Here is a 144,179-nt window from a genome sequence, read left to right as displayed (position 1 = left end):
TTTGTAATAATGACAATTACAACAATACTGAATGAACACTTATTTTAACTTAATACATCAATAAAATCAATTTAGCCTCAAATAAATAATGAAACATGTTCAATTTGGTTTAAATAATGCAAAAACAAAGTGTTGGAGAAGAAAGTAAAAGTGCAATTTATTGCCATGTAAGAAAGCTAACATTTAAGTTCCTTGCTCAGAACATGAGAACATATGAAAGCTGGTGGTTCCTTTTAACATGAGTCTTCAATATTCCCAGGTAAGAAGTTTTGGGATGTAGTTATTATAGGCATTATAGGACTATTTCTCTCAATACCATTTGTATTTCATATACCTTTGACTATTGGATGTTCTTATAGGCACTATAGTATTGCCAGTGTAACAGTATAGCTTCCGTCCCTCTCCTCGCTCCTACCTGGGCTTGAACCAGGAACACAACGACAACAGCCACCCTCAAAGCAGCGTTACCCATCGCTCCACAAAAGCCGCGGCCCTTGCAGAGCAAGGGGAACAACAACTCCAAGTCTCAGAGCGAGTGACGTTTGAAACGCTATTAGCGCGCACCCCGCTAACTAGCTAGCCATTTCACATCGGTTACACCAGCCTAATCCCGGGAGTTGATAGGCTTGAAGTCATAAACAGCTGCTGACAAACGCACGAAAGTGCTGTTGGAATGAATGCTTACGAGCCTGCTGCTGCCTACCACCAGTCAGTCAGAGTGCTCTATCAAATCATAGACTTAGTTATAACATGATAACACACAGAAATACGAGCCTTAGGTCATTAATATGGTAGAATCCGGAAACTATCATCTCGAAAACAAGACGTTTATTCTTTCAGTGAAATACGGAACCGTTCCATGTTTTATCTAACGGTTGGCATCCATAAGTCTAAATACTCATGTTACATTGCACAACCTTCAATGTTATGTCATAATTATGTAAAATTCTGGCAAATTACACAGCCCAAACTGTTGCATATACACTGACTCTGTGTGCAATGAATGCAAGAGAAGTGACAACCTGGTTAATATTGCCTGCTAACCTGGATTTCTTTTAGCTAAATATGCAGGTTTAAAAATATATACTTCTGTGTATTGATTTTAAGAAAGGCATTGATGTTTATGGTTAGGTACACATTGGAGCAACGATACGCACCGCATCGATTATATGCAACGCAGGACACGCTAGATAAACTAGTTATATCATCAACCATGTGTAGTTAACTAGTGATTATGATTGATTGAATGATTGTTTTTTATAAGATAAGTTTAATGCTAGCTAGCAACTTACCTTGGCTTACTGCATTCCGATTGTTATGAAAACGTGAAATCGTTTTCAGCTACAATAGTTTCCAGCTACAATAGTCATTTACAACATTAACCATGTCTACAATGTATTTCTGATCAATTTGATGTTATTTTAAATGGACAAAAAAAAAAGTGCTGTCTGGGCCGGCAGCCTTAAATGTCTTACTCACGTCGGCCACAGAGAACAAGAGCTCACAGGCCTCTGGAGCGGCCCGGGTTGGTGGCACTGTGTTATCCTCAAAGCAGGTGTTTAGCTTGTCCGGGAGCAAGACGTCGGTGTCCACGAGATGGCTGGTTTTCCCTTTGTAATCCGTGATTGTCTGGAGTCCCTGCCACATAACGTCTCGTGTCTGAGCCGTTGAATAGTCATCACTGAAGTTCCTTCATAGAAGCCGCTCTTTCGTAGGTATAATTCTGTGGGCTTTGTTCAGATAATGCATGTTATAACAACAAGATGCCCAACTCTTCATGCCCAGCATTCTTTCTTCACCCGCACTCCATAGCAAGCTGCTCTATCCATTGGTGAAGTACTTTAGTGTAGAGCTAAAAAAAAAAAAAATTAAGTGCCAATTTCAGAGGTTTAGAAAGGAACGATATAAACCGTTCGAACCGGTTCAGAACTGTAATTTGCTGGTTGGAACAGTGGAACGGAACAACAACAACAACAATGGCTCTGTTCAGAATGAAACGATTGGAAAATAATTTTGGTTCAAACCCCTGCTGCTTCATTACATAGTTAAAAAGACTGGTCCCCAGACGACAGCTAACATTCCACTTCTTGCCACTCCTGTCATTTTAAATGAGTGGAATGTAACAGCTGACCAGAGATGGCAACCAGGCTACAGTAGTTGCATGTTCAATAATATGAAATGATAGGCTCTTATCGCATTAAAAATTGTAACATTTCTGTTCCATGCACAGTATATTCCGTTGGTCACATCATTTTACGGTTTGGAACGAATTTAACCATAAAAATCATTGGGCGCACACACAACAAACGCATTCACAAAGGCCCCATATTCAGATGCATGAGAAAGTAGATCCGTTGTTGCTGTGTTTTCCCCATTGTCTCTACCCTACATCAAATGATGAGTTCTATTTTGCTACAATTGGATTTCCAGGGCTCCGTGTATCATATCAGCCAATGAGTAATGTTCACACAGGAAAGGCATTTCAGACCAATAAATCCACCAGGGATGATACACTAAGGCACCGAGGGATACTGATTACAGCCAGACGTCACTAGCTTTCCCCCAAACTCTCTGCAGTTCTGCCGTCGCAGCATTTCTCCCCAGCTTTACCGGGAGAGCACTCCAATCCCCACAAAACCCATGACCCGGAGAAGGGGCTTGATTAGAGCTTGAAAAAAAGCCATAGCTCGGCTGTGGCAACAGAATGAACTGGAGAAAAGGGCAGGGTACCAACCGAGGCTTTACCATGTCAAGACCATGCATAATACTGAGCGATGGATCAAACTTCAGAATCAATTAAATGTAGGTAATGAATGCTGTAAGGTCAAATAACCTCAATGATTGATCATTTCTTTGGATGACATTTAGGCTACAGGAATATCAGCAAACAAACACTGATGCGAGAGATGAAGTCAGTAGCCTACCTAGAAGCAAAACAATCGAGCCAAGTACCAGCTGCTCTCTCACGAAGCCATGCCTACAGTATGTTGCACTGGGAAACGTAAACTTTTGGAGCACAGCATAAACAGATGACCTCTAACACACGTAGGGCTACAATCACTGCTCGTCTCTGGTTTGTTTTAGCTAAGGCTCAAGCAGTTTCATCATGAGAACACTTGTGAATACACAGATGAAGATACATAGATGTAGCAAGCAGACCACTGCCCCATTACTAGAGCACTGTAATCATGGGTATTAACATGCCTCTGGGATCCCAAAGTTCCAAATGTAATGGCTTACAAAAATACTAAACTTCTGAAAAATAAAAACGGTAACTATTTGGTAAATCGGCTACGAAGACAGTATTTTTCTAGATGTTTAAGACCCCTGAAGCAACATTCAGAGCTTCAGACAGCAACACATTTGAAATCAATAATCACCATTGTCATGTGGGGGAGTGAGGGCAACAGAGCTAGGCGCCTAGCTAGTAAGGGTGAAAGGGAATACCTAGTATGTTGCACAACTGAATGCATTCAATCGAAATGTGTCTTCCGCATTTAACCCAACCTCTGAATCAGAGAGGTGTGGGGGCGCCTGCCTTAACCGACGTCATCGGGGAGCAGTTGTTGTTGGGGGTTAACTGCCTTGCTCAAGGGCAGACATCATTCAGTTACTGGCCCAACACTCAACCGCTAAGCTACTGGCCCGATGCTCTTAACCACTAAGCTACCTGCCGCCCATATAGCCTAAAGGAAGCAAAACATTGGTCTGAGAGCTTGCCATGCAAATCTCACCACAACCAGGCCTGTCGTCAGTTAGCCCATCTCACCAGTCCTGAAAGGTTCAGTGGGTTCAGACTCTGCATGGACTACACCAAAAGAAACAGCCTCATAACAAGCAACAAACAAATAAGTAAACTTTGTCCAGTGTGCTCAAAAACACCAACTATTTCTCTCTCCATCTTTTCACCAACTACAGGACTAAAGCACCAATTAGAGAAAACCATTATCAATATGAGAGACCCTTTTTTTCATGAGACCCCAGAGAGAGAGAGAGACAGCACACCACTGAGAGCCAGCCAGCGAGCAGTAGATAGACTTTTCCTGATGAGTGCTTAATTAAAGACAAGAGTCCCCCGCAGATGGAGAAGTAGCACCTCACTGCCTCCGTCTGTGACTACCACTATCGCTCTGCTCAGCAGGCAGGGTCCATGTGGCCAGTCCACACAGCAAGCTGTGTGAAATGGTGCATGGCAGATGTATGTATCGTTCCCAGAAGAAGGGGGGGAATGTCTGCTTTGCTGACGCCATATATTTAATCAATCTTTTTTTCATTTGTGATTCATATACTGTATTACAATCTAGTTTGAGTAGTTAGACTGGGTGGTGGTATAGTCTTCAGAAGTCTTCAAACGGTTGTATAAAATAAGTTGTACACCGACTAATCCCTTTACCCTAATCACTGTTTATTCATCTCCTCCAGACACCGAGCAGCCTGGTGTGATGTAGGGCAGGACCATGGTCGCTCAGCCAAAACTAAGGTGATTAATTGAGCTCATGGGTACTGCCCAGGCCCACAAATGGGATTTGTCTCTCAAGCAGAACATCAGACTCACTGTCTGCCTGCACCTGGAATGAGCATTACAACAAATCCCAGCTTCTGATACCTTGGGCATTCAATGGGGAGTTTGGGGTCAGTGCCAAATGTAGGCTAATCACTATGAAGGGTATAGCCTACTTATTTTTGAGACATAATACTGTAAATACCACTCAGAAGTGTAGAATAAATCAAATGTGACTCGTTTTAGGAAACTAGCTGTATGTCGCACGTCACTACTTCACAGGAGCGGCATTTGAACGTAAACATTTTTTTTTTTTTATAAAAATGTTTTTTTTTGCCAGAATTGCCTTCTGCAACATGTGAACTTTCATGTGCTTTAATAACAACCTTGTATTACATTCATAAATACGAAGAAAATTGTTAAATTACGAGCCTAGTTGGTTTAGCCACAGAAAAAGGCAGGAACCTTCCTACTAGCCATGATTGGCTGAGATAATGGACATGCTGGGAGAGGAGTTTGGATTGGTCTGCCATGTAGCATGCGTCAGTACAGAACGTGAGTAGTTCAGTATGTGTTGACAGTCCTTTCTACCGCGCTGTTTTTGAAAGATATAACGTTAGCGATCGAGAACTACAAATGTTTTGCTACTTTTCTCAATATTAAATGCCCTAAATTTAACAGATGCTTTAGATAGATCAGTTGGAAAACTGATGGGCTACTTTCTGCACACACCAAGGTCAGTGTGAAGCAAAGTGACTTGACACAGCGCTGGCCAAACAAAATGTAACTACAAACAAATTGTTCCAGTCTGCCATGAAGTGTTCCAACATGTACAGTGGGGCAAAAAAGTATTTAGTCAGCCACCAATTGTGCAAGTTCTCCCACTTAAAAAGATGAGAGGCCTGTAATTTTCATCATAGGTACACTTCAACTATGACAAAATGAGAAGAAAAAAAATCCAGAAAATCACATTGTAGGATTTTTTATGAATTTATTTGCAAATTAGGGTGGAAAATAAGTATTTGGTCAATAACAAAAGTTTCTCAATACTTTGTTATATACCTTTTGTTGGCAATGACATGTCTAAACAAAAGACCACTTTGTGGGGCTAAGGCTTAAGAAGGTGTAAACGATGCTGAATAGGTGTAGACAAAGAAGAGCTCTCCAGTAGGTGTACCAAAACATTTAAGGCCATTTTCTCAAAAGTGGGGTTACAAGTTTATCAACTTTCAAAATCAGAATTACTTTCCAATTGTTCCTCAACTGTAGTGTATGATATACCATTTTCTAGCTCTGAGTTACTACTTTTATCCAATGTAAGACCGAATCGAGACGGTCGGTCACAAATGTACCCTCAGTCATTATTGATGCAGCAGGGAAATAATGCCAGAGAAAACAATCTGATTGTTTGCTGCAGGGGCCAGGCACATAAATACTTTCTTGTGAATTAGCCCACTTTATCATTGCATGATGTTTACTAGCCGACTAAAAAACTCAACGATTTACAATGGAGTTGAGCGGCGACTAGTGTGGGCAGACTGGATCTCCGATGTCACATAAAATTAAGTTTTTAATCAAAAACGACTGATTGTAGCACCCAAAGAATAGCCACCAATTACACAGAACAATGTTGTGTGTAATTATGATGTTGGAAGGCCTAGATGATTATCAAGGACCTCAGCCACCCGAGCCAAGACCGGTTCAGCCCGCTACAATCCAAAAAGCGAGGTGAGTACAGGTGCATCAAAGCAGGGACCAAGACTGTTAAATAGTGGCCGTCAGACTGTTAAATAGTCACCACTCACCTGCCTCCACCCAGTACCCTGCATTTGAACTTTAGTCACTGTCACTAACTCAATTAACTCTAACATGCACCATAGAGGCTGCTGCCCTATGTACATAGTCATGGAACACTGGTCACTTTAATAATGTCACATACTGTTTTACCCACTTCATATATATATACTGTATTCTAGTCACTCCTGTGTTGTCTTGTCTGTGTGCTTAGCGTCGTTGTCCTGTTGGAAGGTGAACCTTCGCCCAAGTCTGAGGTCCCGAGCGCTCTGGAGCAAGTTTTCATCAAGGATCTCTCTGTACTTTGCTCTGTTTATCTTTGCCTCAATACTGACCTAGTCTCCCAGTCTCTGCCTCTGAAAAACATTCCCACAGGATGATGCTGCCACCACCATGCTTCACCGTAGGGATGGTGCCAGGTTTCCTCCAGATGTGACGCTTGGCATTCAGGTCAAATAGTTTAATCTTGGTTTCATCAGACCAGAGAATCTTGTTTCTCATGGTCTGAGAGTATTTAGGTGCCTTTTGGCAAACTCCAAGTGGACTGTCATGTGCCTTTTACTGAGGAGTGGCTTCCATCTGGCCGGTCTACTATAAAGGCCTGATTGGTGGAGTGCAGCAGAGATGGTTGCCCTTCTGGAAGGTTCTCCCATCTCCACAGTGGAACTCCAGAGCTCTGTCAGAGTGACCATCGAGTTCTGGCCCTTCTCCCCCAATTGCTCAGTTTGCCCGGGCGGCCAGCTCTAGGAAGAGTCTTGTGGTTTCAAACTTCTTCCATTTAAGAATGATGGAGGCCATTGTGTTCTTGGGGACCTTCAATGCTGCAGAATTGTTTTGGTGCCATTCCCCAGATCTGCGCCTCGACACAATCCTGTCTCAGAGCTCTACGGACAATTCCTTCAACCTCATGGCTTGGTTTTTGCTCTGACATGCACTGTCAACTGTGGCACCTCATAGACAAGTGTGTGCCTTTCCAAATCATGTCCAATCAATTGAATTTACCACAGGTGGACTCCAATCAAGTTGTAGAAACATCTCAAGGATGATCAATGGAAACAGGATGCACCTGAGTTGAATTGAGTCTCATAGCAAAGGGTCTGAATATATGTAAATAAGGTATTTTTTTATTTTTTATAAATTTGCCAGAAATGTTTACAAAAAACTGTTTTGCTTTATCATTATGGGGTATTGTGTAGATGGTTGAGTTTAAAAAATAAAAATAAAAAAAAAATTAGAATAAGGATGTAACATAACAAAATGTAGAAAAAGTCAAGGTGTCTGAATACTTTCCGAAGGCACAGTATACTACTCTTCAGATTGTCTATCAATTCTGTAGATACACACACACTCCGGACATTGCTCATCCTAATATTTCTATATTTTTTACTTTTTAGATTTGTGTGTATTGATACATATTAGTGCACGGCTGAAGCTAGGCACACAACCATTTCGCCACACCGGCAATTTATCTACTGAATATGTGTATGCGACCAATAAAATGGGATTTGATTCGGAACTCCAGTCCGCCCACACTAGTCACCGCACTAGTCCATCATAAATCGTGGAGTTGAGTTTAATCGGCTCGATGCTCACTCACCACTGGTGCGTTTTTTATGCTACACTACTGCAATAGGGGCATTTTAGTATTTAGAGTGCCTTGTTTTTTTTATATGATGAAATTGATCACGTTGACCTTATCAGGGGGAAAAAAACAAGTACACTATTCAATGTTGTTGTCAGGGGAAACTTGGAATGGCATTCATTGAGCAGTGACCACCACAACATTGCCATCACGTGCTATTTGAATTTGATTGTGAAAATATAATCAAATGCATAATTGACTTTCATTTGTGTAGGTGGGTAACGTTAGACTCTCCGATGGTAAACAATGTGCCCTGTCTTGGTCTGCAGCACTGTGCACAACATGTGTGTAACATACTTTTGAATACCGATGACAGCTTCGGGACAAAAGCATGACAGTTTATTACAAAGAAATATAAATAGTTATTTCATATATTTGTGCCACATGTTTGAAATAAACCAACCCAGTCACCTCGCGACCTCATCACTGCACGGATTATGTCACGTTAGCTAGCAAGCTAGCCAGCCAAGGTTCACGCGTGCACTAGCTGTCAATGTGCATTGAAAGCAAACCACGCCAACCTCCTTCTACTAAAACAGGGGAAAATATAACCAATTTCCTTCTCTTTGATACTTTCTGTTCCCCTTAAAATCCTTCGTTCTCACTCAACAGCAGCCTACATTCATTTCACCTACCAGATATTTGACTTCCGTGCTCGTTCTCCTTTCTGTCACTTCTGGAACACCCACCAGCACTCCTCCAGGTCCTAGCGAGAGTCTATTTAGTCTTGTGCATGGCATTTTCTTTCCGTCTCCTCTGTTGCCCCCCAGTAGGCTGCTATGTTGACTTTACTTCATATATGGGTGCTTGATCTTATCATACAAATTCAACTTTTCTCCTCTATATTAAAGGCCCAGTGCTGTCAAAACCTGATTTTCTTGTGTTTTATATACATGTCCACACTACAAGGTTGAAAAAATATTGTGAAATTATGATAATGCCCTTCAGTGTAAGAGCTGTTTGAAAAGACCACCTGAAATTTCCGCCTGTTTTGGTGGGTTTTGGTTTTGGCCTGCTGGTGACGTCACCAGGCTGTAAATTAGTTAATAGACCAATAAGAAAGAGTTCCAAACCTCTCTGCCAATAACAGCTAGTTTTCAGGTTTCCACTCTCTCAGACCCCTCCCAGACAGTCCTAGCTAAATTCTTGTTTGAGAAATTGTTCTTTGCTAAAAAGCATTTTTTTTAAAAACATTTTAATTGAAAACAATCACAGTAGGGTACTTAATTGTTACCCAGAAATGATTTGATATTGAGATAAAAACGGCCGCATTGGGCCTCAGCAAAACTACCTATCAGAACGGGGTTTATGAGAAATCGTGTTCAAATCTACAAATAAAAGACCAAATTCTTGCCAGAGGGGAATCTAAAAACACCTGTACACAGAGAGTTACAGTATGCAGTGAAGCTTTAACATTCATAAACCCTAGAATGTATTGTTGTATTCGTGAATCTACAAACATGCTGATTTTTGTGTTTTCTATTGATAGAAAGTTATCAAAAACTTTTGAACTAGTGGTGCTCTAATTTGGGCAGATACTTATGGGTTTAATAAAAGGAACCGATTGAAGAGAGCTCAGAACAGGACACTATCATTCTTATCTCTTTTGGGACAGAACATACTGTACTCTCAGCCGAATGTCTTAAATGGCCTATGAAGATAAATTGGGTATTGGCTACAATATCTTCTCATTCACATGCTTAGAGCTATGGAAATACAAAAGGAGTGAATTATTACTCACACAGCACTTTCATCCTGACTCCTTAAACCATTTAAGATGAGAAATTGAGCCTCACAGCTACAGTATATTGGAGGCCTGGGTGTCAAATAAGAACTTCTTAACTGAGAGGGGAAACGGGCGATAACGAAAGTATTTAATGAAGTATGCAGAAGTAAATGTGGCAATTAATAGCTAGAGCAGGTAACTTTTCTCCTCGTTGGAGATTCAGCCCTGAATCTTGTTGAGCATTCGATTAAGTTTAGTGATAAGGGTAGTGACAAATGTCCTCTGACAGAACCTTGGACACTATATCATTCTTATCTCTTTTGGGACAGAACATACTGTACTCTCAGCCGAATGTCTTAAATGGCCTATGAAGATAAATTGGGTGTTGGCTACAATATCTCCTCATTCACAGGCTTATTGGCTTATCGGTTATTGGTTAGGAATGGATGAATAAAAGCTGGAGGATGCTCTACAGTTGGATTTGTTTACAGAGCCTATCAGATTCTCATATCGGTTGTCTTTGATCATGCTGGAGTAGCTGCAGGGTGGACATCATCTCAACACAGAGCTACCAAAGGCAAGGTCAGTACAGACATGAGTCTTGCCTGATTCTATGAACACCGCACAACAGTGTAGAATTGGTAACTACAGGGAACGATATTATTTTCTCAATTAATGTTCAGAATATTTTTTTATTTTATTGAGGGTCACCTGGAAATAGGTAACAGGGAGAGTGCCAACGGCTTGACCTACACACTCTACGAATAGTTCCATATATACTGTTTATTTACTATATCAAAGATTTCGCTATACCTCCACATGACATTAATTATAATAGCAAGCTGTCATCTAGACATCTTCATGTGTGTATCACAGAACTAAGCATTTAACACAATATGAAAACATTATGTAATGAATGAAGTCCGCTATAGATGGCTTACGGGAATACATGAAGTATTCAACTCATTTGAGAGAATGGCGATGTGACTCAATGATTTAAACTTGGCAAATGGCACAAAGTGCCCACTGAAGCCAACCAATGTTCCCATAGAAGATGTGCTGCTCAACTTACCCTCTGAACACAACAGAAGAGCTGTTTACAAAGAAAGTAATCAATTACTTTCCAGTTGTTGGTTGTGTGTGTAGAAGTAAACAGATTAATAAACTCAGCATTAGCCTGAGAAACAAGTCACTCATAGTCGAATAGACTAGAGGGTCGATAAGCAGCACAGTGTTAAATGGGGCCATCATGCATGCCCTTATCTTCTCCAAATGTGAATTTAGATGTATAAGGCTTCACTGGTGATACAGTCTGGATTTTCCTTGAGGTCTTAATTTAAATTTTACAATCTAATAGCCATTATCAGTCCATAGCCCTGCAGTGCCATCAACACCGTGGCCACTTTACCTATCAGTCACCATATTTGTAAGTAACAATATATCAGACATAAACAGGATGTGTTTCTCTAGGGGGCTAAATGGCATGATATCTAGCCATAATTTGTGTCACAGAGAGCATGCTCAATGGAGCAATATCTGTGTCCCAAATGGCACCCTATTCCCTGTATATAGTGCGTTGCCTTTGTACAGGGCCTATAGGGCTCTGTTCAAAAGTAGAGCACTATAGTGAAAATGACATTTTGGGACTCAACGCATGAGTAACAGTAGCTGGTTACCCAGCATGCATCAGCGCTGTCTCTAAAAGGAAGGCGCATGTTTTTGGACACTGGCAGAGTCAGACACTGACCCACATGGGTGGTTCTGCCCACACATTTGAGTCTGCAGACTCGCAAATGATAAAAACAGGTGCTGTTGCTATGCAACAATCGGGTGCGATGCACGCAGCAGCCAGGTGGGCTTCATGAGAGAGGAGTGAGCACACACAGAGGTGGTTAATAAACACCCTTCAAAAACACTGTGGGGAACTCTAAAAGGCTGCCGAACCCACGGGGGGGGGGGGGGAGAGAGAGACTTTACCAGGTTAATAGGCAACGTGCAGCTCAGGCTCATCTGGTGGTAAAGAGTCGAGCGTAGTGGTTCTTATTGTCAGAGAAAATCTAAATGGTTTCAAATTCAGAGTAGCATTTAATCCAAAGCGTTATTGTAAATGTACAATGCGGTATTGATTGCTTCTATTCACGCCCATTGTATCATAGAAGGAACATTCTGTATGACCATGCTACAACCCAGATATCTATATTTACGTTGAAACATAAATAGAAAGAAGGGTAACATTTTATAACAAGGTCCTTTAATAAATGATTTGTTAAGTTTGCTTACCAATTACTAAATAATTATTCCGGCATTTGTAAATGTCAATAAGCAATCTCTAAATAGTAATTGCTGCATTTATCAACACTATTTTAAATGATTTATTCATGATTTATAATGTCATTAATAAGTTGTTTGATCATAGTATGTTCACAATTTCTAAATTATTAACAATGTTATGAAGGAGTTATTGTCAACTCATAAGATTATTTATAAGGCATTTGTTAATGGTTGATTAATGGTTTGACTCATCATTGACATACATATGTATTCATGTATTTATATATCTCGTGAATGGTATATTTATGAATTGTTAATGAGTGCATTTATACATGTGAGTATATGCACTTACTAATACCTCAGTGAATGATTAATGGAGATCCTCATTTATTTCACCTTTATTTAACCAGGTCGGCCAGTTGAGAACAAGCTCTCGTTTACAACTGCGACCTGGCCAAGATAAAGCAAAGCAGTGCGACAAAATCAACAACACTGAGTTAAACATGGGATAAACAAATGTGCAGTCAATCACACAATAGAAACATCTGTATACAGTGTGTGCAAATGAAGTAAGGAGGTAAGGCAATAAATAGGCCAATAGTAAAGAAGTAATTACAATTTAGTAATTTAGATTAGAGTGATATGTGCAGATGAGGATGTGCAAGTAGAAATATATGATCCCTTATTGATGTCAACTTTCGACTCTGTCAATCACCGTATTCTTATCGGCAGACTCAACAGCCTTGGTTTCTCTAATGACTGCCTAGCCTGGTTCACTAACAACTTCTCAGATAGAGTTCAGTGTGTCAAATCGGAGGGCGTGTTGTCCAGACCTCTGGCAGTCTCTATGGGGGTGCCACAGGGTACAATTCTCGGGCCGACACTTTTCTCTGTATACATCAATGATTTCGCTCTTGCTGCTGGTGATTCTCTGATCCACCTCTACGCAGACGACACCATTCTGTATACATCTGGCCCTTCTTTGGACACTGTGTTATCAAACCTCCAAACGAGCTTTAACGCCATACAACTCTCCTTCCGTGGCCTCCAACTGCTCTTAAATGTTAGTAAAACAAAATGCACGCTCTTCAACCGATCGCTGCCCGCACCCGGCCGCCTGACTAGCATCACTACTCTGAACGGTTCTGAATATGTGGACAACTATAAATACCTAGGTGTCTGGCTAGACTGTAAACTCTCCTTCCAGACTCACATTAAGCATCTCCAATCCAAAGTTAAACCTAGAATCGGCAGGTAGCAACAATGGCGGCAGATCATTTTAGGAAAAGAGGGTCCAGATTGTCTAGCCCAGCTGATTTGCTAATTATTAATAATATTAATAAACTATTTTGCAGCCCCTAATCTAAAGTGTGCACTGCCACTAAACAGGCCTACTCTGGGTGTACAAGACATTAAGGACACCTGCTCTTTCCATGACATGGACTGACCAGGTGAATCCAGGTGAAAACAATGATCCCTTATTGATGTCGCTCGTTAAATCCACTTCAATCGGTGTAGATGAAGGGGAAAAGACAGGTTAAATAATTATTTTTCTGCCTTGAGACAATTGAGACATGACTTGGGTATGTGTGCCATTTAGAGGGTGAATGGGCAAGACAAAATATTGAACTGCCTTTGAACGGGGTATGGTAGAGTAGGGGCCAGGCGCACTGGTTTGAGTGTGTCAAGAACTGCAATTCCGCTGTGTTTTTCACGCTCAATAGTTTCCCGTGTGTACAAAGAATGGTCCACCACCCAAAGGACATCCAGCCAACTTGACACTACTGTGGGAAGCATTGTAGTCAACATGGGCCAGCATGTAGAATCCATACCACGGCGAATTGAGGCTGTTCTGAAGGCAAAAGGGGGTGCAACTCAATATTAGGAAGGTGTTTCTAGTGTTTTGTACACTCAGTGTATACTTTATAAAAGGTTTATAAATGACTTGTTACTCCCCAAAAGCTGGCCACATTAGTAGACAGTACCTGATGCTCCACCAATGTAAAAAAAAATGGCCAAAACTTGCTCATTGCAGGTTTTAGGTTAACTTGGCACCGTAACATAACTAAATAAAAAATGCTATTCTGTTCTTTTGAAAGGTATTTTCCTAAATTCATAATGTTTCTTATGACTTACCTAAATATATATTTTTATATATATATATATATATATATATATATATATATATATATATATATGTGATGGTGTATATTAAATGACATGTCAAAATGTAGACACCCCAAGGGCCTGGCATTGGTTGCTATTTGTATTTGTCAAGGGCCGGCTATTAGAGTGTTAAACGGCCATATGCTTTTGGTTCAAGTGCAAGTTGCCGAAGTTGATTTTCACTTGTGATTTATCAGGCCTTTGTTAATGGCTGCAGTTATGAAGCTTATGAAATATGTAACTGAAATTGTTCACGCAAGAAGTTCATGCAATAAAGTTGACTCTGGAGATGCTCTGTTAACAAAAATAAATTGTATGCTTCTTTTACCATTGAATGTTTTAGGTAATTTTTTGTCATTGGTGGAGCGTCAGGTACTGTCTACTAATGCGGCCAGCTTTTGGGGGAAAAAAGTCATTTATAAACCTTTTATAAAGTATACACTGAGTGTATGAAAATCATGATTTAAAAAAAAAATCTGGTGCAGTTGGTTCAACAGTTTCATGACCAATTAGATTCCATTTGAGCATGCTGTTATAATTACATTTAAAAGGGATATTGCCATAGCAATCACACACAGTTTATATCTGAAATCATTATATTCACAGGTAATAAGAGCCCGCTCTCTCTTCAGTTTTTGGAGTTGAGATTGGTTGAGCAATCTTCCCTCACCACCATAGTGGAGGCTGTTGAAGGGTGGATGGCTCATAGTAACAGCTGGAATTAAATGAATGGTACCCTAACCTCCATCTTCACTTACCATCACAACCACCCCTCTATCCCCAATCCCTTGAGTTTAATTAGGCTCTCTAAGCGCTGTCTGAGTATTGCAACACCTGAGCACACCTGAATGTGCTCTGCTCAAACAGAGAGAATGACAGACAGAAAGAGAGAAAAAGAGGGAGAAATAGAGAGAAAGGGAGAGCGAGAGAGAGGGATAGTGAGATAGGGGGGGATAGAGCGGGAGGGAGGGAAGGAGGGAGAGATGATTAGTTGTTTTTTTAACAGATGTAGGAAGAAGTTTCCCCTATGTACTGGTACCCTCCAAGGCTATGGCATAGAAGATAATAAAATACATTTATCCACTCATGTGAACATGATAGATTGTCTGTCTACAATAAATGAAATGCAGTGGGTTAAAATCAGATTTTTTGTTGTTAAGTCTATGACAATTTTAAATGGGTTTGAAAATGCTAGAAAAAACACTTTACAAGATGACCATCTAGTGGTTTTTGTACACATTGCAGCTGGAATGCGCTGAGCATGTGTATGATTACACCCTTGATGAAGATGAGCAACAAAGACTGTTTCAAAGAAATCATACAAAATACTGAGCTATATTTTTGTGAAAAGTATGTTATTTTATACTTATACATTTGCTCAGAGAACAACATGTTGTTTAACAAGTAATACAAACATATCTTAAAAGGATAGGGGACAAAAATGATTGGCACCCCTGCTTTCATTGCTCTAGCACCCTCCCATTACGAAGATGGCGACACTGAGCCTAAAATGTTTTATGAGATTAGAAAACACGTTGGGAGGGATCTTAGACCATGGCCTTTTCTCAATTTGATTTGGTCAAATTATATTTGCTCAATACGGTGTAATTGTAGACTACAATTCGGGGCATTCCTTGATACCAGGAAACGCACATTGGTGCCTGCCATTGGTGAGTCCATTGATGCATTTTACTTTTTAGTCATTTAGCAGACACTCTTATCCAGAGCGACTTAGCACATTCATCTTAAGATAGCTTGGTGGGACAACTACATATCACAGGCCTAGAAAGTACATTTGTCCTCAAATCAAATCAAATCAAATTTTATTTGTCACATACACATGGTTAGCAGATGTTAATGCGAGTGTAGCGAAATGCTTGTGCTTCTAGTTCCGACAATGCAGTAATAACGAACAAGTAATCTAACTAACAATTCCAAAAAACTACTGTCTTATACACAGTGTAAGGGGATAAAGAATATGTACATAAGGATATATGAATGAGTGATGGTACAGAGCAGCATAGGCAAGATACAGTAGATGATATCGAGTACAGTATAACATATGAGATGAGTATGTAAACAAAGTGGCATAGTTAAAGTGGCTAGTGATACATGTATTACATAAGGATGCAGTCGATGATATAGAGTACAGTATATACGTATGCATATGAGATGAATAATGTAGGGTAAGTAACATTATATAAGGTAACATTGTTTAAAGTGGCTAGTGATAAATTTACATCATTTCCCATCAATTCCCATTATTAAAGTGGCTGGAGTTGAGTCAGTGTCATTGACAGTGTGTTGGCAGCAGCCACTCAATGTTAGTGGTGGCTGTTTAACAGTCTGATGGCCTTGAGATAGAAGCTGTTTTTCAGTCTCTCGGTCCCAGCTTTGATGCACCTGTACTGACCTCGCCTTCTGGATGACAGCGGGGTGAACAGGCAGTGGCTCGGGTGGTTGATGTCCTTGATGATCTTTATGGCCTTCCTGTAGCATCGGGTGGTGTAGGTGTCCTGGAGGGCAGGTAGTTTGCCCCCGGTGATGCGTTGTGCAGACCTCACTACCCTCTGGAGAGCCTTACGGTTGAGGGTGGTGCAGTTGCCATACCAGGCGGTGATACAGCCCGCCAGGATGCTCTCGATTGTGCATCTGTAGAAGTTTGTGAGTGCTTTTGGTGACAAGCCAAATTTCTTCAGCCTCCTGAGGTTGAAGAGGCGCTGCTGCGCCTTCTTCACGATGCTGTCTGTGTGAGTGGACCAATTCAGTTTGTCTGTGATGTGTATGCCGAGGAACTTAAAACTTGCTACCCTCTCCACTACTGTTCCATCGATGTGGATAGGGGGGTGTTCCCTCTGCTGTTTCCTGAAGTCCACAATCATCTCCTTAGTTTTGTTGACGTTGAGTGTGAGGTTATTTTCCTGACACCACACTCCGAGGGCCCTCACCTCCTCCCTGTAGGCCGTCTCGTCGTTGTTGGTAATCAAGCCTACCACTGTTGTGTCGTCCGCAAACTTGATGATTGAGTTGGAGGCGTGCGTGGCCACGCAGTCGTGGGTGAACAGGGAGTACAGGAGAGGGCTCAGAACGCACCCTTGTGGGGCCCCAGTGTTGAGGATCAGCGGGGAGATGTTGTTGCCTACCCTCACCACCTGGGGGCGGCCCGTCAGGAAGTCCAGTACCCAGTTGCACAGGGCGGGGTCGAGACCCAGGGTCTCGAGCTTGATGACGAGCTTGGAGGGTACTATGGTGTTGAATGCCGAGCTGTAGTCGATGAACAGCATTCTCACATAGGTATTCCTCTTGTCCAGATGGGTTAGGGCAGTGTGCAGTGTGGTTGAGATTGCATCGTCTGTGGACCTATTTGGGCGGTAAGCAAATTGGAGTGGGTCTAGGGTGTCAGGTAGGCTGGAGGTGATATGGTCCTTGACTAGTCTCTCAAAGCACTTCATGATGACGGATGTGAGTGCTACGGGGCGGTAGTCGTTTAGCTCAGTTACCTTAGCTTTCTTGGGAACAGGAACAATGGTGGCCCTCTTGAAGCATGTGGGAACAGCAGACTGGTATAGGGATTGATTGAATATGTCTGTAAACACACCGGCCAGCTGGTCTGCGCATGCTCTGAGGGCGCGGCTGGGGATGCCATCTGGGCCTGCAGCCTTGCGAGGGTTAACACGTTTAAATGTCTTACTCACCTCGGCTGCAGTGAAGGAGAGACCGCATGTTTTCGTTGCAGGCCGTGTCAGTGGCACAGTATTGTCTTCAAAGCGGGCAAAAAAGTTATTTAGTCTGCCTGGGAGCAAGACATCCTGGTCCGTGACTGGGCTGGATTTCTTCCTGTAGTCCGAGATTGACTGTAGACCCTGCCACATGCCTCTTGTGTCTGAGCCGTTGAATTGAGAATTGAGATTCCTCAATAAAGTAGCCATCAGTCAGAGCTAGAAGTGGGGGGACAAGTGCAAGTGATGTTTGCAGAGAGCGACAGGGTGTTGTCCAGGGTCACACCAAGATTCTTTGCACTCTAGGAGGGCGACACTGTGGAGTTGTCAAACATGATGGAGAGCTCTTTGATTGGGCAGGCATTTCCCGGGAGGAAGAGCAGCTTGAGGTTGAGCTTGATGTGGTGGGCTGACATCCAAGTTGAGAGAAAAGGAGACAGAAAAAGAAACAGAGACCCGGAGGGGGGTTGCAGTGAGATTGGTAGGAGAGCAGCCTCTAGTAAAGATGAGGTCAAGCATATTGTCTGCCTTGTGAGTTGGAGGGGATTGGGAAAGGGTGAGGTCGAAAGAGGCAAGGAAGGGAGAGAGAGAGTGGGGAAGAAATTAATCGAAGGGAAACGTCGAGAGGTTGAAGTCGCCAAGTACGTAGAGCGGTGAGCCATCGTCGCAAAATGAGTTTATCAAGGTGTCAAGCTCATTGAGGAACTCTCCAAGGGCCCCTGGTGGGCGATAGATGACAATAATGTTAAGTTTGAGTAGAAAAGTGACATCATTGAATTCATTGGTCTGCTCCTGCACTGTCTCACTCTGGTAATATTAAGGAGACTCACAGATTTCCGATGTTGAAAAAGCACTCCTTATCAAGGAATGCTTTAGATATGATAGGAATTGCAAATGTTTTCTTTGTGTGACCGTCTGTGGTAGTGATGGGAAACAAAGGCTTTCTGAAGGCTTCGCTGCTTTCAACACATTAGTGACATCTGCTGGTCAGTAATAAATAAGTGTGTGATTATTTAGAGAGACGTGTTTTTTCTCCACTTTTTCAGCAAAACTGTGGTGCAGCTGTAAGTCATTGGCTTTAGTAGCCTGTAATCAGTTGGAATATCAGGTTTGCATCTTTTATAATGCTTCCCTTTTCGCCTTCAAGTTTAAAATACTTCAAAAACTGACTATGGCATTATTTAGGACACTCAAGACAGGAGCTTATACAAGATTAAATAAAACTAATTATTTGAACAACAGTGCAGAAAGGGTGGTTTCGCAAAACAATTTTTAAAATACCCTTCAACTGGCATTTCACCTCATACCCTCAAGTTCCTGAATGTTCCATCGTTCCTTACTCGCTAAACTACTGGTCAGTTGAAAATGTTTGTACAAAATCCTAACGATACTGAAAAAAATATATAAACGCAATATGCAAGAATGAATGATTTTACTGAGTTACAGCTCATATAAGGAAATCAGTCAATTTAAATGAATTCCTTAGGCCCTAATCTATGGATTTCACATGACTGGGCAGGGGCGCAGCCAATCAAAATTAGTTTCCATGGTTATCAAAACGTCACGCCAGGGCAAGCCTTCACGAAACACAGACCTTATGCCACGGGTATGACAAAACATTTATTTTTACTGCTCTGATTACATTGGAAACAAGGCACCTCGGGGGTTTGAGATATATGGCGAATATACCACGACTAAGGGCTGTCCTAGCACTCCGCGTTGCGTCTGAGACAAGTTATTGCTTAAGTTAGTATAGCTGTGTAGCTAATGATACAAATGGCAAAAGAGCCCTATCACCACCTTGCATTCAGTTGTAGACTCAGCACCCGCAGGTGGCAGGAGGCAGTATCCCTGAATGGTTCCCTGCCTCTCGCAGACCCCGCGCTGGTTCAATGTCATCAACATTGTTTACATCACTCACTGAGGCATCACTGCCCAAGTTGAAGCCCTAAAAATGTCTTCACACACTCACGAGCTCAAGTTGCGGGGGGGGTTTGGGGTGTAAGTGCTGTGCTAAAACATAACATTGCACTTCTGTGGGTCCCCAGGACAAGGAATAAGAAACACTGGTGTACGATTCATGTGCATTGAGTCATACTTACAAACGTACAAAAAAGTTTGTTCCAAACCTGTAAACTCCTATAATAGGGAATGTTCTCCGATAGCCTGAAAGAAAGTGCGAGGCTGCATTAGTAATTTACACTAACGAACGTTATGTATTAATTCATGATGAAATTGATTATTATTGATTACAGAAAATAATTTCAAAGCAAAATGGAATAGACATGCCTAGTTTTTTATACCAGCAGGGGGCATAATTTGTCCACTGAAAGTGTGCCATATCACGTCTGTATATCAATCAATATCATTAAAAAGACAGTGAAATCTTAATTTTTTTATTGCATAGAGACTTCAGTCAACGCTTTAGATTAAAATATTTCCATTTCCATATACAAACAGTTAAGATCAAGCTTGCACATCAAAGTCCCTGTAGGATATGATAAACCTCAAAACAAAAACACACAAATGCAAGATCGCATAAATTGGCTCCATATTCCTCACTCCATTCCTCCAGGTATTGCAATCGGTATAGGTACAGTAACAACAATTAGAGTCCCTGCAGTAATTATACTCTTCAAAGAAAGAAATCATACAAAAGAGATGAATAGCAGCTGTGGCACAGCAATGACACTTTTCAAGGCTTTGATATAAAATAGTGCATTAAAAGATGCATATACAAATGGAAACACTTGGATAGGAATAAAATGAAGTTATCGAATTATAAATCAAAAATATTATACGCACTTGAAAATAAACAAAATAGCTACAAATATAATATCTTAGTGAACTGAGATACATTTTGGGCGTGGGACAAAGGCCACCTGTGAAAAATATGATCAGTTTCACAGAGCTGGATGTATGCATGTATTGGTCATAATACAAAAGCACAATTTAAAATGTCTGCAATCAGTGTAACCGCTTTGGTGCATGAGAATCCAATGTCGGAGAGTGACAATATGATACCACTTCCATCAACAGTGGTACGGTAACATTCTCGGCTTCAAATACGGATAAATGGGTCTGGAAATTGCTAGGGAGCTTCCTCATGATGCAATTATCACGATACTTAGGTACCGATATAATATCTATATCTATCTAGCGATTCGATACTGCGATTTGATGTTCCAAACATATTGCTCACAATACGTCTGCTGCAGAGAGACTAGAGAGCATGAGAAGTGTTTTGATCAGTCTGGGAAATAAGTGCTGAAAACATGTTGGCTCACAATTTTAAAAGAAAATGGAGAACAAGCCTTGGATGAAAAATTCTGGAGTTCTGGTGCAGGTACAGCAGACATGATTTTTTACAAACCGATACTTTGAGTCAAATATCAATATAATATTGTCCAAAAATATTGCGATATGTACAGTGGTTGCTCCACTAAAAGTTTTGTGATTATGCTGCGGTACTCAGAGGTAGTTTGTGGTTTAGTATGGTACCCTGCGTCACCACTTCATTGCTCCAGACCAGCGCAAGGGGGAGTTAGAGCACTGATTATGCTTTTGGGTCCTACTGTGTCTCTAAATGACAATGAATGAGCGACATAAACCTAAATAGAAACTGATAATTGTGCACGACTTCAGTATTACTTACGAAAACTGTTGTTACACTAAGGTATTTCTTATTTTATTTTGCTCTTACTGTAGTAGTGTAGCCCACTCTCGACCGGTCACGTTGTACAGCACCTGAGTTTCGGAAGGTCTAAGACACTGCATAGCAAGCTGGTTCAATACCCATGCCGGTCTCGACTGGGAAACCCATGAGATGACTGTCGGTTTCTGGTTTCTCTCCCTCTAAAAACAGAAATAAATCATTCTAAATAACAATCTGGCTTTATTTACAAATTAGTAACAATGTCTCACCCCATGATCAAAAATGGCCCTTTTCTCTAATTTTACATGATTTGAAAACAAAATCATCTTCAAAATAGTTATTTTTTAACAAAGCGATTATTATTATTAATTTAGAGTGATATAAAAGCCCCTTGGATATTCTCAGATATATTATTAACTCTGTTAAAGGCAGGACAATATATATTGGTCATGGCTCCCAAGTGGCGTACAATGGGATTGCCTTGCAGTTCTCCAGCTGTATCCACTGAAAGCGGTTCAAGGCGCGAGGGCAGGGGGCACGGGATGGGCCTCAGAGCCGCGCACAGAAGATGGACCTAGCCCATGGGGAAGGGAGGAGGAGGAAGGGAAGGGATATGTTCCCGCTGTTCTTAGTGCCAGTCTGCACATTCAAACTAAAACAAGAATGGCATCTAAGAATGGCATCTTTATGCTTTCGTTAATAAAATAATAAAAATACGCTTTCAAAATGCCAATGTTTATTTAGTTATGGATCCATAACAAATTACTATGGGAATAAATATTCCTGAATTACAGAAATATCCTCCAGTCCACTATTTGTAATTATTGGCAGAGATTCACGTCATATTTTTTTATATACTGTAGGCCTACCCTAGGTGACATGAGTCTCACTAGTGTTGAGTAATACGCTGTTAAAAGTGGTGTAGATCTTATTTATTTAAAGAGTATATTGAAGTTAGAAGCAATAGGATTTGAACCAACAGCCTACAACAATTTTAGCACCGTTTTGTGCTGCTCTGAGACAAGCATGGGGACTGGTCTTGATAAATCAATGAGATTTTTATTTTGACCCTGGAGATTCTTTAGCTAAATAGCCAAGTATTGTAGCCTACTCCTGACCATCACGTTGTACAGCGCCATATTTTCCGTTCCATCCTAACGGAAACCTAGAGGATTTACATTTTTTCTTGGAAAAGATACACCATAACATGCTGACCAGACCGGGCACGTCCCGTGCGCGAGTGTCGCAAAATAAAATTGGAAATCCTTGTTATTCAATTATTGCACCCACACTGCTCACGCGCCAACGAGCGTCTGCGATTCCAAGGGCAAAAATAGAACTCATTCCTATTTCTGACGCAGATGGCGCTGCAAGTCCTGCCTCTCCCATCTCCTTATTGGTTTATAGAAGCAGGTACCTACGTGCCATCTCCTCATTGGTTATACACACATGGGTGAATGAAAGACGAACTGTTTTGCCGGTAGTTATGGTAATACAATGAAAGTTTAGATGCAATCACCATATAAGTTAAACGATGAAAAAGCCTGGAAGGAGGAGAGATGACTAGAAACGATTCGGTTGGCCGTTTTATGTGTGGATTAATTGTCGGAGTAGAGGCCCTTGTGCATTTCAGGTAAAATACTCAATGTTTATATCCCAGGACAAATTGGCTAGCAGCAGCAAGCTAGCTAAATAGGACAAATTAACATTAGCTAGCAGGTGCTAGCTAACTAGCTAAATTGCCATACATGTTTAATGCTTTTCGACCTGTCCCAAAATTAATGTAATTGGTTCAGAGTTTGTTTTGATATTTTAACCTGAGTGTGGTGATTGCGTTTTGTGTGGGGGTGGGGGGGGGGGGCAAAATACATTTATGCACGATAGCGCTCGATGGCGGGTTTGCCGGGTTTGGGTTCCGTGTAATATTAATCAAATTAATTAAGCAACATTTCTTAAAATCAGTCCCATATACTATTTTCTTACAAAAAAGGTTTTAAATTCTCTAGGACAGCCACTATTGAAGGCTATCAATGCTTCTCAAAGATGCCCTCTGGTGGTCAAACTAGCACTAACAAGCATCAATGGTACCAGTGGTTGGCACTTAAATAACGTGCCATACAATTCTGCGGGACACGCAAGCTGTGCTGCAGTACGCTGCAACTTTTAAAGGACGAACCACTGTAACTAGCGACCCCCCCCCCCATCACTACTGATAGAATTCTATCAAAATTGAGAGAACTCCAACAAGGTGGGAATAAGCACCTTGGGTTCAGAAAACAGTATTACTACCCCAATAAACCCACCGAAAGATGATGGAAAAATGGAATCAATCAAATCACCAATACCACCACCACCAATGCATAGAGCAACTGGTAAGAAACAGCCTACCAACACTTCGGTAAAGAGGTGGTGGTAGTGGTACATCAAAATTAGTAAACTAATAGCACTCAGAAGCTAAATGTATAGATCACACATTGTATATCAATAACTGGTTGGTCAGTAAGGTTTCCCCATCAACAGCTGCCTTCACTGAGGGTGCTAAAAACTCAGAGCTCAATATCACAGAACCAATTAATCAACTACAAAACCTGATTTAGAAAACGCTCCCGAACTGTGAAAAACTATTATAAAAGACAAAGTGAAGACGCTTTAGTATCATTCACACAGAGGTGCATTTCGAAGATTTGACCAGCTTTAACCCTTGAACTCCTGGCCCTTGTCAAGTATGGCTGGGGGAATGAGTTGAGTTTGACTCTGAGGCATTGTAGACAGATGCTGCAGAGCCAGAGCATATTCAACCCACAGAACCAGGACACCAACTGGGGAACGAACGAGGTAGGTCATCCTCCAGTGAGTGTTTTGTGATGCCACTTCCTGTGGGCAGGTGCAGTGTGTAGTTGCTCCAGTGCTTGGAGTTGCCACAGATGGCAGTGACCATCCTTCCCCTCTCCAACAACTAGACGGCGCTGTCTGAGTTGCAGTTATACTCTGCCCACTGCAAGGTGAAGTCTCTGAACTGGGGGGCGTCCTGGAAATTAATTAAGGACTGTGTGTAGGAAAAGTATACCATAGCTTGTAATGTGTGTGTATATATAATATATATATATGTCCTCTTGCTGTCAACTGCGTTTATTTTCAGCAAACTTAACATGTGTAAATATTTGTATGACCATAACAAGATTCAACAACTGAGACATAAACTGAACAAGTTCCACAGACATGTGACTAACAGAAATGGAATAATGTGTCCCTGAACAAAGGAGAGGGTGTCAAAATCAAAAGTGACAGTCAGTTTCTGGTGTGGCCACCAGCTGCATTAAGTACTGCAGTGCATCTCCTCCTCATGGGCTGCACCAGATTTGCCAGTTCTTGCTGTGAGATGTTATCCCACTCTTCCACCAAGGCACCTGCAAGTTCCCAGACATTTCTGGGGGGAATGGCCCTAGCTTTCATCCTCCGATCCAACAGGTCCCAGATGTTCTCAATGGGATTGAGATCCGGGCTCTTCCTGGCCACGGCAGAACACTGACATTCCTGTCTTGCAGGAAATCACGCACAGAACGAGCAGTATGGCTGGTGGCATTGTCATGCTGGAGGGTCATGTCAGGATGAGCCTGCAGGAAGAGTACCACATGAGGGAGGAGGATGTCTTCCCTGTAACGCACAGCGTTGAGATCGCCTGCAATGACAACAAGCTCAGTCCGATGATGCTGTGACACACCGCCCCAGACCATGATGGACCCTCCACCTCCAAATCTATCCCGCTCCAGAGTACAGGCCTTGGTGTAACGCTCATTCCTTCGACGATAAACGTGAATCCGACAATCACCCCTGGTGAGACAAAACCGCAACTCGTCAGTGAAGAGCACTTTTTGCCAGTCCTGTCTGGTCCAGCGATGGTGGGTTTGTGCCCATAGGCGACGTTGTTGCCGGTGATGCTGGTGAGGACCTGCCTTACAACAGACCTACAAGCCCTCAGTCCAGCCTCTCTCAGCCTATTGCGGACAGTCTGAGCACTGATGGAGGGATTGTGCGTTCCTGGTGTAACTAGGGCGGATGCTGTTGCCATCCTGTACCTGACCCGCAGGTGTGATGTTCTGATGTACCTATCCTGTGCAGGTGTTGTTACACGTGGTCTGCCACTGCGAGGACGATCAGCTGTCCATCCTGTCTCCCTGTAGCGCTGTTTTAGGCGTCTCACAGTACGGAAATTGAAATGTATTGCCCTGGCCACATCTGCAGTCCTCATGCCTCCTTGCAGCATGCCTAAGGCACGTTCACGCAGATGAACAGGGACCCTGGGCATCTTTCTTTTGGTGTTTTTCAGAGTCAGTAGAAAGGCCTCTTTAGTGTCCTAAGGTTTCATAACTGCCTACTGTCTGTAAGCTTTTAGTGTCTTAACGACCGTTCCACAGGTGCATGTTCATTAATTGTTTATGGTTTATTGAACAAGCACGGGAAACAGTGTTAAACCTACCCCCTACTTTTTCGAACATTCTGTTAAAAATCGCGCAACATTTCAATGTCCTGCTACTCATGCCAGGATTATAGTATATGCATATGATTAGTATGTGTGGATAGAAAACACTCTCACGTTTCTAAAACTGGTTAAATCACGGCTATGACTATAACATAGCGTGTGTTTCATCGAAAAGCGCAAGAAAAACTGATCACTGAAAACTGAAAAAAATATCAATGCGCCACTTGCATGTATTGTCTATGGGAGACCAAATTAAATGGGGCTGAGATTGCAAGTCCTACAGCTTCCACACGATGTCGCCAGTCTTGTCAATTGCCTGGACGTTGTTTCTTGGTCAAACGAAGAAGAGAGACCACTTTCCATCCGGTCTCCGACAGGAGGTTTTGGAAGAGAGATTTTCGGAACATGATTTGAAGACGTGGAGCTATTGAATACACATCGCCCCGTGATCAATTTGATAGATTATTAACGTTTACTAATACCTAAAGTTGGATTACAAAAGTATTTCGAAGTGTTTTGTGAAAGTTTACCGTCGACTTTTTTAATTTAAAAAAATGACGTTGCGTTTTGAAACTGTGTTTTTTTCTGAATCACACAGTTTCCATAGCATTTTAATAATCTGACTTGTTGGCTAGATTCACAACGAGTGTAGCTTTAATTCAGTACCCTGCATGTGTGTTTTAATGAACGTTTGAGTTTTAACGAGTGCTATTAGCATTTAGCGTAGTGCATTTGCATTTCCAGATGTCTGGGTGGGATGCAGACGTCTCAGTGGACGCTAAGAGGATATTATTAAACCCTTTGCAATGAAGATCTATGAAGTTATTTAGATTTTTACAAATAATATTTGAAAGACAGGGTCCTGAAAAAGGGACATTTATTTTTTGCTGAGTTTATATATATATGTATATATATATTCCATTACACACACACACACACTGAACAAAAATATAAAAACGCAACATACAACAATTTCTAAGATTTTACTGAGTTACTGTTCATATAAGGAAATCAGTCAATTAGGATCTAATCTATGGATTTTACATAACTGGGAATACAGTTATGCATTTGTTGGTCACAGATACCTTAAAAAAAGTTAGGGCATGTATCAGAAAACCAATCCATATCTGGTGACCACCATTTGCCTCATGCAGCGTGACACATTTCCTTTTCATGTAGTTGATCAGGCTGTTGATTGTGGCCTGTGGAATGGTGTCCCACTCCTCTTCAATGCCTGTGCGAAGTTGGTGGCAACTGGAATACGTTGTTGTACACGTTGATACAGAACATCCCAAACATGTTCAATGGGTGACATGTCTGAGTATACAGGCTTCCAGGAATTGTGTACAGAAAAATGAGGTGATGGCTGCGGATGAATGGCACGACAATGGGCCTCAGGATCTCGTCGGGCATCTCTGTGCATTCAAATTGCCATCGATAAAATGCAATTGTGTTCATTGTCCGTAGCTTATGCCTGCCCATACCATAACCCCTCTGCCACCATTGGGCACTCTTATCAGCAGCAAACAGCTCGTATTTCAACATTTTCTAAATTAACGTTGGAAGCAGCTTATGGTAGAGAAATAACATTAAAATCTCTGGCAACGGCTCTGGTGGACATTCCTGCAAACAGCATGCCAATTGCACACTCCCTGAAAAAACTGCACATTTTAGAGTGGCTTTTTATTGTTCACAGCACAAGGTGCACCTGTGTAATGATCATGCTGTTTAATCAGCTTCTTGATATGCCACACCTGTCAGGTGGATGGATTATATTGGCAAAGGAGAAATGCTCACACTATGGACGAAAACAAATTTGATAGAAATACGCTTTGTGCGTACGGGATCTGTTATTTCAGCTCATGAAACCTGAGACCAACTTATTTTGTTTATAAATGTTTTTGTACTTTTACCCCTATTTTCTCCCCAATTTCTTGATATCCAATTGTTAGTTACAGTCTTGTCCCATCGCTGCAACTCCCCTACAGACTCGGGAGAGACGAAGGTCGAGAGCCACGCCACGACCCTGCCAAGCTGCACTGCTTCTTGACCCACTGCTCGCTTAAAACCTCTTAAATATCAGACCCTTTGTTTCAATTTCCGCCTAAAATGACAAACCCAAATCTAACTGCCTGTAGCTCAGGACCTGAAGTAATGATATGCATATTCAAATCAAACTTTGTCACGTGCCAAATGTGTTGTTTTATTTGTTTATTTCACCTTTATTTAACAAGGTAGGCAAGTTGAGAACAAGTTCTCATTTACAATTGCGACCTGGCCAAGATAAAGCAAAGCAGTTCGACACATACAACGACACAGAGTTACACATTGAGTAAAACAAACAGTCAATAATACAGTAGAAAAATAAGTATATATACAATGTGAGCAAATGAGGTGAGATAAGGGAGGTAAAGGCAAAAATAGGCCATGGTGGCGAAGTAAATACAATATAGCAAGTAAAAACACTGGAATGGTTGATTTGCAGTGGAATGTGCAAAGTAGGAATAAAAATAATGGGGTGTAAAGGAGCAAAATAAATAAATACAGTAGGGGGAGAGGTAGTTGTTTGGGCTAAATTATAGATGGGCTATGTACAGGTGCAGTAATCTGTGAGCTGCTCTGACAGCTGGTGCTTAAAGCTAGTGAGGGAGATAAGTGTTTCAGAGATTTTTGTAGTTTGTTCCAGTCATTGGCAGCAGAGAACTGGAAGGAGAGGCGGCCAAAGGAAGAATTGGTTTTGGAGGTGACCAGAGAGATAGACCTGCTGGAGTGCATGCTACAGGTGGGTGCTGCTATGGTGACCAGCAAGCTGAGATAAGGGGGAACTTTATCTAGCAGGGTCTTGTAGATGACTTGGAGCCAGTGGGTTTGGCGACGAGTGTGAAGCGAGGGCCAGCCAACGAGAGCGTACAGGTCGCGGTGGTGGGTAGTATATGGGGCTTTGGTGACAAAACGGATGGCACTGTGATAGACTGCATCCAATTGATTGATTAGGGTATTGGAGGCTATTTTGTAAATGACATCGCCGAAGTCGAGGATTGGTAGGATGGTCAGTTTTACAAGGGTATGTTTGGCAGCATGAGTGAAGGATGCTTTGTTACGAATACAACACCTTACCGTGAAATGCCTAATTACAAGACCTTAACCAACAATGCAGTTAAGAAAATATTTACCAAATAAACCAAAGTAAAAAAATTATAAAAAAAGTAACACAAAATAACAATAACGAGGCTATATATAGGGGGTACCGAGTCAATGTCAGGGGGTACAGGTTTGTCGAGGTAATTTGTACATGTAGATAGCGGTAACGTGACTATGCGTAGATAATAAACAGAGTAGCAGAAATGTAAAAACAAATTGGGGGGTGTGTGTCAATGTAAATAGTCCACGTGGCCATTTGATACATTTTTCGTCTTATGGCTTGGGGGTAGAAGCTGTTAAGGAGCCTTTTGGTCCTAGATTTGGTGCTCCAGCATCACTTGCCGTGCTGTAACAGAAAGAACAGTCTATGACTTGGGTGACTGGAGTCTGACCATTTTTTTTTCTAGTACAGGCCTGGGCAACTCCAGGCCTCGGGGACCTTATTGATTTCACACTTTTGTCCCAGCACCAGCTACCACACCTGACTCCAATCATCAACTAATCATAATCTTCAATTAGGTGTGTTTGCTAGGAATAGGGGGAAAGTGTGACACCAATCAGGCCCCCCGAGGACTAGAATTGCCCAGGCCTGGCTAGTATATAGGTCCTGGATGGCAGGAAGCTTGGCCTCAGTGATGTACTGGGCCATACGCACTACCCTCTGTAGCGCCTTACGGTCATATGCCGAGCAGTTGCCATGCCAGGCGGTGATGCAACCGGTCAGGATGCTCTCGATGGTGCAGCTGTATAACTTTGAGGATCTGAGGACCAATGCCAAATCTTTTCAGTCTCCTGAGGAGGAAAAGGTGTTGTCATGCTCTCTTCAAGATTGTCTTGGTGTGTTTGGACCATGATAGTTCATTGGTGATGTGGACATAAAGGAACTTGAAACTCTCGACTCGCTCCACTACAGCCCTGTCGATGTTAATAGGGCCTGTTCGGCCCGCCTTTTCCCGTAGTCCACGATCAGCTCCTTTGTCTTGCACACATTGAGGGAGAGGTTGTTGTCCTGGTACCACACTACCAGGTCTCTGATCTCCTCCCTATAGGCTCATCGTTGTCGGTAATCAGGCCGACCACTGTTGTGTCGTCAGCAAACTTAATGATGATGTTAGAGTCCGGTTTCGCCATGCAGTCGTGGGTGAACAGGGAGTACAGGAGGGGGATTAAGCACACACCTGAGGAGCCCCGGTGTTGACGATCAGCGTGGAAGGCATGTTGTTGCCTACCCTTACCACCTGGGGGCAGCCCGGCAGGAAGTCCAGGATCCAGTTGCAGAGGGAGGTGTTTAGTCCCAGGGTCCTTAGCTTAGTGATAAGCTTTGTGGGCACTATGGTGTTGAACGCTGAGCTGTAATCAATGAACAGTATTCTCACATAGGTGTTCCTTTTGTCCAGGCGGGAAAGGGCAGTGTGGAGTGCGATTGAGATTGCGTCATCTATGGATCTGTTGGGGCGGTATGCGAATTGGAGTGGGTCTAGGGTATCCGGGATGGTGCTCTTGATGTGAGCCATGACCAGCCTTTCAAAGCACTTCATGGCTACTGACGTGAGTGCTACGGGGCGGTAATCATTTAGGCAGGTTACCTTCGCTTCCTTGGACACAGGGACTATGGTGGTCTGATTGAAACATGTAGGTATTACAGACATCCAGGAAAGGTTGAAATGTCAGTGAAGACACTTGCCAGTTGATCCGCGCATGCTTTGAGTACACTTCCTGGTAATCCGTCTAGCCCCGCGGCTTTGTGAATGTTGACCTGTTTAAAAGGACTTGCTCACATCAGCTACCAAGAGCATTGTCACACAGTCGCACAGAACAGCTGGTGCTCTCATGCATGCTTCAGTGTTGCTTGCCTCGAAGCGAGGATAAAAGGCATTTAGCATTTCCCTTTGTAGTCCATAATAGTTTGCAATCCCTGCCACATCTGATGAGCGTCAGAGTTGTAGGATTCAAACTTAGTCCTGTATTGATGCTTTGCCTGTTTGATGGTTTGTTTGACAGCGTAGCGGGATTTCTTGTAAGTGTCCGGATTAGTGTCCCGCTCCTTGAAAGCGGCAGCTCTAGCCTTGAGCTCGATGCGGATGTTGCCTGTAATCCATGGCTTCTGGTTGGGATATGTACATACAGCTACGGTGGGGACGACATCGTCAATGCACTTATCGATGAAGCCGGTGACTGAGGTGGTATACTCCTCAATGCCATTGGATGAATCCTAGAACATATTCCAGTCTGTGCTAGCAAAACAGTCCTGTAGCGTAGCATCCGCGTCGTCTGACCACTTCCGTATTGAGCGAGTCACTGGTACCGTAATTTCCGGACTATAAGCCGCTACTTTATTCCCACACTTTGAACCTTGCGGTTTATACAATGATGCGGCTAATTTATGGATTTTTCCCGCTTTACAAGATTCATGCCGCCAAAAAACTGAGCACCGTCACATAATGTGACGTAAATCGAGGGCGCTCAAACTTCCCATCATTCTGATTACGGTAGTAATTTTGTCAGCCTCATCATGGCAAAGACACAAAGACAGAAATGCATATGATGCAGCTTTCAAGTTGAAGGCGATCGATCTGGCTGTTGGAAAAGGAAATAGAGCTGCTGCATGGCCTTAATGAGTCGATGATAAGACGTTGGAAACAGCAGCGTGAGGAACTGACTGCAAAAATACAACAAAAGCTTTCAGAGGGAAGAAAAGCAGATGGCCCAAAGTATTTGCAGCCACTCGACATCAGTGTAAATCCTGCATTTAAGGTGGCGCTCCTTGTTCAGTGGGAGGCTTGGATGACAAGTGGGGAGAAATCCTTCAATAAAACGGGCCGCAGGCGAAGAGCATCTTATGGTCAAGTCTGCCAGTGGATCCTGACAGCGTGGAGCATTGTAAAAAAATCCACTATCATCAACGGGCTTCGAAAGGCTGGACTGCTGCGTGTTGAAGGATGAAAGTGATGAGAGCGACAATGAAAACGATCCAACATCGGATGAAGCAATTCTGAGGCTATTCAACTCCGACACCAAAGGAGATGACTTCAGTGGTTTCAGTGCACAGGAGGAGGAAGATAGTGACCAATGACTTTCTTGGTAGGCTACTGTTTTAATTTTTGTTACAAGCCGTGTTTCGTTAAAGCCTATTTATTTTTGTTACAAGCCGTGTTTCGTTAAAGCCTATTTATTTTTGTTACAATGCCGTGTTTCGTTTTAAAGGCTGTGTAAAGTTAATTTGTTTCAATGTACCGGTAGGCACCTGTGGCTTATAGACATGTGCGGCTTATTTATGTGCAAAATACATATTTCTTATTAATTCAGTGGGTGCGGTTTATATTCAGGTGCGCTTAATAGTCCAGCAATTACGGTACTTCTTGCTTTAGTTTTTGCTTGTACTGTAAGCAGGAATCGGGATAGAATTATTGTCAGATTTCCCAAATAGAGGGCGCCGGAGAGCTTTGTATGTGTCTGTGTGTGGAGTAAAGGTGGTCTAGAGGTCTTTTTCCTCTGGTTGCACATGACATGCTGGTAGAAATTAGGTAAAACAGATTTTAGTTTGCCTGCATTAAAGTCCCCAGCCACTAGGAGCATTTTCTTGTGGGCTTATACAGCTGGTTAAGTGCGGCTACGAATAATATAGATGAGAACTCTTGGTAGATAGCGTGGACTACAGCTTATCATAAGGTACTCTCAGGTGTGTAATACTTTGAGACTTCTTTAATATTAGACATTGTGCATCAGCTGTTATTGACAAATAGACACACATCCCCGCCCCTCGTCTTACCAGATGTAGCTTCTCTGTTTTGCCAATGCATGGAAAATCCCGCCAGCTCTATATTATCCGTATCGTCGTTCAGTCACGACTTGGTGAAACATAAGATAGTCTTGATCGTATATAATCAATTTTGTTTTCCAATAATTTCACATTGGCCAATAGAACGGATGGTGGTGGAGGTTTACTCACTCGCCTACAAATTCTTAAAAGTCAGCCTGACCTCCACCCCCTTCAGCTCCGTCTTTTCTTCACGCAAATGACAGGGATTTGGGCACGTTCCCGAGAAAGCTAGATCCTTCGCGTCGGACTTGTTCTGATGTCTAGAAGTTATTTTCGGTCATAAGAGACGGTAGCAGCAACATTATGTACAAAATAAGTGATGCAAGATTATAGGTGTAATTTAGATGTGGTCCACAAGATGGCAGCAGTGTGTGCAACGTTTCAGACTGATCCATTGAAGAAATACATCACTACACAATATGTTGTATCAAGTCTGCCTGGTGTCCTACACGAGTTTGCTCAAATGTGCCGAATAACTATAGAGAACATACAAAAAGGCTATAGTAATAAAAAAAATTCAAGTTTGCACACTTCCAGGAATATCATACATGATGAATCATTAGCTTCCCTACAGAAAATACATTAACCTTCACACATCTAGATGGCATAGGCAGGGTGAGTGTGGAGCCAGAGACAGCAGTGGGGTCAAACTGTAGAACCCAGTTCTTACATTTGAATATAAAATTAGATTTTATCAAACAGAATTACGCTACATTTTAACTCTGGGACGGCACAGTACATCACTGGGGCTAAGCTGCCTGCCATCCAGGACCTCTATACCAGGCGGTGTCAGAGGAAGGCCCTAAAAATGGTCAAAGACCCCAGCCACAGACTGTTCTCTCTACTACCGCATGGCAAGCGGTACCGGAGTGCCAAGCCTAGGACAAAATGGCTTCTCAACAGTTTTTACCCCCAAGCCATAAGACTCCTGAACAGGTAATCAAATGGCTACTATTTGCATTGTGTGCCCCCCCCCCAACCCCTATTTTACGCTGCTGTACTCTGTTTATCATATATGCAGTCACTAACTATACATTCATGTACATACTACTTCAATTGGGCCGACCAACCAGTGTTCCGCACTTTGGCTAAGCGGGCTACCAGCCTGACTAACCGGTGTCTGTTTATAGCCTCGCTTCTGTTTATAGCCCGTCTTTTTACTGTTTTATTTCTTTACCTTTTTTGCACTATTGGTTTGAGCCTGTAAATAAGCATTTCACTGTAAAGTCTACACTTGTATTTGGCGCACGTGACAAAAACTTTGATTTTACTGCTCTAATTACATTGGTAACCAGTTTATAATAGCAATAAAGCACCTCTGGGGTTTGTGGTATACCACTGCTATGTGCTGTATCCAGGCACTCCACGTTGCGCCATGCTAAGAACAGCCCTTAGCCGTGGTATATTAGCCATATACCACACCCCCTCGGGACTTATTGATTAATTATATAGACGACCAACCTTTTCTCACGAGCGCACTGCTGGTTCCAAAACAACCTCTCTTTTGAAGAGTTCTTCAAAACCACCCCTTAAGTCTACAAAGGGTAAAAAATTAAAAATAAATGGCAGAGTATATATATTCTTAAATTAACCTTAAGATCATTTTTTAAAACCTTATATTTTCCCACAGGATCCAAACCTTTTCTTTTTAAGAGTGCAGTCGGTGATAGTTTGCCTTGGGCCGACTCCAATACCAGCAAGTGAAGAAGAGAGCCCATCTCATGAAGCCTAGTGATCAATAATAAATCAGTCTACAGTAGCAACAACTTGACATGTAGCACATTTAGAACTACTGTAAAATTATTCTCATCAACCTGAAAATTCAAACTACAACAGAAGTGAAACCTACTACATTTTGCTATATTTATGCTCTAATAAATATGACCAATACAACAACTCAAGTTCACCTCAGTCCTATAAAAAAAAGAATGGAGTACACAATAAAATCAGACATGGAAGCTGCATTAACATTCATTTATAAAATAGAATAACAACCATGCACACATTGTCCTGCAATTGTCAAAATCCTTAATACTGAAAATGAAGCTGTTTATGAAAGTAATGGAATCAAACTCTTGGAAGACAGATACAAGGATGAGTGTGTCACTAATTGCTTACTGGTACAATTCATAACCGTCAAGCAAATGATTTGTAATGAGAAACGTCTGTCTTTTCTGTTAAAGATAAATAGTTTAAAGTACATCAAACATGAACTGACCAGAAAGTTATCTAGTTACAACGGATGTATAGCAAGTTGAAAGCAATATGTAATTATCATCAATGACAAATTACATCCTTTAAACAAAAACACATTGTTCTTAGGGTAAAACGTTGAGCGAATTATACTTTTAAGTGGTAGCTGGTAGCTCATTTGTACAGTTGCACATAACACAATTATTTGGCAAAGAAAACCCATTGTATACTGCCAAGTGAAAAGTGTGAGTTCTCTAACATATGGGCATGAGAACCAGGACTGCAAAAACATTACCGGGGATAAGTAAGGCACCTTTAGGATTTCAGGTAAACTGATGTGAGAACATTAGGGTACAGGTACATCATACTGGTTATATTCATAGGGGTACGTCCCAAATGGCACCCTATTCCCTACATAGTGGACTAATTTTGACCAAGGGAATAGGGTGCCATTTTGGGAAGCAGCCTATATCCCCCCATGACAGGAATCACATGACTCATGGCAGCTGAGAGGTTAGTCTACTATTTATGAAGTACAGTGCCACACACAAGTACATTACAACAAACACTCATGCACACACACAAAAAAACAAAAATATCATTACAAATGTATAGCAAAATGAGTTTGTGTGCTAGTGTCATTGAGAACAACACAGAAACCTTCCCCATAAGGATACAGTACAGGATACACCTGGCTATTGCTAAAATGCACTTTGATGAGATCAGAGATTGCATGACTAAAGATGAGACCGTGTGGTATTAGTGCAAAACCTCATTGAGGCGAATGTTTTGGAGTTCATAAGACCATTTTGACAACTGTTTGGAGTTAATACATTTCTTTAAGCAGAGTACACACTAAGTACTTTCATGTTGTGGATGAAAATACATATAAAAAGGGATAGTCAAATTAACTTACTGATGCAATGAATGACTCAGTATTTGTTGATACTATGCTTATTCTGCCAACCTATGAATGAAAAAGTAAATAGACAAAAAAACAAAAAAACATTTTGAATTCAACAATTCTTCCTACGGCCAACGTTGCTCTCCTCAGATATGAAGTACTTTAAAGGAAATGAGGTAAAACAGTAACTGATAGCTAAAGCTGGTGTCTTAGTCGATATATGTGTTTCACTTCAGTGGACATAGTGTGGTCAGTATAATTTCTCTAGTTACCAGTACCTATAGAGAAGCCAACAGTTACCTATAAAGAAGCCAAGGCATCACTAGAGACCTATTATTAAATCAGATAATGAAGCCTAAATATTGTTCCTCACAAATTATTATTATTATTATTTTCTTTTTACAAATAAGGTTGTATTGAACATTGAAGGTAAGCTAACATCTGTGCATATGTACATAGCAGTTTCTTCACACCAGCAGAGAAAATAGAGCAAATGACTATTTTGCAACACTCGTACCATGGTATACTATGAAAAAACTCCAACAGTTTCACATTAGGAAAAGTTGTATTTTGCAGTATATATTGTTTTACCTTTAACTAGGCAACGTAACTACATACGCCTACCTTAAAGGTACTGAAAATGCTACAAATATCACTTTAATTGTTATGAATCAGTGAAAAAGACGCTGAAATAAAATGGCGTTGCCACACATCGTGTTGGACAAAACCAGTGTTCAAAAGTGAACAAAATCACATAGTTTGAGTACAACAATTTGTTTTTTTTCCTTTCTTTTTTGGAAAACTAAATGCACGCCAAGAATTAGAGAAAGCCGTGCCTGATTTACAGAAACAAGCTTATCCCTCTTTCCATCTCAATCTTTCCACTAAACCTGACAAACCTCTGTGGTATCGGTCTCTTTAAGAGGGATTTAAAGTCAGCGGCTTGCTGGCACTGAAGCACATTCATCGTTTAACTACTAAAACAAAGCCTTTGAAAGGTTGATTGTCTTCTGCTAGTAGAGCGTGACAGATCAAAGATGGGATGAAATGCTAGGGGCAGGCTAACTACATCTATCCTGAGGGCATTCAGCTACCATGTCTTCATTTAAAAAAAATAACTCATTTATTGTGTGTGTGTGCAGTTGTGTTGAGAGACTAACCATGTAAGATATCGAATAATAAACAACTCACTTCTGTAAACGTATTTTTCTTCCAATCTGTGCAAACTGCGTTGTTTAGTTACGGGAAAAGAAGAGTGTGAGAAGAATGCAGCAGGTTCATTTGGCAGCGCAGCAGTTGGGGACAGAGACAGCCGGTCTCAAATTGCTCCCCATCCCTCCCACTTGCCCCTCCCATGTTGCATGTCTGAAGGCTCTGGTTAGGTATAAGCAGTGCAGTGGCAAAGCTACAACAATATTGCTTTCCTCCTTACAGATCTGCAAACATTGAAAGGTTAGGGCCAAGGGGAGCCTTAGGGATTGAATAAGGACTTTGAGAGAGAGTAGCTAGTAGGGGTTTAGCTAGTCTAGCTCAGCTCTGCAGCAGTATGGGGTCCTCCAGCTCGTGTAGGAAGGGCAAGGAACTGCTCTGACTCTCTCCTGAATCCGAGTCGTAGGGCGTGTCCGGCAGCTCCGTGAAGCCCCACGCCAGCTGGTCGTCCTCGAAGACGGAGTGCGCCTGAACCAGCACGTCGGTGTAGTCCTCCTCCTCGTGGGATTGGAAGTCCTGAGGGATGTAGAGCATCTCGGGGTAGTTACGGCTGACCAGGTCGCTGGTGGTGGTCAGGGACACCTTGCGGAAGGCGATGAGGTGCATGTGGGAGAACTTAATGTACTTGCAGCGCCTGAAGCCCAGTGACTCCACCGCCACACGCCAGCTGCGCATCATGAGGGCGTGGCGGTTCTGGTGGGAGGAGTCGGGGGTGATGATGAGCAGCAGGCCGTGCAGTTCCAGCAGCTCGTGGGCCTTCTTGCAGCAGATCCAGCGCTGGTAAGGCGAGGGGAAGTAGGAGAGGAGCAGGGAGAAGACCACCACGTTGAAGAGCTGGGCGGGCAGTGCATCGATGGGGCTACAAAGCTGTCTCAGGAAGGCTTCCACTGCGTCACCAGCCAGCTGCAGGGGCTGCTGGAGCTGGAGGTTAAGGAAGTCACACTTGTATACACTCTGGGGTGGGGGGGGAGAGAGAGCAGAAACAGATACTTTAGAGTAACTCCCAAAAGATTATCAAGTTGCAGTATTTTAGACCCACATTTAAAACCCACCGTTCTTATTCCATTTGGTTACCCAAATCACTCTATGCTAATATTCTGCCAGTTCCTTCACAGCAGGTCAGGTTTCATTGCAGTCAAGCATCGAAACACTCACTGCCAAGGGGCGGCATTGTTTTGTGATCTGATATTCACACAATGAACTAACTACCCGTCGAGAAAACCCCTGATATTCTGTCGCGGCCGTAGAGGAGTGAGTAAGACAGTAAGAGTCAGGATTTTTTTCAAACCTGGGACCGAGGGACTGACCACTGACTGCAAATCGTTCATACCTCGACCGCAGGCACTATGTCAATACCGACTGTGAGGAACTCGTCAAACTTCAGGAAGGGGTTAAAACAGCTGCCAACGTCCAGCAGCCGCATTTTACCAAGCTGGGAGATGGACCTGAAAATAGAGAAATCAGAGGCATTAAAGAGTTAAGTCTAACACTGACACACAGGGAGTGTGCTTAATGAGAGCAGTGGCTAATAGAAGTCAATATGAATATTGAATGTCAATTATGAACGTACAACAGAGCATGCTGAAGTCGGGCAAAATAGTCCTGAAAGTCATCAGGGTCAGCAGGGTTGTAACAGTGCAGTACCTGGGGATGAAGGAGCTATAAGGCTGGGTACTCAGAGTTGCAGCTGAGGTGGCTATGGCAAGCCTGGCACTCTTCTCATCCTTCTCCAACATTCTTTTCATTCCACCATCCAGGAAATACTCCTGACAAACACTGGAAAAACAGTCCCAAAACATCATACATCATGTTATTGATGGCTCACCGCTAAAACAACACAGATGTTCAGAAATTCAACGAGCAGAAGTTAGGATTCACCCCACAGCGTTGACATCGAAAAGGCTTGATGAGTCATCGCACCTAACATAGTGCATTGGAGTTCTGAGCTAGTACAGCGCTGCCAGAGGGTTATTTGTTTTACCTGCGGCACCACTCGATGCGGCCCTCTCCCTCACAGGTCTTGGCCCAGTGGTTGTCGGCCAGGTTCTTCATGGCCAGGGCATATTCACTCAGAGTCTGCTCATCCTCACAGTGCTCTCGCCAGATCTTCTCAAAATCCCCCACTGTGGAAAGAACGAGATACATTGTTTATACCTTCTTCCTGCCTTTAAAAAACAGAGAAAATAAACCAAACATGCCTACCTCACAATATACAGTATGACATAGCAAAACAAATAAGCACAAATGAAAGTGGACCGGGCAGAGATTTGTTTCCCCATTTCATCACATTCAAATTCATCATTAGTAAATGGTAAGAATTTAAATTCAAAGTCCTGTCAGTTTTGTTTCTAAAAATGGCAAGCAAAGCATAGTGCATACAGTACCAGTCAAAAGTTTGGACACACCTTCAAGGTTATTCAAGGTTATCTTTACTATTTTTTTACATTGTAGAATAATAGTGAAGACATAAACTATGAAATAACACATTTGGAATCATGTAGTAACCAAAAAAGGGTTAAACAAATCAAAATATATACGTTAGATTCTTCAAAGTAGCCACCCTTTGCCAGCTTTGCACACTTCACATTCTCTCAACCAGCTTCACCTGGAATGCTTTTCCAACAGTCCTGAAGGAGTTCCCACATATGAGCACTTGTTGGCTGCTTTTCCTTCACTCTGTGGTCCAACTCATCCCAAACCATCTCAACTTGGATTGAGGTCGGGTGATTGTGGAGGCCAGGTCATCTGATGCAGCACTCCATCACTCTCCTTGGTCAAATAGCCCTTACAGAACCTGGAGGTGTGTTGGGTCAGTCCCATTAAACAAAAACAAAAAAGTCCCACTAAGCGCAAACCAGATGGGATGGTGTATCGCTGCAGAATGATGTGGCTGGTTAAGTGTGCCTTGAATTCTAAATCAATCACAGACGGTGTTACCAGCAAAGCACCCCAACACACCTCCTCCTCCATGCTTCACGGTGGGAACCACACGTTAAGATCATCCGTTCACCTACTCTGCGTCTCACAAAGACATGGCAGTTGGAACAAAAAAATCTCACATTTGGACTCATCAGATGAAAGGACATATTTACACCAGTCTAATGTCCATTGCTCATGTTTCTTGGCTCAAGCAAGTCTCAACTTCTCATTGGTGTCCTTTAGTAGTGGTTTCTTTGCAAAAATTCAACCATGAAGGCCTGATTAACGCAGTTTCCTCTGAACAGTTGGTGTTTGTTAGTTGAACTCTGAAGGATTTATTTGGGCTGTAATTGGAGGCTGGTAACTCTAATGAACTTATCCTCTGCAGCAGAGGTAACTCTGGGTCTTCCTTTCCTGTGGCAGTCCTCATGAGAGCCAGTTTCATCATAGCGCTTGGTGGTTTTTGCGATTGCACTTGAAAAAAACTTGAAGTTATTTTCTGGATTGACTGACCTTAATGATGGATTGTCATTTCTCTTTGCTTATTTGTGCTGTTCTTGCCATAATATGGACTTGCTATTTTACCAAATAAGGCTAACTTCTGTATACTACCCCAACCATGTCACAACCCAACTGATTGGCACAAACGCTTTAAGAAGGAAAGAAATTCTACAAATGAACTGAAATGCATTCCAGGTGGCTACCTCATGAAGCTGGTTGAGAGAGCGCCAACAGTGTGCAAAGATGTCATCAACGCAAAGGGTGGCTACTTTGAATAATCTTAAATATAAAATAGATTTTGATTTGTTAAACACATTTTTAGCTACTACATGTGTGTTATTTCATAGTTTTAAATGTCTTCAATATTATTCTACTGGAATGGGTAGGTGTCCAAACTTTTGACTGGTATTGTACATTGTGTAGACAATAAGCCAACATTAAGATGTACCTACTTGTAAAGTTTTGTTTTAACATTAATTCAAGAGGAATCACTATCATTCAGCCCCACACAGGCTAACACAACATTGCTTCAACATTTTCTAAAAACAGTTACTCATGTCATCCTTCCGGCATTATAGAGGTATAGCTGAAAACCAGACTTTCAACAGAAGTCTTCACATCTGTTTATATATATATATATATATATATATATATATATATATATATATATATATATATATATATATATATATATATATATATATATATATATATATATCTTCACAAATTCCCTTCACCAGGTCTTCACAGGCGTACAGCAGAATGTGTTTAGCTTGTGTGAGCAAACATCCTGATAAAGGAAGAAATCCCATGACTACAAGAGGAAAGAAAGCGATATCAGATTGGCAGAAATAAAAACCACAAGACGACCGGTTGGAATAAACAGCAGTGCCCTAGTACAAAGCATGACTACTGTGGTACCCATGCCAAGCAGACCAGATCATGCTTTACTTATTAACTAATCATGGCGTCAGCTGACAGGACAACTGCCCAGTGTCTTGTCTTTCAAGACCAGTTGCTAGGCCAGTCAGTCCTTCTGCTGGTAGAGTGGAAAATACCGGTTGTATGCCGTTTTTAAACTTGTGTGATGAGTGCAACACAGTGGGAAATAGACCTAGGCTATTCATAGATGTCGCTATTTTTCACCAGGCCGGTATCTAGCCAAACCGATGCTAAATAAACCAAATGAAAACATCGAGTGGCTATTAGACATATATTCTGTCCAGGTTGACAACCACATTCCACTATTTGCAGCCGAGCTACACACAGAACGCAGAGCTCCATTACGGTTAGACTAAAACTGAAAATGTGGCCCTGGACATTCTTCCAGTAAGATTAGCCAATGTTACGATCCAAAACAGTTGAAGTTGACACGAGAGACTTGCCTCATGATAAACAATCTGTTAAGAATAGGATTACTGGCAGATTCCTCAATTGGTTGTCTCAACAACCCTACATCTGAATGCAAGACTAATTCCTGCAAAAGCCAATAAACTGAATTGAACCAGAAATGCATATCATGTTTTTACACAATATTTAGGCCTATAGGCTACACTTATCTTTCCTCCCCAATTATATAGGCCTATGTGTAAAACAGCCGAATTAACTACCCTGGTGTAGAATTTTTATTTTTTTACAGAAAAGGGAAATCCAAGAAAATATATATATTTTTAAAGATCTGCTGTCGGGATGAAATGGAAGAGGTATGCATGTACAGTACCAGTCAGAAGTTCGGACATACTTATTTTTTACTATTTTCTACATTGTAGAAAAGTGAAGACGTCAAAACTATGAAATAACACATATGGAATCATGAAGTAACCAAAAATGTGAGAAACAAATCAAAATATATTTTATATTTGAAATTCTTCAAAGTAGCCACCCTGTGCCTTGATGACATCTTTGCACACTCTTGGCGCTCTCTCAACCAGCTTCATGAGGTAGCCACCTGGAATGCATTTCAGTTCATTTGTAGAATTGCTTTCCTTCTTAATGCGTTTGAGCCAATCAGTTGTGTTGTGACAAGGTACGGGTGGTATACAGAAGATGGTATTTTACCAAATAGGGCTAAGTCCATATTATGGCAAGAGCAGCTAAAATAAGGAAAGAGAAACGACAGTCCATCATTACTTTAAATACATGAAGGTCAGTCAATCCGGAATAGTTCAAGAACTTTCTTCAAGTGCAGTCGCAAAAACCATCAAGCGCTATGATGAAACTGGCTCTCATGCGGACCGCCACAGGAAAGGAAGACCCAGAGATACCTCTGCTGCAGAGGATAAGTTCAGTTGAGTTACGGGCCTCAGAAATTAGAGCCCAAATAAGTTCAAGTAACCGATACATCAACAACTGTTCAGAGGACACCAAGTGAATCAGGCCTTCATGGTCAAATTGCTGCAAAGAAACCACTACTAAAGGACACCAATAATTAGAAGAGACTTGCTTGGGCCAAGAAACACGAGGAATGGACATTAGACTGGGGGAAATCTGTCCTTTCATCTGATGAGTCCAAATGTGAGATTTTTGGTTCCAACCGCCGTGTCTTTGTGAGACGCCGAGTAGGTGTGTGGTTCTCACTGTGAAGCATGGAGGGGGAGGTGTAATGGTGCTTTGCTGGTGACACTGATTGTTTTAGAATTCAAGGCACACTTAACCAGCATGACTACCACAGCATTCTGCAGCAATACGCCATCCCATCTTGTTTGCACTTAGTGGGACTATCATTTGTTTTTCAACAGGACAATGACCCAACACACCTCCAGGTTCTGTAAGGGCTATTTGACTAAGAAGGAGAGTGATGGAGTGCTGCATCGGATTACCTGGCCTCCACAATCACCCGACCTCAACCAAATTGAGATGGTTTGGGATGAGTTGGACCGCAGGGTGAAGGAGAAGCAGCCAACAAGTGCTCAGCATGTGGGAACTCCTTCAATACTTTGGAAAAACATTCCAGGTGAAGCTGGTTGAAAGAATGCAAAGAGTGTGCAAAGCTGTCAAAAGCAAAGGGTGGCTACTTTGAAGAATCTAAAATATATTTTGATTTGTTTAACCCTTTTTTGGTTACTACATGACTGCATATGTGTTATTTCATAGTTTTGATGTCGTCAATATTATTCTACAATGTAGAAAAGAAAAACTCTTAAAATGAGTAGGTGTCCAAACTTTTGGACTGGTACTATATATATGCATGTATGTATGGCCTATAAATATATGTGTGTGTGGAGAGAAAACAGGTGCACATGTTTACTGGCTGAAAATTGTCAGAACTGCATGTGCTTTATTTCGGTCTTGCCCTGGCTGTGTCAGGGTCGATCATAAGTGAAATGTATGTATCCCTTCATGGGTAGTGTGATGTGTATGGCGGATATTCACTCGCAGTCATTTGCGGCTGTCAAAATATATCTTCCATCTTGCGAGAACATAACAAGGACTACATGAAATACGGAGCGCACAAAACATTAAGAATACATTCCTAATATTGAGTTGCACCCGCCACACAGAGCATTAGTCTTTTTTTATTTTTATTTTTTATTTTTTTAAAGTCACATTGGTCAAATTGTCAAGAAAGACTACTAAAGTGTGACTTTGTCCTTGTGTTTCTTGGCTAGTTATATTATTTTGTTCACATGCCAGGTTGTTTTTCAATGTTAGTTTAAAGCTACAATATGAAACCTTTTGGCCGATCGGACCAAATTCACAGAAATGTGTGTTAGAGATCTGTCACTCATGGAAAGTAAGTCTAAGAAGCAGTAGATTTGTTCTATGCGCTATTTCTATGCTTCCCATTAAGTTCCGTTTTTGCTTCTTTTACCTTCAGTTTTGTACAACAGCTTCAAAAAGCTGAATAGACAAAATGTTTGATTATGGAAAAGATATTTCATGACAGTGTAGATGGTACAATGATGTTCTATACTATAATTGCTTGTTTTGTCACAAACTGAAATTAGGCTATTAGAATTTTTGCAACCAGGAAATTAGAGTGATTTCTGCATAGTGCATCTTTAAGTTTGCTGCAATGGTCTGCTGCTCGGGAAGACATTGCAGTGTGAGATTTTTTTCATCGCAGACAAGCGAGTGTCCAAGTTACCATGGTAACGGCCAGTCCCTTAAAACGGCAGCCCTAACATTTGTCTCACCTAATGATTGCAATTGAATCATGGTTCACTCCTAAAAAAAAAAAAATGCATGAACTTTGTAATTTCTTATCATTAAAACACTCAAATACTTTAATTGTTCTCCTAGATTAATTTGTGTGCGTCTACATTTCTATTTAGGAGCACATTATGTACTAAACTCAGCAAAAAAATAAATGTCCTCTCACTGTCAGCTGTGTTTATTTTCAGCAAACTTAACGTGTGTAAATATTTGTATGAACATAACAAGATTCAACTACTGAGACATGAACTGAACAAGTTCCACAGACATGTGACTAACAGAAATGGAATAATGTGTCCCTGAACAAAGGGGGGGGGGGGGTCAAAATCATAAGTAACAGTCAGTATCTGGTGTGGCCCCTAGCTGCATTAAGTACTGCAGGGCATCTCCTCCTTGTTGACTGCACCAGATTTGCCAGTTCTTGCTGTGAGATGTTACCCCACCCTTCCAACAAGGCACCTGCAAGTTCCTGGACATTTCTGGGGGGGGATTGGCCCTAGCCCTCACTCTCCGATCCAACAGGTCCCAGACGTGCTCAATGGGATTGAGATCCGGGCTCTTTGCTGGCCATGGCAGAACACTGACATTCCTGTCTTGCCGGAAATCACACACAGAACGAGCAGTATGGCTGGTGGCATTGTCATGCTGGAAGGTCATGTCAGGATGAGCCTGCAGGAAGGGTAACACAAGGGAAGAGGATGTTTTCCCTGTAACGCACACCTTTGAGATTGCGCTTGTCGTCATTGCAGGCAGTCCGATGATGCTGTGACACACCGCCCCCAGACCATGACGGACCCTCCACCTCCAAATCGATCCCGCTCCAGAGTACAGGCCTCGGTGTAACGCTCATCCCTTCGACGACAAACGTGAATCTGACAATCACCTCCGGTAAGACAAAACCGTAACCCGCCAGTTCAGTGACGGTGGGTTTGTGCCCATAGGCGATGTTGCCGGTGATGTCAGGTGAGGACCTGCCTTACAACAGGCCTACAAGCCCTCAGTCCAGCCTCTCTCAGCCTATTGCGGACAGTCTAAGCACTGATGGAGGGATTGTGTGTTCCTGGTGTAACTCGGGCAGTTGTTGTTGCCATCCTGTACCTGTCCCACAGGTGTGATGTTCGGATGTACCGATCCTGTGCAGGTGTTGTTACACGTGGTCTGCCACTGCGAGGACGATCAGCTGTCCGTCCCGTCTTAGGCGTCCACAGGTGCATGTTGATGAATTGTTTATGGTTCATTGAACAAGCATGGGAAACAGTGTTTAAACCCTTTTACAATGAAGATATTTGGATTTTTACAAATTATCTTTGAAAGACAGGGTCCTGAAAAAGGGACATTTCTTTTAATGCTGAGTTTATAATTATAAATAAGCAATATGACTCAGCCTTTTGTGGCAGGGTAGCCACTTTGTTGATTCTTGATGTTCAGTAGTAAAACTGTTCTTATTATTCTATCTATTTGAACATAAATTGGTTAAAGATGCAGGTTACAGAAATGAAATTAAGCAATACACCCCATTACTTCTTACTAGTAATACATTTCTTGTTTTAGAAAAACAGAAAGCATGCTCATCCAGCGTGAGCGTGATGTAATTACACCAAATATTTTCAAATCTGAGCAGAGGGTAGATAAAAATAAAATAAAAAGCTACCTCCCCACAGTGGCTTGTGGACCAAAAAGGAAAAATCTCCCACCCTGGTCATGGAAAGAGCAGGTGTCCTTAATGTTTTGTATACTCCGTGTTTTATTCATTTCACCTTTATTTAACCAGGTAGGCAAGTTGAGAACAAGTTCTCATTCACAATTGCGACCTGGCCAATATAAAGCAAAGCAGTTCGACACATACAACGACACAGAGTTACACATGGAGTAAAACAAACATACAGTCAATAATACAGTAGAAAACTAAGTCTATATACAATGTGAGCAAGTGAGGTGAGATAAGGCAGGTAAAGGCAAAAAAAAGGCCATGGTGGCAAAGTAAATACAATATAGCAAGTAAAACACTGGAATGGTTGATTTGCAGTGGAAGAATGTGCAAAGTAGAGATAGAAATAATGGGGTGCAAAGGAGCAAGATAAATAAATAAATACAGTAGGGAACGAGGTAGTTTGTTTGGGCTAAATTATAGACGGGCTATGTATAGGTGCAGTAATCTGTGAGCTGCTCTGACAGCTGGTGCTTAAAGCTAGTGAGGGAGATGTGTTTCCAGTTTCAGAGATTTTTGTACTTCGTTCCAGTCATTGGCAGCAGAGAACTGGAAGGAGAGGCGTATATAGTCTAGTAGCAGAGTGAACAGTCTATGACTTGTATGGCTGGAGTCTTTGGCAATTTTTCGGGTCTTCCTCGGACACCGCCTGACACAGAGGTCCTGAATGGCAGGGAGCCATTCCCTGCCATTCCCTGCCATCCTGCTACCTTCTGTAGCACGTTGTGGTCAAGGACGGTGCATTTGCCATACCAAGCGGTGATGCAGCCAGTCAAGATGCTCTCAATGGTGCAGCTGTACAACCTTTTGAGGATCCGAGAGCCCATGCCAAATCCTTTCAGCCTCCTGAGGGGGAAGAAGCGCTGCCGTGCCCTCTTCACGACTGGGTGTGTGTGGACCATGTTAAGTTCTTAGGGATGTGGATGCCAAGGAACTTGAAGCTCTCGACCCGCTCCACAATAGCCCCGGTGATGTGGATGGGGGCATGCGCTCCCCTCTTTCTCCCTATAGTCCACAATCAGCTCCTTGATCTTTCTGCTGTTGAGGGAGAGTTGGTGTACAGGCACCACACTGCCAAATCTCTGACCTCCTCCCTGTTGGCTGACTCATTGCAGCAGTCGGTGATCAGGCCTACCACCGTCATGTCGTGAGCAAATTTAGTGATTGTGTTGGAGTTGTGCGTGGCCACGCAGTCGTGGGTCAACAGGGAGTACAGGAGGGGACTACGCACACACTCTTTAGGGGGCCCAGTGTTAAGGGTCAGTGTGGCAGAGGTGTTGTTGCCTACCCTTAGATTCAAGCACAAAGACCAGGGAGGTTTTCAATGACTCACAAAGGTCACCTATTGGTAGATGGGTTAAAAATTACATAGATATTGAATATCATGGAGCATGGTGAAGATATCTCCTGCATCGAAGTTAAGGAGAATGCCTGTATCCTTGTTATGACTAGATGTACTGATACACCTTCTTTGCGAGACATTGGAAAACCTCCCTAGTCTTTGTGGTTGAATCTGTTTGGAACTCATTGCTCGACTGAGGGACCTTACAATTATCTGTATGTGTTGGGTACAGAGATTAGGTAGTCATACCATGAGGCCAATTGTGACGTTAACACAGTTAAAGTTACAAAGTTGAATGGCTGTGATAGGAGAAAACTGAGGATGGATCAACAACATTGTAGTTACTCCACAATACTCACCAAACTGACAGAATGAAAAGAAGGAAGCCTGTTCATGCATCCTGTTTGCAACAAAGAACTAAAGTAATACTTTAAAAAAGTGGCAAAACAATCCACTTTTTGTCCTGAATTCAACACAATCAATACCACTACCCATATGTTCAAGCAAGCTGCATCTTGTTGTGGGTATGCTTAATTGTTAAATACTGGAGAGGAGTTGTTCAGGATTTAAAAAAATAAACAAACAGAATGGAGCTAAGCACAGGCAGAGGAAAACCTGTTTCAATATGCCTTCCACCAGACACTGGGAGATAAATTCACCTTTCAGCAGGACAATAACAAAACACAAGGACAGTTGCTTACGAAGTAGACAGTGAATGTACCTGATTGACCAAGTTTCAGTTGACTTAAATCTACTTAAATCTATAGTAAGACCTGAAAATGGTTGTCTAGCAATGATCAACAACCAATTTGACAGAGCTTGAAGAATTTAGAAAATAATAATGTACAAATGTTGCACAATCCAGGTGTGGAAAGCTTTTAGAGCCTCTTAGAGCCTCACAGCTGTAGTCGCTGCCAAAAGGTGTTTCTACAAAGTATTGACTCAGGGGTGTGAATACTTACGTCAAATAGATATTTCAGTATTTCATTTTCAATATATGTGCTAAAATTTCTAAAAACATGTTTTCATTTTGTCATTATGGGGTAATGTGTGTAGATGGAGGAGAACAAAATATATTAATACATTTAAATTCAGGCTGTAACACAAACAAGTAACAAAATGTAACAAAATGTAGCCACACCAAGCTAGCCACCTAGCTATGACAATGTTTTTCTATACAGTACAGTCGAGCCTGACATGTTGCCCGTCACTTGCAGTATGTGCGAGGCACCCCAAATAATAAATAATGCTAGCTAATGTTACTTAGCTACGTTAGCGTTCTACTTGGGGCCTTATTTTCGCCAAATTTAATGGCCCGTTTGCTGAGACAGACCGGACCCCAGATTTTTTTCTAGCGGGTTAAATATAACTGACGTTAGTTAGATAGAGCTAGAGACGCGTAACTACCTTCTCGGTATTTTCTTCGCAGTTTTCTGTGGACATTCTTTACGACTCCGGACAGCTTTTCCTGCTCCTTCTTGCACCTCGTTTCTTTCGGAATAAGAACACAGACCGGCTCCAGTTCGGTTTCTGTATCTCCTGTCTCAGCATTGTTCACCGGGTCCATAGTCCTGCGCCGCTTCTCCTTCCTCACTAGAGCAAGGTTTTTATTTTTACAGACTAGCTACAATTCTTCACATTCTAGGTTAACTACCGGTGCCAGCCAGCACACCAGGGCCACAAGCGAACAACGTGCGTGCTGATTGGTTCCCCTGGACACACATGCTGCAGTGCTGACAGCTATATGACCAATCACAGAGCTGAAAACAGAAACACCTTCTGCGTTCAGTTGCATGCGTTATTTGCTGTTTAAATCGAAATAATAGCTCAACTTAGAGGTGGCAGCTTGATAATGTAGCCTATTGCTATCTAAAATGTGTGTGCAAATGAGGATGTATGGGTACAGGTTGCTCTGGTTTTAAAATATGTCCACATTAGCTACTGTATGGAGGCCTTTCTCCTGTATGATGTTCCTGGCACAATAATTAGTCAAATAAATTCCATCCTTTCTGCTTTAGGTTTGACGTTCCTAAATGAAGTCTCTTGGAGCCTCTCTGGCAGCCCCTGTAGAGGCCATGTCTTTAACAGGCCTTGTAACACACGGGGTTTGTAGCGTAGTTTGTGGCTACATACTGCCACCTTATGGTAGGTAATATTGAGACAGATTCCTCAGACCTTTCAGAGTCCAACATCGGACGACATGTTAGAAAACTTTTTAGAAAAATAAATAAAAACATCGTTAAAATAAATGTTAAAAGTTTGCTCAAACAGGATCTCAATTCATCAGCTCTGGATGTACCATGTGCGCATAGGGGCGGCAGGGTAGCCTAGTGGTTAGAGCTTTGGACTTGTAACCGAAAGGTTGCAAGTTCGAATCCCCGAGCTGACAAGGTACAAATCTGTCGTTCTGCCCCTGAACAGGCAGTTAACCTACTGTTCCTAGGCCGTCGTTGAAAATACGAAATTGTTCTTAACTGGCTTGCCTAGTTTTTTTAAAATAGGCCTGTGGCTCATAAAATCCCATTATGGATTAGAGTGAATTTGACATTCGATTTCTAAGAATTTGCTCTAGTCAGTTTCAGAACAGATAGTAATGACCTCACACAAAAGGCATACAACCCAGACTCACCTGTCTGCCAGTGCCCATAATATAGGTTTAGGAGAAAGTGGGGTAAATTGAGCAATTTCTTACATTCAGAATCACTCCGTCAAGGGAAATATAGTATTCTTTCTAACAAAGATATCTACATACTGTATATTTCAGGATGTTGTGTATCCCTGGAATATATCAGAATTCATGTAAACATTACAGTTTTGAAAACCTAGCTTGTCCTAAAAAACTGTTCTCTTGGTACAATTTACGGGGTAATTTATGGGGTAAATTGAGCTGCGGGACAGGGTAAGGTGGTCTACAAAATTCTGTACTGAATCAAATATTACCACTATTCACTGGACGTTGATTCAACCAGCTTTTGCCCAGTGGGTAACTTTTTAAAACAGTGTCTATCTTTATTTCCCAAACATATTTTAACACAATCATAATAGCTTTTTTGTCTTTTAAAAATTGTAAGCATATTTTAACACAGGCTTAACACCTAACAAACACGTTGTACTTTTTGAAACACTTTTAATTCATTTGACTTAGTGAAAATCAGTTATTCTGCCCTAACTTGTTTACCACTTTTTCCATGTGGCTTCTTCCTTCACACACTCCATGACACGATGACCTCTTTCTAAATATTTGGTCAAATTATAAATGTTGTGTATGGTTTCCTAGAAACAAGGGTGGCGCTCAACTTACCCCTTCTGCTCAACTTACCCCACTCATGTGTGATTGAATAATCCATTTATGATTTAAGTAAAATGCTATCACCAATTCACGTATTCACCAATTCAAACCTCACAGACCTGATTTCTCCCAGGAATGACAGGATGGATGCATTTCCTTGAAAATATAGGCCTTCCATAGATTTAGGGGAGTCTAATAATAATAATGCATTGTATTTAAAGTACCTTTCAAAAAGAAGCAAGATCACTATACAACAAAAGACAAGAGATAAAAACAAAACTGTGAGTACTGTGAAAGCTAAATGTCTCGTGTTCCAGATCTAGGCATTGGATCTAATGCTTAGTGTACACAGGATGTCCACTCTGCATGTGGCTGCCTCCCAGGGTCACTCTGAGGGCCTCAGACTTCTAGTGGAGAACACAGGCGCCAGCTGCTCCCTCTCACACACACACAGCTCCGTCTTAGCCTAACAGGTACACTACAGTTAAGTAGAGAGGCACATAAATAGCACATATGTCAAAAATAACTCAGTACTTGTCGAGACACCCCAAAATATATCGCTTTTCAGTAGATTGAAGAGATATAACAAATATTTGATGGGATTTCAATGGGTAGTTTTTTATTTAAAAATCAATTTAGTTGTGGTCTAGATTTTGGTCTAGATAAAACTTTGAAAGTAACCAATTGGCTCATACAATGTTGCAATCAAATGTACGAGCTAATCCAATACAAAAGTTTGGAGGAATAAAATCATTGCAGTCTCATGGTAAAAAGTTAGGTCAAACCTTTACAGTCACGCTTTCAGCCCTCTAAACTTTGGTTTACATGCTTAAGAACAATTATTATGTTCAATTATGTTTAAACTGGAGGGGCATTTCTTTGGAAACATTTCAGAACAATGCACATGTTCCTTTTAATTTGAAATTGTTAGGATGTTTTTCGTATTCCAAACATCAGTAAGCACTGAGAAATTTGCCTAAAAGCTGTGATTCTAAACCATAACAATCTCACATATGCTAGTAGTACTACCACACAAGGCAGTTGTAACGTCTGTGGGTGGTTCATGTCTCTTTGTATAGGCAATGATGGCTGCTGTAACTTGGCTGGCAAACTCATTGGCAGGATTCAAATGTTAACTTATCCTTTCTCCTTGTTTCCTACAAATAGAAACATGTTTCTACTTTTTCATCCCCTGCTTTTTCCACACAAATGCCAGTTGTTTTACTTTCACACAGTACAAAAGTAAACCAACATTTTCCATTTTAAATTATGAAACCAGGGAGTGTGACTGAGTGTCCAGTCTAAAGGGGCAAGTGTCAGTAATATATAGATTCTCCAGTACTTTTGTATACTTTATCCTGTAGTTCTGAGAGTAGTGCCCATGAGCCATAGGTGGACACTGAAGATTGTGTACTACCGCACATATGTGCAGATATGTGCACCACGTCATTGCTTGCACTCTCTGCTCTGTTGTGGGTGCAACATGTGCATCTTGCTAGCTGTCAATCATACCCCCTAAAATAAAAAACAAAATAAAACAAAACAAAAGAGCTGTCAATCATATGGCGAGGGGCTGAAGCTCATTGGTTGAACTCAAATGACTAGGGGGCTGGCCCAAGTGGGAGAACATTTTGGGAAAATGGTGCCGCACAGCTTTCAAACTATGGATTTTGTGGCTAGTTTAGGTAAGACAGTCATTCTGCTCATAGATTATGCACATATGAACTACACATTGACACATCCAGCCCAAAGCGGGAGGTTTAAAAAATACTAAGTCGTCGCTAAAGTTCAGGAGCATGTCTTTAAATGGCTTCTGGTTTCAAATTCCCATATCCTTGAATGCCATTCATTTTGGCTTGGGGGACCAAAACCCCGGACTGGAGGTTGTGTTTAAAACAGACAGGTGCTGTAGACAGTGACTTTGTGACTGATCTCCTGCAGAAGCTCTTTGATGGACTTCTCCAGATCCACCAACTGGTTGGCCTTGTCTTCCAAAGTCTTCTGGTTGTCCTCATACGACTTCTCTAAATCTAAGTGGGAACCAAAAAAGGAGAGTCATGCTACCGTCAATCAAGGAACAAGATGTGTAGTATCCCTCCACACACCGGTTTTATAATCAGAACATGTGGAATTTCACACAGTGAATAGGCACACCTGAGAAGAGAATGTTAGAGGGACTACGTAATTTTATGTTCAACTCTGCATTGGAAAAAGTGAGTCAACAGGATATGGAGAGCTCATAGGTATTATAAAGTGATCATGTTTATATTGTATATCCACTAAGCAGGCACCATTGGCTCCCGAGTGGTGCAGTGGTCTAAAGCACTGCATCTCAGTGCTGGTTCGTTTCCAGGCTGTATCACAACCAGCTGCGATTGGGAGTCCCATAGGGCGAATTAAGAATAAATAAGAATGTAAATAAGAATTTGTTCTTAACCGACTAGCCTTGTTAAATAAAGGTTTAAAAGTGTAGTGTTTGTGATAATGCCTCAACGTGTTGTGAGGACATGTCATGATTGGACCCCAAGGGTGTGTGTTTTAGGTTGTGATTGTACATACATTACATGCAAGGCCCTCTCCAAGCTGTTCTTGATGTGTGTGTGTATAGGAGTATGCATATGTACCTTTCAGCAGCTGCAGCTTGTCGCTGGCCTGTAGCAGCAGGTCTTTGGCTTCCTGCTGTAGAAGCTCTGCCCTCTTCTTGGCGTTGGCCACGCCCCCGGCCTTCTGTGTGATCAGGTCCTCCACGGTGCTGTACTTATCCTTCAGCTCCGAGTCCAGATCCTGTACACACACACACACACACACACACACACACACACACACACACACACACACACACACACACACACACACACACACACACACACACACACACACACACACACACACACACACACACACACACACACACACACACAGTCATATACAAGGTCGGCAATTTATTTTAAGACGGACGAGGCCTGAAAATGAACCACAAACTCTCACATTTGTCCCAATATAACACGGAGTGGATCACACACACCCTTTTGACCTGCTCAGCCACTTTGTTGATGCTCTCTGCGTCTTTTTCAGTTTGTTCAGAGCTGAGTGAGGTGTTCAGTGTCTTCTCTCTGAGCAGCGTGACGTCGCGCTCTAACCGCAGCAGCCTCTGGGTGGCGTTGTTCAGCTTGTACTCCGAGTCCACTGTCTCCGACTCCACCTGTTCCAAGATGTAAAGACGGGAACAGGGTTAATTTCTGCGTCTTTACCGTATTAGCTGTCAAGCAAGGTACTTTCAAATATTTGAACTGCGCTTTATTTAGTTTCCCCAGTAGAATGGAACCAATGGATTAGTCCCAAAAGTTCAAACTCACTGTGTGCAGTAAAATGGAGGATGTTGACTCACTGAGGTCAGGAGGTCATTGGTGCCTTTGATGTCAGTGGTGGCCTGTTTGATGGCCTTGGCCGCTGCGCTCTGGGCACGCTCAGCCTCCTCTAGAACTTGCTTCACCATCTCTGCTGTGTCCCTCACGTTTGTCGCCTCTTTACTGTGGGACACACACACACACAGAGGGGGAAAATAAGAAGCACACCAAGCATAACAGTGTGTGTATGTGTGGAGTACCTGGCTTTGCACACTTGCCTCATCTTCTGCGCTCTGTTCAAGGATGATCTAGAGGTGTATGTGTGTGTTACCTGACTCTGCGTGCCTGCTCCAGTAGGCTCTCGGCTCTCTGGATGTCGTCGGAGCTCTGGTTAAGGATGGTCTCCACGTGGGCTAGGTCTCCTACTCTCTCCCTGATCTCGTCTGTCAGGGTTTGGAGCTGGGCTGGTGTGGTGGGCATCTGCATAGCCAGCACCTCGTTGGCCACTGCCTCAATGCTCTCCAGGTCCGCTGCATCCTCTAGGGGGCACCACAGGAGAGACAAGGGTTTTGATGGGGGGGACTAAGCTCATGAGACATTTATAAGTTACATTCTTCTAGAATCAATGGGTGAAATTAAAGTAAAACATTGAATTGAAATGGCCATTGAACAGCTGCAGATTGTACCGTTAAACAACGGGTTAGTAAACATATGTAGGAGTTAAAGGAGTTAAAGTACTCCTAAGTGGAAGTTGATTGGAGGAGTACACATACGTGTGAGGAAGTCTCTGATTTGTCGGATGAGGCTGCGCAGCTCCTCGTTGCTCTGGTCCACACGCTGCTTGGTACCGTTGGTCTTCAACAGCACGTTCTGGGCACTCAGCTTAGCCTCATCCGCCTTCACCTTGGCCTCCGACACCTGATCACACACATGCAGGTTAGGAACCAGAGGAGACGTAGTGGGGGTATTTCTCGTCTAAAGAGAGTTGGTTCATTTGAATTTAAAGACAGAGTCTCACCATTTTGGCGAGCTTGTCCACTTCCTCCATGGCCGTGAGGATCTCCTGGTCAAAGTCCTTGGTCTTCTGCCAGGCGTTATTGGCCAGGGTGACCAGACCACCGCACCCTTCGCCACCGCACCTCCTGTTCCCCTCGAAGTCCACACAGCTCAACCCCCCGCACGGAGAGTCCACACACGACGCATCAGCTGGGCTGCCACACGTCTGCAGAGAGAGGACCAGTATAGTGAGAAGAGTTCAACTTGGATGCAAGATCGTGGTTATCTTTTAAGCAAACCTAACATTCTTCCTGACCCACATAAAGAAAGCTTTGATTTAATGTCTTCTTTTTGGTGGTTTTATCTCGCAAACTGGGATTAGATTGAGTCCCATCTGTGTCAAACTCAGTCACACCTCTGTTATGTCAACATCCGCAAGCCAGTGTCAGGCCTCAGATATGGCCTTGCTTGGACTTACCTTCACGTTGAGTTCTGATAGGTCCAGTGTCTCCAGTTGTCCTGCCAGGTCATCCAGTCTCTTGGCGTGTTCTTCCTGCCTCCTGTGGAACTCCTCCCTGGTGTCGTTCATCTTGTCCTCTGTGGCTTGCCGTAAAATGGCAGAGCTCTCCACAGGGTTACCTGGGCCACTAGTGGAGGCGTTGGCGCGAGCATCTGCAGCCAGAGACTGCTGGTAGTACTTGGCGACACTGTCTGTCGCTCCTGTCATTACAAAAACAATGTTGAATGTCACAAAGTTGACAAATGGAAGTATAATGGAGATTGACATTGTATATCTCTTCTATATCACAATCCTCAACATGTACCCTTACCCCGAATGTCAGTGTTCTTGATGAACTCCACTTGGTCCAGCAGATCCTTGACGGTGCGATCCAGCTTCTGGGTGTCCTCTTTGAGTGAGTCCAGTTTGGTGTTGGTGCTGTTGTCATCAGATGATACCTGGGCCAGCGCCTCCTCAGTGAGGTTCAGCTTGTTGCTCATCTTTTCCATTAGATCTCTTAAGAACATAAATATATCACAAAGAAAGAATACAGTACATAATTGGTTTTGATGCGGCTACAACATTTTTTGCCATTCATGAATATTGTCATTGACCCATTTTGACCCCACTTACGTGGCCTGCTCCAGTAGCTGCTGTATCTCTGACAGTGGCTGTGTAGCCGGGTTCTGGGCCAGGATAGTTCTTATGGCCCCGGCGCTCTGCTCCATGTTATCTATGGTGTGTTTATAGGGTCCGGTGATGCCGCTGGCCTTGATGGTGTTCACCTTGTTGACCAGCCTGTGGGTCTGATTGGTCAGCTGACCCACGACCAGGTCCCAGTCGGCGAAGCACTGGTGGCAGCGTTCGCAGTAGGGGAAGGTGCCAGAGTAGCCACGGGTGCAGATGTCACAGCGGGGACCAGACACGCCCTCCACGCACACGCAGTGACCGTTGGCCTTGTGGCACTGCTGCTCGGCGATGCCTCGCGGGTCACAGTCACATGCTGTAAGGCAACAGGAAACCAGTTACTACAATTTTTAATGCATGACTCAACTCACAAAACATCACTTTTTCCACATTAGCATTTTGTTCCATCCTGATCCTGATCAGTCAGTCACCCGCCAAAGGTCCTGAATGGGAGGGAGACATTTCAAACAGCTTGGTGACATCCCATAACAAGGGGACAACAGCCTACACAGCGGTCTTACAAAGCCAGGGAAGTTCTTCTTAGCAGCCCTCCTCTCTCTCGCTACCTCTTCGAAGGACGCATCTGCCTCGTCAGGTCAACTCATGAACACATTTAGTCTATTGGGATCCTCTTAATCTAATTTTAAAGTGTGCCACTCGGGAAAGGAAGGGAGCTCCTGTCGCTTTATGGGATTGAACCTTTATGGGTTTATATTCACATGTTACTGCTATGTTTGGTGGTGTTCAGCATGGTTAACACCCTGTTGTAAGCACCTCTGAAATGTGGACTAGCTATTCTAACTCGTCTAATTATATTTGAGACTTTTCCCATTAGAATTCAAATTGTAATATCCCTGTTATTTAATGGTAGAAACTAATACGCCTTGCCATATCTTCCATTTTTAAATCTACTGGTAAGCCTATGTCTTTCTGGGTGAGTTAAGAGTAGCCAGGTGATGTTTTGACTTTTCCATTTTTGGAATTTCACCTAGTTTAGATGTAGTCTACTTAAGTTCTGGGGAGCCAAAGATCAATGAACTACAGCCAACTACATTACCCGGGTGACTTTAAGCTTACTACAAGCTTTACGCAGATGCAAGATTTGGAGTGTTGCAATGTTGTTTTTCGTCACAAAAAGGGGCGGCTCCTTGTAATTCGCTCCAGCTGTCGACGTGATTTTTTACTACCTGAAAATTGAGACACGCAGTTTCATTCCTTCCGCAGCCGTCGAGGCATTGTTGTCGCTTGGTTCCTTGATCTGGGCCAAGTTTCCTGATAGCGATGGAACTTACATGCTTACATGTCCTGTCCCCAAATTAATATAGTTGGTTCAGAGTTCATTTTGATATTTCAGCCTGCATTTCCTGATCGCATATGGTGTGGGTGAACAAAATCAACATGCAGACACGTGTGCGAGCAGTCTGGTTAGGCTTACAAGTGTTTTAACGATGCATCTTTCCTATAACGGCAGAAGATGAAACATTCGTTTCCCAAAACACCACGCAGAGAGAACGTTCGCTAAGTGCGTCGTTGAGGCATGTGTTGATACTGATAGGACTGCTCTCAAATCAGCGTTCTCCTTTCCAACCTTACCTTAACATTAGGAATTGCTGGCCTTCTAGGCAGAGTTGCAAAGAAAAAGCCATATCTCAGACTGGCCAATAAAAATAAAAGATTAAGATGGGCAAAAGAACACAGACACTGCACATAGGAAGATTGGAAAAATGTGTTATGGACAGACAAATGTAAGTTTGTGTTCGGATCACAAAGAAGAACATTTGTGAGATGCAGAAAAAAAATGAAGATGCTGGAAGAGATATGGCTTTATCTTTGCAACTCTGCCTAGAAGGCCAGCATCCTGGAGTCACCTCTTCACTGTTGACGTTGAGACTGGTGTTTTGCAGGTACTATTTAATGAACCTGCCAGTTGACGACTTGTGAGGTGTCTGTTTCTCAAACTAGACACTCTAATGTACTTGTCCTCTTCCTCAGTTGTGCACCGGGGCCTCCCACTCCTCTTTCTATTCTGGTTAGAGACAGTTTGAGCTGTTCTGTGAAGGGAGTAGTACAAAGGGTTGTATGAGATCTTCAGTTACTTGGCAATTTCTTGCATGGAATAGCCTTCATTTCTCAGTACAATAATAGACCGATGAGTTTCAGAAGAAAATAATTTGTTTCTGGCCATTTTGAGCCTGTAATCAAACCCACAAATGCTGATGCTCCAGATACTCAACTAGTCTAAAGAAGGCCAGTTTTATTGCTTCTTTAATCAGAACAGTTTTCAGCTGTGCTAACATAATTGCAAAAGCGTTTTCCAATGATCAATTAGCCTTTTAAAATGATACATTTCGATTAGCTAGCAACATGCCATTGGAACACAGGAGTGATGGTTGCTGATAATGGGCCTCTGTATGCCTATCTAGATATTCCATAAAGAAATCAGCCGTTTCCAGCTGCAATAGTCATTTACAATATTAACAATGTCTACACTGTATTTCTGATCAATTTGATGTGATTTTAATGAACAAACAAAGAGATTTCTAAGTAACCCCAAACTTTTGAACTGTAGTGTATATTCACTGTCTTTGTCATTGGGTCAGTGCCACTTTTGTTAGTTTTTGGACAATAATTTCCTCCTCCAGGAGGCCACCTTTCCAACAAGTCAGTTCGTCAAATTTCTGCCCTGCTAAAGCTGCCCCGGTCAACTGTAAGTGCTATTATTAAGAAGTGGAAGCAACAGCGGCTCAGCCGCGAAGTGGTGGGCCACAGAACGGAACCGCCGAGTACTGAAGCGTGTAGGGCGTAGAAACCATCAGTCCTCGTTTGCAAAACTGCCTCTGGAAGCAACGTCAGCACAATAACTTTTTGTTGGGAGCTTCATAAAATGGGTTTCCATGGCAGCCACACACACGCCTAAGATCACCATGCGCAATGCCAAGCGTTGGCTGTAGTGGTGTAAAGCTTGCCGCCATTGGACTCTGGAGCAGTGGAAACGCGTTCTCTGGAGTGATAAATCACGCTTCACCGTCAGGCAGTCGGACGGACAAATCTGGGTTTGGCAGATGCCAGTAGAACGCTACCTGCCCGTGCAGTGCATCGTGCACTGCAGTGCATCGTGCCAACTCTAAAGGAGGGAGAATAATGGTCTGGGCCTGTTTTTCATGGTTCGGACTAGGCCCCTTAGTTCCAGTGAAGGGAAATCTTAACGCTATAGCATCCAATGACATTCTAGACGATTCTGTGCTTCCAACTTTGCGGCAACAGTTTGGGGAAGGCCCTTTTCTGTTTCAGCATGACAATGCCCCCGAGGTCCATACAAAAATTGTTGTGTCGAAATCGGTGTGGAAGAACAGAGCCCTGACCTCAACCCCATCAAACACCTTTGGGATGAATTGGAACGCAGACTGCGAGCCAGGCCTAAATGCCCAACATCAGTGCTCAACCTCACTAATGCTCTTGTGGCTGAATGGAAGCAATGTTTCAAAATCTAGTGGAAAGCCTTCCTAGAAGAGCGGAGGCTGTTAAAACAGCAAAGGGGTGACCATATGAATGCCAATCATTTTGGAATGAGATGTTCGACGAGCAGGTGTCCTCATACTTTCTCATGAAGTGTATGTATTTAGCTAGGCTAAAGCCTGCTGCCAGCTAGCTTCTACTAGCAAGGGAAGGCTAATCTTCTTTATTTTCACAAAATGAAAACACAAAAATGTTAAAATAATCCCATCACCCTCTTGTGAATGGGATCATGCTACCAAAAGGTGTCCGCTACTCCAAAAATCCCATTCCACCCATGTGCACACACGTAGATTAACAGAGTGAAGCTTGTCGTAACCTTTAGGCGGGGATGGCTGAGTGAATAGGGAGAGAGAGGGTGGAGGAGGAATGGAGAAAGAGGGAGATGTTTGCCCACTTCAAAGCCGCAGTGTGGAGCATGTGGAGAACAAAAGGGCCACCCTACAGACTCTGCAAACAACCCTAAATGGACAACGTGACATTCGGGGGTCTCTATTTACATTTTTTTTATGGGTCTAATAACAAAGACGTAATTTAACGGTAAAAATGAATGACCTTTAAATGTGGCATGAACATGAACACAACCAGTCACGATGCTTTCCCCTGATTCTCAAACAAATCACATAAAGTAGGCTACCTGTGCATGTTTGTCCACTCCAACATAATCCAAACACTGCAATCCATGAACACTCATTCGATGAACGGAAATAAACATCTGTTTACAAAACACCCCAAAAAAGTGCCTAATGACATTCGGCGATTGCCATTGATTAGGCCTACGTTAATTGATGCGTCTTGCTGACAAAAAATGTATCTTTTTTGTAGCCTGAAAAGTCAGGACACCTGAAATGGGTCTGAAACTGTCCGGGGTAAAATGGGATTGTCATCCTAACACATACAGTCAATTTACTAGACTAGGCTACAATGTGTAGGCCTATTAGTATGAACTTCAAATAGGCCTCCCGATAACCCGTGACGGTGGTAGAAAACTAGGTGGGTAAACTCTGATTGCCGTTCGTTGAATGCTTTGAGTCTTCACAGATTGTGACATAAAACACAACATTTATTTTGTGACATTAATTACATATATGACAGTTATTTGTAATTATTAAGCATTTAACAATTGAATTATGCGGCAGGTAGCCTAGTGGTTAGAGCATTGGGCTAGTAACCAAAGGTTGCTGGATCGAATCCCCGAGCTGACAAGGTAAAAATCTGTCGTTCTGCTCCTAAACAAGTCAGTTAACCCACTGTTTCCCGGTAGGCCATCATTGTAAATAAGAATTTGTTCTTAACTGACTTGCCTAGTTAAATAAAGGGTAAATGTAAAAAAAATACAATAAAAATGTTTTACTTCTTTGCGATCTTGAAAAATGCACTGTAAGTATAACTTTACCTTTGTAAAATGTCATTATGTTTTGCTGTGAAAACAGTTCTCATGGGTACATAAATGCAAAGTCATGTATGCCTATGCCATTGCAAAATCAAATGCTTATAAGTGAAAGTCAACTATAGGCCTACTGTCATTCATGTTGGATAGATTGGATGCACACTGGTGTCTAGCTATAGGCTACTTGTCTAGTGACATTGGCGACCATCATCAGCTGATCCATGAAAGGAAACAAATATTGCTAGAAAAAAATACAGCTGAATAAATGGTCTACTTCTTTTTAGCCGCGGACAGCGCAGAGAACACCAACACCCGAGCGAGCGCACATGAAAAACAAAGCAATGAGCGCTCGAAACAGCTGACTGACAACAGCAAGCAATGGAAAATCAACAGATAAATCGAATGCATTGGAATAAAGGCATGAGTTATTTTTTTTAAATCAAGGACGTGTCTCAAATAAATGATGAAAATGAGCACGTGCAAAATTAAAATCTAAGCGTTTAAAGGAGCTCAGCTGAGGCTGAAATGTAGCACTACTGAGTGGACAGCAACATGAGCAGGGAGACGGTTTGTGCAGACACATAGAACTAAATGGTTTAAACCGCGAGAGAGCGGTCAGGATGTTAGTTTGATTTGGAAGCTTTTATTTTCATATTTACCACTGTAAAACATATTTACCACTGTAAAACATATTTACCACTGCATTTTAAACAAATGGTTAATTTAGCAGTATTTAGAGACCCCCCCCCCCAAAAAAAGAAGTTTTGTTGCATTTAGCGTAACTAATGACTCATTCAGGGGAGACAAATGCTACTAATGCTACTAATGTTACTAATGCCAAGTAGCTAATCGGCTGTACCTGCTCCAAAACTCCTGTAACGCCTATAGCTTGTTCTCCATCTTTTTAACCAGTGAGCTGACATGTTTTCAGCACTTTTGTTTCCATGACGGATCAAAACCTGTTTACTCGTGCCCTCTCGTCTCTGCAGCAGACACATAGTGAGCCTTACGCAGTATCGAATCGCAATACATAGAATCGTGAGAATCGCAATATATATCGTATCGGCACCTAAGTATCGTGATAATATGGCGAGGTCCATGGCAATTCCCAACTAAGTTTTCTGAGAAAATCCTTCACCTCACTTTTCAATGAACAATTTCCAGAATATAGCCGGATCTATGTTGAAATACCTAAACGTGTCTCTTTTCTTTTCTCTACACAGCATGTTGTACGTTACAGCACAGATAAGATGATTGTGTGCAGGCAAGGGAGGGCATTTCCAGCGTTTTTTGTGACATGGATCCCCCATATGGCTTCTATTCCTCTGCCTAGGCCTAGGGGTGGAGGGGGGCAGAGATGGTTGTAAACTACACCTTCAATGGTCTACAGTTGGAGCAGTCTTTCATCATGGGCCAACACACACACACACACACACACACACACACACACACACACACACGGTTTGGGACAAGGCTTTGATGTACAAGGCGCAGTGGACATGGCTCCTACGGAAGTGTATGTAGGTTTTGCAGGAAGCAAACTGCCTTCAAATCACTGCAAAAGCCACACAAATGGTGGGATGGACAACTGTGCAACGTCACACTCCACATTTATAATATACTAACGAACTGCACCATTTGAAGCTAGTTTTATGTCATGTTCAGCTGTTGGGCTGCTTCAGATTGGGGGGGGGGAATAAATATGAGGTGGTCTGACATTGATGTTGTTTACCAGGATCACTCAGTTACGCTCTGCCCAGCTGCCGGGGTTGCTGCGGAGAAGGAGTAGGTCAAAGGGGGGTGAGTGTAACTGGTGTGAAATGATTAGCTAGTTAGCGGTGTGCACTAGTAGCGTTTCAATCGTTGACGTCACACGGTCTGAGACCTTGAAGTATTTGTTTCCCTTTCTCTGTAAGGGCCGCAGCTTTTGTGGAGAGATAGGTAACGGTGCTTCGTGGGGGGCAGTTGTTGATGTGTTAATAGGGTCCCGGTTCTATCCCAGGTTGGGGCAAGGAGAGCGACTGAACCAACACTGTTACACAGCCTGCCGAGAAGTTCATTGTTTAAGTCCTATGTTAAAGCCATCAAAGTCATCTCTACACCGTTTGGTTCGATCACTTTTGGTTTGATAATCACTTTCTAATTTCATTGTTGACAATGTATACAAAAGTTTGAAGTAGATTCAACTACCACAGTGGACACTTCATACAGTGACTGCACATTTCGACTCAAGGGACTAGCCTACATCAGAAGCCAATTCATGTGTCCTTCAGTGGATAATTCAGCAGGCTGCTCTGCTCCATTGATTTCTACTCTGTGACAAAGAGTCCTTTGTTTTCAGCAGCAGTCACTGTGTTGGACAGCCGTCCCTCCAACAGGACACCCCATCAGAACAAAGGTGCATTGTGGGGCACCGGCAGGATATTGGTAGGCTTAGACAGACCCCCCCCCCCCCCCCCCGCCTGTTTGTCTTAGAAACACAGCCGTCGGGTGAGAGAGCACATCTGGCCTTAATATTGGCTCCCACAGTAAGGAGAGGATGCAGTGAGTTTCTCCACCATAGCTGAAACTCCTACACATTCCCATGATACGAAGCTAGGGAAATGTGGCTGCTTGTGATACCGTAGTCATTAACACTAAAGGCCTCCTTTGCGTGTGTTGCAATTTAAAATTGTCGGGTTGGAGCTTTCTCACACACAAATGCACATAGACATGCACACACGCGCACACATACACCTCAGTGTGTGTCGAGATGTAAATTTAGTCAGTGTGGTGTCAGCACGAATAACTGCAATGCTTCTGATTGAGATGTGCCAACTCACCGTTGCATTTCACTTCAGGTTCTCCCCAGAACAGCTCTCTGCACTCCCGACACGTTTTACCCCCAAAGCCAGGCTTACAGGAGCATTGGCCACTCAGCTGTGGACAAAATACATTACATAAATACTAGAAATATGACCTTTATGACCCAACAGAAGATGGGTCTGGTCGTGTGAGAACCCACCTCATTGCAAGAAGTCCCAAATGAGTGGTTGGGGTCACAGTCACAGGCGTCGCAGCCCGTCTCGCTGGCCATGTTCCAGGTGTCGGGGGCACACTGGTCACAGTGCTGACCCACCACATTCGGTAGACACTGGCACTGCCCGCTGCCCAGATCACAGTGGCAGTCACCCACCACCGGGCACGTGGCTGGATTGGTGCCCAGGTGGTTACAAACACACTCTGAGGGAGAGAAGAGATGTTGCTAGCAGGTTAGCAATTGGACAATGACAACGACTTCACCTCACATTGATACGACAAACACATAACAAAGAAATGCAAGTTAACTTTTATTACTCACTTCTGCAGTTTTGTGTGAGGGCATCTCCATAGTAACCCAGCTTGCAGCCGTGGCAGCCCTGACCCTCGGTGTGATAGAGACATTTGAGACATTCACCCGTTCTGACATTACAGGACTCCTGATCCAGCATGTCAATGTTGTTGTTGCACTGGCAGGGTTGGCACTGCCCACCGTTCTCATGGGGGTTTCCATAGTAACCTGGGGCACACTCCTCACATCTGGCACCTGTAGGGGAGAGGGAACAAGAGGTAAAGGGCGAAGGGGGAAAAAAGTGCTTAATAACCCCTTCACCGAAATGATTGTGTCATCACTCACCTCTACAACAACAATCTATCCACACTATCAGAAATAATGACTGCCTATATGTTTACTTCCACAATAACATACTGTATGCCAGGGTTGTGTTCAATTCAGAATTTTGGAATTGACTCCCATTCAACTCATGAGCTGAAATTCTAATTGAATTGGTCACACCCCACAGGATGTAGAATTTAAGTTAGCGTGACAGGAAGTATACTTGAATTCAGTGCAATTCAAAGAAATTACAGTCAGTCGTAGAACGTGTTTAATTTAATTTGACATGTCACACTTCCAGATACCAAAAAATATATAACTTTTCTCTGGAAATAATGTTCAAATACTCTTTTAACCTTTGTGCTTAGAATAGACCATTTTATTTCAATCAACCATTTTATTTGTTTTGCTTTAATTTGAAGGCTTTACGGTCAACTTGAGGGTTAAACTAATGCACTCTTGAAAATGTAGTATTTTCCCCACAATGAAGCAAATATAAGTGATTCATGAAATATAATAACTTAGAACATTCACATATAGGTTTTGTTTTCCTTGATCATTAATTTTAAGTTTGTCCTGAAAATCAACTGTATATGCAATTGTATATGTATGTACAGTACCTGTCAAAAGTTTGGATACACCTACTCATTCCAGGGTTTTTCTACATTGTAGAATAATAGTGAAGACATCAAAACTATTAATAAATAACACATGGAATCATGTAGTAACCAAAAAAAGCGTTAAACAAATCAAAATATATTTACATTTGAGATTCTTCAAAGTGGCCAACCCTTTCTTTGCCTTGACGACAGCTTTGCACACTCTTGGCACAACACATCAGCAATGCACAACAGTCAGTAAGCAGTTACACCGGCGGCCCCGGTGGAAATAAATTAGTAATACCAAAAGATTACCTTGACTTGGAAGAGTTCCAGTGTTGTGTTGGAAAGTCATAGCCAGCTAGCTAACATAGCATCCCTCTGTTTGAGCAGGGTGTTTCAGTAGGCTAAACTAGCTAGCTGCATTTGCTAGCTAAGTAAGTGAAACTGGAAAAAAAAATAGTATCTTTCTCTCTCTATTTCTCTCTTGCTGCTCCTTCATTTTGAAAGAAATGTATTTGTTAAAAATTGTTCAACTATTGTCTTTCTCTCTCAACTACTTACCACATTGTATACACTGCAGTCCTAGCTAACTGTAGCTTGTGCTTTCAGTACTAGATTCACTCTCTGATCCTTTGATTGGGTGGGACAACAAGTCACAGTTCATGTTGCAAGAGCTCTGATAGGCTGGAGGACGTTACTGTGTAAGTCTATGGAAGGGGAGAGAACCATGAGCCTCCTAGGTTTGTACTGAATTCAATGTACCCAGAGGAGGACGGAAACTAGCTATCCTCCAGCTACACCATGGTGCTACCCTAAAGGGTGCTGTTGAGGCTACTGTAGACCTTCTTTGCATAATAGTGTGTTTTAATCAAGTTATTTGGTGATATGATTTATCTATCTAAAAAGGATAACATTTTACATGATTTACAATTTAAATTATTATGAAATTCATTGAGGAGGATGGTCCTCCCCTTCCTCCTCTGAGGAGCCTCCACTGACATCATGGAAAGTTACCCCAAGCTTCAACATGAATGCATACTAATCTTCTGCTTCCTAGGGAACAAGTCTGAACATAGGAAGCAGGGAACAAGTATAATAAGTAATCCTGCCATGCTTCGCTAGTTTACTACTGTAGGTGCGCTATAAATCTTGGCAGGTGGTTGTTATTGGCTGCCTACCTCTGTACCCGGGGCTGCAGACACAGAACACCTGGTAAGGGGAGTCCAGACCGCGGTAACATTCACCGGCAAACTGTCGCCCGCTTCCAGGCCCATCCGGACACATACAGAGCCGACAATGGTCCCCTGAACCCAGGACGGGGTCGCCGTAGTAACCATCCAGACACCTGTAGGGAAAAGGCAAAAGGTGGTATCTATCACACTATCATTCACATACATGTCTTTATTATAGACAACAACAAAACAAATCAAAGTTGTCAAGTGGCTTCATGCTACGGGGAGATTTAGGCAACCGGCTGACTTCTAAGGACCAATTCTAATGCCTACCCATCCAGCCATACACCAATGAGCCACCTTAACCATTGACGCCTGACTCCTCAACCCACATTGACCCCTGGCTGACCTCTCGCAGTTGTGTCCAGTGGTCTGTTCTCGGCAGCCCAGGCATTTTCCGGAGTAGGGGTCGCACTGCTCTGTGTGACCGTTGCAGGTGCAGAGGCGACAGTTGGGGAAGCCCCAGTGACCCGGCAGACAGCGGTCACACTGACCACTGTATGCCCCGGGGATACACACACACTGGCCTGTAGCCTCGTGGCAGAACGCATCCTCCGAGCCCTGGGGATTGCAATCACAGGCTGGGGGGGGGAGAGAGGAGGTGGGCAAAGGGAGTGATAAGTACCAGATTCAGTGCCTGTAATGATGCATCACTGACAGGAAAGCCTTTTCACTTCAGTCAAACGTACGTCTGCAGCCACTGGGTCCAAACAGGAAGGTGGCAGGGGCACACTTGTCACAGTTCCTGCCTACCACGTTGGGGCGACACTGGCACTGCCCACCGCTGGCGGCACACACCGTGCTGAGGGCGCCCTGCGGGTCACACTGGCATGCTGGAAAAACAGAGGCCGGAGGAAACGTTAAAGACAAAGTGAGGGAATGGGCTTAAAAGTGAGTTGAACACACGATCTGGAATTATCTGTTCAAATGGGGGCAATAGTTGCTGCTGGATACACAAGTAAGGTATTTCACCCAAACAGTTTTGAATATGGTATAGGTACTGACTGTACATAAAACACTGGTTAACCATTTGTCTCAATATATATTTGCCTCAGTATATATTGCCTTTGACATACTGACAAAGGTTTGTTTCATTAAGGGCGACTGGGGAATTTCATCAACAACACCTTCTTTATCTATCAGACTGACAGGCTCACAAAGGGACCATATCCTTCTCAACAGACGTGTGGAAAGAGAGAGAGGGGTACCAGACATTCCATAGAGGACAGTGAGTCCATGAGTGGATTAGAGAGACGAATGAACTGGTATTCACTAGGTCGTGTCAGGGGAGGAGGATTTTAGGCAGGCATGGGAATGTGTGTGTGTGTGTGTGTGCGCGCGCAAGCTTAAGTACGTGCAACCGTAGAGTGTGAGTTTTGTGTCCCTATATGAACTAAACATCCACAAAGGTTCTTCCTGGATAGCGGGTAATGATATGCTCTGAGCCAGACTCTGACAAAGCCTGGACTCCTTCAACACTGTCCTCTGAAGTCTCTATGCTGTCCTCATAAATCAAAACACGCCTGGGACTTCTGAAACACATCTAAACCACTGTGGCTTAAAGCTCGAATAACAAAGCAGTCACCCTGTCTGTGTTTGGTAAAAAGCAGAGAGATGGGCCTGGTGAAATGTAACCAATTTAAAAAGATATATTAACAGTGCTATGGATGCAAAGACTGACCGTCCATGATATAAAACGTATAGTCGTAACCATGTTTTGAGGCTATAACCCACTGGGCACAGATGTCATTTCAATGTCTAGCTTTGATTTACCTTTGGTTGAGTTTGTCAACTAATGTGAATTCCGTGTGAAATCAACAAACATCATTAGATTAAAGTTAAAAGTTTGTTGAGAAAAAGACAAAATGTCCTTGCATTGGTGACTTTTCGCAAATCCAATCTGTTTTCCATATTGATTCAACATCATCACATTGAATTTTTTTGGTTGAAATTATGTGGAAACAATGTTGATTCAACCAGTTTTTTCCCCAGTGGGACATTGTGTTTCTTTTACAAGCACATTACAAACATTGGAGTAAAACAAGCTTCTATTTTGGCTTCTGATGGGGTACGACAGTTGAACTAAGCTCATGAGGCATTTAGAAGTTCTATCCTTCCAGAATCAATGGGTATATATATATATATATATATCATTAATGTACGTCCAAACATGGCTGTAGCAACTAAGGATTCCAACTTTAGTAAGGGGACACCACAGCAACGTGAGGACCTTCAGATCTAAGGGAGGTGAACTGATCTGTGGGCTAGATTATTGCACACAGACCTTGAAGACTGGTTTAGACGTTCTGATCTTTATCATCTACTAAGACTGGGGTAAGCCTTAAACGGGACCTACGAAACCACATTGGCTTTGTGAAGACATGCAGCAATGTGCAGAAACTACATCTGTGCAGGAGACCTCAAACAACCTCCACATGGGACCTCAAACAACCTCCACGTGGGACCTCAAACAACCTCCACGTGGGACCTCAAACAACCTCCACGTGGGACCTCAAACAACCTCCCCGTGGGACCTCAAACAACCTCCCCGTGGGACCTCAAACAACCTCCCCGTGGGACCTCAAACAACCTCCACGTGGGACCTCAAACAACCTCCACGTGGGACCTCAAACAACCTCCACGTGGGACCTCAAACAACATCCACATGGCAACACATGACAAGATAATGTGACTTCCACAGCTGGGAGGATTTTAAATAATATTGGCAGCATTCCTAGAGACAACGAATACAAAGCCAATCAAAGAATATCACACTTATTTCAATCCTAACAATTGCTTTTCTTCACCTAGACATCTAATTACAGTATTATGCTGCAAAGTAGGTACCGTCATATACAGTATAGCTTTGTTATACTTTTTGCCAACCATGAGTGAGAAGAGTTCACCTCGAAGATAGAGAATTGGGTTCTATTTTATATTAGGCCATACTCTTCTACTCTAAATCAGACCACCTGTGTGAAAACGTTGATACGATAGCAGGAAACCTGCATATGCTATAGCCTGTCAGTTCTCACTCTGTCTGACAGGGAAGGAGATTCACTGCTGCGGCGGGCTGAGAATGTTCCTCTACGGGCATTTCAGGATCCGAGAGGGTCTATAATCAAGCTACAGGTCCATACATGAGGAGATTATAGAGAGATAGAGACGCAGTGTAACTGTTGATGAGTGGCATGGGCCGGAAACCGGAGATGACTGCACTATGCCAGAGACACCGGAGGGGATAGAGTACAGAAGGACAGAGGATTGACAGGAAATGAAATAAAGGGATAGGAAAAGAAAGGAATGGAAACTGCTGCTGTATTAGCGGAGAGACCGAGGCTTTTAGTGTAGACAGTCTATGGGGAGATTGACTGATGATGATTGCCAGACAGAGGTGGCAGGTCAACGTTGGAATTAAATTCAGGCGTTCCAAAACAATGTCCACCACATGCAAACTTTAGGACAAAAACTAGAGTTGAATATTTTCCAAGTATTTTACAAATGTTCCATCCTGAGAATAAATCACTTTTCTACCGGTTAACCTGCTATTTCCCGCCAAAACGGAAGTGTCTTTTTTTAAGAATATACAGTGCCTTCGGGGAGTACTCAGACCCCTTGACCTTTTCCACAAAAAAAACTGAAATATCACATTTACATAAGTATTCAGACCCTTTACTCAGTAATTTGTTGAGGCACCATTGGCAGCGATTACAGCATCGAGTCTTCTTGGGTATGACGCTACAAGCTTGTATTTGGGGAGTTTCTCGCAGCTATTTTCAGGTCTCTCCAGAGATGTTCAATTGGGTTCAAGTCCGGGCTCTGGCTGGGCCACTCAAGGACATTGAGACTCCAATCAAGTTGTAGAAACATCTCAAGGATAATGAATGGAAACAGGACGAACCTGAGCTCAATTTCGAATCTCAGAGCAAAGGGTCTGAATAGTTATGGAAATAAGGTATCTGTTTTTCTATTTTTAATACATCTGCAAAAATGTCTAAAAACCTGGTTTTGCTTTGACATTATTGGGTATTGTGTGTAGATTGATGAGGAAAATAGTTTTTATTTAATCCATTTTAGATTAAGGCTGTAATGTAAGAAAATTTGGAAAAAGTCAAGGGGTCTGAATACTTTCTGAATGCACCACATATACCTATATCAATCTTGAACAGGATTATATATTTTGGTTGCAATTTGAATGGAATTGAGAGACTGTGCGAGAGTGCCTGCGCATGCACTGATTTAAAGCAACCATTTTTGAGCGGTAGGCTGTTTTAAAACTCTGCAGCAGCAATTAAAAACAATTTTTTACAAATTACATTACAATTACAATTTTAAAAAATAAGGTGACCCCCAAAATCCAGATGGAGATGTGTAAACTGGCAGGCATTCAGTCTTTTATATTACTGTAGTGTAGGTTACGCTGCAGCAAATGTAAGGCCTACCTGTCACAAGAAACAAAGTTACCATGATGAGATGAATAGGTCTACGAGCCTAGTGAACCGCGCTCCATACTGAGATGGGCTGTGTTTCCCCACACCGAGTGTTGACGACTGATCATGCAGAGAGCGGAGAGAGGGCCGTAGACACATTCATTATAATTGACCGGTTTCTCGCAGTTATTTATCCCGTTGAAAAAGGGAGTGGTTTTGGGTGGTGAATCTCGGTAACCGGGTTCCTGTCATTCAACCCTAACAAAGACCTTTAGTTAAGAAACAAATACATGAGCATACCAGTATGTTGAAGAATACTTCAGTGTTGGGAGTGCGGTCCCCATACCTTTAGCTCCCCGGTGCAGCAGAGCAGATACGCTGAAGATGAAGTTACGGCAGATGTCTGTGGACGGGGTCTTCACTACGCTCTGGCTGTTCTCCAGACAGCGGTAACGCTGGAACGTGTCCCAGGCACTGTTGGTGGCCACGTCACCTCCCACAGAACCAGTGAAGATCTCCAGGTTCTTACAGTGGGGCATCAGCACAATCTACAAACGAGGAAGAGAGATACAGAAGATGGAATGAGATTTAGCATGGAGTCAGTAAAGGCTCAATCCTAATATGAAATCCGAGTAGCTGACATTTCAGCGTAAATCTACAATTGATATTGATGGGTATTTTAAGGAAAAGTCAGAGTTGTGTGTGTGTGTGTGGGGGGGGAACTAACCGAGTCGATAAGTGTATATGGGGACTGGACGTCACTGAGTGCAGAGTAGAGGGGCAGGCTCAGACGAACAGTGTAGTTCATCCCTTCCTCGAAACACACTGGTCTGGGGAGCACCATGTATCTGAGGAGACAAGAAATCTGTGTTCCCAGTGTGCTCCAGGGGAACCTCCAAGGTGCATACACAGAGTATACCTAGTACACAGACAGAGGCCATCACTCACTCTCACAAGCATTTTCGCTACACTCGCAATACCATCTGCTAACCATGTGTATGTGACCAATACCATTTGATTTGATTTGACCAGTCACCCACCAGTCCCCCCTTCCACCAACACATACACACAGACAGAGGAGGAGGTGTGTGTTTACCGTGATCCGGGATGAAGGGATATCATCTGGTTGTCGTCATCGGGCATGGTGTTGGCACAGCGACTGTCTGCTGAAATCAAACTGGGCCGCATCACTGTCATCAACACCTCCTCCCACTGGTCTGGTAACTACGCCAACACAACAGGTACATAGACATAAACAGGTAAACAAGGGTAGGGACATGACCTCATGAAGGTGGAGGGTCATATGTGATATGTGCTGAGGCTGACCTGAGGCTCATAGCGGATGAGGACGTCGTACTCCATGGAGTGGGGGATGTTGTCAATGGAGAACTCCAGGTAGGCCCCCTCGGGAACATTGACAAAACCTATCCCTGTCCAGGTGGGGCTACGGTCCTGCGGGCGAGGTCTCTGCACTACTGTCAAACCCTGGAGGAAGAAGAGAGGGAGGGAAAAATAGAGGGTGAGAAAGACAAAAGGTGAGTAGGCGTAGTGGACATGAATCCACCATGATCACGTGATGAGGTAGGTAACTCACAGGTCCAAACTTGGCGTCCTCGGCCTCGTAGGTGTAGTGGTCCAGGGCAATGAAATAGAAGCCTGACTCCACCTGGTCACAGCGCCGGCCAAACATGTGTTCTCTACACGCACACTGGCCAGTCTCCTGAGAACAGCTGGAGTCAGAGAGAGAGAGGACCAAGTTTAAAAGTTTCAACATCAAGGTATTTTAAGACTTTTGTGGCTGTATCAAAAGCAGTGGTGGAAAAAGTATACAATTATCATACTTGAGTAAAAGTAAAGATACCTTAATAGAAAATGACTCAAGTAAAAGTGAAAGTCACCCAGTAAAATACTACTTAATACTAGTAAAAGTCTAAAAGTATTTGGTTTTCAATACACTTAAGTATCAAAAGTACATTTAATTGTTAAAATATACTTAAGTATCAAAAGTAAGCAAATCAGACGGCACCATTTTCTATAGTTTCTTTTTAACGGATAGTCAGGGGCACATTCCAACACTCAGTCCACCAGATCAGAAGCAGTAGGGATGACAAGGGAGGTTCTCTTGATAAGTGTGTGTAGTGGACCATTTTCCTGTCCTGCTAAGCATTCAAAATGTAACTAGTACTTTTGTGTGTCAGGGAAAATGTATGGAGTAAAAAGTACACAATTTTCATTAGAAATGTAGCGAAGTAAAAGTTTTCCAAAATATAAATAGTAAAGTAAAGCACAGATAACCCAAAAAACAACTTAAGTAGTACTCTAAAGTATTTTTACATAAGTACTTTACACCACTGATCAAAAGAAGAAAGTATGAAGAATTTGTAAAGTAAATTGGGTAACTGACAGGCATTTAGATAAGAGAATTAGAGATGTGAACTTTGAACTCACTCGTTATTGAGGGCTCCACCCAGGTCACAGTCACATGGTCTGCAGCCATCCATATCATTGCTGAGCCCCCAGTGCTGAGGCTGTAGGTTACACACACACACACACACTGTTAAAAACACTCCTTTAATGACATGTTGTTAACGACCTCCCACTATGTTTCACTGCAAAAGCTGTTTCCAAGCTGTGGACGGATGTACCAGTCTCTTTACAAGATTTACAGCCCTGGTGACGACTAAACCGAGCCACCAAAAAACACTTACAGAACGTATGTAGCAGATGTGTAACTAGCTGGCTAGTGAAGCGCTAGTGGCCATTGGTAATCGTAAGTCAACTGACTCTCACATAGTGTCAGGGCTAACTTTTTGGTCTCTCAGTTTGCACAGTTGACTTTGAGTACAAAGTGTTGTGTACAAAGTAAGTAAATCATAATAGGGTTCCTTACCATACACTGGTCACAGTCTCTCCCTGTGACCAGGCTTTTGCAGAAACAATCTCCTGAGTCTGTATGACACGGACTCCCTCCAGGAACTGTCCCCAGGGTATTACAGGTGCAGGCTGGGAAAAACAAGAGTAGTTATTCCAATAAAATGCTGAAATACACAGCTTGAAAAAGCTTATGCAAGGACTTGGGAAAAAACCCAAGACGTGTGTGTGAATGTGTGTGTGTGTGTCTTTACCCAGGCAGCCCAGAGGGTGGTCACCCAGGCCATAGTGGGCCTGCTGGCACTGGTCACAGCGTTCTCCCTCCACATTGGGTTTGCAGCGACACTGGCCAGTGATCAGTCCAGATGACACATCAGTCATCCTGTCACAGATCCCGCCGTTCAGGGAGCCCACCGGATCACAGTTACATGCTACGGAGAGATGGGAATCATCAGGAACATTTGAGTTAGGAATTATGATGTAAAATGGGGTATTGTGCATGGAACTAGTAGAGTAGAAACGCTGCAATGGTGACAAGCTAACAGGCCGAAAAAAGAAATGGTCGAGGTCAATATCAATGTGAGGTATTTGATATTTTCCTCTTGATGAAGGGAATATACTGTAACTTCTGAAGGTTATTTGAACATCTGCATCAATGATTTGTGTGCTTAACTGTAGCTATCTACGGGCTAACAAAATGACCAAACCTAAAACAAAAGGGTAGGAAAAAAAAGTCTTACAAAGGAATAATGGAAGTTCTCTCACACACCACACATACACCAGGACTCCAAACACTGGAGACAAATGTGAAAACCCTAACAAGCCCATTATTCACACATCAACGCAGACTGCGATGAGGTTCTCCCTAGATGCTAGGCTGAGGCCAGTTATGCATCTCCAGCGGCCTACCCAGAGAGCCATGAAAGGGTGGGAGGTGACACATGAGAGGGGTCTCTTCTACACCATACAGTGGTTTGGAATTAAAAGACCACACTGCTTTGGCTGACATAGCCTCAAAGCCCAGGTGTTCTCGCTCAGATCCAGGTCACAGAGGCAGGATCAAAGATCCAGATCGCAGATCCAGGCGGGAGGAAGGGAAAATGGGATTCATCTATATTTTCTAAAGAGAGACATACAGAGTCACGGATGAGATTGGGGGGAGGGGGGTGGAGCAAAGTGGCAGAGAAGCGTACAAGGATGGAGGCAGAGGTGAAGAAACAGAGGTTCAAGAGGTGGAGGAGTAACGGGGGAGAATGTAACAAGGATGGCTGGAGGTAGAGAGGTGAAGGCTTAGTTTGGATGGTGGGGTGTGGAGGGGAGGGGGGTTGGAGTTGGAGGCTAGACCTACGTTCACAGATGCTGGGGTCACGGATGTCCCTCTCTGGGTGCTGGTAGTAGAAAGGCTTGCACTGTTCACAGTTGTGACCCATGGTGTTGTGCTGGCACTCGTCACACACACCGCCGCTCACATTACCCGTAGAGACGTAAACTGCCATGTCGAAGTGACACGAGCCTGAGTGCTGGTTACAGTTACACTCTGCAGAGAGAGACGAAGGCAAGCAGACAACGTTGATTCACAGTGTTCATAGAAAAGCTAGTTGGACGGTTGTTAACTGACTGAGCAGACACTGCAGCCTGTCATCACGAGCGATCAATTATAAGGGGACCACAAGCTATAATATTTCCCTCTAGTAAAAAAAAAGATATGTTAGGGTAAAGTGGCATACTTTTACAGGCATTGGTGTTGCGTCCCTTGGCTGGTCTCCAGGGCAGCTCGTGGTAGAAGTCCTGACACTTCTCACAGTTTAGCCCCATGGTGTTGTGGTTGCACATACAATGGCCATGCACCTTAGGAATATCATTCAGAAATGGAGGCGAGCAACTGGATTAGACATTTACTAAGCACTTAAAAGCAGTGAATATGCCATTACTTCATATCTTATCCATGTGCATAAACCACGAACACAAATGATCTATTGACATCGACCTTAAAATGATTTCACAGGCCATATTCAGGGTTTAATAGTATAGTTCAGGGACCTATCAACTACTGTGCAGAGACCCAGGCCTCTGGTGGAACAGTGGTATTTGAAACAGCTTCCCTTGGCCATTATGGTCCATTACAGCTGAGATATCAGTGCAAAAGCAGGGAAACGACAGACAAAAGGAACAGTTGCTGGAGATATTGTTTTTCCACCAGCTCTATCCGCGTATTCCCCTTCCAGATGGCAGCGGGACATGTTTACAGTGTTGGCTAGTTCTCATCTGGTCTGCAGACAAAGGACAATAAGTTGACAGACAGACTGACTCGGATCCGGTTAAAATGATCAAACTAACAATTAAATAATAAAACCTTCAAGATAATAGCAGATACGTGCCACGTTTGGTGTCGCTATAACAGCCACTATGCCACTCTTATGGCAGGGTTACGTAGCTTTTATGTTAGGCCTCCTCAGGCAAGGTGTTACTGTATCTAGTTTGGTTTTTAAGACATTTTAATGTGAGGGAATCCATTTGAAAAACACTGCAAAATGACTGAGAGGAAGAGGAGAGTGAATAGGGATCATTTCCTCTTTCCTGGTGAATAGACTGTATAATAAAAGTGACCAAAAGGCAGAGTAGCCTTTCCGCAGACAGACAGGCCGTAGCAGAGACTAAACAGGAACTGCATTGTTTGCCTTTTTCTCTCCAGAGCATACACACACAGACAAACACGTACACACACAAGACACATGCTGTCCGCAAACACACAAACAGTCTCCCAAGCGCACGCAGCTGTCGACCCACACGCTCTCACCAACACAAACACAATTGTTCTTAAACGGTAACACACACACACACACAAAGTGCACAAACGTCCACACATAAGGAGACCTGATGAAACCTACAACAACCTTATCAGGGAGAACTCACCATGCCCTCCACTCCATCCCCAGCCCCAGCCCCGTCGACGGGGGCGCACTCGGAGGCGTGTCCGTAGCAGAAGCAGTTACCCCGGACCACCATGTCGTAGACGGCGTAGTAGTACTTCTCCTTGATCTCCATGCGGGAGTCCAGCAGGTTGTCTCCCAGGGTGTGCAGCTTGGTGAACTTCACCCTCAGGTTGGTGATCTTCAACATGTCTGAATCGTTCGGAGACATGTGTTAGCCGTTAGCTTGTAGATTGTTAGCCCTGAGGTCATTATGCGTAATAATTGTGTTTTGCAGTTCTAGTTGGCTAACAGGCAACACATAGCTGGTATTTTCCCCCCAGAAAATGGGAAGGATCAAAAGAACAGATATAAACCATTAAGTACACGTGTCGTCACTGGAATTTACTTTGGATTCTGGGGCTGTAGGGGTCTTCAATACGGAAAGCTGGATCCAAAACTCGGAAGATGACCTACAGAGACAGTCACTGCGATTACACTCGACTTTCATTGTGTTGTGTATGTGATTGGTTATTACTTAGCTCCAACAAATGACTTGACATACACTGAGTGTAGAAAACATTAAGAACTCCTTCCTATTATTGATTTGCGCCCCACCCTCCTCAGAACAGCCTCAATGCGCCGGGGCATGGGCCTCACAAGGTGTCGAAAGTGTTCCACAGGGATGCTGGCCCATGTTGACTCCAATGCTTCCCGCAGTTGTGTCAAGTCAGTTGGATGTCCTTTGGTTGGTGGACCATTCTTGATACACGCGGGAAAATGTTGAGCGTGAAAAATTGCAGTTCTTGCAGTTCTTGACACAAACCGGTGCGCCTGGCACCTACTACCATACCCCCTTTCAAAGGCACTTTTATAATCCTTCTTTAACCTGTCTCTTCAACCGTCATCCACACTGATTGAAGTGGATCTAACATGTAACGTCAATAACATTTACATTTGAGTGATTCAGCGGATGCTCTTATCCAGGGCAACTTACAGGAGCAATTATGGTTAAGTGCCTTGCTCAATTCCACAGACATATTATTCACCTAGTCGGCTCAGGGACTCGAACTAGCGACGTTCCAGTTACTGGCCCAAAGCTCTTAACCTCTAGGCTACCTGTCACTTTCACCTGGAGTCACCGGGTCAGTCTATGTCAATGAAAGAGCAGGTGTTCTTAATGTTTTGTAAACTCAGTGTATAAACCTATCATTGATAGAATTTAGACTCTCTCAAAACTCAGTAATTCGGAACACACACCTCTCCCTCTGTCGACGGCTCTATGTCGGAGTAATGCGAATCGCAGATGATGTCATCCACTTTCTGCATGGGCCCCGGGGATATGGCAGGGTATGCCGCCGCGCAGTCGTATGCAAAGTAGCGGTACACCTGCCAGTTCTTCCCAAAGTCAGCCGAGCGCTCGATCACCATAGCAGCAGGCCGGAAGGTCTGTCGTGGAGAAGAAACCATACTTATGCACTTTAATGATATACCTTCACACTGAGGTTACGACCAGCAATTTGACCAGGAGTACATCTGGAAAATGGCAAACTTTTTCTAAACTAACATAATTCGCTGTAATCAAAGATGACGCGCCATGAGAGAATACAGGTGTGAACTATCTAATAAAATGATATACTACAATACCATAATTACAATGAAAGTTGAGTCATACTATGTGGACATGTTGATGTTGAAAGATCTGTGAACAACAGGGGACATATTCTGGCATTTTACTTTACATGCTAGCCATTGGGAATGTCTGTTACAGTACATTCATCCATAACTGGAACTTGTGTATTTGTCACACAGGATTGATGACACAGTTGAGTTCAATATTGGCTGTATTTCAAAAGTGCTTTCACACAGCATAAATAGGCTGCAATTGTGAGTAATGTTATACAGGCTAGATCTGTGTGGAGCGAACAATCCCGGACGGGAAGGAGGTCTGTTCCACATTCCTCGGGCTCACACACAGCTGAGGGATATGTGTGTGTGTGTGTGGGGGGAGGGGAGGGAGACTTCCCAGACCAAGTCTTGTGCTAATCTCCTGAGTAGACAGGCAGGCCAGCATCCCCTTACACATTACCCATGCTCCCCCACAGCGAGCCCTCTGACCCAGCATCTCCATTGGTTACCTTGAAGGTCATGATGAGGTGGGTGAAATGAAACTCCGCCTCCAAGTTCAGCTGGATGGTCACTTTCTCAAGACCTGCGGAGAAAAAGAGGAAGAGGGGGGAAAAGAGACAGAGAGGAAAAGGAGAGAGCGACATTTAAAAAAAGAGGTGGCCAAAAATGGAAAAGGGGAGGGAGAGATAGAGGGGCCAGGAAATAGAAAGGGTCAAAAGGCAAGTGAAGGATAGAATTACAAAAAGTTGTGAAGTCAGAGAGGGTGAAACGGATGGAGAGAGGAAGGAGAAAGGAAAACCAAAAAATGAGTTTACAGGGTTCCACTTGAGCCAAGCATAACACAATCTGGAATGCTTAACACTACACGGCACTTATCCACTCTTCCCAGTGCTTCCTCTGGACCGGAACACTTGCATTAACTCTTCGCCTCTCTCCCTCCATAGTCTAATCATGATTGGTTCCATTCTATGATATCAATCTCACGGCTGCCCTTCTGATTCCTGACATCCATCTTCCTTGCCACAAAATTACGCGGTGGGTTTTAAGCATAACCACTGGGCAGTTAAACAGCAAATAACAACATAGCTGTTCCAAATGTCCCCATTTCTTTGGTAAAACTAATGTCAAGCGGCTATGTTTAATGAGTAGCAAAAAGAGCAACAAGGACAACAACAAGCCACCACGTATTCCAATGGACTATAAATCATGTTTGCATTACAACAACATAAGGCAACTAAGAAGTAATAATACGCTTTCTTGTAACGATTGTTGAGTGTCAGTTTTACAGAGGGTTTGGGGGAAACCTTTTCTGTGCTTATGTACGTAAGAGGTTGTGTTTTGGTCTGGGTCATACACTGCCAGTGTCGGAGCGGATCTAGTACGGTAATGTCTGGATTATGAATGAAAATTCCCTGCCTCTTTTCCAACCCCCATCGGTGGAGTTGGCCGCTATATTCCTCCACCAAAACCTCCCCAAAGTCCTATCAGATGACTTTCTGGATCCAATATCCTTGCAGCCCTATTTTGGGAGTTAACTCTTTCAAGGCAAGGTGTACTTGGGATATCAAAAATGTTCTTCTTTTTAAAAAAAGGTCCAAAGCAGCTGTTTTTATTTCTATATCAAATCATTTCTGGGTCAAAATTACCTTCCTGTGATTGTTTTCAATGAAAATGTTCAAAAAGTAACAAAAAGCCTCTTTTTTTTTTTTTTTTGCAAAAAGCTATTTCTCAAGCAAGAATTTTGTAAGAACTGTATGGGAGTCGTCTGAGTGAGGGACCTAATTGGAGGAGCCTAATGGGAGGGATGTGTAACCGTCTCTCTTTGTTATTAGTTATTGGTCTATTAACTGATATCGCCTGGTATTATCCTAATTCTCTAAATGTCACTCTGTTATTTCAACCTCATAGCCGTGGAAATATATGTCAAATATAGGGAAATTACCTTTTTGAACGCACTGCCAATTAAAAGTTGTGGATGATTTCAATGCTCGTGGCCTCTGAGTAATCATTAAAGGCCAAGTGCTCAGAGAAGAGGACATCAAGACAGCAGCGGCAGCAGTAGAGATACCTCATCCGAAGGGCTTTGACTTCTCAAACACGGCAGAAAGCTAACACTATATGATGCCCCGTCCCCTTATTAATTCAGCCACGTACTTAGATAACTAGCATGTGAAACTTAGGGGTCGCGATAATGCAGAATTACGCGCTTTTCAAGCAGAAAAAAATATAAAAACACGTGAGAAATATCTTTCTATGTTCCTTCTTTGATAAACATTTGAAATATGTTAGCCATGCATTGTTTTTGCAAAAAATACCTTGCTTTTTCATTGTTAGCTCATTTAATTGTGTGGCTGCCAGCCAAATAGCATTGCAGTTCTGTTGTCATCTGATGAAAATGAAGCTATTTTCTGCCTAATGTGTTGCACTAATGTATTTTCTGTGAAGGAAAACTATACTTGCATGCTCCTGATCACTCTATTGAAGCAAAAAAAAACACGGTTGACCTTCAATATAAAACACGACCCCTGTCAGCTGGACTCACCTGCTCCTGCCTTCTCCCATTGTGCAATTTACAAACAAACACGTGACTCGTTCAACTGTTCTGGGGAAATACGGTGGGCTTCATAATGTAAAATAATGTGACAGGTGAACTGATCAATGCGATCTGCATTATCTCCTAACGTACTGCACAAGTTGACAGCAGGTATTTATTTAAATAGGTAGCCACAAATATTGAAATGTATTGAAAAACTGCAACAAAAAATAGTTTAAACTGTAATGTATATACGGTATACCGCCCAAGCCTAGTAAGAAGTGAGAACTTCCTTACGAGCATCCATTACACGGTGTACACAGTGTGTCATCCCAACGGCCACCTAGCTAATCATTCCCAAAGGGTTCATCCTGTTATTCCAAAGTTTATGACAGGTCAGCCATTACTGCTTTCTCTTTGAAGTCTTCCCTCACATTGATTAAAGCTAAGGGATTGGAGGGTGAAAATATGCCAAGAGGCGGGAGTGAGAGAGTCACCATTAATTGAACCCCTCTGCCTGCTAGCCCCCCCCCCCCCCCCCCCCCCCCCACGAGAACTCACCATTCTCTGACTGCCACCAGGTTTTCAAGCGGTTGGGGGCGAATGTGGTCACGACGTTCTCCACCCGGTGGCCGGTGGTGGTGTTCACCACGCTTTTGACGTAGGCATCGGTGGAGTCACACAAAAAGCATTTCTTCTCATCCTGAAGAGACCGTGGGGGTTGGGAGAAAGAGAGAGAGATGAGACTGCCAGTGATGCCAAGCGGATTTCTCCCAATCGGGGACAGATAAGGAACAAAGCCCATTCATACAGAAGTGAATGAAAATGAGTTATTTTATCAAGAGTAGATACGGATGCTGAAATGAGTGATTGCGCCAAATAGGCCCTTAACAACTTTCAAAATAGGAGCCTATCTTGCCCTGGCCTCATCAGCGAATGCTTATCTGAGGCTGCTGACAATGTACGCTTCATTTGGCCACCAGATGTTCAGAAGACACACAGTGTGTGTGGTGGTTGTGTGTGTGTGTGTGTGTGTGTGTGTGTGTGTGTGTGTGTGTGTGTGTGTGTGTGTGTGTGTGTGTGTGTGTGTGTGTGTGTGTGTGTGTGTGCTTGCGAATGTATACACACACTTTTAAGGGTACAAATTCAGCACCATCTAGATATCCTTCCAACGTCTTTTTACCACTTCACTTGAGAAGAAACAACTTTACAATATTCTAAAGCATCTATATATCCAGACCATGAAACATTGAGCCCACAGGCACACACTAGAATTTAAATTCCACTACATATAGATGTGTTTGATAAGACATGGAACCTCCACCTTCTCTAGGATCCTGTTGGATCACAATCTGGTTTCTCTCTGCTTCAGTGGTCACACACATTATAAAAAATTGTATTGGATTAGATTTCAATCTTAAAATGTTAGCATGCTCAGGACATACCATACTTTAAACAGATGCACGTCATGAAAGTATTCTCAAGTAGTACATTGGATATAGGAGGATATAATACAGACCGATGCGGGTTTAGAACTACAAAGCTGATAAAATAGGATGATTTCTCAAACAAGGTATGGTCTGTCTTTTTTATGTAAGTGAGAACAAAAGCACAGCCACGTTCAAGTCGTTGAAGACGTTCCAAAACTCTTTTGTTGGTCGGAACCTCAATAATGCTGCTAGAGTGATTGTGTGCCTGAGGCAGGAAGTGGTCTAGACAACTCAGAGGGTTGTGCGACTCCCAAACATCTCTCCCACTCCTACGCTCACATTGAGAAAGCAGGAGTTTAAAGAAAACATATCTGAAAGGAAGTATTGAAAATAAAAGCACAAGGATTATTTTGAATATACACCATTGATATATTCCACCCCCAACAGACAAGGGATTGACTGTAAACCTTAAGGTGATTATTATAACATCTGAATGCCGAATTGACCACGGCAAGAGCGTTTCCATTTTTAGAATGAATTTATTATCCATATCTCTTAATAAGTAAATAGATTTCCTGTCGCTATCGAAGTCATTCCAAAGGGTAGGTTTAAAAACTTATTCGGGATCGGTGTCCCTTCCGAGGGACGGTTAAGATAAAGTAGGCTATAGCGATCAGCATGAGGTTGTAGGTAACAAGAACATTTCCCAGGACATAGACATATCTGATATATATAGCTTAAATTATTGTTAATACAACTGCACTGTCCAATTTACAGTAGCTATTACAGTGAAATATTACCATGATATTGTTTGAGGAGAGTGCACAGTTTGAACATGAAAAGTTATTAATAAACAAATTATGCACATTTGGGCAGTCTTGATACAACATTTTGAACAGAAATGCAATGGTTCATTGGATCAGTCTAAACGTTGCACCTGAACGTTGCACCTGAACTGTAATAATAGATTATGGCCTTTCTCTTGTATTTCAAAGAAGATGGTACAAAAAAATACAAACGAATGGCTAACGAACGGTTTGTTTTTCTTTGTATTATCTTTTACCAGATCTAATGTGTTATGTCCTCCTACATTCCTTTCACATTTCCACAAACTTCAAAGTATTTCCTTTCAAATGGTACCAAGAATCTGCCTATCCTTGTTTCAGGGACTGAGTTACAGGCAGTTAGATTTCGGTATGCAATTTTAGGCGGAAAAAAAAAAAAAGTGGCGGATCCTTTAACAGAGTAAATTAAATGTAACCATGCTTTATAATACTTTATAAGTGACATATCATCTACAGTCCCTTGCGAAAGTATTCGGCCCCCTTGAACTTTGCGACCTTTTGCCACATTTCAGGCTTCAAACATAAAGATATAAAACAGTATTTTTTTGTGAAGAATCAACAACAAGTGGGACACAATCATGAAGTGGAACGACATTAATTGGATATTTCAAACTTTTTTAACAAATCAAAAACTGAAAAATTGGGCGTGCAAAATTATTCAGCCCCCTTAAGTTAATACTTTGTAGCGCCACCTTTTGCTGCGATTACAGCTGTAAGTCGCTTGGGGTATGTCTCTATCAGTTTTGCACATCGAGAGACTGAAATTTTTTCCCATTACTCCTTGCAAAACAGCTCGAGCTCAGTGAGGTTGGATGGAGAGCATTTGTGAACAGCAGTTTTCAGTTCTTTCCACAGATTCTCGATTGGATTCAGGTCTGGACTTTGACTTGGCCATTCTAACACCTGGATATGTTTATTTTTGAACCATTCCATTGTAGATTTTGCTTTATGTTTTGGATCATTGTCTTGTTGGAAGACAAATCTCCGTCCCAGTCTCAGGTCTTTTGCAGACTCCATCAGGTTTTCTTCCAGAATGGTCCTGTATTTGGCTCCATCCATCTTCCCATCAATTTTAACCATCTTCCCTGTCCCTGCTGAAGAAAAGCAGGCCCAAACCATGATGCTGCCACCACCATATTTGACAGTGGGGATGTTGTGTTCAGGGTGATGAGCTGTGTTGCTTTTACGCCAAACATAACGTTTTGCATTGTTGCCAAAAAGTTCAATTTTGGTTTCATCTGACCAGAGCACCTTCTTCCACATGTTTGGTGTGTCTCCCAGGTGGCTTGTGGCAAACTTTAAACGACACTTTTTATGGATATCTTTAAGAAATGGCTTTCTTCTTGCCACTCTTCCATAAAGGCCAGATTTGTGCAATATACGACTGATTGTTGTCCTATGGACAGAGTCTCCCACCTCAGCTGTAGATCTCTGCAGTTCATCCAGAGTGATCATGGGCCTCTTGGCTGCATCTCTGATCAGTCTTCTCCTTGTATGAGCTGAAAGTTTAGAGGGATGGCCAGGTCTTGGTAGATTTGCATTGGTCTGATACTCCTTCCATTTCAATATTATCGCTTGCACAGTGCTCCTTGGGATGTTTAAAGCTTGGGAAATCTTTTTGTATCCAAATCCGGCCTGGTGTGTTCCTTGTTCTTCATGATGCTCTCTGTGCTTTTAACGGACCTCTGAGACTATCACAGTGCAGGTGCATTTATACGGAGACTTGATTACACACAGGTGGATTGTATTTATCATCATTAGTCATTTAGGTCAACATTGGATCATTCAGAGATCCTCACTGAACTTCTGGAGAGAGTTTGCTGCACTGAAAGTAAAGGGGCTGAATAATTTTGCACGCCCAATTTTTCAGTTTTTGATTTGTTAAAAAAGTTTGAAATATCCAATAAATGTCATTCCACTTCATGATTGTGTCCCACTTGTTGTTGATTCTTCACAAAAAAATACAGTTTTATATCTTTATGTTTGAAGCCTGAAATGTGGCAAAAGGTCGCAAAGTTCAAGGGGGCCGAATACTTTCGCAATGCACTGTATTTAGGCCTATATAGCATTTGCAAAGTCATCAACAGCTATTTTTTCAATTCAAAAATAGACAATACATATAGGCCTATTTCAATTGAACCTTTATTTAAGCAGGCAAGTCCGTTAAGAACAAATTCTTATTTACAATGATGGCCTACCGGGGAACGGAGAGTTAACTGCCTTGTTCAGGGGCAGAAGGACAGATTTTTACCTCGTCAGCTCAGGGATAAGATCCAGCAACCTTTCAGTTACTAGCCCAACGCTCTAACCACTAGGCTGCCTCCCCTGGTTTTCAAGCTTTGGTTGATTTAAAATGTAATCTTCAAGTTAATAATTAATATGTTGGATTCATGTCTCCATCGCAACCAACATTTTAAGTTAAATAATATGACTAAATCAAATCCAACTTTATTTAAAAGTGCATTTAAGGTTTGATTTGGTCCTATTCATTTAACATATCAATAATACATTTGTAAACAAACTGGAAATCGAATTGTGTTTGGTTGTCAACGCAACCAAATATCAACATTTGAAGAACATGTAGGCTTTCTTCTGCTTGAGTAGTTCTATCTGAGCCACTGTGCCAGTTTGGCTTTAATACCAGTATGTCTACAAATTAATAACTGATATGTTGGATTCATGTGTTCATCTCAACCAAAAATATAAGTTATTAAATATAAGGCAGAGGCTCAGATTGAACTATTCAAGCATTAGATTCCTCTCCTTTAATTGTTGATATTTGGTTGCGTTTTCAACCACATGCAATTCAATATGACTTTTGTAATCCAGTAAATAGCCTAAAGTTAAGGCTATCTCACAAACTAATGTAACAGTATTTATTCAACCTTAAAATAAGAAACAATGCTGCTTATGAGTATACCCACTTCTCCAGGCACCACTACACCACTGCTTATCTCCCTCCCTACTACAGGCATGAATGAGTGACTCCATCTGCTGCCCGAGTGGACACCACAAATCAGAGAGCTTGCTTATGATGAATATGGTAGCTACAAGCCAGGCTAACTTTACATAACGCGCTGGTGCCACTGTAACAAATAACGGAGCCTTTTGATAACAGCACCACCGTGAGTCTCACTGTATTAGGTTTTAACTGTTGCCAACTTGTCATAACAATATGAGTATGATTAAAAGCCCAGAGTTAATTACTTTTATAGGCCTATAATAACATATTGGACCTAGTTCAAATGCCTTCTTTATTGTGCCAGACACATTTACCTGTAAATGACTGACGATACAGAACCGCTCGGGCCGTTGGAGGCCACATGTGGAGTTGGAGGAGAGCTGGTGTGCTCTGCCAATGAGAAGGTCTCCGGTAGCCGGGTAGCAGCTCCCCTCCGTGCATACATCGCTGAACTCGGGTATGCCTACCTGGGCAAGGACGCACGTCCCTGCGGCTATGCAAAGAGGAGGCAGATTTGAACAATGGAATTTATTCAGGCAGGGTTGTTTGAGTGTTGTTTTATTATCAAATATCTCTAATGAAAGTATAGGAATAGGCTACATTAGCCCACTCTCTTAAAGTGCTCAGAATGGTGTCCCTATGCTAGGTCTACATAATAAAACAGTTTTTGTCGTTGAAAACACAAGCCTATGAACCTTTGATTTAGCCTATATTAATGTCACATGCGCTAAGTTCTTTAAATGTCTCGTGCGGAGTTGAAAACAAGAACAAGATGGTTCACAGTAAAACAAAAAAGCCAAACCACTCCACAATAACGTTTAATCAAATTATGACGCGTTTACTATTCAAACCTTATAAGAACTACTGTCCTTATAGGAATATACAGTATTTTATGAATTACTTGCAACGTTATTATGCTCTTTCAGTTTACTCAATGTTGGCCATGCGTTCTTAAGAAAACATTTGAAAAGAATTTAACTTACATAGCATGGTCGCAATTTGAAATATAAACATTTTTGTTGATATTTCCACCTCTTCTGTTGCGGGTCCTCTCAGTGGGACTGTGTGTGGTTCCTTATAGTATAGTTTTGCGCCTCACCTTTTTTCTTGTCGCCACTGAACAAACCGAGTTTTTTTCTTCCCCTCTCCTCAAGCATGCGCACAGTAACTAGCCCTCCCCCTATTCAATAATTCCAGTTCCAGTCAATAAAGTAAAAACCACCAAGCTCCAAGTGCTCATCAACTTGTAAGATATGTTTAACTACGAATTACATAGGAGTTAAATCATTAGGCCTAGCTGCGGGTTATCTCAAATGTGGCGGATTATTTGGAGCAGAAAGGATCATGCTGACAGCCTCTCACTCTGCACACATTGAGAGAGCTTTCAAAACACACACACACGGTCCTTTCTTAGATACGAACCCCCATCTATACCTACTCATCTAGAACAAAGGACGTTTCTCCACCAAGGCAGAAAGCTACCCTATGTCCCTAGGCACAGGTAAACCAGGGGGTACATCTAGGTACTGAAGCCATGCTACTAATTTACTGTACTGGAGGGAAATAAGGCAAAGAGAGCCTTGAACAGTGAGTTTCCCCTCCACCAAGCAGAACTCAAAAGTATGTACCACCACCACCACATGTACCACCAGCACCACCACAACATGTACACCACCACCACATGTACCACCACCACATGTACCACCACCACCACAACATATACACCACCACCACATGTACCACCACCACCACCACCACAACATGTACACCACCACCGCATGTACCACCATCACCACATGTACCCCCGCCACATGCACCACCACCACATGTACCACCATCATCACATGTACCACCACATGTACCACCACCACCACATGTCCCACCCTGTTTTTGGAGCTGTCCATTGAATCTCAAATTGTAACGTTTTCCCTTGTAACTTTCCTATACGGTTGTTGGTAATGACAGGCTAGCACCAAAGACTGAACTATCACCTACAGTGAATAACCTACCACCATAATTATATAACACGGTGTGTTGCTGCAAAAGCTCAGAAGGCTGGAGAAGAAACAGGCCAGATGTCCTAATTCAATTACCTGTGAGAAGACAGAGGGGGACTGTGGGAACAGATTCAATAAGATTTTTGAGTCAAAGAAACTAGACCATGTTCACATCCACTAGGCACACTAAAGAAAGAAATAACTGATTGACCGCATCACATGGCTTTGAAAACATACTTGTGGTATTCATGAACCATTCCTTGTTTTACTGCTGAAAATAACAAAGACGTATGATACCTGAAGGGACATGCGACTAGTCTTGCAACACAGAAAATGGGTCTCATTTGCAAAAAATAAATGTAGGCCTTCGTTAAATGACACTAATACAGTGAACGCAATCTCTCATTCTGAAATAATTCCTAATAATCCATGGTAAGAAATACCACTGACAGGCTAAACATACCACAATCTGTCCATTGAAGAACAGACAAACGCAACCAAAAAACCTCAAAAGGTTTAAAAGGTTCTCAAATAACCACCGCCCTCTTCTGTAATTAGTTGCATCACACGAACCAGTGGCGACCTTCAATCAGGCAGCGCAATCAGTGGTCTGTGAATTCCTCCCATCTAAAAACACAACCAGGGGGCAGGGAGGGGATTCGGACCCCAGTCTGTGACACATTCCCAGGGGGGGGGGACTGACGGTGTCCTGGGAGGAATGGGATGGAACTCACCACTCACTAGGATTTGAGCAAACAAGAGCCCTAGCAATTGTTCATACGCATTCCGTCCATGTCCACGCGTTTACTTTGATGAAAAGCCATATCATTTCTACCTGTGAGGTACCCGGTTTTTATTTCATACCCACATTCTGCAACTTCATTTGACTTTTGGGAGAAACGTATAATTCAATGCTACTATGTAAATACTGTAGCCTGGCTCGAGATCTGTTTATGCTTTCTTAGCCAACTCCTCTCTGTCGTGTTGTTAGTCTGACAGTCAGAAGAGTTGGCTAAAGCATATACAGATCTAGAACCTGGCAATAAAGGCTGCTAACTCAGGTCAATTGTATAGAGCACAGAGTCTTACTGAAGAAAAACAAGCATGGCAGTTAGCCATTAACAGCTGGATGGAAATGACATTAGTAGTAAGTGGTGTGTTCTCCTCACCACAAAGCATGGTCAATGAGCTGGAAAGAGGTAGAAAGAGAGAAAGAGAGGTAGAGAGAGAAATAGGTAGAGGGAGTAAAAGAGAGGTAGAGAGAGAGAAAGAGAGGCAGAGAGAGTAAAACCGAGAGGGGGGGGGGGTCTTAAAGTGGATGTGGGGGCTTAATGCAACTGACATCTGGGATTTTACACGTCAATTACAAAATTGACAATGTACATTTAATGCCCACCTGTGCAAAAGGCAAAGAGAGAGTGAACATTCCGGGCCAGAGTAGTGACAAGTGGACGCATTCCAAACCCAGCTGGGACCCATTCCAAACCTGAGAGTGTGTTAAATCTCATCACATCCTAAGCCAGGCTGGGGGCAACATTGTTTCAGGCCAATAACAAGCTCAGAAAAGACCTGTCAAATCTTACAAAGAGGTCTACTTCCACCAAAGACCAGGGTACAAACTGGAAAATGATTGGAAAGAATGTAGATGTAGAGGTAGAATGTAGAGGTAGAATAACCTGAAATAGGTCAGCAAGAAAGCTTTCCTCCTTTTTTCACATTAGACCATGTAAGCAGATAAGTTGGTCAGGTTGGTAAAATAATAATGCATATTACAAGATAAAGTAAAGAAGGAGCACACAAGAGGCTTCTCTCTCAACTGTCAGTTTCATGATCACCAAACGCCTCCCTGTGGAGTGTTAGGAGAACTACACTCTCAAATTCAGCCGCAAAACTCAAGAGCTTTTTATTTTATTTTATTCAACCTTTATTTAACTAGGCAAGTCAGTTAAGAACAAGTTCTTATTTACAATGACGGCCTATCCCGGGCAAACCCGGACGACGCTGGGCCAATTGTGCGCCGCCCTATGGGACTCCCAATCATGGCCGGATGTGATGCAGCCTGGATTCGAACCAGGTACTGTAGTGACACCTCTTGCACTGAGATGCAGGGCCTTTTGTGGCGCAGCGGTCCAGATGTCTGTGACCCTGAATCATCTCTTGATCCACCTTGGGGGTGTTAGGAGGTACAGTTAATGTAACCATCCACACGCGCAGCAATCTCTTTTTGGAGGGCTTCTACCATCTCCAGCAACATGGCAACCTCCTTGGCCTTGTCCTCTTTGTTTCTGATGAAGTCTTGGATCTTTTTCTCCAAGTCTGAAGCAACAAAGAGAAAATGAAGGCCATGATTAGTCAATTCTTTGAAACAGGTGTGTTACTGCTGGTGTGGAACAAAAGCCTGCACACCTCGTGGCTCTCCAGGATAGGAGTTGGATAGCTCTGTTTTAAAGTCCTGAGACTTACCGTCAATTTGTTTCATTTTATCTTGGATGTCTTTTGCGACTTTCTCTGCCTCCACAGTAATGTTCTTCAGGCGTTCGTTGGCCGCTTCATTATCGGTCTGGTTTGTGTTTCCCGTCTTTAGCCTATCAAACAGCGCAGTCACCTTGTCAAGCCCCTGGCAAATGAGTCAGAGGAAAACAAAAACCCATACCTATTTAACATTATACTCACACTATCACGACATCGCACCAAAGTGGTAAGTGAGTAGTGGTAATCAAGTGGAGACAACGTACCGTCTCTGCGTCAGTAGTGGCACCTATGGCTGCATCTGCATCAGCTTTGGCCTGCTCCGCCTGCTCTCTGTTCATCTCAGTCTTGCTCTTCAGAACCTCAATCTCCTCCAGCATCTCTGGAGTTCTAGTAGAGTTCAAGTTAGTCTCTATGTTGTTCAGTTTCTTCTCAATCTGGGGGCCACGACAAATAGATCAAGTTATGAGAAAGAGTCTGATGGATGTTGAGACTAATACAAATACGCACCAGCAGGAATGGGTAGAGGGACAGAGACAGAGAGAGCGCGAGAGAGAGTCGGAAGGTGTTAAGAGAGAATTACCTCTTTAATAATCTTGTCCGCCACGCCATTGCTTTCCTTAGCCTTCTCCAGGTCTTGCTCGACCTTGTCCTGTGTATTCTCAATGTCCGTCATGGTTTTCTTGAGATCCGTAACATCAATATCCCTGGTTCTGTCCCTAATGAATTGACAACCGTGGTACAAATATGGTAATTTAGCCTGCATGTTTGTACAATGTGACAGTTACGCATATAAAAAACATGGTACTGGCTAACCTGATAGCCTGAGCTTTCTCCAGCAGGTCCTGGGCTGTCTTGGCTTGGTCCTTCAGTTTTTTCAGATCCTCCTTGAAATCAATGAAGTTGGTCAGCACGCCCCGGATGTTCTGGATCATGGAGCGGATGTCGTCCGGAGAGCCCGGCAGCTGGATGGCCAGAACAACCTTGACCAAATTCTCTATGTCCTCTGGCGCCACCATCTCATCTGTTAGCAGAGAAGTCGGCCACACAAGTCAAGTCAACAAATCACATTTTTAAGGGATCTTTACATGGAATGTTCAAGCTTATATCCAGCCAACAATCACACTGACCTGTGAGGTAGTCTTTGACCCTATTGATGAGGTCCTTGGTGTCATTCTTCTCCCTCTTAAACTTCTCCTTGCTGTCAGTGATCTTCTTCTGTAGCTCCTTTGCCTGCTCATGAGTGCCTTGGGTCATCTGTTTGGCCTCATTGATCTGAACAGGAGAGATTGAGACTTGTGTCATATACTATTGTGTATTAAATATATCATTTTTCATTTTAAAGCAGAAATAAGTATTTGGGAACATGCCTTGATCTTGGAGTCCTTTAGTTTTTGGAGCAGGTCGATAAGGTCATTCTCTACTTGCTCAGCTGTTTTTGTGGCATTGTGGCTCACAGGGAAGCTGCCCTTGCACGTAGGACCCCCACATTCTCTCTGTCCCAAGAAGTCTCGACACAGCGCACCCCCACACTCTGATTTGGAGCATTCCTCATCGCCTGGGCCTCCACAGATCTAGGAGGAGCCAAAGAGTGTAACATGGTTTATATCCTGACTACCAAAAAGTGAAACAGACTGCCATTCACGCTAACGCATCACTCTATTGATGCATGCAGTGCAAGCACTACAATAAGGGACACTCACGTTTTTGTTGAGTTTGGCCACACTCAGAGCCTTGACCTTCTTCTCCAGCCCCTCCATGTCTCCCAAGATGCTGCAGCTGGACAGATGGTCTTTGATTTCCTGCCGTGTGTCCATGGAGTTCTCCAGGGCCCTCTCGGCCTCCTTCACCTTCTTCTCATCAGCCATGAAGTCTGCATGCTGCTTCCGAATCTTCTCCAGGGCCTCTGGATCAGCATCAAAATAAAAGTCCACACGAATCAGAAACATCAGTGAAGTTACAGTGAATTCCATTTTATTTTGTAAACAATATGGCCCTATGTACCCTGCATTTCTTTTAGATCTAGTGTTGGAGCCTCGCTGATTTTGTTCCTTAAGTTATCCAACAGCATCTTGAACTCGTGGTGGATGTTGTCGATCTCAGTGTTCAGAAGAGATGATGAGTCCACGATGATGGCGTTGGGGTCTATGGAGTCTTTGAGCTTCCTGTGAGGAAGAAAAATGTGTACAGCTCCAAGATTACTGCTAAACGTACAGTGTAAATCATTTCACCTCATGGCTCAATATTCAGAAATGCTGTTTACATACGAGATTATGACACACAGCTTCTCCACGTCTTTCACCAGAGGTAGAGATCTCCCTGTCAGGTTCCCCAGATAGTCCAGCTTGGAGTGCATCTCTAGCATTCGTTGCAACTGACGACTGTGTCCAGGCTCCAGCTGTTCGCCGTGGGGAGGGATGAAGGTGCGCATCCTCTGGGCGGCACGGTGGACGTCGGTGACGTTGTCCGCCCACAGGACGGCACAGGGGTGGCACGGGAGGCAGGCGGGGAAGACTTGGTCATACCCAGGGGCACACTCATCACAGAAGATGCCCATCACACCAACGCGGCACAGACACTCACCCGTCAATGGGTTGCAGGCGGGGCGGTCGGTACCCTCCATGTTACAATCGCAGGCTACGCAGACGTGATAAGGAGGGAAGGGACAAGTGTCAATTATTATTATTTTACAGTGAAACACTATTGTCTCTCTTTGTGGTGCTAGAATCTAAAAGACCCAATACTTAGCCATTTATCAATAATCACTTTCGGCCACAACTTACAAACACACTGCAGGTCAGGGTTCCCAAAGTGATTTTCCCCACACTCATCACACTGTCTTCCTCCAAACTCAGTACGACACTGGCAATGGCCAGTCACCTAAAGAGTCAAATATGAAGACTTATATAGTTCGGACAAACACATATCTCATTGTACCATGCTTTGACATAGAATAGTATAGAACACTGTCAGGTCCATAATTATTGGCAACCCTGATAAAGATTAGCAAAGACTGTATAAAATCAATTACACAAATTCTGAGCTATATTGTATGCTACATTTTATTATTGTTATTTTATTGCACACTAATACAATTGCTCAGAGAAAGGGATTTTGTTTAAAGGGGAGGTGCAGTCAAAAACGTGATTTCTCTGTGTTTTATAGACTCTGAGCATACAAAAAAATAGTAACACTCGTAGTATCAAGTTTGTCTTGCCCATTCACCCACTGAATGGCCCACATAAACAATCCATGTCTCAAATGTCTCAAGGCTTAAAAATTCTTCTTTATCCTGTCTACTCCTTTTCATCTAAAATTATTTAAGTGGATTTAACAAGTGGCATCAATAAGGGATCATAGCTTTCACCTGGATGTTCCTAATGTTTTGTACACTCAGTGTATATTTAAGCAATAAGGCATGAGGTGGTGTGGTATATGGACAATATACCACGGCTAAGGGATGTTCTTCGGCACGACGCAAAGCTGAGTGCCTGGATACAGCCCTTAGAAGTGGTATATTGGCCATATACCTCAAACCCCAGAGGAGGAGCCTAACGGGAAGGATGTGTTACCTGAAAACTAGCTGTTTTTGGCAGAGAGGAGGGGAAAATCTCTGTTGTTGGTCTATTAACTTATAACACCTGGTGAAGAAAAAAAACACCAAGCCAAACAAACTGAAATTTCAGGTAGTCTTTTCAAACAGCACATACACTAAAAGTGCATTATCATCATTTTCACAATAATATTCCAGCCTCAGCGTGGAAATATACACTGAGTGTAAACAACAGGAACAATGAATGTTCAACAGGAACTGACCAGTTGAATCCAGGTATGATCCCATTATTGATGCCACTTCAAATCAGTGCAGATGAAAGGACGGAGACAAGTTAAAGAAGGATTTAAAAGCCTTGAGACAATTGAGAAATGGATTGTGTGTGTGTGCCATTTAGGCCAGACAAAATATTTAAATGTCTTTGAACGGGTTTATGGTAGTAGGTATCAACAGTCGCTCAACAGTTTCCCGTGTGTTTCAAGAATGGTCCACCATCCAAAGGACATCCAGCCAACTTGACACAACCTTGTAGAGTCCTTGACCCAATGAACTGAGGCTGTTCTGAGGGCAAAAGGTGGTGCAACTCAATATTAGGAAGGTGTTCGTAATTTTTTGTACACTGTGTATAAAACACAGGAAAATCATATTTTTGACCTCCCCTTTAAACAAAATCTTTCTTCGAGCAATTGTATTAGTATACTATAAAATATAATTTTCCCAAACAATGTGGAGCATACAATATAGCTCAGTATCTGCATTATTATTTTATGCAGTCTTTTTTGCTCATCTTTAACTTCTTATGGCTGCAGGGGCACTATTGAGTAGCTTAGATGAGAGGTGCCCAGAGTAAACGGCCTGCTCCTCAGTCTCAGTCGCTAATATATGCATATTATTATTACTATTGGATAGAGAATACTCTGAAGTTTCTAAAACTGTTTGAATGATGTCTGTGAGTATAACAGAACTCATATGGCAGGCAAAAACCTGAGAAGAAATCCAAACAGGAAGTGAGAAATCTGAGGTTGGTTTATTTTCAATCCATTCCCTATTGAAATCACATTGGGATATGAATGAAGACTCACTTCCTAGGGCTTCCACTAGATGTCAGCTGTCTATAGAAACGAGGCTTCTACTGTGTTGTGGGACTGAATAAGAGGGGAATGAGTCAGCTTACTGGCAGAACTGGCAGTTGGAACTTTATTAAAGATTTATGATAAAAACATCCTAATGATTGATTCTGTACTTTGAAATGTTTCTTCCACCTGTAATATAACTTTTTGAAGTTTTTGTCTGAAGAAATGGTCGACCAGCACCAGCGATTGGATAGGTGTACCAAACGAACTAACAAAAGTAGCTAATTGGACATGAATAACTGACATTATCGAACAAATCAAGCATTTATTGTGGACCTGGGATTCCTGGGAGTGCATTCTGATGAAGATCATCAAAGGTAAGGAAATATTTATCATGTAATTTCTGGTTTATGTTGACTCCAAAATGGCGGCTAATTGTATTATATTTCTGAGCGTCGTCTCAGATTATTGCATGGTTTGCTTTTTCCATAAAGTAAAAAAAAAATCTGACACAGCGGTTGCATTAAGGAGAGGTATATCTATAATTCCATGTGTATAACTTGTATTATCATCTACATTTATGATGAGTATTTCTGTTGAATCGATGTGGCTATGCAAAATCACTGGATGTTTTTGGTACTAGTGAACGTAACGCGCCAATGTAAACTCAGATTTTTGGATATAAATATGAACTTTATCAAACAAAACATACATGTATTGTGTAACATGAAGTCCTATGAGTGTCATCTGATGAAGATCATCAAAGGTTAGTGATAAAATTAATCTCTATTTGTGCTTTTTGTGACTCCTCTCTTTGGCTTGAAAAAAGGCTGTGTTTATTCTGTGGCTTTCGCTGAAAAGCATATTTGAAATCGGACACTGGTGCGATTAACAACAAGATTACCTTTAAAATGGTATAAAATACATGTCTGTTTGAGGAATTTTAATTATGAGATTTCTGCTGTTTTGAATTTGGCGCCTTGCACTTTCACTGGCTGTTGTCATATCATCCCGTTAACGGGATTGCAGCCCAAAGAGGTTTTTAACAAGGTTGCCAATCATTTTGGACCTGACTGTATACAGTTGAAGTCGGAAGTTTACATACACCTTAGCCAAATACATTTAAACTCAGTTTTTCACAATTGCTGACATTTAATCAGAGTAAAAATTCCCTGTGAATGTGAAATGTCAGAATAATATGTCAGAAGTTTACATACACTCAATTAGTATTTGGTAGCATTGAATTTTCCAAGCTGTTTAAAGGCACAGTCAACTTAGTGTATGTAAACTTCTGACCCACTGTAATTGTGAAATTATAAGTGAAAAATTACTTGTGTCATGCACTAAATTCCCGACTTCAACCGCATCTTTATTTATCCATTATCCAAGTATGTAAAATGAAGTGCTAGGGAGTATAGAGGCCATGCCTTGTCACAGTGGTTATTGAAGGAGTTAGCAGGGTCACATTTGCACGGTTGGCACCCGGACTCTCCCTGAATGTTCCAGAAGCCGGTGGCACACTCGTCACACAGCGTGCCCACCGCGCCCGCCCGACACGGGCACTGACCCGTCAGCGGGTCACAGAAACACGGGCTGCCCAGAGGGCACTGGGTCACATCCGTTCCCTGCCGGTCACAGGAGCACTCTGGGGAACACGCAAACAAAAATAAAGACCGTAAAACACACATAAATAGCCACATATCATATCCAAACAGCCATGGGATTTGATGACGATTTTGATACTGTGTGTCCCTGCTATACCTTTGCAGTCCTGGGCCAGTGCGTCTCCATAGTAGCCAGGCTTACAGCTCTGACAGCGGGGTCCCTGGGTGTTGTGGAGGCAACGCAAACACTCGCCCGTCACACTGTCACACGCGTCACTGTCAGCAGGGTCGATGTTGTTGTTACAGAGACACTCTTCACAGCCGCCGCCGCCCGGTGCGGTCAGGCCGCCGTAGAAACCAGCGGAGCAGGCATCGCAGCGGAGACCTAAATGGAATGTGGGCGGGGAGGGAAACGTGGTTCAAAGGTCAGTATTGAGCAGTCAAACTAGCCAGTAGCTTTCATCAAATGTTGAAAAGAGTGCACATGCAGAAACATACAAACACACCTGTGTGTCCAGCCAGGCAGTCACAAGTCAGGCTACCAGACTCTGGGTCCTTGTTGCAGGTGCTGGCAAAGAACCGTCCACTGGACTGAGTGTCAGGACACAGACAAGGCTTACAGGGCTCCCTGGAGACTGGGTCACCAAAGTAACCCTCCACACAGCTGGAGCAACCAAACACACAACATTCATTGTTCAGTCTGATTGACACTGTGTGCACTGCACACTGGCAGATATGTGACTGTAGAAAGAATGATAATCAGAGGAGTCGGCACACGTAGATATGGAACCAGGCTATAGATATGGGTTGATTCTAATAGGGAAATGAATAAACGAATGAAAGAGGCTTCACCTCTCACAATTGTTTCCGGTGGAGTGCTCCCTGCAGTCCAGGCAGGCTCCAGTATCCTGGTCACACAGTTCAGCCAGGCCGTTGCACTTACAGGGCCGACACAGTGGGAAGCCGTAGTACCCAGACAGGCAACGATCACAGCGTCGCCCACCCACCTCCATACGACACGGACACTGACCTCTGACCTGGTCACACAGCTCCGCCACTGCACCGCGACGGTCACACTCACAGGCTGGAGGAGGGGAGGTGGGATGGAGAGAGAGAGAATATCTTCTCTTGTTCAGGAAAAGGTTTGGTCACAATCAAAACACAACAAAGACCTCACAGCATCTTTTCAAACACACACACACATATATATATATATATATATATATATATATATATATATATACACACAAGGCATGGCCTCTATACTCCCTAGCACTTCATTTTACATACTTGGATAATGGATAAATAAAGATGCGGTTGAAGTCGGGAAGTTTAGTGCATGACACAAGTATATATATATATATTATGGTATGTAACCATAGAATGTAACCATAGGAAGCCGTTATCATGGTGACATACGTGCACAGCCGTTGGGTCCGAAGCCGAAGTTCAGGGGGGCGCAGGAGTCACAGCAGCGGCCAACCACGTTGGCCTTGCACTCACAGAGCCCTCCGAATTTACTGCAGTAGGGGCCATGAGAACCCTGGATGTTACACCTGCAAACTGGAGACACAGGTAATGGCATTACCCATACACACTTTGGCTTTTTTCAAAGTCTCTTACCTTCACTCAGGGCTCAGAGCTCAGAGCTAGCTGAAAACAAGTGTTGATTTCTGTTGCCAGAATGAGTATATACCCACAGTGTACACTGTGATAGTGTGGAGATGTTGCTTAGAGTAGGCCAGGCTTTACTCACGCATGGCACCGTTGTGTATGCGAGCCGACAGGCTTCCAATGAGGCCATAACACACATCAGGCAGGGTCTCCTGCTCAGCAGCCAACTCAAAACAGCGGAATCTTCTGAACGAGTCCAGCTCACTCTGTGAACAGAAGTCCTGCACAGACTCCATCTTAGGGATCAGACCCATCTAGAAACAGGAAGTTCATGGGTTTAACCGGGGTACCTCAGAAGACTACATCTCCCATGACAAATGATATTATGATAGAAATGATAAGTATTCTCACTGAGTCGACGAGGGTATGTGAGCTGGACTGAGGGTTAGAGTTGGGCTGCTTCCTAAAAGTGATGTCCACATAATATCTTCTTCCCGCGTTCAGACACACAGGCGTATCCAAAATGGCAACCCTGGGGACAAACACACAATCATAATGTTATCAGACTTAGGGGTAAATACTGCACAATTCACCTCGGGTGTGACCTCAGGTTGATATTGGTGATATACTATGTTAATGAGTGCAGTTGTCTTTTACCTGGCAGCCCCAGGTATGGTGAGGGTTTTCTCCCCTTTCGGGCTAGTGGGACAACCTCCGTCACCAACCAATAATGGAACAATGCTCACAGAGGCCATCCAGTCATCTGGCGACTTCAGAGACCAAAGTAAGCACAGTGTCCAACTTTGAGGGCACAATAAATACAAGCTCAAACTCACACAGAAATGATTTCACACGAACACACATCAACACTTACAGCGTGTTTCCATGGTTTCAGATTTGATTTTAGTTGCTATCGTTGCCCTCACCTCTGGTTCATAGCGGATGACTAGATGGTAGTCGAGGGACGCTGGGAGGTTGTCCACAGTGAACCTAAGCCCAGCACCATCCAGGACCCGCACGAATCCTGGGCCGGTCCAAGTGATTGGTACATCTGGTGTCCTCTCCCGGGGCACAATCTGGAGGGCTGAGCCTGGGTCCAGGGGAATGGACCTCTGATGGAAAGAAACCCAGTGTTAGTTACTAATTAGTACTATGCCAGTACTGTGTAAGTAAGGTATTGAGCCATTGCTAGTACCTGTCCCTGTCTTCTCCTCCTGGCTTGTCTTTTGCTTCTCCTGGTCAGGACCAAGCGGCCATTTTGATATTTGATGTCATAGCCCTGCTGTCTGTAGTATTCCTCACAAACAGGCAGGTCTGTGGGTTTCAACTGGGGAAGGAACACACACAGACATCAACTTAGTGTTTTTTAATTGCTGCCAAAATCCAATATCAAAAGTTTGACACTGAAGCTTTCCATCCACAGCCATTTGCCACAATGCTGGAGGTCAAATGTCATACTCAGGCCTCACCAGAGGGGAGGAGCTTTTTCCCTCCAGTGGGGCAGCGTTCTCTGCCTCGTACAGGTAGTAGTCTAGAGCAGCCAGGAAATGTCCCGGGGCAGGATCACCACAGCTCCGGCCCACCATGTTTGGCAGGCACTGACACTGGCCGTCCAATGAAGAGCACCTGTGGACATAACAGACAGGGAGATACAGCCAATCAGGTTGGACAAGGGAGCAAGACAGAACATGCTTAGCCTGGGGTGTATTCTGTTTCAGAGGTGAAACGTTCAGAATGTTTACATAGAAATGTATTGAGTAGGACAGATGGGATTGATGAGGAGTGTTTCACCTCACTGAAAAAAAACCCAGGTGTTACGTCAGTTAAGTGAAGTAAAGGTCTAGTGTGGCCTAGGTATTCTAGTGGTCTAGGCAGCTGCTTCCAGTGCACATGTACTACTGCAGCATGGGTTCAAATCTGGCCCACTGCTATTTCAGCACACTCTTCTGCATCTTTCAGCTCTGTCCAAGACTTAAAAATATATACACAATATATACACTACCGTTCAAAAGTTTGGGGTCACTTATAAATGTCCTTGTCTTTGAAGGCCAGCATCCCGGAGTCGCCTCTTCACCGTTGACATTGAGACTGGTGTTTTGCGGGTACTATTTAATGAAACTGCCAGTTGAGGACTTGTGAGGGATCTGTTTCTCAAACTAGACACTAATGTACTTGTCCTCTTGCTCAGTTGTGCACCAGGGCCTCCCACTCCTCTTTCTATTCTGGTTAGGGCCAGTTTGCGCTGTTCTGTGAAGGCAGTAGTACACAGTTGTACGAGATCTTCAGTTCCTTGGCAATGTCTCGCATGGAATAGCCTTTATTTCTCAGAACAAGAATAGACTGAATAGTTTCAGAAGAAAGTTATTTGTTTCTGGACATTTTGAGCCTGTCATCGAACCCACAAATGCTGACACTCCAGATACTCAACTAGTCTTAAGAAAACCAGTTTTATTGCTTCTTTAATCAGAACAACAGTTTTCAGCTCTGCTAACATAATTGCAAAAGGGTTTTCTAATGATCAATTAGCCTTTTAAAATGATATACTTGGATTAGCTAACAATGTGCCATTGGAACACAGGAGTGATGGTAGCTGATAATGGGTCTCTGTACACCTACAGTGGGGCAAAAAAGTATTTAGTCAGCCACCGATTGTGCAAGTTCTCCCACTTAAAAAGATGAGAGAGGCCTGTAATTTTCATCATAGGTACACTTCAACTATGACAGACAAAATGAGAAAGAAAATCCAGAAAATCACATTGTAGGATCTTTTATGAATTTATTTGCAAATTATGGTGGAAAATAAGTATTTGGTCACCTACAAACAAGCAAGATTTCTGGCTCTCACAGACCTGTAACTTCTTCTTTAAGAGGCTCCTCTGTCCTCCACTCGTTACCTGTATTAATGGCACCTGTTTGAACTTGTTATCAGTATAAAAGACACCTGTCCACAACCTCAAACAGTCACACTCCAAACTCCACTATGGCCAAGACCAAAGAGCTATCAAAGGACACCAGAAACAAAATTGTAGACCTGCACCAAGCTGGGAAGACTGAATCTGCAATAGGTAAGCAGCTTGGTTTGAAGAAATCAACTGTGGGAGCAATTATTAGGAAATGGAAGACATACAAGACCACTGATAATCTCCCTCGATCTGGGGCTCCACGCAAGATCTCACCCCGTGGGGTCAAAATGATCACAAGAACGGTGAGCAAAAATCCCAGAAAACATGGGGGTACCTAGTGAATGACCTGCAGAGAACTGGGACCAAAGTAACAAAGCCTACCATCAGTAACACACTACGCCGCCAGGGACTCAAATCCTGCAGTGCCAGACGTGTCCCCATGCTTAAGCCAGTACATGTCCAGGCCCGTCTGAAGTTTGCTAGAGAGCATTTGGGTGATCCAGAAGAAGATTTGGAGAATGTCACATGGTCAGATGAAACCAAAATAGAACTTTTTGGTAAAAACTCAACTCGTCGTGTTTGGAGGACAAAGAATGCTGAGTTGCATCCAAAGAACACCATACCTACTGTGAAGCATGGGGGTGGAAACATCATGCTTTGGGGCTGTTTTTCTGCAAAGGGACCAGGACGACTGATCCGTGTAAAGGAAAGAATGAATGGGGCCATGTATCGTGAGATTTTGAGTGAAAACCTCCTTCCATCAGCAAGGGCATTGAAGATGAAACGTGGCTGGGTCTTTCAGCATGACAATGATCCCAAACACACCGCCCGGGCAACGAAGGCATTTCAAGGTCCTGGAGTGGCCTAGCCAGTCTCCAGATCTCAACCTCATAGAAAATCTTTGGAGGGAGTTGAAAGTATGTGTTGCCCAGCAACAGCCCCATGGAGGAATGGGCCAAAATACCAGCAACAGTGTGTGAAAACCTTGTGAAGACTTTTGACCTCTGTCATTGCCAACAAAGGGTATATAACAAAGTATTGAGATAAACTTTTGTTATTGACCAAATACTTATTTTCCACCATAATTTGCAAATAAATTCATTAAAATCCTACATTGTGATTTTCTGGATTTTTTTTCCTCATTTTGTCTATCATAGTTGAAGTGTACCTATGATGAAAATTACAGGCCTCTCTCATCTTTTTAAGTGGGAGAACTTGCACAATTGGTGGCTGACTAAATACTTTTTTGCCCCACTGTATGTAGATATTCCATTAACAATCTGCCGTTTCCATCTACAATAGTCATTTACAACATTAACAATGTCTACGCTGTATTTCTGATACATTTTATTTTATTTTAATGGACAAAAAATTTGATTTTCTTTCAAGAACAAGCACATTTCTAAGTGACCCCAAACTTTTGAACCGTAGTGTATATATTTATATATGAAGTAACTATCTAGATTTCTATGAAATATGACCTATAATGAATTAAAATGAGTGAAATTGTGAGATTTTCACTGGACAGCCACTTTAAGAAGTCATTATGTACTGTACAATGATGTTTTACACACGTGCTGCTGTAGGCTCCTCCATGGTCACAGTTACAAGGTGAGCAGGTGTGTACAGTGTTCCCCAGACCCCAGTAACCTGGCTAGAGAGAGAGAGCGAGACAGCAAGAGCGAGATAGAGTGAGAGAGATCAATCAGGTCGTTGGTGGCAGTAAGTTTATGGTGAGAGCTAAATCAAAATAAATGTGGCAGAAAGAAGCAACTCCATCGCTACAACACTGGTTGTCATGGACACATGGTCCTACCAGACATTGGTCACACAGGGGTCCCATGGCGAAGCGTTGACATACACACTGGCCTGTCACCTGGTCACATGGGTAGGGGATCAGGACACTACCCAGGAAGTTACACCTGCACCCTAAACACAGAGGACCAATCAGAGAGAGGGGATGAACCACAGGGAGGCCACCATAGATATAGAATGAGTCAAGCAGATCTGGCTCTTGGTAAAGATTCTTACTCTGGCAGCCAGTGGGGTCCTCCTGGCTGAACCCGTAGAAGCCAAATTTACAGCGATCACACCTGTCCCCCGCCACGTTCTCCTTACACACGCAGCGGCCCGACACGGGGTCACACAGGCCGTTATCCAGGGACCCCGTCAGGTCACAGTCACATGCTGGAGCAGAGGGAGCCAATGAGATCCACCGTTAGAACAGGATGGAGAGAGATTGAATGACGTCATCGATGCACAGCTTCATATAGGATGACATCAATGCAGGCATCTATTGACTGCACTTCATGGGAGTAGTACAAGACTTACAGGGACAACTTCATATAAATCATTGGCAGATTATTTTGCCTAGACCAAAAGCCCAATCTAGATCTAAACCTGCTAGAAGCTGACTTACAGATACAGCCCCGAGGGTCTTCCATGGAGAGCTGGGGGTCCTGATAGAGATAGGGTCGGCAGCGTTCACACTGGGGACCCATGCGGTCGTGTCGGCAGCCGTCACACACCCCCCCGCTGACCCCCCCACTGGCCTGGTACTGGTCTATGTCGAAGTGACACGTCTCCGAATGACCGTGACAGTTACACCCTAAGTGAAGAAACAAACACCAATTTAATACTTATACAATGTAATACACTCCCAACTATACTATTTTCCACATAAGGGTTTGAATTCCAGTCAATTCATGCATAAACACCAGTCAAATAGTAAATAGCCCATTAAAAGTGCATTACTTCTGCAGACATGTGGGTCAGATTGGCCGGCCGGCCTCCAGGGGACATCGTTGTAAAAGTCCTGGCATCTCTCACAGTTTGTGCCCACAGTGTTGTGTTGGCATACACAGCGCCCGTGAATCTAAGAGAGCAAGATCAGAGATATATGTAAACAATACTCGAAGAAACCCCCCAAAAAAGAAGAAAAAAACCCGTTCAGGATTCAATGTGGCCATTATGGATACAGTACAACTGCTACATTCCCTTTCTGCGCCATTCTCACCACGCCAGGCTCATTTAAGACGTCACCCCGGGTGCCATCCACGGGCATACACATGCTGGCATGGCCATTACAGAAGCAGCTGCCGCGCACCACCATTTCGTACAGGGCATAGTAGTACTTCTCCTGAGGGTTCCTCTTCTTCCGCCCCAGTAGGGTGTCACCCAGGGTGAACAGATGGGTGAAGTTGACCCGCAGGTTGGTCAAGGTGATCTGCTCTGAAGGGGAGAACATTTCAAATGGGTGAAAGTGTGTGTTTGTGTGTGTGTTTTTATTTTTATTTTTAAAATATATGTATAATTCTACATTGTTCCACTGATGGTAATAATGCAATGAAAAGTATGGGAGCTGTGTCTAACCTTGAATATGGGGAGCATATGGGTTCTCTATGTCAAAGCTTGGATCTAGAGCCTTCAACACCACCTGCAATGGAATCACAGATACGTGCCATAAGTTTGGTTATTGCGTTTTACATGTGTGTGTGTGTGTGTGTAAGCCACTCTAGATAAGTGTCTGCTAAATGACCAAAATGTGAACGCGTGTGTGTTTGTGTATCTCACCTCTCCGTCAGTAGATGGCTCTGAGGCGGAGTATCTGCTGTCACAGACGACGTCATCGGTGCTGTCAGCCGGCCCCTGTGAGACCCCAGGGAAGTGGGAGGCACAGTCCTCGGCAAAGTAACGGAACACCTTCCAACTGTACCCGTAGTCTTTGGACCTCTCCACCAGCATGGCGGCAGGACGGAAACTCTTCAAGGTCAACAAAAGGAAATATTAGCACACCGCAGGAAGTGGCAGTGCAGACAGAGCGAAAATGGTTAGGAACACTGTGTTATGGTTTGGCTATGAGAGGTCTTAGACAAGGGGTGTTAGATACCTTGAAAGTGAGGACAAGATGGCTGAACTGGAACAGAGTCTCCAGATCCAGCCGGATACTGACTTGATGAACCCCTACAGTTATGGATGGATAGTGGTATCAGTGAATGTTGTAAGAATACATTTACTGGTGTCAAGGACAAGGTCTTTTGTATCAGGTGTAGTCCAAAAGTCCCTAAAAAGGGATTTCCCATAGCTGTCATCGTATAGTAAGCTCTAGCCGAGCCATTCTTAAGGTGTTGGGAGCATTCTTGCTCACCTCTTGATATGATCCGACTTGGTTTAAATACATGCGTCAAATACTTTCAAGTGATGTAGTTCGCCCTGTCGGTACTCAGGCTAAAGCTCACCTCAAATACTTTCAAGTGATGTAGTTCGCCCTGTCGGTACTCAGGCTAAAGCTCACCTCAAATACTTTCAAGTGATGTAGTTCGCCCTGTCGGTACTCAGGCTAAAGCTCACCTCAAATACTTTCAAGTGATGTAGTTCGCCCTGTCGGTACTCAGGCTAAAGCTCACCTCAAATACTTTCAAGTGATGTAGTTCGCCCTGTCGGTACTCAGGCTAAAGCTCACCTCAAATACTTTCACGTAAGTAACATTATGTTTTTGACCCAGGCCTGGCTATCATACAAACAACATCTGGAGTGAGACCCACCGTTCTCAGACTGCCACCACTTCATCTTGCGCTCAGGGCCAAAGGTGGTGATGACGTTCTCAATCTGGTGGCTGTTTTGGTTGTTGTAGAGGTTGTAGGGCTGCCTGGAGTCACATTTGAAACACTTCTGCTCATCCTGAGAGAGACAAAAAGGGACATTTTCCATTTTGTTACTCAAAATAAAAGAGTGGTTTTACACATCTAATTGGTTTGTCATGGCAACAACTCCCATAACTGAGTGAGCGATTAAGTTGCAGTTTTTGTTCTACAATTAGTTCTTAACTGCCCCCCCCCCCCCCCCCCCCCCCAAAAGGAGGCAGTATTTTACGAACAAAAGTAACTTATAAAGCTATAAGACCACAAATCATACTAAAGTGTATAGAACTTCCTTGCGATGGTAGGCGTGTGAGGACAAGGATTCACAAACACTGGAATAATCCCATTAAATCAACTCAGTCAGACAAGGTATGAACCAGAGGGCACCTTAAGACTCTACTGTTGTTCACAACTATCAATCGGTAGTTAGAGAACAACATTTGTTATGTATCTGTTCTGACTAACTAATAAGAAATTGAATCAAATAAAAGAACCAAAATGAACTAGAAAATGACATGCAAAAGAGGAACACACCCCACATACTTATCACCCTGTCAAGGGAGAACAGGGGGAAGAGCTGCGAGAGAGAAAAGGATAAGTAGAAGGAGAGACAGAAAGTGAGGGAGAAAGGCAGAGAGTGAAAAAGACAGAAAATTGAAGGGGAAGCAAGAGGACTATACACGCAATCATCATAGCGAGAGCAGAAAAATTAGTCCCAGAGCATGTTCAGGGAAAAGACAGGTAATGACCTATAAATGTAGCAGATCAAGACACGTCTGCAGTATGAGGCATTTTAAGGGCGAGCCACAGAGCTGTCAATCAAACGGAGAGAGTTGTTCTAAAACAACACTTTATATACTATTCTAACCTTCAACGTCTGGCTTAAAGCCTGTTGAAATTCTGTAGATAATACTGACCAGGTTTGGGTAGGTTACTTTCTAAATGTAATCAGTTACAGTTACCACGTTTTTTCCAAATCTGATAGTTACTTTTGGATTATTTTTTCTCTTAAGAGGCATTAGAAGACAAAAAGGATCCATCAAACGCATTTGGTGTGTCATCATAGCGGTCGCTGACTTGTGGTCAGACTCACTCAGGTGAAATAAACTTACCCTTGCAAACTTTTTCAATGCTGAGCTAAATTTCATAGAGAAAACTAAGGCGTCAATGTATTTATTTTTTCTCGCAAACATCCTTTTTGAATTTATAAAAGTAATCAAATAAGTAATCATCTAGTTTTGTAAAGTATCTGTAATCTGATTACCATATTTTTTGCTGGTAAATTCACTGATGAACGTTACAGTTTTTTGTAATCAGGTTACATGTAATCAGTTACTCCTCAACCCTGGTACTGGCAAGCCTGATGTCTTTTTGAGTGGGATCAGAGCTATAGTACCTGCATGCGTTTGTCAATCTGTCTGTCTGCGTTTGTGGAACATCTCTGTTAGGACATTACTACTGGGTACAGAGAGACAGGTAAACATATGCAGACAACACTGCCTTCAACACCACGTCTCTAGTTTGTATTTAGGAACGGCGCACCACAGAGCCCCCCTATCAAGGTTTAAGTTCTGACCTCCAGGTATCCGAGGATGCAGTAGTTCTGGGGTCCGTTCCGTCCACAGGTGGAGGAGGCGGAGAGCTGGGCAGCGCGGCCCACCATCAGGTCCCCCAGCTGGGGGTGGCAAGAGTTGACATCACAGTCTTCCTGGAGGAGGGCCCCGGGTACCAGCACTGGAACAGAGAAACTGAACTGTCAGAGGCGTCAAGAAAGTAAAAATGTTTGAATCCTTTTCTTTTGCTTTAAACTGTTTCGTGTTTGTTTATAGATTATAGATTAACACTAAATGTAAGACCGTATTTCCGAATGAAAAAGTATGATGTCAAGGCTGCACTATAATAGCTAGATTATGGAAGATAATATTATGAGCATTGTGCTATTTGTTTTGGAAGGGTTTAAACCCTATGCTCACAAATGAACAGCATAGTGAACCAGACAAAAGGAAACTGTCCATGTGTAAACATTACAGGTCATTATTAAAGACTTGTGTGCTGTTGATTATATCCAGACACTGTAATCATACACAAGCCAGATGTAGTTCTTCTTTTCATTTTCTAAGTAAACATTTTAAGTCAATTACAAATTGTTTTAAAGACATGCAGTCTTTGATGAAAATAAATATTTTCTTCAACAGAAATAAAAACGAATAAAAAAAACAAAAATAATACAACTTCATAAGACGACCAAAGTCACTTTTTAGAACACTCAACATTTCTACTTGACGATAGTGAAGTTGTCCATACATGACTGAAATTATATCCACCATTTTGAATATTAGGGAAAATATGCAAATAAAAAAGTCTCCCGCTAGAGAAAGCAAGTGCCAGCAAGTGGAAATATTCTCCATCGGTGTGCAGCAAGTGATCACACGCTTGTGGAAAAGAGGACTCATGGACTATAATGGCAAAGAGATTCTTCCTGCCAAAAACAAGACAATTTAATCCTGCCCCTGTTGAAACAAATAGCTCTGAGGATCTGTTTTTTCCCTTTTCTGCTACATGTGATTTGCCTGTCATCAATTCAAAGAGTGCCAAAGGAAGGTGCATGCGACTTACACACGAGCAGGAACAGAGAAACCATCCTGCAGGTCGTTGGCTGCCAGACCTACTGAGTGGTAGAAAACAACCCAGAGTGTGAAAACACAATATATTTCCTAGATATTACTGCACTGTTGGAGCTAGAAACATAAGCATTTCCAATGAACGTTGATTTGACTTTGAAGACAGAGTCACCATGTTCAGTTCACTTGGACCCAGATTAAGCCTTTTCCCTGACAAAGAAGCAACACTCAATAGAGATGCTCTAATGGAGGTGCTTTTTAGTCCAAGAATGAACAAGGGTCCAGTGAACCAGGCCAAAGTGGTTATCACTGTCAAGGAGAAGGGAGGGAGAGGGTCTGTCAAAATGTAATTAGTCAGGTCTTGGTCATAGGTCAGACATTGAACAACACATGAACTGCTGAAATGAACAGAGTTTTTTTTTTAAACAGAGACTTAGAGTGGAGAGCTGATGTTCTGGACCTTTCTACCAGTACAAGTAGGTGAGGGTATTCACATTATCACAGATAAATCAAGGTTTCACCAACATGCTGATAAATAGGTCCAGACATGCTGGGCAGGCCATTATTTTGGCTATCATGGCTATGCCCATATAGCATGAAAACGCCCCCATCCACAGGACACGAGTGGTCACTGAATGGGGTTTGATGAGCACGAACATTATGTAAACCACATGCAATGGCCATTTCTGTCTCCAGATCTCAACTCAATTGAACACCTACAGTATGAGAGACACCAAATTATGGAATTACTCGTGGAAGAATGGTGTCTCATCCCTCCAATAGAGTTCCCAGACACTTGTATCTATGTCAAGGTGCATTGAAGCTGTTCTGGCTCGTGGTGGTCCAACGCCCTATTAAGACACTTTATCTTGGTGTTTCCTTTATTTTGGCAGTTACATGTATATTGTAACAGCAAGATAATCCTGCAGCAACAGGATTTGAACGTTTAGTCCAAAAGGTTACTTGATCGGTGGTTAGGCTATTAGCTGGACAAAAGTAGGCTACATGCAAAGTGCAATGCTGTTTAACACATGAAACTGTGTGTTAGTGTGGGTTTTCAGTGAATTTATGTCAATCATCTGCATTTGCTGCAGCGCAGGAAAATTCTCAACACCAGAAGAGTGATCAAATTAATCATCCTAAACCACCACATGTTGAGGCAATGTATTGTAAACACAACGTGGCTGCAACAGTCAAGTTTACACATACCACAGAAGCCATTTGCTTCATCAGGAAATATTCCGATCATTCTGGTGATGTGATATTAGCTCGGCTGCTAATGCCGTTGGTGGTGTGACTGATTTCACCGTCTCCCTAATTGTATGGGCTACTTTTCTCACATTGTGGGTCGTATAGCCAATTCACAATGGGAGACTTTCAATGCATGGCAGCAAAATAATACGCCCAAGGGACGACATTGGAATGTACAATGCCGTATATCACTGTTCCCTGCAAAAGTGAACCCTCAAGGGAGGAATGAACCTCAATGGGAATGTATGGGCCTCAAGAGATAGTATGCGGATTTACTCTTAGGCTATGCTTCGACTTGCATCGTGGAACCAATCCATACAGTAACTCACATCTCAGGTGAAAAACAGTCGCTAGAATTTAACGTAAAGCCAGCTAACCAACATAATGTAGCTGACATTGCCTGAATGCACATCAAGCAGTCATTTAACATCACATATAAAAGATTGTTGGCAATATTGTAGGTTTTAATGGACAGTATACTGTAGAACAAAGTATGTACATATTTCCTTGGCATTATGTTATCGCTAATTGCGTGAAAACAGAATATGGTTTTCCATATGATCTTCTCCAACAGTGTGAATCGAATGAATGTCCCACAAAAGCCCTCAAAGAGGCAGTGAAACAAGACGTCTTATCTCAAATACATCACACCAAATGACTGCCAACAACTCAGGGGAAAATAGTATGAAACCTATATTTGAGATCTATGGGATACCTACATTTGATAAGTGATCTACTGCACCAGATTTGCCTCAAGCCAATTTCCCAATAGAGTATCTGATAAAAAGAGGGATGATTCAAGAACAAAAAGCATGTCCCATTCAAAGCTTATTACAGATCAGTATCATAAGATCCGTGCAACGTTACAGTAGCTTTCTCATATCATAACGCAGACAGTAGTAGTACTTACAGTATGAGCAGTCTTCCCTGTACGCTTCCAGAATCAGCGCTTACCTGCTCCAGACCCTGACTGTGATTAGAGCGGGAATGACATGGAGTCTCAGCATGTAAGAGCACACCTGAGCACCATACAGAGAGAAAGAAAGAGAGAGAGAGGGGGAGAGAGAGAGAGAGCAGGCCAAACGAAGCCCCCGGGGGTGCAAGTGAAGGAGAAGAAGGATTAGGTTTCATTCAAAGCTGACACATCCCTCTCTGAGTTATAGCTACAGCACAGGTAGGTACAGTACAGCAAGGGGGAGGGATTTACCTGGACAAAGACATGGAACACAGAGTGCACACAGAGTTACTGAGGTATGCTCACCTTCCCTGGATGTAGTACAGTATGAGTTACTGAGGTATGCTCACCATCCCTGGATTTAGTACTGTATGAGTTACTGAGGTATGCTCACCTTCCCTGGATGTAGTACAGCATGAGTTACTGAGGTATGCTCACCTTCCCTGGATGTAGTACAGTATGAGTTACTGAGGTATGCTCACCTTCCCTGGATGTAGTACAGTATGAGTTACTGAGGTATGCTCACCTTCCCTGGATGTAGTACAGCATGAGTTACTGAGGTATGCTCACCTTCCCTGGATGTAGTACAGTATGAGTTACTGAGGTATGCTCACCTTCCCTGGATGTAGTACAGTATGAGTTACTGAGGTATGCTCACCTTCCCTGGATGTAGTACAGTATGAGTTACTGAGGTATGCTCACCTTCCCTGGCTGTAGTACTAGTACATTCTAGTTTCTTTACTTTTATGTTGGTGTGGTTCCCAATCAGAGGCAGCTGTCTATCGTTGTCTCTGATTGGGGATCATATATAAGTTGTCCTTTTTCGTTTGGGTTTTGTGGGTAGTTATATTCTGTTTAGTGTCTACACTTGACAAGACTGTTTCGGTTTTCACTCTTTGTTATTTTGTTTGAGTGTTTTGAGTAATACATTTATCATGAACACTTACCACGCTGCGCTTTGGTCCATGCCTTCTGACGAGAGACGTGACAGAACTACCCACCACAAAAAGACCAAGCAGCGAGGTCAGGAGGAATGGATGTGGAAGGACATTTTGAATGGGAAAGGATCCTGGATGTGGGAGGAGATCCTGGCTGGGAGGGATCGCCTCCCATGGGAGCAGACGGAGGCAGCAATTTTACAAGGGGTCACGGCTAGCACGGAAGCCCGAGAGGCAGCTCCCAATTTTTTTTTGGGGGGGGGGGGCAGCACACGGGGAGATTGGCGGAGACAGGGTTTAGCCCTGAGCCAACTCCCCATGCTTACCGTGGGGAGCGTGTGACCGGTCGGGCACCGTGTTATGCGGTGATGCGCACCATGTCTCCAGTGCGCAGTCACAGCCCGGTGCTCTATATTCCAGCTCCTCGCATTGGCCGGGCTAGAGTGGGCATCCAGACAGGACGGGTTGTGCCAGCTCTATGCTTGAGACCTCCAGTGCGCCTCCATGGCCCAGTGTATCCGGTGCCTGCTCCACGCACCAGGCTTCCAGTGCATCTCCCCAGTCCGGTGAGACCTGTTCCGGTTCCACGTACCAGACCTCCAGTATGTCTCCCCAGCTCAACGCACCAGGCTTCCAGTACGTCTCCTCAGTCCGGTGAGACCTGTTCCGGCTCCACGTAAGAAGCCTCAGTGATGATCCATGGTCCGAAGCCTCCAGTGATGATCCATGTCCCGGAGCCTCCAGTGATGATCCATGGCCCGGAGCCTCCAGTGATGATCCATGGTCCAAAGCCTCCAGTGATGATCCATGGTTCGAAGCCTCCAGTGATGATCCATGGCCCGGAGCCTCCAGTGATGATCCATGGTCCGAAGCCTCCAGTGATGATCCATGGCACGAAGCCTCCAGTGATGATCCATGGCCCGGAGCCTCCAGTGATGATCCATGGGCCGAAGCCTCCAGTGATGATCCATGGCACGAAGCCTGTAGTGATGATCCATGGCACGAAGCCTCCTGTGAAAATCCATGGCACGAAGCCTCCAGTGATGATCCATGGCCCGGAGCCTCCAGTGATGATCCATGGCACGAAGCCTGTAGTGATGATCCATGGCACGAAGCCTCCAGTGAAAATCCATGGCACGAAGCCTCCAATGATAATCCATGGTCCGGAGCCTCCAATGATAATCCATGGCACGAAGCCTCCAAAAAATCATATTTGGAAGCTTTCAAAATAACATGCCTGGTACAATATTCAAATCATAAAAGGAAAAAGGAATACTGCCACCTGCTGGACAACGTCAACATGTTTTTTTCTTGATCCATAGCACGAAGCTTCCAGTGATGATCCATGGCCCGAAGCTTCCAGTGATGATCCATGGCCCGGAGCCTCCAGTGATGATCCATGGCACTAAGCCTCCAGTGATGATCCATGTCAAGAAGCCTCTAGTGATGATCCATGGCCCGGAGCCTGTAGTGATGATCCATGGCACGAATCCTCCAGTGATAATCCATGGCCGGGAGCCTCCAGTGATAATCCATGGCACGAAGCCTCCAGTGATGATCCATGGCCCGGAGCCTGTAGTGACGATCCATGGCAAGGAGGCTACGGTGCAGGCTCCCCAGTCCGGAACCTGCAGTGACGGTCCCCAGTCCGGCGCCTCCAGCGACGGTCCCCAGTAAGGGAGCCTCCAGCGACGGTCCCCAGTCCGGAGCCTGCAGCGACGGTCCCCAGTCCAGAGCCTCCAGCGACGGTTCCCAGTCCGGAGCCTCCGGCGATGATCGGTGGTCTGGTTTCTCCGGCGATGATCTGTGGCCCGGATCCTCCAGTGAAGGTCCAAGGACCTATTTTCTTTATTTCTATGTTGGTGTGGTTCCCAATCAGAGGCAGCTGTCTATCGTTGTCTCTGATTGGGGATGATATATAAGTTTAGTGTCTGCACCTGACAGGACTGTTTCGGTTTTCATCCTTTGTTATTTTGTTCGAGTGTTTTGAGTAATACATTTATAATGAACACTTACCACGCTGCGCTTTGGTCCATGCCTTCTGACTAGAGACGTGACAATACAATTATTTTCACGGATCAACTGCAGTACCGCAGACCACAGGTTGGAAACAATTGCAGTAAAGCATATATTTTAATTGTAAAAAAGTGCCTGTATAGTTTTCTAAAAAGTTTTCTTGAATGTACGTATCAAGGTATTGAATAAAGGTGGTTAATTTTGAGCACATCACTTTACATTTCAAATCACTCATTCTTCACTGAAAGTTTGACGTTCAGTACAGGACACAATACAGTGCACAGTACAGAACTACAGGTATCCCCATTAACAAGTATGGCCCAGCCAAAGTACATAGAGCATGTCATCTACATTGTTGCCACAACAACCTAATGGTTTCATACAGACAAAAACTGTAATGCCGTATTGTAATTGTAATGCAAGTTCAATGACAAATATGTCACCATTGCACCATGTATTTTTTTCCCTACTTTAAAGCGCTTTCAGATTCTTTATGCAATGAAAAGCGCTATAAAAGCCTCATAAATTAAATGACCACTTTATCTTATGTATCATTAGACTAGTTTGGCACAGAGCACAATGTATAACATTATATTACAAAAAAGGGCGACCTACAATAACATTCTGTGGAAAGTTCAGTTTGTGGTGAAATACAGTATATCACTGAGAGGTAAGGTTTCTCTGCGGTGTGCAGTCGGATGTGTGTTCTTAAATGTCCCGGCTGAAAGAAACTCGTCGCAGTAAGTGCATGTGTGCCGTCTCTCCCCCTTGTGAAATGGCAGGAGCATTCTGAGACCCCGAGGGTGACGGTATCCCTTCCTCACATTCAGGGTATTTACGTGGTTTCTCTGCTGTGTGAATGAACATGTGAATCCGAGAAGTCTTTGCAATGTTGAACGCTTCACCACACTCCTTACAAGAGAATGACATCTCTCCTGTGCCTTTAAACATATTAACCTTCAAGGAGCCACTGTGTCAATGTTCGACCGCACTCTTTGCAAGAAAAGGATGTCTCCCCTGTGTGAGTGTGGCGGTGTACAGTCAAATCTCCGACCGGTTGGATTTTTTTTTTTACCACACTCCGCTGAAGTGTTCTACTTAACATGAACTTGTTTATGACTGGCCAGCTAAGTGAGGTTAAGAATTTTTTTCCCACCCTCCTCACAGAGGCGGGACTTTTCTGGTTTGGGCTTGTGTGTGTGTGTGTGTGTGTGTGTGTGTACCGGTGCCTCTGAAGACCCTGCAGAAAAAGTTCTTCCCACACTCTTCACAAGAACGGGGTTTGATACCAGCACGGTTTGACTGAGGCTCTTGCAATATGGACAGTCATGTGCCTTTTTAAGAAAGAGGTCTACACAACGCATCACCGGGGGAAAACTACCTGCCCTCCAGGACAACAACACCACCCGATGTCACAGGAAGGACAAAAAGATCATCAAGGACAATAACCACCCGAGCCACTGCCTTTTCACACCGCTGTCATCCAGAAGGCGAGGACAGTACAGGTGCATCAAAGCTGGGATCGAGAGATTGAGAAACAGCTTCTATCTCAAGGCCATCAGACTGTTAAACAGCCATCACTAACTCAGAGAGGCTGCTGCCTACATTAAAACCCAATCAGTGGACACTTTAATAAATGGATCACTCGTCACTTTAAACAATGCCATTTTAAATAATGCCACTTCAATATTGTTTACATGTCTTACATTACTCATATCACATGTATATACTGTATTTTATACCATCTACTGCACATTGCGGCTGTGGTGTTCTTTCATCAAGTTCTCTTGATAGATGGAGGGAGGTGCAGTCTAATTTTCTGTCTGGTGAAAAAAGACAAAACTATTTGTGAATAGAAGAAAATAGAATAAGGTATGGCTAATGCAAACAAGCCACCCACTGGGCACAACACGTCATTTCAATGTGGATCATTTGGTCATATTTGGTCGAGACGTTGATCATTGAGATTACAACCTATATTCACCCACTCAAAAAGACAGCCAAAGGATGGTTGGGGAGGCAGGGTAGCCTCGTGGTTAGAGCATTGGACTAGTAACCGGAAGGTTGCAAGTTCAAATCCCCGAGCTGACAAGGTACAAATCTGTCATTCTGCCCCTGAACAGGCAGTTAACCCACTGTTCCTAGGCTGTCATTGAAAATAAGAATTTGTTCTTAACTGACTTGCCTAGTTAAATAAAAAAACATCTAAAAGTAGAACCAAATTCCAATGGAAAAACAATGTCTGGTTTTTGGTTCAGTTGTCACCCAAATGTCTATCACTGTGCTTTCAACCATTTAAAAACACAGCACAGTTCAAATGGGAATTCAATGTCAGGTATTTATATATATATATATATATATATATATATATATATATATATATACAGTATATCACAAAAGTGAGAACACCCCTCACATTTTTGTAGATATTTGAGTATATCTTTTCACGTGACAACACCGAAGAAATTACACTTTGCTACAAGTAGTGAGTGTACAGCTTGTATAACAGTGTAAATTTGCTGTCCCTTCAAAATAACTAAACACACAGCCATTAATGTCTAAACCTCTGGCAACAAAAGTGAGTACACCCCTAAGTGAAAATGTCCAAATTGGGCCCAATTAGCCATTTTCCCTCCCCGGTGTCATGTGACTTGTTAGTGTTACAAGGTCTCAGGTGTGAATGTGGAGCAGGTGTGTTAAATTTGGTGTCATAGCTCTCATACTCCCTCATACTGACTGGTCACTGGAAGTTCAACATGGCACCTCATGGCAAAGAACTCTCTGAGGATCTGAAAAAAATAATTGTTGCTCTACATAAAGATGGCCTGGGCTATAAGAAGATTGCCAAGACCCTGAAACTGAGCTGCAGCACAGTGGCCAAGACCATACAACGGTTTAACTGGACAGGTTCCACTCAGAACAGGCCTCGCCATGGTCGACCAAAGAAGTTGAGTGCACGTGCTCAGCATCATATCCAGATGTTGTCTTTGGGAAATAGACGTATGAGTGCTGACAGCATTGCTGCAGAGGTTGAAGGGGTGGGGGGTCAGCCTGTCAGTGCTCAGACCATACGCCGTACACTGCATCAAATTGGTCTGCATGGCTGTCGTCCCAGAAGGAAGCCTCTTCTAAAGATGATGCACAAGAAAGCCTGCAAACAGTTTGCTGAAGACAAGCAGACTAAGGACATGGATTACTGGAACCATGTCCTGTGGTCTGATGAGACCAAGATAAACTTATTTGGTTCAGATGGTGTCAAGCATGTGTGGCGGCAACCAGGTGAGGAGTACAAAGACAAGTGTGTCTTGCCTACAGTCAAGCATAGTGGTGGGAGTGTCATGGTCTGGGGCTGCATGAGTGCTGCTGGCACTGGGGAGCTACAGTTCATTGAGGGAACCATGAATGCCAACATGTACAGTGACATACTGAAGCAGAGCATGATCCCCTCCCTTCGGAGACTGGGCCGCAGGTAACGACCCCAAACACACCTCCAAGACGACCACTGCCTTGCTAAAGAAGCTGAGGGTAAAGCTGATGGACTGGGTCACAACTTGCAGGCTTGTTTTCGAGTTGCTGTGCGTTTTGTTGCCAACCTGTTTTGCTACCTGACAACTTTACGGTTTTCACTTTTTAATTACCGTTCATATATTTATTTATTTTTTCCTCAACTTTTTCACTCCGGACGCTTTATCTGGACACGATTCGTCAGGTCCTCCAACAGCCGAAGCTAAGTAGTAACATTAACATGATGCCTTCTAATTGCAGCCGCTGTACTCGCCTTACGGCGAGGATAGCTGTGCTGCAAGCCCAGCTTCAGACGCAATCGTTAGGCAAGGGTAATTTCAGTGTAGGAAAGGATGAAACAGCGTCTGTGGCACCAGTAAGTACAGATAGTAGTGTAAATCCCCTGGCACAGTCCCCGCAGCCGGACAACTTTCTCACGGTTTCTGGAAGGAAATGCTGTAGGAACGCTCAACCGGTGTCGCTCATTCAGCCGACAGAAACTTTCAACCGGTTTTCCCCATTAAGCAGCGGGTCGGAGTCAGAGGCCGATTCTTCTCTGGTCTCTACTCCTCCCGTTACGGGGTCTGAGACGCCGAAGCTTCCCACCATTAGCTCTGACAAATTGAAAACTCTAGTCATTGGCGACTCCATTACCCGCAGTATTAGACTTAAAGCGAATCATCCAGCGATCATACACTGTTTACCCGGGGGCAGGGCTACCGACGTTAAGGCTAATCTGAAGATGGTGCTGGCTAAAGCTAAAACTGGCGAGTGTAGAGAGTATAGAGATATTGTTATCCACGTCGGCACCAACGATGTTAGGATGAAACAGTCAGAAATCACCAAGCGCAACATAGCTTCTGCGTGCATATCAGCTAGAAAGATGTGTCGGCATCGAGTAATTGTCTCTGGCCCCCTCCCAGTTAGGGGGAGTGATGAGCTCTACAGCAGAGTCTCACAACTCAATCGCTGGTTGAAAACTGTTTTCTGCCCCTCCCAAAAGTTAGAATTTGTAGATAATTGGCCCTCTTTCTGGGACTCACCCACAAACAGGACCAAGCCTGACCTGCTGAGGAGTGACGGACTCCATCCTAGCTGGAGGGGTGCTCTCATCTTATCTACCAACATAGACAGGGCTCTAACTCCTCTAGCTCCACAATGAAATAGGGTGCAGGCCAGGCAGCAGGCTGTTAGCCAGCCTGCCAGCATAGTGGAGTCTGCCATTAGCATAGTCAGTGTAGTCAGCTCAGCTATCACCATTGAGACCGTGTCTGTGCCTCGACCTAGGTTGGGCAAAACTAAACATGGCGGTGTTCGCCTTAGCAATCTCACTAGGATAAAGACCACCTCCATTCCTGTCATTACTGAAAGAGATCATGATACCTCACATCTCAAAATAGGGCTACTTAATGTTAGATCCCTTACTTCAAAGGCAATTATAGTCAATGAACTAATCACTGATCATAATCTTGATGTGATTGGCCTGACTGAAACATGGCTTAAGCCTGATGAATTTACTGTTTTAAATGAGGCCTCACCTCCTGGCTACACTAGTGACCATATCCCCCGTGCATCCCGCAAAGGCGGAGGTGTTGCTAACATTTACGATACAAATTTCAATTTACAAAAAAAAAAATGACATTTTCGTCTTTTGAGCTTCTAGTCATGAAATCTATGCAGCCTACTCAATCACTTTTTATAGCTACTGTTTACAGGCCTCCTGGGCCATATACAGCGTTTCTCACTGAGTTCCCTGAATTCCTATCGGACCTTGTAGTCATAGCAGATAATATTCTAATCTTTGGTGACTTTAATATTCACATGGAAAAGTCCACAGACCCACTCCAAAAGGCTTTCGGAGCCATCATCGACTCAGTGGGTTTTGTCCAACATGTCTTTGGACCCACTCACTGTCACAGTCATACGCTGGACCTAGTTTTGTCCCATGGAATAAATGTGGTGGATCTTAATGTTTTTCCTCATAATCCTGGACTATCGGACCACCATTTTATTACGTTTGCAATTGCAACAAATAATCTGCTTAGACCCCAACCAAGGAACATCAAAAGTCGTGCTATAAATTCACAGACAACACAAAGATTCCTTGATGCCCTTCCAGACTCCCTCTGCCTACCCAAGGACGCCAGAGGACAAAAATCAGTTAACCACCTAACTGAGGATCTCAATTTAACCTTGCGCAATACCCTAGATGCAGTTGCACCCCTAAAAACAAAAAAAATGTCTCATAAGAAACTAGCTCCCTGGTACACAGAAAATACCCGAGCTCTGAAGCAAGCTTCCAGAAAATTGGAACGGAAATGGCGCCACACCAAACTGGAAGTCTTCCGACTAGCTTGGAAGGACGGTACCGTGCAGTACCGTAGAGCCCTTACTGCTGCTCGATCATCCTATTTTTCTAACTTAATTGAGGAAAATAAGAACAATCCGAAATTCCTTTTTAATACTGTCGCAAAGCTAACTAAAAAGCAGCATTCCCCAAGAGAGGATGACTTTCACTTTAGCAGTGATAAATTCATGAACTTCTTTGAGGAAAAGATTATGATTATTAGAAAGCAAATTACGGACTCCTCTTTAAACCTGCGTATTCCAGAAAAACCTCAGTTGTCCTGAGTCTGCACAACTCTGCCAGGACCTAGGATCAAGAGAGACGCTCAAGTGTTTTAGTACTATATCTCTTGACACAATGATGAAAATAATCATGGCCTCTAAACCTTCAAGCTGCATACTGGACCCTATTCCAACTAAACTACTGAAAGAGCTGCTTCCTGTGCTTGGCCCTCCTATGTTGAACATAATAAACGGCTCTCTATCCACTGGATGTGTACCAAACTCACTAAAAGTGGCAGTAATAAAGCCTCTCTTGAAAAAGCCAAACCTTGACCCAGAAAATATAAAAAACTATCGGCCTATATCGAATCTTCCATTCCTCTCAAAAATCTTAGAGAAGGCTGTTGCGCAGCAACTCACTGCCTTCCTGAAGACAAACAATGTATACGAAATGCTTCAGTCTGGTTTTAGACCCCATCATAGCACTGAGACGGCACTTGTGAAGGTGGTAAATTACATTTTAATGGCATCGGACCGAGGCTCTGCATCTGTCCTCGTGCTCCTAGACCTTAGTGCTGCTTTTGATACCATCGATCACCACATTCTTTTGGAGAGATTGGAAACCCAAATTGGTCTACACGGACATGTTCTGGCCTGGTTTAGATCTTATCTGTCGGAAAGATATCAGTTTGTCTCTGTGAATGGTTTGTCCTCTGACAAATCAACTGTAAATTTCGGTGTTCCTCAAGGTTCCGTTTTAGGACCACTATTGTTTTCACTATATATTTTACCTCTTGGGGATGTTATTCGAAAACATAATTTAAACTTTCACTGCTATGCGGATGACACACAGCTGTACATTTCAATGAAACATGGTGAAGCCCCAAAATTGCCCTCGCTAGAAGCATGTGTTTCAGACATAAGGAAGTGGATGGCTGCAAACTTTCTACTATTAAACTCGGACAAAACAGAGATGACAAAGAGATCTTCTGTTGATTCTGACAATTAATCTTAATGGTTGTACAGTCGTCTCAAATAAAACTGTGAAGGACCTCGGCGTTACTCTGGACCCTGATCTCTCTTTTGAAGAACATATCAAGACCATTTCGAGGACAGCTTTTTTCCATCTACGTAACATTGCAAAAATCAGAAACTTTCTGTCCAAAAATGATGCAGAAAAATTAATCCATGCTTTTGTCACTTCTAGGTTAGACTACTGCAATGCTATATTTTCCGGCTACCCGGATAAAGCACTAAATAAACTTCAGTTAGTGCTAAATACGGCTGCTAGAATCCTGACTAGAACCAAAAAATTTGATCATATTACTCCAGTGCTAGCCTCTCTACACTGGCTTCCTGTCAAAGCAAGGGCTGATTTCAAGGTTTTACTGCTAACCTACAAAGCATTACATGGGCTTGCTCCTACCTATCTCTCTGATTTGGTCCTGCCGTACATACATACCTACACGTACGCTACGGTCACAAGACGCAGGCCTCCTAATTGTCCCTAGAATTTCTAAGCAAACAGCTGGAGGCAGGGCTTTCTCCTATAGAGCTCCATTTTTATGGAACGGTCTGCCTACCCATGTCAGAGACGCAAACTCGGTCTCAACCTTTAAGTCTTTACTGAAGACTCATCTCTTCAGTGGGTCATATGATTGAGTGTAGTCTGGCCCAGGAGTGGGAGGGTGAACGGAAAGGCTCTGGAGCAACGAACCGCCCTTGCTGTCTCTGCCTGGCCTGTTCCCCTCTTTCCACTGGGATTCTCTGCCTCTAACCCTATTACAGGGGCTGAGTCACTGGCTTGCTGGGGCTCTCTCATGCCGTCCCTGGAGGGGGTGCGTCACCTGAGTGGGTTGATTCACTGTTGTGGTCATCCTGTCTGGGTTGGCGCCCCCCCCTTGGGTTGTGCCGTGGCGGAGATCTTTGTGGGCTATACTCAGCCTTGTCTCAGGATGGTAAGTTGGTGGTTGAAGATATCCCTCTAGTGGTGTGGGGGCTGTGCTTTGGCAAAGTGGGTGGGGTTATATCCTTCCTGTTTGGCCCTGTCCGGGGGTGTCCTCGGATGGGGCCACAGTGTCTCCTGACCCCTCCTGTCTCAGCCTCCAGTATTTATGCTGCAGTAGTTTATGTGTCGGGGGGCTGGGGTCAGTTTGTTATATCTGGAGTACTTCTCCTGTCCTATTCGGTGTCCTGTGTGAATCTAAGTGTGCGTTCTCTAATTCTCTCCTTCTCTCTTTCTTTCTCTCTCTCGGAGGACCTGAGCCCTAGGACCATGCCCCAGGACTACCTGACATGATGACTCCTTGCTGTCCCCAGTCCACCTGGCCATGCTGCTGTTCCAGTTTCAACTGACCTGAGCCCTAGGACCATGCCCCAGGACTACCTGACATGATGACTCCTTGCTGTCCCCAGTCCACCTGGCCATGCTGCTGCTCCAGTTTCAACTTCCACCTGGCCATGCTGCTGCTCCAGTTTCAACTTCCACCTGACTGTGCTGCTGCTGCTCCAGTTTCAACTGTTCTGCCTTATTATTATTCGACCATGCTGGTCATTTATGAACATTTGAACATCTTGGCCATGTTCTGTTATAATCTCCACCCGGCACAGCCAGAAGAGGACTGGCCACCCCACATAGCCTGGTTCCTCTCTAGGTTTCTTCCTAGGTATTGGCCTTTCTTGGGAGTTTTTCCTAGCCACCGTGCTTCTACACCTGCATTGCTTGCTGTTTGGGGTTTTAGGCTGGGTTTCTGTACAGCACTTTGAGATATCAGCTGATGTACGAAGGGCTATATAAATAAATTTGATTTGACTGGCCAAGCATGTCTCCAGACCTAAACCCTATTGAGCATCTGTGGGGCATCCTCAAATGGAAGGTGGAGGAGTGCAAGGTCTCTAACATCCACCAGCTCCGTGATGTCGTCATGGAGTGGAAGAGGACTCCAGTAGCAACCTGTGAAGCTCTGGTGAACTCCATGCCCAAGAGGGTTAAGGCAGTGCTGGAAAATGGTGGCGCCACAAAATATTGACACTTTGGGCCCAATTTGGACATTTTCACTTAGGGGTGTATTCTCTTTTGTTGCCAGCGGTTTAGACATTAATGGCTGTGGGTTGAGTTATTTTGAGGGGACAGCAAATTTACACTGTTATACAAGCTGTACACTCACTACTTTACATTGTAGCAAAGTGTAATTTCTTCAGTGTTGTGACATGAAAAGATATACTCAAATATTTACAAAAATGTGAGGGGTGTTCTCACTTTTGTGATATACTGTATATATATATATACATACACACACACACACACTGGGCTCCAAAATTCCTGGCACCCCTGACTGGCAATGCACAAACAATACTTCAAAAATATAAACAATCTAATTATGGAGATAAACTCAAAATACCAACATGTGAAAAATACTGTATTTAATTAATGTTTCAATGGAAACCAACAAAATCATTTAATGACTTAATTCAAATCAATGTCCTGCAAATCAAGGTTTCACAATTAATGGCACTCTTAAAGATTATTGTAAATAACATCTACCAAAATTAAACCAGGAATTAAATTCCACTTATTTAAGTTTATCTAAGTGTTATGAAACTGTATTGAGCCATTCCATCACTTCCTGTTTCACTAGGGTATAAAAATGAGGTAACACACATGCAATATCCCTCTGTCATCCAACAACATGAAGAAAAGAAAAGTGGCAGTTCAAAAGAGGCAGATGGTCGTAGACCTTCACAAATCTGGAAATGGCTACAAGATCCACAAACGATTGAATATACCACTGAGCACTGTCAGGGCAATTGTTTAAAAATTCTGAAGATATGGAACAGTTGAAAACCTCATGGGTAGAGGACGCAAATGCATTTTGCCCCCCAGGATAGGGAGGAGGATCGTGAGAGAAGCAACAAAATAGCGAAGAATCACTGTAAAGAATTGCAGGCCTTGGTGGCGTCTTGAGGTCAGACGCCACCTCCACAGGCTCTTTGGAAGGGTTGCCAGAAGAAAGCCCTGAATGAGCCCAAGACACAGAGTTTGCCAAACGTCATTTAAATGATAACTGGAAGAAGGTGCTCTGGTCAGATGAGACCAAAATTGAACATTTTGGTCAGATACAGCATCGGCATGTTTGGCGTCGAAACAGAGATGCATACAAGGAGAGGCACCTCATACTCATGGTGAAATATGGAGGAGGGTCAGGGATGTTTTGGGGCTGTTTTAATTCTAGAGGTCCAGGGGCACTGGCTAAGATTGATGGCATAATGAACTCTACCAAGTATCAGGCAATTTTGGCTGACAATCTGGTTGCCTCTGCCAGAAGGCTGGAACTTGGCCGTAGGTGGACTTTCCAACAAGACAATGGTTCTGTGACAACAAAATCAATGTTCTGCCATGGCCATCTCAGTCGCCGGACCTCAATCCAATCGAAAACCTGTGGGCTGAGATGAAGAGTGCAGTTGATAAGCGCAAACCCAAGAATGTGAAGGCTCTTGAAAGGATCTGCATAGAGGAATGGTCCAAAATCCCTCCAAATGTGTTCCTTAACCTTGTCAAACATTACAGGAAAAGACCGTGCTGTTATCCTTGCCAGAGGTGGTTGCACTAAGTACTAAATGAGGAGTGGCGATAATTATGAAACCTTGATTTTGGTTAAATTGATTTTGTATTAAATAATTGTATGATTTTGGTGGGTTCCATTGAAACATGAATAAAGTACAGTATTTCTCACATGTTGGCATTTTGACTTTATCTCTATAATTATTTTGTTTATATTTTTTTAGGTATTGTTTGTGCATTGCCAGTCAGGGGTCCCAGGAATTTTGGATTCCACTGTATATGTGTGTGTGAGTTATTTACAATGTGAAAAGTACTTAAGTAGATTAAAAACATGACCTGTCGCACACACAGAAAAATAGTTTGTGTGGAGGTGCTGACTAACGGGAAATAAACGATAAACTATCAAAATAAAGAAAGTCGCAAACTCCGTATATAAACTCCCAGTAATTTATTGGGTATTTGCCCACTTTTCTGCATCACTGTGCCTTCTTCAGGGAAAGTTTCTAAAATCCTCCTATGGAAGAGATACATAGATGATGTCTTTGTTCTCTGGGAAGGAAGTCAGCAGGAACTAATTGAATTCCAAACTCTACTAAACGAGAGCTCTGAATACCTCAAATTCACCATGCAGACTGATGAGAGAAAAATAAACTACCTGGACTTGTGGATCATCAAAGAGAAGAGAAGAGAATGACATTACACACAAAGTATACACAAAGCCCACAGACTGTAATACCTTGCTATGTGTGAATAGTATGCATCCCCTTCCCCTCAAGAATGGTCAACCATACAGTCAGTTATGCAGGATTAAACAAATCTGTGACCACCAGACAGATTTTGACAGCAATGCTAAAAGAAAATGACAGATACATTCAAAATTAGGACAAAACTCTTAATGAGGCAATGATGAAAATATCTCAAAACTGAATATTGACTTGATCTCAGACCCTTCTTATGATCAATTCTTTCTTTTATGAATAAGTCTTATAAATTGATATATTCTTTCTACAGCTTATTAGTGTACACCTAATATGTTCCCCCTGTTGATGATGCTCATTATAGATTAAGGTTGAACCAAAAGATTACATGTAACAAATATGAAATGAAATATGAAACAATTAAATATGTGAAATTGAATTCAACAATAATGTATGTGGATGCTAATATGATGTACTATATTCAATTATGTTTCTATATGATAACAATAGCCTAATATATTTCATATGCAGACGGTATTTTTAACAGTTTCACTAATTCATAACACACTTTCTTTATTTTGATATAAAGTATTTAAGTAAAATTACTTTAAAGTACTGTATCTGTACTTTACTATTTATGTTTTTGACATATTTAACTTTTACTTAACAACATTTCTAAAGAATATGTCCTTTTTACTCCATACATTTTCCCTGACACCCAAAAGTACTCAATACATGTTGAATGCTTAGCAGGACAGAAAATGGTCCAATTCCCACACCTATCAAGAGAACATCCCTGGTCATCCCTAACGCCTCTGATCTGGCGGACTCACTAATCACTAAACACAAATGCTTTGTTTTTAAATGTTGTCTGAGTGTGACCCTGGCTAACTGATTTGCTTAATTAAAGGAATTTTAGATTCATACTTGTACTTTTGATACTTAAGTATATTTAAAAACAAATGCTTTTAGACTTTTACTCAAGTATTTTATTGGCTGACTTTCACTTTTACTTAAGTCAATTTCTACTAGGGTAACATTACTTTTACTCAAGTATGACAATTGAGTACTTTTCCACCACTGGTAATTTACATTTTAGTCAACTCTGGCGACTAAACCACACTACTTCATCAAATAGCAGAACCAAATGACCTGGTTTGAAGTTGAGATGACATGGTGCAAGTGATCAGTGCCGTTCGAGATTCTACATTGACGACAGCAATTGTGAATATCTCCACAGATCTCCAAAAATGTATGAATTTGTTTTGTCGACAAATGAACAGGCTATTTATTGTATTCAAAAGTGATATTGACATGTGTTTGGTCGACAACATCAATTTAGGCATCAGAGGCATGTCACTTCCCCTATTGGCTGACGGTGTTAATACCGAATGGGACCAAAATATTGTGGGTTTAGCATTGACTCAAAACGAATGCACAAGAAAACACACACAACTACTTCTATTATAGTATAGAAGTCAAAATACCTGTAGCTATATTCCTACTTGGACATAATCAAAAACACTGACACCAGTGATTCTCATTCTAAAAGGATGCTCTAATAAATAAATAATTGCGATTTTCAGATTTATTTGAGTACTGGGAATTTATTTGTCGTGCATATATGCTGAAGAATTTAATATGAAACTAAAATCGTGAATTTTTTCCAAAGGTGTCTGTGTGGCGCCAGCTGGGAACGTTCCACACAGATGTTCAATGTGTGATCGAGTTCTACTAAACTCACTAGGCCTACTCTCATTTGAATTAATTCAAAACCACGACTGTAATGAAAATAAATGCCAATAAACGGAATAATTACTGTCAAACTATTTCTATTTTTATTCAATTGTTGAATTAGGCCTATTGTATTTAATTTGACATTTCATGCCTATTCAAGTGGTTTTAACAAACTTTTATGATGTGGACGGCTACTATGTCATAATGTACATGATGTCATAATGAAGCATTCTTTTGTTAAAATAAGACATTCCATAGACAGGTCATTGACGCTCGTCCTGAACTAAGGTAGGACCTATAATTTAATGAAATAATCTCAAATACACTACTTTTATCTTATGAGAACTTTATTTGATCAATAACTGTCAGAAAAACTGAAAAACTGTTGTGTTTTGTGATTGGTCTTGTGTGTGATTGGTGATTGGTCTTGTGTTTCTGTTTTCAAGAATATATTGTTGAAACTGTATAGTCAAATACTACGTGTGCAAATTATCTGGAAGTCCAAATTGAAGGTAGGCCATAGTCTGAGAATCTTTCATTTTTATGAATTTATGAACATTTTGACAGGAATTGGAATGTCCTTTGAAAGTGGAAAAAGACTAGTTTATAAAAACAACTTTGATCAAATTCTATTGTAATATATGTAATTTATTCTGTATTATTTTTCTCAAACGTGCTTTTTGTTGATGTTTGCTCCTCCACTGTGACTCTCACAGCCATGAAAGACAGAGGGAAGTCCAGCTCTCTGTTGGCTAGGACACAAGAGACCAGTCAGAACAGTTCTGAGAACAGCCTGACAGACCTCCTCAGTGTCCGGTGTGCCAGTGACATTGTCCTACAGCCAATGCCACCAGGGAGAAAGAAGAGCCGATCCCACTTCCACAACATGGATGTAACTAAAGAGAGGGCTGACATGGGAAGGCTTCCAATGGCCACTCCACCCATCAGCCTCCCAATGCTCACTGTGACCTCTCTCACTGTCCAAAGGAACAAAAACACCCTCAAGGTGCCTCGCACGCCTCGTCTGCAGCTGGAGGGACAGATGGGTAGCAAGCGTCTGGGTCCAGGCAAAACCAAAACCGGAGGGAGCACATTTACCTCCAGCCACAAGCAGGAGCCAGAGGTTAAATCCAGCAGACCACAGACACCAGGAAGCATCCCTAGGAGGACCAATGTATGCTCCACTGCAGCCAAGGCAGTAGCTCCTTTATCTGGGACTACATGCAGCCAGTCTGAGGTCAGGATCCAGGCCAATCCTCTCCAGAGGTCTAACATCCAGGACCAGAGGCCCCGCTCTCCTCCTGCTCAGGCCAGATGGCCTCTGTCCGACGGCAGCCTCTTGCAGCCGCCATGTTCTCCTGTGGATGTCCTCCAGCCGGAGGTCCAGGCCAGCAGAAGCCTGGCTCGACCCAAGACCGGGATAGCTAGGATAACAAGACATACTGATGGCAGCACTCTGAGGTTCCCTAACCAGACCTTAGAGCTTATAAACTCCATGGGTAGGAGGGAGAGCACCAATTCATTCCCTGTGCTGCCAACCATTGCAGTGTCAGCCTCACCTGCCCAGATAGCCATCCCATTGCCTAACCCAATGGTCAGCCATGTGCCTGACCTTCTGGTGCCTACTCTATCTGCTTCTCCGGTTCCTTCCAGCCGAGTGCCTGCCCCACCTGCCTCCCCAGTGCCAGCCCGGCCTGCCAACGTCAGATCACGGCGTGTGTCGAAGAGGATCCAGCTCTCACAGATCCGGTCTGCTATGCTGGAACAGCAGCTACCAGAACAACTGGGTGACAAACAAATCATATTACCCTCTGAGCCCCTGTCCTTCAGTAGCACTGAGAGGTTGTTCCTCTGTGGTCCACCTTTAGTCTGCCACCCAGCTAACGTAGGAGGAGATGATGGCTGTCACCACCTGCCCAGACCTATGCCCAGACACACAGGTCACACCGACCATTCCGCTATAATTACCAGTAGGAGAGCCGTGCAGGCGGGCGAGAAGTTCCCCTCTGAAATCCTCTTGACCCCCTTGGTCCCACTGGCAGAACAGCCTCCTATCAAGCTGGGGCACATGCCCGCCTCCCGTGCCAAGGCCGAGCGGGAATGGGAGAATAGCCAACAAGGGCGCAGGAAGAGAGTGAAGCCCATTCACTGGGACGTTAACTTTAAGTCTGGGCCTTTCTTCCCAGTGTGTGTCTCTCCATCACTGCCCTCGATCTTGGAGGTGGATGAAGAGTCTCTTTCTGAAGAGATGGAGCAATGCCAGTTGTAGGGGGTCGCACACACACCCACATCTTCATTTTTTATTAACTTTATTTAAATAGGGAAGTTAGTTAAGAACAAATTATTATTTACAATGACGGCCAACCCCGAACAAACCCTAACCCGGACGACACTGGCCCTTAGTCCGCTGTGCCAATCGGGAGCCCTATTGAGACCTCATGGCCTCCCATGGACCAGAGAGGATCAGCCAGCATCTGCCCTGCCTGCCCTGCCAGCCATCCTAGTACCTCCACTGCCCTTTCAACCCCAAACCACAAATGGCAGGTGACGGAAATGATCCAGCGCCCACCGATCCAGGCTGTTGTGCATGAGCATCAGCAGCTACTGTCGGAAGTACTGTTGGAACAGACTTTTCCTATGAGATCCAACAGGAGCCACAAGCTGTCAAAGTACTTTCATTCCTGGGGTGTGGAGCTTCTCAGTGTTCTCTTCCTGAAGATGGACTGCTTCAACCCCTTAGGAGTATCCAGAGTATCTAATACGCTGGTGTGATGATAGAATATGTCCCTCAGTATCAACTAGAGATTCATATTAATCTACTTGTTATTCTAGTAAGGCAAATGTTAATTTATCATCACCATGTTCCAAAGAATTCTGTTTCTATAAAGTTTTATTGCTGTTGAAAATGATGTGTGGTGTGTGTTGTTGGTTTCTTGTGAGCTATGAAGTATACCCTTTCAGTAGAATGTTTATTTCTTCATTGGACTTGTTGATTTGTTGACCAAAGAGAAGAGGTAAGTGCTGACCGGACTAATATAAGTGAACGTCCGATTCAAATGTGTATTAATCAGAAGGAGGCACATCTGACTCACACCTTAGTGCCATAATTGTTCACATTTTCAAAGTATAGCAACACTGACAAATTCTCAGGTGGAACTATTTGTACTACAGCATTGGAAATGAGGATCTATCCAAACACAGTGTTTATGAAATGCGAGAATGCTGAACAACATTTTCTGACCAATAGGCTTGTTTGTCATATTTGGCTAAAGTTTTCTTCGTTTGAGTCAATAAGCCCTGTCTCAACTTGCACATGTAAGGGAAGCAGACAGCTGCAGATGAAATATAACTGCTGGGTTCTGCGGTAACCAGGTCTCTCTTGCCAAAATAACCAACTTTTGCAAGAAAGACCTGGATAGTGCCACATAACAAAATGCTTATATTCATTTTATACAAATAAAAATGACCCCTTTATCTGGAATAGATGTAGTTTTGCCTTACATTTGTGAAATGTGAATGACATTTGCTTAGCCTTCAAACTGTGCTCTGTTTAAAATACCGTTGGTTGGACTGCGAGGCAGTGACTGTATCGTTTTTCTTTTGATCTATCTATTAATGTACTGTGTGAGAGCAGATATGACATTTTCTGTCATTTAAATAGTTGAGGCTGTGTGTAAGGTCAGATGGTGTTCAAGGTACAAACCTCCTTTCGTTACAGACCTTTAGCGCCCTCCTGTGGAATAACATGTGTCGTTACATGGGGATCAACATTTGTTTTTGAGGGTTACAAAAACAACATGGGTAAATGTTAGAATAAAATCATGCTGAGGAAGCTTTATTCAAAAGACGAAGGATGAGACACGACGTGTCGTACAGTGTCAGGCTTCAGATCAAAAGAAAAACGATAGAGTCCTAGCCTGGTTCCTCTCTGGGTTTCTTCCTAGGTTTTGGCCTTTCTGGGGAGTTGTTCCTAGACACCGTGCTTCTACACCTGCATTGTTTGCTGTTTGGGGTTTTAGGCTGGGATTCTGAACAGCACTTTGAGATATCAGCTGATGTACAAAGGGCTATATAAATACATTTGATTTGACATACACACACACAAACTGTATGCTAATGAATATTTGGATGCACTTGCAGGCACATACAGTATGAAAGAAAAACAGCAGTGTCTGAATGCCGAGGTGAGAACGCACTGACAGAGTTCATACACTAATTGTGTACAGAGCTGCAAGCATGTGTCTTATTTAATCTTATTCAATGATATTACTACATGTTAAAGAGGATGAGTGTCTTATTTAATCTTATTCAATGATGTTACTACATGTTAAAAAGCATGAGTGTCTTATTTAATCTTATTCAATGATATTACTACATGTTAAATAGCATGAGAGTGTGGAGACCAATGCCAGGTTGGATGTGTGAATAGAAGAAAATAGAATAGAATAAGGCAAACAAGCCACCCACTGGGCACACCACGTCATTTCAATGTGGATAATTTGTTAATATTTGGTTGAGATGTTGATCAGTGAGATTACAACCTATATTCACCCACTCAAAAAAAAATCCAAAGGATGGTTGAGTTTCCAATGTGTTATCACTATGCTTTCAACCATCTAAAGGCAGAACCAAATTCCAATGGAAAAACAATGTCTGGTTTTTGGTTCAGTTGTCACCCAAATGTCTATCACTGTGCTTTCAACCATTTAAAAACACAGCACAGTTCAAATGGGAATTCAATGTCAGGTATTTTTTTATATATATACAGCAGTACAGCAGGTCAGCCACCAGGGGGAGACTCGTCGAAGCCTGGTGACAGACGGAGTATGCGAGGCAATGGCTCCATCTACTGGACGTGCCAGGTCTCGACAGGCCCTCCGCCCAGGACTAATTGGGGCTGACTGGGGAGTTTGTGAGTAATAAAGGGCTGATTGCTTACCAGCTGTACAAGCCCCATAAAGCTGCCAGAAGGGCAGCACACAAGGGAGGACTGTTGGAAGTAAGGTGACTTCCGTGTAGTTGGAGACGGTGCCCAAGCTAAGACGAGGGAGTTTGTGTGCGGGACAGGATACAGCCAGACCTGGCGCCCAGAAGACGGTATCCCGGCGAGGCTCTCATGGGGGAGACTTATCCTTTTCTTTTTTTATTTAAATTTTTTAATAAACACCCATATCGGATTCCGGAGGCCCGAAGGAAGGCCGTGAAACAGGAAGTGGAGGCTATGCTGAGGATGGGGGTCGTTGAACAGTCCCACAGTGCATGGTGCAGCCCCATCGTGTTGGTGCCCAAACCGGACGGTAGCCTCCGCTTCTGTAATGAACGAGCGCATCGACCGATTGGGAAAGGCCCGGTATATCAGCACCCTTGACCTGACCAAAGGATATTGGCAGGTACCGTTGGCATCCTCCTCCCGGGAGAAGACGCCGTTGTCGACACCAGAAGGGTTGTACCAGTACCGGGTGCTCCCGTTCGGTCTCCACAGATCCCCACCCACCTTCCAGAGGCTGATGAACAAGGTACTTCGACCCCACCGGCAGTACACAGTGGCCAATTTGGATGACCTCATCATCCACAGACGAAGTTGGGAAGAGCACTTGACGCGCCTCCAGGCGGTATTGGAAGCGCTCAGACAAGCCGGGTTGACCGCAAACCCCAAGAAGTGCAAACTAGGTTTCGAGGAAGTGGAGTACCTGGGGTATTTGATCGCACTGGGGAATGTCAAGACCCAGGAGAGGAAGGTTCACGCGGTGCCCGTTCAACGCACCAAGACAGGTCAAGTCCTTCCTGGGACTGGCAGGACACTATAGCCGATTTATCCCCAACTTTGCGGCTATAACTTCCCCCCTCACCGATCTAACCAGGGTCCGCCTCCCAAAAACAGTGAAATGGACGAACGACACAGAAGCGGTGTTCAGCTGTCTGAAGGAAGCGCTGTGCTCCCATCCGATTCTCGTAACGCCCGATTTCCAGGTGCCGGTGGTGGTCCAGACGTATGCGTGTGATACGAGACTAGGCACCGTTCTGTCCAAGACACACGATGGGGAGGAGCTAGCTCCTAGAAAAAAAGTACTCCATTGTTGAGTGTCTAGTGGTGAAGTGGGCGCTAAACACAATTAGTTTTTTTACAGTTTCAGTAATTCATTCTAAATAACTTAATCAATATGACACACCTTGGTTTCACTAATTGCATTTTGTCTACATAACCTGGTTCAAGTATTCATGACATTACCCTGAAGATGCTGAAATGTTGGTAAATACCCAATAAATTACTGGGAGTTTATATATGGAGTGTGCAACTTTATTTTTTATATAAAGTATTTAGGTAACAATACTTTAAAGTACTGTATCTGTTCTTTACTATTCGTTTTGATGTACTTTACTTAACAACATTCCTAAAGAATATGATTTACTTTTTACTCTGTACATTTTCCCTGACACCCAAAAGTACTGATTACATTTTGAATGCTTAGTGGGACAGAAAATGGTCCAATTCCCACACTTAACAAGAGAACTTCCCTGGTCATCCCTACTACCTCTGATCTGGCAGACTCACTAAACACAAATGCTTTGTTTTTAAATTATGTTTGTGTGACCCCGGCAATCTGGTTTGCTTAATTGAAGGAATTTTAAAGTCATACTTTTACTTTTGGTACTTAAGTATATTTTAGCAACAACATTTTTGATACTTAAGTATATTTAAAACCAAATGCTTTTAGACTTTTACTCAAGTATTTTATTGGCTGACTTTTACTTGAGTCATTTTCTACTAGAGTAACATTTTTTATCCAAGTATGACAATTGAGTACTTTTCCACCACTGGTAATTTACTTTTTAGTCAACTCTTTTAGTCAACTCTCAAATAGCAGAACCAAATTACCTGGTTTGAAGTTGAGATGACATGGTGCAAGTGATCAATGCCGTTCGAGATTCTACATTGACTACAGCAATTGTGAATATCTCCACAGATCTCCACAACCTACAGTATGTATGCTATCTTGAACATGCACACTTTATATGATTAACGTTACATACAAATAAATGTATAGTTACAGTAACCTCAATGTGGCCATGGATCTGTTACTTATTTTAAGGTTGAATAAATACTGTTACATTAGTTTGTAAGAGCCTTAACTTTAGGCTATTTACTGTATTACAAAAGTAATATTGTTTTTAGTAATATTGTGTTTAGTTGACAACGCAACCAAATATCAACATTTAAAGGATATATTTACTGCTTGGATAGTTCAATCTAAGACACTGGCTTAATTCCATTCTTTAACTTTCATTTTTGGTTGAACTGTAGACGTGAAGCCAACATATAATTTATGAACTTGTTTTGTCGACAAATTAAAACCTCTTGAAACTACCCCTCCCGGATCCGGGAGAATTGTCATCAACTACACTAATTAGCATAACGAAACGGACAAAAAATTGAAATATAGTGAAACACAGCTTATCCTTTTAACAGGCAATTTATTGTATTTCAAAAGTGATATTGAAATGTGTTTGGTGGACAACATCAATTTGGTTTCAGGCATGTCACTTCCCCCACAGTGATTCTCGTTCTAAGAGGATACTATAATAAATAGATAATTGCGATTTTCAGATGTATTTGAGTACTGGGAATTTATTTGCCTAGCATTTATGCTGATAAATTGAATATGAAACTAACATCGTGAATGTTTTTCAAAGGCGTCTGTGTGGCGTCAGCTGCGAATGTTCCACACAGATGTTCAATGAGCGATCAGGTTCTACGAAACTCACTAGGCCTACTCTCATTTTAATACATTCAAAACCACTACTGTAATGAATATAAAAGCCAATAAATGGAATAATTATTGTCAAACTATAATCTCTAGTGTTGATGAATAGGTATATGAGAAACGAGACCAAGTCGAGACGCTGGACAAGGCGGATACGGTATAGTAAAGGCCGTTTATTCAAGAGTAATGACATCTGGCAAAACGTGCACGGCTCTGTTTCGTCAAGTTGTCAAGCGAACCATTGGAAAAAGAGGGCGGACACATATCGTACAGTTCATTTTATACATTGAAATGACGTAGGTAGATTCTGGTAGTCCTGGCTTCTGGTAGGTTGTTCGTAGATGATAGACAGTCTCCTCCAGCCTGGTGTCAGTATCCCATTGGTTCTCGACAGAGTTCTTTGTCTTTGGAGCCCATCCAGAAGGGGAGGGGCTGCGTGTGTGTAAGTGTGTGCGTTCCTGTCTTGGCAAGTCTGTGTGTCTTTTCAGTGAGTGTGTGTGTGAGAGGTATCCTGTCTGGGCCCTACCATGTTTTACTGTGAAAATACGTTGCTATGTGTTGTCTCAGTTATAGCAATGCAATAGCAGTAAGCTGGTCATTTGCATAGGAAATAGCACTTCATTACACTAGTCAATTGTTGAATTAGACTTATTGTATTTAATTTTACATTTGAATCCTACAGACGAAGAACCATATGTGACATAAAAAAAAGAGATATACATGAAAAATCATTATTGGACACCCTTTTTCTACAGGGAACAGGTTTCACAAGCTTTCCACGCGCTAATTAACAATCATTTTCAATTTAAAGATAGGCTCTACTGGAATAACCGTTTATGTGCACCACTCTGTATGCACGGACATGCGCACAACTTTTCTTGTTGCTGATGAAAATTGCCGAAATGTGGGAAAGAAACGTAAAACAAAACTAAAAGACTGGAAAGACAGGCAAAGGAAGATCTTACGGGATGCAGGTAAACCCTATTCAAATCGTAAGGGTCAAGAAAAAAACTGGGAAAAGCTGTCCAAAAGAGGTATGTGGAAGAACCGTATATCAAACAATCAAGCTAGCTAACTATAGAGTACAGTAACTAACATGTATGTTCTGGGTTGTCTAATTTGTAACTATAGAGAAAACATATTAGCTAAAGTTCGTTGGCTACTAACTTATACATTATCGTTACAAATGTTATTGCTAGATTATAGAAGAAACATAACTAGCTACTTTTTCCTCCATCCACCGGGTGATTCGACATGGCTACAGTAGCTAGCCTTTTCTAACTAGGGGGCAGTATTTTCATTTTTGGATAAAAAACGTTCCCGTTTTAAACAAGATATTTTGTCACGAAAAGATGCTCGACTATGCATATAATTGACAGCTTTGGATAGAAAACACTCTGACGTTTCCAAAACTGCAAAGATATTGTCTGTGAGTGCAACAGAACTGATGTTACAGGCGAAACCCAGATAAAAATCAAATCAGGAAGTGCCGCATTTTTTTAAACCGCCTCATGCCAATGACTCCTTATATGGCTGTGAATGAGCTTACGTTTTCTACGTATTCCCCAAGGTGTCTACAGCATTGTGACGTCTTTTTACGCATTTATGTTGAAGAATAGCCGTAAGGGACCACATTTAGCAAGTGGTCACATGGTGACTCCCGCAGAAAATCTTTCGTAAAGTACACAAGTAGCCATTTTTTCAATCGCTTCTTATGAGAAACCAATTGCCCCTCAAGGATACACCTTGAGGATTGATTCTAAACAACGTTTGCCATGTTTCTGTCGATATTATGGAGCTAATTTGGAAAAAAGTTTGGCGTTGTAGTGACTGCATTTTCCGGTCGATTTCTCAGCCAAACGTGACGAACAAACGGGAGCTATTTCGCCTACAAAAATAATATTTGGGGAAAAAAGGAACATTTGCTATCTAACTGGGTCTCCTGAGTGAAAACATCCGAAGTTCTTCAAAGGTAAATTATTTCATTTGATTGCTTTTCTTATTTTCGTGAAAATGTTGCCTGATGCTAGCAGAGCCTAGCCATAGCATTACGCCATGATAAACTTACACAAATGCTTGTCTAGCGTGGCTGTAAAGCATATTTAAAAAATCTGAGATGACAGTGTGATTAACAAAAGGCTAAGCTGTGTCTCAATATATTTCATTTGTGATTTTCATGAATAGGAACATTTTCTAGGAAGATCTATGTCCGCTGCGTTATGCTAATTCGTTTGAGGCTATGATTACGCTCCTGCATGCGGGATGGGTAGTATCAAGACTAGCTAGTTATATGTAACGTTACACTGTATCCTGCAGGGAAGAGCGTGTTCCACGACGTGCAGAAAGGATTGTGGAAAGTTGACTGATGAGCGCAAGCTGCATCTGTTCAACAGTTTCTACACTGTCCCATACGAGAAACAACAAGCGTTGATTCTCTCCGGCTTAGAACAGGTTAGAAATAAGACAAAACGCCTATTATTATAATAGCTATATTGAACACTTGCATAGTTTAACTTTGACAGTAATGATACGTACATTAACATTAACTCTAAAAGTGCAGTGTTACACAATGGTGCAATAAACTCATTGTGTGTATAGGTTGGGAGTGTGTGAAAGATGGAGGTCCTGATCAAGCAATACCTTGAATGTGCTACAGTATATTCAAATCTGAATTCATCATTGTCAATTTTTATTGCAGCATGAGGTGAAACGGAGACGTAAACCTGAGGATACAAAGGAGAACAAATGACGGAAACAAACCTTCAAATCCCATGTACAGCAAGCAGGCCAGAGATTGAATGTGTTCAAGGTCACTTTCATGTCTGTGTTCCAGCTAACCAACAGCCGTCTTCAGGCAAGGCCAAATATGAATTAATGTCTATATGAATATCAATTACATCAAGGAGCACATTCTATCTTTCCCAAGAACCCAGAACCACTACTCTCGGATGAAGGGGGATGTACACAGAGAATACCTCAGCCCTGATCTGAATTTGTTGTGAATATACCGACTCTACAAAGAGAAGAATACCACATCATCTGCAAAATTCTGGGTTTATAGGGACATTTTCAAACAGCAGTCTCAATTTCGGCCAACCCAGGAGTTAAACCTGTGGCAAATGTGACGCATTCTTCACTAAGATGTCAGCAGCAACATCTGAAGAGGAGAAGAGGAAGATTGCAGTTGAAAGTGAGTTGCACCATCGAAAAGCCAAAAAGGCCTACACACAGCTTCAAAGTTGACACTGAGTGTGCTAAGCCAATGCTGACCGCCATGTCATTTCTGTGGATCTACAGGGGGTGATGTACACCCCTAATCTGAAACACTCCAATGTCTACTACCAGCGGCAGCTGACAAATTTTAACCTTTGCATCCAGGAACTTGGAAAAGAAGATCCTGCATACATGTGTTTTTTGTACCTTTATTTAACCAGGCAAGTCAGTTAAGAACAAATTCTTATTTTCAATGACGGCCTAGGAACAGTGGGTTAACTGCCTGTTCGGGGGCAGAACGACAGTTCTGCCCCCAGCTTGGGGGTTTGAACTTGCAACCTTCTGGTTACTAGTCCAACGCTCTAACCACTAGGCTACCCTGCCGCCCCAGGGTAGCATGAGGGGATTGCACACCGAGGGTCAATTGAGGTGGCAAGCTGCATATTGAAGTGGGTGAAGACAAAATTCACGCCACTCACCAAACCAGAGGTGCGCAAATTGATCATCTTCAGTGACAGATGCTGTGGGCAGAATAACAACTGGCGGATGCTCAATCTGATGTCGATGCTCGTCTCTATGGTTTACTTTACCCAAGTTGAGCAGAAGTTCATGGTCTCTGGTCATTCTTTTCTTCCTTGTGATCGATCTTTTGCCACCATCGAGAAGAGGCGCAAGGTGTCAGTCCTTCATACACCTGATGATGTTTCAAAGATGATACTTGAAGCACAACCAGCAAAACCATTCAAGGTGATGAGGATGCAATGTGAAGACTTCAGGCACCTCCCAGATTCTGTCCTCAAGCGACCAGCTGGACTACAGATCACCTCAGTGAGGTGGTTAAAAGTCACAGGTATTGCACAGAGAATAGTTTACTAACATCCCATCAACATGCAACATGTTGTTCTAACAATAAAATATCCTAATGCTTGACAGTGAAAGTTGTTTATTGATATCAGGAACATAAAATGTTTCTGTTCTAATTTCAGTTGAGGATCCTTGGAATCTGTACGCCAGACAGAGCCACGGTCTATTTGAGGGATGGAAATTGTGGCTGATCTCCAAACCAAAACAAGGAGCTACACCTCAACCTCCCTATTTTGCAAGCCACTACCCTAGAGCATATGAGAGTCCTCTGCCCATCAAAAAAAACAAGTACCAATGTAACAATGACCATGCTCAACGACTTGCCAGCTGCTGCACGCTCTTTTTATAAATCACTGCAGAGTGAATATTTTGTTGTTAATCCAAGCTACATAATTAACCGTTTTTTTCTGTGAGTTTATGATCCCCTGAACCTGTATACTGTAGTATGTTGAATCTGTATACATTTCAGAAGACATGTCACCCCTATTGTAGGAAATTAAATGCATCGTAGGTGTTTTCTATGTGAATCAATTTGTGTATGATTTGAGCCAGCACAATATATTGAATTAATTTAATTTTAAGATGTTGTTCCTAGTGTAGAAAATGTTATGTACAATGTGTTCTGTTGAGAATTACTTTGTGTGTGATCATTTGAACCTTTTTTAATCTGAATTAATTAAAAACAAATAAGTCGTCACACACAGTATGTGAGTATTCATTTGATCTTGATTCCCTTTTTTTATTCATTACAATATACAGTACGTCTCTCTGTCACCACATTTAGCATGAACTCTAAGCAGTTAATACTTATATATAATGTGTGCAAATGAGGAAGGATAACGGAGGTAAGGCAATAAATAGGCCATAGTGGCGAAATAATTACAATATAGCAATTAAACACTGGAGTGATAGATGTGCAGAAGATGAGTGTACAAGTAGAGATACTGGGGTGCAAAGGAGTACAGAAGGACATGTCTTGAAGGACATGTCTTGCCTTTAGCATGGGTTTAACGCAATTCAAAACTTAATTGCTGATCATCATGGTTTTCTGAACGTTTTGTAATATTGACCTTAGAGACCTGCATAATGGACATGCATATTGGCACATCACATTGATCCATATTTGATATGTACAAGTTGTGCTTGTTTTGATTGAATTAATTTAATTGTATTCTATTTTTGTAGTTATTCTATGGTATGTTCACATTGAGGGCTTCATTTTAAATGAGACTAAGATTTCATGACTCATCTTTTAAGAAAAGTCATCAGTGCTAAAGTTGATAGACCACCTTTAAATGAACCTCCATTCAAATGAATTAACTACATATTGCATTTAAGTTATTTACATGAAGGGCCTCTGTACGTGAAAGTACTTAAAACATCATATCAGGTGTTAAAAAAGTCTTACGAGACTCATGCAAAATGTCACATATACTGTTCTTCCACAAACTGAGATCATCACTGGAGATATACTGTTCTTCCACAAACTGAGATCATCACTGGAGATAAACTGTTCTTCCACAAACTGAGATCATCACTGGAGATATACTGTTCTTCCACAAACTGAGATCATCACTGGAGATATACTGTTCTTCCACAAACTGAGATCATCACTGGAGATATACTGTTCTTCCACAAACTGAAATCATCACTGGAGATATACTGTTCTTCCACAAACTGAGATCATCACTGGAGATATACTGTTCTTCCACAAACTGAAATCATCACTGGAGATAAACTGTTCTTCCACAAACTGAGATCATCACTGGAGATAAATTGTTCTTCCACAAACTGAAATCATCACTGGAGATATACTGTTCTTCCATAAACTGAGATCATCACTGGAGATAAACTGTTCTTCCACAAACTGAGATCATCACTGGAGATAAACTGTTCTTCCACAAACTGAAATCATCACTGGAGATATACTGTTCTTCCACAAACTGAAATCATCACTGGAGATAAACTGTTCTTCCACAAACTGAAATCATCACTGGAGATATGCTGTTCTTCCACATTCTAAAAATTGAAACGGCAATAAAAAAAAAGTGTTTTTTGAAATAACAAAAAAAGTGATGCTGAAACGTTGGTAAATACCAATAAATTACTGGGAGTTTATATATGGAGTGTGCACATTTCTTTATTTTCATATAAAGTATTTAAGTAAAAATACTTCAAAGTACTGTATCTGTACTTTACTATTTATGTTTTTGACATATTTCACTTTTACTTTAACAACATTCCTAAAGAATATGATGTACTTTTTACTCCATAAATTTTCCCTGACACCCAAAGGTACGCATTACATTTTGAATGCTAAGCAGGAAAGAAAATAGTTAAATTCCCACACTTATCAAGAGAACATCCCTAGTCATTCCTATTGCCTCTGATCTGGCAGACTCACTAAACACAAATGCTTTGTTTTTAAAAGACGTCTTGAGTGTGACCCTGTTTGCTTAATTTAAGGAATTTTAAATTCATACTTTTATTCACACTTCATAATTCATACTTTTTACTTTTGATACTTAAGTATATTTTAGCAACTACATTTACTTTTGATACTTAAGTATATTTAAAACCAAATCATTTTAGACTTTTACTCAAGTAGTATTTTACTGGCTGACTTTCAGTTTTACTTGAGTCATTTTCTACTAAGGTAACTTTACTTTTACTCAAGTATGACAATTGAGTACTTTTTCCACCACTGGTTATTTACGATGTAGTCATTTAGCATACGGTCACACTGGTCAGCCGTGGGAATAGCTCCCACAACCCTGGAGACTAAACCACACTGTGCTTCATCAAATAGCAAAACCAAATTACCTGGTTTGAAGTTGAGATTACATTAAAAGTACATGGTGCAAGTGATCAATGCCATTCGAGATTCTACATTGACTACAGCAATTGAGAATATCTCCACAGATCTGCCACAACCTACAGTATGCATGCTATCTTCAATATGCACACTTTATATGATGAACATTACATACATACTGTATAATTACAGTAACCTCAAAATGTGGCCATGGATCTGTTACTTATTTTAAGGTTTAATAAATACTGTTACATTAGATTGTAAGAAAGCCTTAACTTTAGGCTATTTACTGTATTACAAAAGTAATATTGAATTGTGTTTAGTTGACAACGCAACCAAATATCAATATTTAAAGGATATATTTACTGCTCGGATAGTTCGATCTAAGACAATGGCTTAATTCCATTCTTTAACTTTTATTTTTGGTTGAGTTGGAGACGTGAAGCCAACATATAATTTCGGAACTTGTTTTGTCGTCAAATTAACAGGCTATTCAAAAGTGAAATGAAATATGTTTGAAATATGACAACATCAATTTAGGCATAAGGCATGTCACTTCCCGCATTGGCTGTCGGTGCTAATACCGAATGGGACCAAAATATTGTGGGTTTAGCTTTGACTCAAAACGAATGCACGGCAAGAAAACACACACAACTACTACTATTATAGTATAGAAGTTAAAATACCTGTAGCTATATTCCTACTTGGACATAATCAAAAACATTGACACCACAGTGATTCTCGTTGTAAGAGGATGCTCTAATAAATAAATAATTGTGATTTTCAGATTTATTTCAGTACTGGGAATTTATTTGCCGTGCATATATGCTGATAAGTTGAATATGAAACTAAAATCGTGAATGTTTTTCAAAGGCGTCTGTGTGGCGTCAGGTGCGAACGTTCCACATAGATGTTCAATGAGCGATCGAGTTCTACGAAACTCACTAGGTCTACTCTCATTTTAATACATTCAAAACCACTACTGTAATGAAAATAAAAGCAAATAAACTGAATAATTACTGTCAAACTATTGTTTCTATTCAGTTGTTGAATTAGGACTATTGTGTTTATTTTTTACATTTCATGCCTATTCAAGTGGTTTTGACAAACTTTTATGATGTGGACGGCTACTATGTCATAATGTATACGATGTCATAATGAAGCATTCTTTTGTTAAAATACGACATTCCATAGACAGATCATTGACGCTCTTCCTGAACTGAGGTAGGACTTATAATTTAATGAAATAATCTCAAATACACTACTTTTATCTTATGAGAACTGTATTTGATCAATAACTGTAAGAAAAACTATTATGTTTTGTGATTTGTGACAGAAAAATTATTTTTTTTAACTAGGTATTGTGGTCTTGTGTTTCTGTTTTCAAGAATATATTGTTGAAACTGTATAGTCAAATCCTACGTGAGCAAATTATCTGGAAGTCCAAATTGAAGGTAGGCCTTAGTCTGTGAATCTTTCATTTTTATGAATTTATGAAAATTTTGGCAGGAATTGGAATGTCCTTTGAAAGAAGAAAAACACTAGATAATAAAAACAACTTTTTCAAATTCTATTGTAATATAGGTCATTTATTCAATATTCTTATTCTCAAACATTTTTTGTTGTTGTTTAATCCTCCACTGTGACTCCCACAGCCATGAAAGGCAGAGGGAAGTCCAGGACTAGCACACAAGAGACCAGTCAGAACAGTTCTGAGAACAGCCTGACAGACATCCTCAGTGTCCGGTGTGCCAGTGATATTGTCCTACAGCCAATGCAACCAGGGAGAAAGAATAGCCGATCCCACTTCCACAACATGGCTGTGACTAAAGAGAGGGCTGACATGGGAAGGCTTCCAATGGCCACTCCACCCATCAGGCTCCCAATGCTCACTGTGAACTCTCTCACTGTCCAAAGGATCAAAAACACTTTCAAGGTGCCTCGCCTGCAGCGAGAGGGACAGATGGGTAGCAAGCGTCGAGGTCCGATCAATACAAAAACCGGAGGGAACACATTTACCTCCAGCAACAAGCAGGAGCCAGAGGTTAAATCCAGCAGACCACAGACACCAGGAAGCATCCCTAGGAGGCCCAATGTATGTTCCAATGCAGCCACGGCAGTAGCTCCTTTATCTGGGATTCGATGTAGCCAGTCTGAGGTCAGGATCCAGGCCAATCC

General features: G+C 42.7%; 4 protein-coding genes across 6 annotated transcripts in view; all 4 read right to left on the bottom strand.

Annotated features, from left to right (window-relative positions):
- Positions 1-8,721, bottom strand: part of LOC109889604 (mitochondrial inner membrane protease subunit 2-like) — a 139,415-nt gene extending 130,694 nt beyond the window's left edge. The window contains exon 1 of one of the 2 annotated variants that reach the window (XM_020481156.2): positions 8,573-8,721. In XM_020481156.2, coding sequence (XP_020336745.2) covers positions 8,573-8,677 — 105 coding nt within the window. In that variant the 5' untranslated portion in view covers positions 8,678-8,721. Of the gene's footprint in view, positions 1-1,479; positions 1,854-8,572 lie in introns of those variants that run through there. The other variant, XM_020481158.2, reaches the window with a different exon arrangement.
- Positions 8,722-34,874: 26,153 nt separating this feature from the next.
- On the bottom strand, positions 34,875-49,554 carry LOC109889602 (S-adenosylmethionine sensor upstream of mTORC1-like). Its single transcript, XM_020481153.2, has 5 exons — positions 49,254-49,554; positions 39,203-39,344; positions 38,866-38,997; positions 38,552-38,666; positions 34,875-38,175 (listed from the first exon to the last, which is right to left on the bottom strand). The coding sequence occupies exons 1-5, from the start codon at positions 49,411-49,413 to the stop codon at positions 37,543-37,545; spliced, it is 1,182 nt and encodes a 393-aa protein (XP_020336742.1). The 5' UTR covers positions 49,414-49,554; the 3' UTR covers positions 34,875-37,542.
- A 2,173-nt stretch (positions 49,555-51,727) lies between these two features.
- On the bottom strand, positions 51,728-87,861 carry LOC109889600 (laminin subunit beta-1). Its single transcript, XM_020481152.2, has 33 exons — positions 87,628-87,861; positions 86,959-87,137; positions 81,969-82,110; positions 79,384-79,457; positions 78,506-78,694; positions 77,655-77,718; positions 77,250-77,458; positions 76,064-76,184; positions 75,685-75,873; positions 74,591-74,767; positions 74,356-74,468; positions 73,914-73,993; positions 73,060-73,195; positions 72,792-72,950; positions 72,562-72,689; positions 72,193-72,313; positions 71,812-72,013; positions 67,725-67,868; positions 67,385-67,616; positions 66,982-67,148; positions 64,908-65,132; positions 64,572-64,789; positions 64,390-64,486; positions 56,611-56,980; positions 56,309-56,493; positions 55,957-56,198; positions 55,501-55,704; positions 55,256-55,400; positions 54,814-55,021; positions 54,524-54,665; positions 54,161-54,337; positions 53,760-53,919; positions 51,728-53,165 (listed from the first exon to the last, which is right to left on the bottom strand). Exons 1-33 carry the CDS (start codon positions 87,656-87,658, stop codon positions 53,026-53,028), a joined length of 5,370 nt encoding a protein of 1,789 aa, XP_020336741.2. The 5' UTR covers positions 87,659-87,861; the 3' UTR covers positions 51,728-53,025.
- Positions 87,862-90,538: 2,677 nt separating this feature from the next.
- On the bottom strand, positions 90,539-111,409 carry lamb4 (laminin, beta 4). Of its 2 annotated transcripts, none has more exons than XM_031823108.1 (35): positions 111,280-111,409; positions 109,114-109,165; positions 108,074-108,231; positions 106,402-106,537; positions 105,747-105,820; positions 105,431-105,619; positions 105,230-105,293; positions 104,874-105,088; positions 104,612-104,732; positions 104,277-104,465; positions 103,889-104,044; positions 103,674-103,786; positions 103,432-103,511; positions 100,424-100,580; positions 100,150-100,281; positions 99,881-100,066; positions 99,612-99,724; positions 99,366-99,486; positions 99,097-99,268; positions 98,760-98,903; positions 98,193-98,424; positions 97,847-98,004; positions 97,498-97,725; positions 97,164-97,381; positions 93,894-93,990; positions 93,378-93,747; positions 93,115-93,275; positions 92,814-93,016; positions 92,481-92,684; positions 92,241-92,385; positions 91,927-92,134; positions 91,694-91,829; positions 91,377-91,547; positions 91,105-91,258; positions 90,539-90,957 (listed from the first exon to the last, which is right to left on the bottom strand). In XM_031823108.1, exons 2-35 carry the CDS (start codon positions 109,136-109,138, stop codon positions 90,818-90,820), a joined length of 5,370 nt encoding a protein of 1,789 aa, XP_031678968.1. In that variant the 5' UTR covers positions 109,139-109,165; positions 111,280-111,409; the 3' UTR covers positions 90,539-90,817. The 2 variants fall into 2 exon arrangements, 1 of the variants encoding a protein (XP_031678968.1); XR_004209747.1 differs by having other exon boundaries at positions 90,542-90,957; positions 91,105-91,226; positions 111,280-111,352.
- Between the last annotated feature and the right edge of the window lie 32,770 nt (positions 111,410-144,179).

Source organism: Oncorhynchus kisutch, linkage group LG4 (assembly GCF_002021735.2).
Source record: "Oncorhynchus kisutch isolate 150728-3 linkage group LG4, Okis_V2, whole genome shotgun sequence".
NCBI classification, from domain to species: domain Eukaryota; kingdom Metazoa; phylum Chordata; class Actinopteri; order Salmoniformes; family Salmonidae; genus Oncorhynchus; species Oncorhynchus kisutch.
This window is presented reverse-complemented; position numbering and strand designations above follow the sequence as displayed.

Bases quoted from the DNA above. Each gene is read 5' to 3' on its own strand.
- lamb4 (XM_031823108.1), bottom strand. From the start codon at position 109,138: ATGGTTTCTCTGTTCCTGCTCGTGT. The intron at 105,821-106,401 runs GTGGGTCTCACT...CCATAACTGTAG, and splicing joins GTGGTGGCAGTCTGAGAACG to GGGTTCATCAAGTCAGTATC. The intron at 97,726-97,846 runs GTGTGTTTGTAT...CATTCCATTTAG, and splicing joins CTGCCTGGCTGGACACACAG to GTCTCCGCTGCGATGCCTGC.
- LOC109889602 (XM_020481153.2), bottom strand. From the start codon at position 49,413: ATGGACCCGGTGAACAATGCTGAGACAGGAGATACAGAAACCGAACTG. The intron at 39,345-49,253 runs GTAGTTACGCGT...TTCTTTCCACAG, and splicing joins GCGAAGAAAATACCGAGAAG to TGGGGGATTTTGAGAAGATC. The intron at 38,667-38,865 runs GTACTGCACTGT...CTCTATTTTCAG, and splicing joins TATAGCTCCTTCATCCCCAG to GTCCATCTCCCAGCTTGGTA.
- LOC109889600 (XM_020481152.2), bottom strand. From the start codon at position 87,658: ATGTTTATATTTCAAATTGCGACCATGCTAT. The intron at 77,459-77,654 runs GTAAATTCCAGT...CGAACGATTCAG, and splicing joins CTACAGCCCCAGAATCCAAA to ACATGTTGAAGATCACCAAC. The intron at 72,690-72,791 runs GTCAGCCTCAGC...GTGTTGGCGTAG, and splicing joins TCATCCGCTATGAGCCTCAG to TTACCAGACCAGTGGGAGGA.